This window comes from Carcharhinus amblyrhynchos, chromosome 20 (genome assembly GCF_965287045.1).
Source record: "Carcharhinus amblyrhynchos chromosome 20, sCarAmb.v2.hapA, whole genome shotgun sequence".
NCBI classification, from domain to species: domain Eukaryota; kingdom Metazoa; phylum Chordata; class Chondrichthyes; order Carcharhiniformes; family Carcharhinidae; genus Carcharhinus; species Carcharhinus amblyrhynchos.
The window spans coordinates 39530172-39674350 of NC_137343.1; the positions used below are offsets into that span (position 1 = coordinate 39530172).

Consider the following 144179-nt stretch of genomic DNA (forward strand, 5'->3'; position numbering starts at 1 on the left):
TTGATCCGGGAACTGATTCAGTGTTTTGACTGTCCCGGCCAACGTTATCGAACATGATCAGTGAGATTCCTCTAAGCAGGACACAGCCGTGGGTAAATTGTCAACAGCAGCGCCACAGCCGTCTGAAAGGTGGTCCAAACGCGCTCTGAAAAATGTGTAATCTCTCTCTGTCTCTCTGCGAAGGCTTCCGAATTTAAAAAGTGAAGGAGATCCGCCTCCCAGACAGTGTTTGCTGGGGCCGATCCCCAGTCAGAGAGGCTGTCGACACGCTGAGGGGGAGGTGGGGGGAGAGGGGTGGGGAGGGAAGGGGGGGGTTGGTTGGTGGGTGGGTTGGGGGTGTGGGGGGGGGGGGAGGGAGGAGGGGTTCGCTCTTTAGCGTTACATATTTTCAGTTTTCTCCATTCTGGTATTTTGATACTCATGAGATGTGCCAGCCATTTTGGCCTTTTTCCTGCAAAGGGACAAGAAAAAAGAAAATGATGAATAATGTTGCCCTGACCGATCGAATGGCGAAGGGTGGAGCCAGACCCTCTGAAAAGGAGGACAGAATAGTGGGACTTTGGACAGAAGATACGCAGCAGGTCAGGCAGCATCTGCGGAGGTAAGGTCTCAGGTTAATGACCGTTCCCCAGAACTTTGGGGGTGGGGGGGGGGGGATTAAGAGAAATTAAAGGCTGTAACGGGTTGTGAGTGAGTGAGCGAGTGAGGCAGGGGAAAAGGAGAGAGAGGAAGGCAATCAAAGGGGCAAAAAGGGTGCTCGCGGAAGGCAATACTGAGGGGCAGGGTGTGGGAATGGGACAAGTTAAAAAAAAGAGAGGTGTATCTGGAGAGCAGAAGATGGAAAAAAAAAGAAGCATCACCAACAATTGCTGCAGAAATAATCGGAGGTGATTACGGTGTTAGATTGTTGAACCCTATGTTGGCCACAATTTGACATGACCCCCACCATCCTGTCTCCAGGAATATGTTAAGAAGTGGGGCTGGGAGGGGTAAAATCAGATGGGATGGTGAGGGGGGGGTATTGCCCACCTGTGTCTATTGGTGTTTGATCAGTGGCCTGGTAGGGTAGGCTAATTAATGGCCACTTAAGGGCCTCGTCCTGCTATTGTTCTACCAACAACCATTCATCACCGGGGAGGCCACTCAGTAAATGCCAGCGGCCTCCAGGTGGACTCGGTGGGAGTATCCCTCCTGTGCCACTTGGAGGCGCCCGCCCTCCCCTCCACCATCCAGAGCAGTGGAAAGTGCGTCGGTGGACCCCCCTCATGCCTGACCCTTCCTCCCCATCCCTTGCAGGGCTCCGGTGAACACTGACCCCATTTACACGCACTCGAAGATTCCTCCGCCAGGGTTGGTCTTGGGATAACCAAGCATTAACCACCAATCATAGAGAACTTCCCACCCACTGATTGGCCAACAGATGGGACATTGTGCCTCGGGGCGGGCGGGCGGGGGGGGGGGGGTGCGGGGGGTGGGGGGTTGGCAGCCACCACAGCCAATTAATTGCCTGAACAACATAAATTCAGTTGTAGCCTCCAAGGCCTGTGGGGACCAGCTTTCCCTTGACTATCCAGCCAGAGAACATGGTCACCATCTTTACGCCAAATCTAGGCCAGTTAAGTCTTAAAAGTGCTGCTTCAAAAAACGAGACTCTCAACCTGGTCCATCTCAGCTCACCCTCCAAGGACCTCAACAGGGTTCCAGTTGTCCATATGGCCCACCCCACTAGCTAACACCTTCTCATACAGGAGAAGGAGATGCAACGCCTACTGTTGTCCTCCCTTCCCACTGTCCAAGCTTTGGAACACTTCTAGTCGGTGAAAAAGTGATTTAGCTGCACTATTTTCTCTTTAGTTTGCATTATTTGCCACTGTGGTCTCCTCTACTTTGAGAAAACCAGATGCAGAGTGATCCTGAGCTTGTCGCTGTAATCCTCGGCCCCGCTCTCACTCTGATCTCCCGTCTTCAGCCTCCTTCAGACTGTGGATGGGATTTTCCAATCTCACCGCAGCATGTTTTCCAGTAGCAGAGGTGGCTCGTCATTGGCTGCCAGCGATAGCTTCCGGTCCCCACCAACGTCTCTGCTGGTTTGTCAGGCTTGTCTGTCCCGGCACCGGGGAACCTGCCGCGGAGGGTGTGCCTTCGGCGAGACCAGAAGATCTCACCAGCAGGGATAACCAGAAAATCCCGCCCAGTGTTGCTTCTCCATGCTTGCATGGGAAGGTGCCATATGAAGGGGGAAGCGTGTTACAGAAGGAGGAATTCTATAACAGGCCATAAGAAACCACTTAATCAACCTCTTTATGGCTATAGCATACAAATAGAAGGCAGTGTTTACAAACTGAAGGGGACACATCAAAGCTCAGGTCCTCAACTCTGCTGGAGGAATTCCTGGATATAGAATGCCATGGTTTCCATTGGAGAAGGGAAGCGTAAAGCATCTCCTCTGATCCAAGCTAAATAGACACCTCTTCATCCTCCATCTCCCAGTGGGTAGAAGGAATAGACATGTTACCCAAATCTATTCAGGTGAACCATCTTAAATGGAACATAGAACATAGAAAACTACTGCACAATCAGGCCCTTTGGCCCACAAGTTGTGCTGATCATATCCCTACCAAATAGGCCTACCTATAACCCTCAATCCCATTAAATCCCGTGTACTCATCCAGAAGTCTCTTAAAAGACTCCAATAAATTCGCCTCCACCACCACCGATGGCAGCCGATTCCACTCACCCACCACCCTCTGAGTGAAAAAATGAAAGGGGAAGGTGATTAACATTCTCGTCCTTGTCTTCTGATTCATAGAACCCTACAGTGCAGAAAGAGGCCCTTCGGCCCATCGAGTCTGCATCAAACACAATCCCACCCAGTCCCTACCCCCATGTCCCTACATATTATAACCACTAATCCCTCTAACCTACACATCCCTGGACTCCAAGGGGCAATTTTTTTTAGCATGGCCAATCAACCTAATCCACACATCTTTGGACTGTGGGAGGAAACCAGAGTACACGGAGGAAGCCCACGCAGACACAAGGAGAATGTGCAAACTCCACACCAACGGTGACCTGAGCCAGGAATTGAACCCAGGACCCTGGAACTGTGAAGCAGTCGTGCTAACCACTGTGCTATCGTACCTACCTACTAGGCCTACTTATAACCGTTGTGATACTGATAAATAAACTGATGAAAGTTGCTGAAAGCTGAAATTTGAAACAAAAATAAAACTACAATCGAATCCAAATGCACAATGAATGTCCAAAAGAATGTTAATTCATCACAGAAAGTCAAGCTTTATCGCGGTGACAGTACGCCTACAGCTGCATGCTTTGAAAGGCACTTAGTGATGGTTTGACAGCTAGGCCACAATGGGGCAGCCAACACTGACATTTGACCCTAAATAAATGCACTAATGAGGGTCACTGCAGCCCCACTGCAGGCTCGCTGGCCCAGCGTAAAATGGGCACGCGGGGCTGAACTTCCAATAGGATGTGGAGACGGCGCTAGAAGTGGGTGAGCCCAGAAAATTCCCACTACCGGCTGACCTGCCCCCATTGTCCCACCTCTGGCCAACTTGCCTTGAGGCTGGATCGGTGTGGGGGCAGGGTTAGGGCCTGGTGGTACTCACCAGCCGGAGAAAGGCAGCCGTAAACCTGTCCTTGTTGCCCCCAATGCCAACACTGTAGTTAAGAAAACCCACCAATGCCTCCTTTTTCAGGAGGGTAAGGAAAATTGGCATGTCCGCTACAACACTCACCAACTTTTACAGATGTACCATAGAAAGCATTCTCTCCGGATATGTCACAGCTTGGTATTGTTCCCGCTCTGCCCAAGACGACAAGAAACTACAAAGGGTTATGAACGTAGCCCAGCCCATCTCTCAAACCAGCCTCCCATCCACTGATTCTGTCCACACTTCTCGCTGCCTCGGCAAAACAGCCAGCATAATTAAGGACCCCATGCACCCCGGATATTCTCTCTTCCATCTTCTTCCATCAGGAAAAAGATACGAAAGCCTGAGGTCACGTACCAACCGACTCAGGAACAGCTTCTTCCCTGCTGCAATCAGACTTTTGAATGGACCGATCCGGTATTAAGTTGATCTTTCTCTACAACCTAGCTGTGAATGTAACACTACATTCTGCACTCTCTCCTTTCCTTCTTGCCTATGTACTCTATGAACTCCAGACTTTGTCTGTATAGCACGCAAGAAACAATACTTTTATCCCAATACAGGTGACAATAGTAAATCAAATCAAATAAATTGCCCATTTCTTGTCAGAAACTGTCCTCTGCAATTTTCCAGATGAAGGGAGGAATACCCTCGCTCAGGCTGAGATCTGACCAATGAATGGAAGCTGCTTCCTGAGCTGGTTATCGTGGATTCCGGACCTGCGTTTCCTCCCGACTGTCGGGGTGGAAACCAGGAACAAACTGAGGTCGCTGCCTCCACTTTCCTGCTCCATTGATGGTTGGCTTTCTGGCCCTGGGTTTTATTACTCCTGGGTTTCTCCACGCTTTGCCTGTTTTCTGCTCCCGTTTCCATTTCCTCTCTACCGGGTTGATCATGTCTTCTGGGCTCAGTTTTCCTTTCCCTCTGCACCGGTTTACAATCACCCCGTATCTGTGCCTCTGGATGCAATATTTCAATTCACGCCCTGAACAAGTTCTGTCAGTCACGTTGACTTCCTCCTGCATTGTTTCACCGGGAAGATGTCTCCATTAACATGGCTGGCAGAGCAAGCTGCCCCAAGTCCTATATCGCTGCCAGCCCTCATTTCCAAACTTCCACCGAGACAGCTCAGGGGTGGGGGGGGAGGCTTAATTTATGAAAAGGAAATGGGTTTGTCAAGAAACAACAGTTCTATCCAGTGGCTGATGTACCTACTAGTTCATGTTTTGGAACATGGATGAATCACTGTGGAATTCAGTGATCTAACTTACAGCTTTCTTTTGTCTGGACACGTGTCTGAAGGACAGAACTCATCACCTTACTTAACAATCTCCAAACAAATCAGAGAGGGATCCAGCTGACCAGGTCATAGATCCTAGAATCATAAAACACTACAGTGCAGAAAGAGACCCTTCAGCCCATCGAGTCTACGCCGCACACAATCCCACCCAGGCCCTACCCCCATATCTCTACATATTATACCCATTAGTCCCTCTAACCTATGCATCTCCAGACACTAAGGGGCAAGTTCTTAGCATGGCCAATCAACCTAACCCACACCTCTTTGGGAGGAAACCGGAGCACCCGGAGGAAACGCACGCAGACACAAGGAGAATGTGCACAGACAGTGACCTGAGCCGAGAACCGAACCCAAGACTCTGGAGCTGTGAAGCAGCAGTGCTAACCACTGTGCTACCGTGCCACCCAGAGTTCCCATTTGTCCGACACAGAATGTGCACACACAATCCCCTCCTCTCTCCCCACTCACATTAAGAATCTGAGCAGGAGTTTGGCAGGAGTTAATGCAGGGGTGGACAACCTGTGGCCTAGGGGTCGCATGCAGCCCATCTGGACTCTGAGTGCGGCCCACGGGAAATCTTGTTGACCATTGTCCAAGGTGTACCATTGCCACTTTCCGCTAGTTTACGTCTGTGTAACTTTTTCCAAACCAGTATGACTGAAGTGTTACATACATAAAGCAAGGGCAAGTGAAGCGAGGTGCGTGCTGATTGCTCAGAACATTGACTGCGAGAGCTGTGCATTCCCTCTGTGTCCAAAGTGTCCATATTTCTTTTGTTCTTTACCCTTTGAAGTTGATGACAGTTCTACTAATATATGAATGAATAAGCATTTCCTATAACTCATTATGGAATATTCGGCGTGAATTAAGTGCGTTCATGATTAGCGAACAAGTCCGCTGAGGTGAAGGAGGGCCACACATGCGACCCACTCACCGGCCTATGTTGCCCGTCACTGAAATAATGGGCATGAGTAAGACACTCCATTGATGCAGATTCGATGGGCCGAATGGCCTCTTTCTGCACTACAGGGATTCTATGATTAGGGTGGCACGGTGGTTAGCACTGCTGCTTCACAGCGCCAGGGATGCAGGTTCGATTCCTGCCTTGGGTCACTCTCTGTGTGGAGTTTGCACATTCTCCCCATGTCTCTGTGGGTTTCCTCCCACAGTCCAATTATGTGCAGGTTTGGTTGATTGCCCATGTTAAATTGCCCCTTACTGTCAAGGGGATTAGCAGGGTAAACGAGGGTTACAGGAATAGGGCCGAGGTGGGATTGTGGTCGGTACAGACTCGATGGACCAAATGGCCTCCTTAGAATCTTAGAACCCAACAATGGGGAAAGAGGCCCTTTGGCCCATCGAGTCTGCACCAAACACAATCCCACCTAGGCCCTGCCCCCATAACCCAATCCACTAATCCCTCTAACCTACACATCTCAGCACACAAAGGGGCAATGTTTTAGCATGGCCAATCAACCTGACCCACACATCTTTGGACTGTGGGAGGAAATCGGAGCACCCGGAGGAAACCCACACAGACACGGGGAGAATGTACAAACTCCACACAAACAGTGACCTAAGGCAGGAATCGAACCCGGGTCCCTAAAGCTGTGAAGCAGCAGTGCTAACCACTGTGCCACCGTGCCTCCTTCTGCGTTCCTGCCTGCTCAACACTTCTAAATGAGTAACTCACAGCTGTGACTCATCCTGAGGCTGAGAAGGTGCTGTTGTTTTCTCTTTCTAGCCTTGGATCCAGTATTCTTTCCATTGAACTCCCCTTTTGGCGGCAGTATATTCAGGGCAGGGAACTTACTCTGAGTCAATGGAAAAGTGTTTCAAACCTCATATGATTACCCTCATATGATTAATTAACAATACTTCAGCAAACACAGAATTACAGCCAGCTCATAAATGTTCAATGTGATGATAGTGTACGATATTCTTTCATTTATTTCCCATTGATTTATGGTATATACAGCAGTAGAGCCCATTAAAATCATTGTTCAATGTAACAGCCTCATGCTAATGGCCTCATGATTAAAGTATGACACAAAGCTGTACTATCCACAGTTGGTAATGATTTAACTGGGGGCAACAGCTCACATGTTAAACTGGTGGCCTAGGGTGGTGTGTATGGGGCAGGCTGGGGGAAGTGGGGAGGCAAGATTATCCAGGATTCCACCTGTGATCGCTCTGCAGTGACCCCAGCAGAGAAAGCACACATACGTACATCAGAGGAGATTAGGGTCAGGTTTGACTGTGACACCCCCATGGTTAAATAGCACATCAGAATGCACCTTCCTAAACTCAGACATGAAGCGTGGAAAAGAGGATAAGGGGGGAGCATGGTGGCTTGTGCCTACTCCAACACAGATCAGTAACACCAAGAGAAGTATACAATCCTCCTCTGCCCTGACGGTTGATGCTGGATCTGTTCCAGCAGACAGGAGAATCTAGTAATATTGACAGAACATGTCAACCTCAGCACACAGACCTCACTCTGCCAATGAGAAGAACAGAGCAAGGAGGGAAAACTGGAAGAGAATAGCCACCAACTAGGTGGAGAGGTGGTACAGTGGTTAGCACTCCTGCCTCACAGCACCAGGGACCTGGGTTTGATTCCCAGCTGGGGTCACTGTCTGTGTGGAGTTTGTACATTCTCCCCATTTCTGCGTGGGTTTCCTCCAGGTGCTTCAGTTTCCTCCCACAAACATGAGCAGGTTAGGTGGATTAGCTGTGCTAAATTGTCCCTTAGTGTCCTGGGGATGCGTAGGTTAGAGAGATTAGTGGGGTAAATATGTGGGGTTATGGGGATAGGACCTGTGTCGGATTATTACCAGTGCAGACTTGATGGGCTGAATGGCCTCTTTCTGCATTGTAGGGATTCTATGACTGCATTTATATAGCACTGTAGGGATTCTATTGGTTGAGATTATCCGTAGTGTTGTAACTATTCCTCCTTTTTGAGTGGCCAGTTCCACACTTTTGCAATATAGCCTGGATGATTGCATTGATGGCGCCTTGATCGTTTCATAGAACAGAATCATAGAATTCTCATGGTGCCGAAGGAGGCCATTCGGCTCATCGAGCCTGCACTGACCACAATCTCACCCAGGCCCTATCCCCATAACCCCCCATATTTACCCTGCTAATCCCCCTGACACTAAGGGGTAATTTAGCTGATGAAGGAGCAGTGCTCTGAAAGCTCGTGATTCCAAATAAACCTGTTGGACTTTAACCTGGTGTTGTCAGACTCCTTACTGTGCCCACCCTCGTCCAACACCGGCATCTCCACATCGTGGGAATTTAGCTTAGTCAATCCATGCACATCTTTGGAGGTTTCACTCAGGTGATACTGTAACTCATTGCCCCTAATTATATGCCTATCCCTGGCAGGGGTACTGCCGGCATCAGAGAGAGAGAGACTGCTGTCATTGGGATTTCCACTTCCACGGCGATTCCGCTTTATTCCAAAGGCGAAACATTGTGGCCTGTTGGGAAGGTGCTGCCCAACTGGTGCAGGCCGAACTGGAAAACTTCGGTGTCCCACCAAAATGGTGTGGATTGCTGCCAGAAATCTTCATGCAATGTTTCAGATTGCTCATCAGATTGTACATACATGCTGCCCTCTGCTGCAGTTCATGCAGAGCACCCTCTGTATTGTACACACTTCTGTTTCCCTCCTGAACCGTGAGATTCCTACTGGAATTCACTGTTTGACCTGTTGGACTGCTTGTTTAAAATGTACATCTCTAAAGCAGAGTGTCGAGTCAGGTTCTTTTGATTCAGTCGCTTTTTTTTTCCAGAGTACATCATTCTTCTACATCCTCTGCCAACCGATCTCTAATAAATTCATCAGGAAACTCTCCAAATGCACATTTTCTTCTCAGCCCTTCAGTGTGTCATTGTAGGACTGATTGACTTGAATGGTTTCTGATTAACAGAACAGTAGTCTAAAATTATGTTTCAAAGTCGGGAGGATATTACTTTGGATTGCTGCAGGATAATTGATCTCTTTTCTAAACTTCACCATCACTGGCAATCCTGCTAAGTTCAGCCGAGTATGGGCTTGTACCTTTTTGGCTTGTTCAGGCACCGCTGCAACACTGAGGATGATTCGTTTCTGCTCAGATCTGTCCCAGTTGTTTCTCACCAAAGACAAGCGGCTCAATGTCTCGAGGTCCCAGTGCCAGCCCTGACGCCCCACAGCTTGGCATGGTCCGTTAGATCAACAACTACACAAGGGACTTTCAACAAACTTACAAGGGATTCATCAACTTATCATACAAACTCTCTTTAACCACCTCGCAGGTGGAGGATATGGTCAAGAAGGCGTATGGTGTACTGGCCTTCATTAATCGAGGGATTGAGTTTAGGAGTCGGGAGGTAATGCTGCAGCTTTATAAGACCCTTGTCAGACCCCACTTGGAGTACTGTGCGCAGTTCTGGTCGCCTCACTACAGGAAGGTTGTGGAAGCTATTGAGAGGGTGCAGAGGAGATTCACAAGGATGTTGCCTGGATTGGGAGGCATGCCTTATGAAGATAGGTTTGAGGGAGCTGGGTCTCTTCTCCCTGGAGAGACGAAGGTTGAGAGGTGACCTGATAGAGGTTTATAAAATGTTGAGAGGAATAGATAGGGTGGATTCTCAGAGGCTATTTCCCTGGGCTGAAATGGTCGCTACGAGAGGACACAGGTTTAAGGTGCTGGGGGGCAGGTACAGAGGAGATGTTAGGGGTAAGTTTTTCACTCAGAGGGTGGTGAGTGAGTGGAATCGGCTGCCATCAGTGGTGGTCGAGGCGAATTCACTGGGGTCTTTTAAAAGACTTCTGGATGAGTACATGGGATTTAATGGGATTAGGAGTTACGGATAGTTCTATGGCCTGGTAGGAATGGATATGATCGGCGCAACTTGTGGGCTGAAGGGCCTGTTTGTGCTGTAGTGTTCTATGTTCAAGTTCTATGTTCTACCTATTCTATCTGAGGTCCCAGGTAACCTTGCCAAGCTCCAACAACCCCCCCTCACGCGCCACATGACCACATCATCACATTGTCATGCGATGCCTGAGGGTCTATAGAGCCCACCCCAGGAAACTACCTCAGGGTCAGGGTAAGCTCAGAGGCCTGATAGATAGCCCCCTTTTGCAGCCATCTGCAAAACATCTGTGGGGTAATTCTCCCAGCCTGCTGCACTGCTCTAGCAGTGCAATGGGGCTGGAGACATCAGCGGACGCCATTTAGCAGATTCCTAGCTGGGCATCATGGCTTCCACGCGATTCTTGGGAAAGGATTTCTGGAGCCGTCAGCACCATGCTTTGAAGGGATATAGGGGTAGGGCCTGGGTGGGATTGTAATTGGTACAGACTCGATGGGCCGAAGAGCCTCTTTCTGCACTGTAGGGTTCCATGTTTCTATGAACTAAAATACCAGTCCCAGGCCCACTAACATTATCCCTCCTGCCAGAGGTGGTTCACTCCAGCGGGGTATACAACAGCCCCCCACTAACGCGGAACTGGTAGTCGACCCTGCTGGAGTGAAGGGAGGCCATGGAGGCTCTCCCAAGAGATAAGAGGGAGATGCCCCCTAGTCATTGCCAGCTGAGCAGTGCCAGCCTGGCCGCCTGGCACTGCCCAAAGGGTAAAGTGGCAATATCCAAAGGGCACATTGGCACTGCCTATCAGGTATCAGGCAGTGCCTCGGGGACAGGGCCAGAGGGGTAGGGCCTATTGGGGGTGGGCCTAGAGGAGAGTGATCGGTGCACAAAGGAAGATAGTTGTAATGGGTGAAGGTCAATTATGTCAGCTCCAGGACATCACTGCAGATGTTCCTCAGGGTAATCCCAGGCCCAACCATCTTCAGCTGCTGCATCAATGACCTTCCTTCTATCATAAAGTCAGAAGTTAGGATATTTGCCGTTGATTGCACAATGTTCAGCACCATTCGTGACTCCCCAATACTGACACAGCTCATGTTCAAATGCAGCAAGACCTGGGCAATACCTAGGCTTGGGCTGACAAGTGGCAAGCAACATTTGTGCTACACAAGACCATCTCTAACAGAAGAGGATCTAGCCATCACCCCTTGACACTCAATGACATTTACCATCGCTGCATCCCCCACCCCCACTATCAATATCTTGGGGATTACCATTGACCAGAAACTGCACTGGACAAGCCATACAAATACTGTGGCTACAAGGCAGGTCAAAGGCTAGGAATCCTGCAGTGAGTAATTCACCTCCTGACTCCTCAAAGCCTATCCACCATCTACATGGCACAAGTCATGAGAGTAATAGTCTCCACTTGCCTGGATGAGTACATCTCCAACAACACTCATGAAGCTCAACACCGTCTAGGACAAAGTAGCCCCTTTGATTGCTACCCCTTCTCCCAACATTCCCTCCCTCCATCACCAACGAGAAGTGGCAGCCGTGTGTACCATTTACAAGATGCACTGCAGGAACGCACTAAGATTCCTTCTGCAGCACCTTCCAAACCCATGACCACTGCCATCCAGAAGGACAAGGGTAGCAGATACATAGGAATGCCACCACCTGCAAGTTCCCCTCCAAGCCACTCACCATCCTGACTTGGAAACGTATCATCGTTCTTCCTTCACTGGATGAAAATCCTGGACCTCACTCCCTGACAGCACTATGGATGTACCTACATTTCAGGGACTGCGGTGGTTCAAGTAGGCAGCTCACCACCTGAAGGGCAATTAGTGATGGGTAATAAATGCTGGCCTACCCAGCAATGCCTATATTCCATACAATGAAATTCTAAAAGTAGAGAGATTGCGGAAACTGAGCTTGTTCTCCTCAGACCTGAGAAGGTAAAGCGGAGATTTAATAGAGACGTTCAGAATGATGAGGGGATTGGTAAAGAAGTTAAAGAGAAACCGACAGGAAAAATGAGATCCAAAGGACACAAATTTAAGATAATTGTCAAAAGAGCCAGAGGGGAGATGAGGAGACTGTTATTCTATATACAGTGAGTTGCTGTGGAATGTATTGTCTGAAAGGATGCTGGTGCAGATTCAGTGATAACTTTCAAACTGGATATAAATATATATTTGGAAAGCAACAATTTAGCAGCACTGTGGAGGAAGAGCAGGGGAATGGGACTGTCGCGATATTATGTGCTTGTCATCTTAATGTAAAGCTGCTCAGCAGAGCAGGGGTCAACATAGGACTGGAGAATATCACCACCCACAGTATGGGCGGCACAATGGCACAGTGGTTTGCACTGGTGTCTCAGAGCGCCAGGGACCCGGGTTCGATTCCGGCCTCGGGTCACGTGTCTGCGTGGGTTTCCTCCAGGTGCTCCGGTTTCCTCCCACACTCCAAAGGTGTGCGAGTTAGCCCCTTAGTTAATGTCAGGGGGACGAGCTGGATTCAGAAAGTTGTCAGGAAGCACATCTTCACTCAAAGAAGAACAGAAACCTCGAACTTTCATCCCAAAAAGCTGGTCAGGCTGGAGGCCAATCGAAAATTTTGAATCTGAGATTGATAAATTTTGGTTTGACAAGGACATTAAAGGATGTGAAGCCATGGCAGGTAAATTGAGCGAAGATACAGATCAGTCGTAATTTAATTGAATGGAAAAACAGCTGCAAAAGACCTATTCCAGTCCCCGTGCTCCTAAAAACAACTTATTTTACAACAGCTTCCAATTACAGTCTGGCTTTGCAATAATTCAATGAGTATTTATGCCAGTGGGTGAGTTTCCCACACGCATTTCAGCCGTGCAAAGGCACATCTTTTGGATTTAAAGGTGGGGGCAGACCAGAATCTCATTTTTTCTTATTGGTGCCTTTCGGTATTTTAATTCTAATCAAAATACACAATAAATTAAGACGAATCAGAGTCCCCACATGAGGGACAAACCAGATCCAAGCAGACATGACAAGACAAGACATGAGGGGCGATTCTCCCAAAGAACTTCTACGGGCGGGATTTTACAACCTTGCTCCAGCGAGTCCAAAAAAATCACGCCCCAGGTCAACAGCCATTTCCGTTGTCCACCCCTCACCCGCTCCAATCCTGTGGCAGAATTCTGGTGTAAGTGTCAAACACACTGGAGGAAAAGCTGGAGTAAATCCTGCTGGATTTTTCAATAGGAGTTTCAAAATGGATCTCCCACACTCAGTGCACTGCAGAGTGCCTCAGCACTCTTGGATCAGGCTGAAAAGTCGTTCACGGGCCCAATTCCTGCTGGAGAGGCCGGCAGCATAGTGCTGAGGGGGCCATTGCGCGTGTACCGATCTGTCGGCACCGATTTCGACACATGCGCAGTAGCCCCGCACTGCCAGCCTCCCAATTGCTGGTCAGCTCGATCGCTGGCCAGCCTCACGACCCCACATCGCCAGTCATGCAACACCCCCTGCGGCCCAATCGCTGATCCCCCAGATGTGTCCAGGCCAGCTTCGTTTCCCCCCCCCCCACCCCAACATGGCCCTTGCCCAATGCCAGGGTGCCCAGGTTAACTCTGTAAGGCTGGCAATCCCCACTCTGGTGGGCCCAGAGAATTCAGTCCCGGGCCCGATAATGATTGTTAAAATATACGGTAATGAGGATAATTTATGAAGTTTGGCCCCAGAAATCCGGCTGCTGGACACTCGCAGAAGACATGGCGCTCAATGGGGGGCCTGCGAGACAGCCTCCGCTCGTATCTCCTGGCCCGCTGCATGACAAACGCAGTGCAGCAGAATGGGAGAACTGCCCCCATTGCACCCCATCTTGGGCTGGATCAAACAAGATCCAATCTGACAGGATGAAGCATTGCACCCCCTCCCGGGCTTAATCTGATGCTTCATCTTAGCCAAAACGCCGAGACAGCTTTGAAAAATTGCATCAGGTAAAGCCTCAGTTTTACCTCATTGGCGACCCTGATCCTTTACTCTACCCTAGCTTAGTGAACCACAATCGTAGAGTCAGCACACCCCCAGTACAGTGGGCTAGACCCGTCCCCCGCCTGGTCATAGTTTTACCCCTGCCAGATAAGTATGAATCTGTTTTTTTGAGACATCAGAATTTTAAAGATATTTTTAAAATGTCAAAGAGAACGAAACTGTCCATTTTCAGCACAGTAACAGATGTGTCTCATTGGCTTGGATTTAGCAGAGAAGAGATGGTGTTCATTCCTGGCCTCAACAAAAGCTACTGATTTATTTATTTATTAGTCACAAGTAGGCTTGCATTAACACTGCAATGAAGTTACTGTGAAAAATCCCCTAGTCGCCACACTCCAGCACCTGTTCGGGTACACTGAGGGAGAATTTAGCCGGGCAATGCACCTAACCAGCATGTCTTTCAGACTGTGGGAGGAAACCGGAGCACCCAGAGGAATCCCATACAGACATGGGACTCTGATACAGACAGTGACCAGAGGCTGGAATTGAACTCGGGTCACTGGTGCTGTGAGGCAGCAGTGCTAACCACTGTGCTACCGTACCACCCAGTTTATTTTGGAGCAGAGCTTTCCTCTAATCCAACGTGAGTTTGAATTTGGAACCAGCTATAGAGGTTCTTTAAGACAAGTAGCAGACAGATTGATCAATCAATCAGATTGAAGAATTCTCACAGACAGAAAGCAGGAAGCAAAAAGTGAGGAATATAGTTCACATTTGTCACTACAGAATGTGAAAGGAAGATTGTGACATACAGGTAGGATTAAAGGAAGGATTGAAACATTATAAACACACTTTAAAAAATTGAAATTATTTACAATTTTAAAAGTCATTCACTTTTTAAATGTTCTGCTGATGGAATTACATTCTGCATTTATATAATTAGGTTTCAGAGCCAGGAAATAGCGATGATTTAGTACGCTGTTAAGAATTCAGTCACTCCTGACTAAACAAGACTGAATAATTTCATTGGGTTTTGAAAAGAAAAGTAATCTATAAAATTTGAAGCTCTTGTCAAATCGGTGATTTGGTGTTGAATGCATTTGTGAATACTGCCACAGTTCACTATATGGAGCAGCAGACTGTGGGCTGCACGATGGCACTGTGGTTAGCACTACTGCCTCACAGCGCCAGGGACCCGGGTTCAATTCCTGGCTTGGGTCACTGCCTGTGTGGAGTTTACACGTTCTCTCTGTGTCTGTGTGGGTTTCCTCCGGGTGCTCCAGTTTCTTCCCGCAGTCCAAAGATGTGCTGGCTAGGTACATTGGCCATGCTAAATTCTCCGTCAGTGTACCCAAACAGGACTGTGACGACTGGGGGGGGGGGATTTTTGCAGTAACTTTGTTGCAGTGCGTATGTAAGCCTACTTGTGACTAATAAACTTAAAGGGGGTGTCGGAGAGCAACTTCTGAATTTCCGCGTTAAAGTGCGCATATACGGATGCCTGAAGTTGTGGTTAGTGGTATCAGCAAGGACTGACATCCATCACTATATCCACAAATTCTTCTCAAAGACAATGGAGCAAATTAAAAATCAAGGGGCAGACCTCTATCTATTCTGCGTTCACAGGAGACAAATCTTTCAGTCACCGCACCCCTCCCCAACAATGCGTGGAAATTCACATCCCACCTCCCCCAAAAGATTCACCGACAACATCCTTTTGTTAAATTATGAACCATTTCAGTTGGCTTTGAACAAGGACAGGGGCTATTGTTTTAACTTTGTTTGAGAGTGTACACAGACCACATCAAATTGACAGTCCATGTTTTTAGGTCTCCTTTCACTGACATCTATCCATAACGGGAGACGATCTTCTTCCGAGAGTGCAAGGCATCGAGAAACCTTAAGTCCACTCCCTTCAAAGCAAAATTATGCCTGGCACACAGTGCAGAGCTTCCTCTGCCCCGCACTCCTGTGTTCTTTCACTCTGAGAAACAGTGAAGGGTATTCGATCAGGTTGACAGAGAGAAACTATTCCCTCTGGTGGGGGAATCCAGAACAAGGCAGCATTACTTCAAGATTAGAGCTAAGATGTTCGGGGTGATGTTAAGGAAGCAAGAAAATAGGAGCCGGCGATGGCCTGGTGGTATCATCGCTAGACTGTTAATCCAGAAACTCAGTTAGTGTTCCGGAGACCAGGGTTCAAATCCCACTACAGCTGATGGTGGAATTTAAATTCAATATAAAATATCTGGAATTAAGAATCTAATGACAACCATGAAACCATTGTTGATATGAACCAAACGAGGGGAATTGGGACTAGGTTAAAAAAAGGGTGGTTTGGACAAGTTGGGCTGAAGGGCCTGTTTCCATGTTGTAAACCTCTGTGATTGTTGGAAAAGTCCATCTGGTTCGCTGATTTAGGGAACATCCTTATCTGGTCCGGCCTACATGTGACTCCAGAGCCACAGCAATGTGGTGTGACTCCCAACTGCCCTCTGAAAAGGCAGTTATAGCAATCACTATAAAGTCAAGGGCAACTAGGGATGGGCAATAAATGCTGGCCAGCCAGCGACGCACATGTCCCACGTGTGAATAAAAAAAAAATCACAGCCCCATGGAGTTTGCTCCATCATTCGATATGAGGCTGATCTTGGGCTTAAACTCCATTTTCCCACCCTATTTCCCTTAATTCCCTGAGAGATCGAAGATCGGTTTATCCCACAGCCTTAAATGTTTTCAACAATGGAACTTCCACAACTCTCTGGAGTAGAGAATTCCAAAGATTCATGACTCTCTGAGTGAAACATAGAAACCCCACAGTACAGAAAGAGGCCATTCAGCCCATCGAGCCGGCACTGACCACAATCCTATTCAAGCCCCACCCCCTCACATTTATCCACTAATCCCTATAACCTACGCATCTCAGGACACTAAGGGCAATTTTAGCATGGCCAGTCAAGTAACTTCTCCTCTTCTCAAACCAACATTATTAGCCTCTTATCCTGAGACTGTTCCTGACCAGTAGAAACAAATTCACCATCCAACCTATCGACCCCCTTCAGAGTTTTGTAGGTTGCAATGAGATTGCCTTTCACCCTTCTCAACTCCACAGAACATAAGCCCAAAAGCACTTTTCTTTTCTTAAAAAGCCGGCTAGTGGAAATCCGGAACCCCCGCCCCAAAAAAGCTGAAAAGGTTAGAAATCTCGAACCGGAGAGATTTTGGTTAGGGAAGTGTTAGAGAACCGAGGCAGAGTGAGGTAAGATGCAGATCAACCATGATGTAACTGAAAAAGCAGGGGGCAGGTCCAAGGGGCACAAAGACCACCCCCCCTGTTCCTGACACTGCATTTCTCCAATTCTGACATCTTCTGCAACCCTGACTGACCTCTTCCACCCCCACCACTGCGTCCCACTCCCAATCCCATGTTCATGTTCACCTGCATGGCTTCCCTCAGTGGCAAAACCATGTTAGCCTGCCTGGTCTCAGCAATGTTAGTGGGAAAAGTCACAAAGATGGCTACCTGGCACATAGAAGAGGTTACCTGGGAGAGAGACATTAAGCAGGCACTGACTTTAACGCAGACAGCTACTTGAAACTAGAAACATGCAGGACAGACAGTTATTTAAAGTTAAACATGCAGGAATCAGATACTGCAGGAAGCCATCAGAGAGCTTGAGGCACTTTTAAAATAAGGACAGACAATAAGGAGATTAGCTATGAATGGGAACAAGAATACATAAATGCAGGAAAACCAATTACTGTATGTATAGATTGAAACTAAATCAATGATAGTCACTGATTGAGGAAATGTATCCATTCTATGAAACAATGCAATGTTAAATGCCAATGTCGGTATATGTCTGGCTGTAACGATGTGTTAAACTATCGATCCTACCCAACTATAACGATGTGTTAAATAGCTAATGTCCGGACTAGCCATTGTCTGAAAGGTGTAAAAATAAACTGCTCCTACTGTATTATTGAGAGAAGGTAGCTGCCCAGTACTGCAGAGTGCTAGTGCCTTTTCTCCACGAAGCTTCGTTAAATAAAGTTGTTGAGCCCCCATTCTGACTCCGAAGTGGTAATTTCCCACAACAGAAATGTGAAGGAGAACCTCGGGAGTGACCTGCTTTACTTTATCATAGCAGCGGAGTTACTTTGGAGGAAGACCACCTTTCTCAGGCCACCTCATAGAAGTTACCAAAAGGCAAATCCTCTCAGAATAGCCAATTCAAATCAAAAGGTACACTGCGCTCAGTGCACCAGTGAGAGGGATTTCCCTCTGGGACAAGATTTTCCGGGCCCGGAAATACTGGCACCAGCTGATGCCCCAACTCTGTCCCCGATGCCTGCAATTTCGGCTGAGGGGGAGGGTTGGAGGTCAGCAGGGCTGCCCACTCCCACAAGGCGGGCAGCCATTTAAGGTTAGAACTTTGTTAATTGTAGGTGATGGAGGCCAGATGGAATTTTCCGGTCAACTTGCAGATTCCCAATAAAATTCAACCCACTTGGAGCAGGTTCCTGGCAGCTGGTCCAGAGCTCTTGGGAGGCCTTCCCAGCCTCCCTGGATGTGGGTATGGCCACCCTGTAGAGGAAGTCCATCCCACTACTCATGGCCTGACTGCTTTCTCTGTCTTTCGGGTGGATTTTTTTGAACAAGTCGCTGAAACAGCACCTTTCTATTGAAGAGCTATCTCAGTCCCTAAGCACGGTATGGTAGCACAGTGGTTAGTATTGCTGCTTCACAGCTCCAGGGACCTGGGTTCGATTCCAAGCTTGGGTCACTGTCTGTGTGAAGTTTGCACATTCTCCTCATGTCTGCGTGGATTTCCTCCGGGTGCTCCGGTTTCCTCCCACAGCCCAAAGATGTGCGGGTTAGGTTCATTGGCCATGCTAAAAAATTGCCCCTTAGTGTCCTGGGATGCATAGGTTAGAGGGATTAGTGGGTAAAATATGTAGGGATATGGGGGTAGGTCCTGGGTGGGATTGTGTTCGGTGCAGACTCGATGGGCTGAAGGGCCTCTTTCTGCACTATAGGGTTCTATCATTCTATGAAAAGCTGTAGTCAGGTTTGCCTCTGAAAGCTGGAAGGCCTCTGATTGGCTCTCTGGCTTTGAAAGCCTGCGCACTATTCTTAATGAAGCAGGTTGCAAGTAGGCTTATGTTAACACTGCAATGGAGTCATTGTGAAAATCTCCTCGTAGCCACATTCTGGTGCCTGTTCGGGTTCACTGAGGGAGAATTTAGCACCTAACCAGCACACCTTTTGGACTGTGGGAGGAAACGGGAGCACCCTGGAGGAAACCCACGCAGATATGGGGAGAAAGTGCAGACTCTACACAGGCAGTCACCCAAGGCCGGAATCAAACCTGATCCCTGGCACTGCGAGGCAGCAGTGCTAACCACTGCCTATCGTCTCCATGCCAATCAAGAGCAGGGGGAGGCCACAGTCAAAATTACAGGAAAGTGACTGGTACCCCGGGGGGGGTGGGTGGGGGTGGTGTGGTGTGGTTTGGGGCCCAGAAACTATTGCTGTTCCTGTCTCCCACCTACAAGGTGAAAATTCATCCCCTATTTGACGTAGCACACTGATGCATTATTACTAAAAAGACAAACAGCTATCTACAAAACACCGCAAAGGATTGTTGTAGGATTTAGCGGCAGATGCTGAGAAGGAAAAAACAATTTAAAACTTTTAAATCCCAGTGAAAAAATAAATCAGTAATACTGTCACCAGTAATACTGGAGTTCCAATGTTGGCGATATGAAGCCAATCCACACATGTTTCGCTGCTTTTTCATTTTCAGTAGTGTTGACCCCTTGGGTGGAATCTATGCTGGAAAACTAAACATGACAATCACACGGCTATAACTCAGTCGCTCTGACTTGCTGCTCATTTAAAACAAGACCAAGGTTCACAATCTGAAGGGCAGGTGGACTCCATTAGTCACACTGTCCTCTGTGGCAGTGTGGCCTGTTTTAAGGGGTGAGCCTCTGAGTCACGTGACCAGATCAGAACCAATGGAACGCGAGTGTGTGAACACAGACCAATCAGGAGAGACGGCACGCTTTCCTGGGGCTGGAAGGCTTCAGTTGGGCCTCTTTTAAGATCAAACCAAATAAACAAACTCAAGTTAAATCAGGTCTAAGTAAAAGGGGCAGCTCCCCAAAAGGAAGGGGAACAGCCCGAACTAAATCAAAGTACAAAGGAAAATTGAAAACATCAAATTAAGATGTGATTATTAGAGTCCATAACGCACCCCAGCCCTGGTGGTGTCCAATGGGCGCAGAACGCGTCAACTGCGCCCGTGGACACCGCACGCTCCCTCTCCAGGGACACCTGGCTGCGGTAGAGGGACAGACAGTCAGGAATGAATGGCCCCCTCGATCGCCCGCTGCCAGGCTTCAGCTGGGAGCCAGGGCGTGGCTGGGAGTAGTTCAGTCTTGACTTATCCATGGGATCCCCTTTCCAACAGTCAGAGGAGCAGTTCAAGTAATTACCTAAAATTATCTTTGTATCTTCTTCCAGCTGAACTTTCTGTTGAAGGTGTGCATGAAGTAGTTTAACTAAATTAAAGTACAAATTCTTCTGATGCCCGTTTCACAGAAAGATAATGAGAATTAATTGTGATGGGGGCTTATTATACTTTTGATGAGTAGTGTAAAATATACATTAATCATTGAAGTGTTTTGTGAACAGATAAATTATGCAGGAAAATTGTGGTGGATCATCAAGGGGTAATTAACTCATTGGGATCGCTTTGGCAGACATTACAGACAGCTTTGCCTTCTCAATTCTTTCATTCAGTAATGACGTGGAGATGCCGGCATTGGATTGGGGTGGGCAGGATAAGAACTCTCACAACACCAGGTTAAAGTGTCACAGGTTTATCTGGAATCACTGCTCCTTCATCAGGTGAGTGTTTACCTCATTAAGTAAGAGGTAAATAGCTCGCTTGCTGGTATCTACACTGCTCAGTAAAGTCCCAGAGTTTCAGAGGCCAGGAAGGCCTCAGGCTCAACCCTTCCCAGCAGCTAATCTCAATCACAATGTGGCTGATTCTTAACCACCCTAGCAAACCAATCCAGTCAGGATTAACTATGGATAGGCAACAAACGTTGGCCAAGTCACCGAGGCACCAAATCCCACAAGAGAATTAAGGAAATTAAAACTGGGGATATTAAAACATCCCCTGAGTCAAGGCAGGAGAGTCAACAAAAATATCAGGCAGACATCTTTCCCTGAATTGCTGTCCAGTTGCTTGTATTCCATCAAAACAGAAACAGCTCCTCGACACCGTTCTGTCATTCATGCCTTATCTGTCATTTGGTTCCATCGACGTGCATCTGTTCACAAAAATCTAACAGTCTTCAATTAACATCGCCGGTAACAGATTGTAGGGAAGGAATTTCCAAATGTGGAAAGAAGTACTTTCTTACATTACCGCTGAATAACCTGGCTCTAGTTTAGTTATTCCTCCACATTCTGGACTCTGCTAAGAGAAGGAACAGTTTTTTTTGTCCGTTGACCCTATCAAATCCTTTAATTATCTTAACCACTTCACTGAGATCTCCTCTAAATCTCCTATACTCAAAGGAATACAAGCCCAGTGTGTGTATGCAGATGCTGATTGAACTCCCTTTGTCTCTCCAGTTGCCTCTCTCCTCCTTTTGGATACTCCCAAGGCAGCACAGTGGTTGGCACTGCTACCTCATAATGTCAGCGACTTGGATTCGATTCCCGGCTTGGGTCACTGCCAGTGTGGAGTTTGCACGTTCCTCCTGTGTCTCCTCCAGTGGTTTCCTCCGGGTTTCGTCCCAAAGATGTGCTGGTTAGATGGCCTGGAGCTCAGATCCTGAACTTCCTAACCCGTAGCCCGAAATCAGTAAGGATAGGCAACAAAACTCCTCCACGATCATCCTCAACACTGGTACCCCACAAGGCTGTGTACTCAGCCCCCTACTATACTCCTTATACAACAATGACTCTGTGGCCAAATTCCCCTCCAACTCTGTTTTCAAGTTTGCTGATGACACCATCGTCGTGGGTCAGATCTCAAACAATGACAAGACTAAGTACAAGGAGGAGATAGAGAATCTGGTGAACTGGTGCAATGACGATAATCTCTTCCTCAATGTCAACAAAGTGGAGATTGTCATTGACTTCAGGAAATGTAGTGGAGAACATGCCCCCGTCTGCATCACTGGGGACGAAGTAGAAATGGTCAAGAGCTTCAAGTTGTTAGGTGTCCAGATCACCAACAACCTGTCCTGGTCCCTCCATGCCAACACTATAGTTAAGGAAGCCCACAAATGTCTCTATTTTCTCAGAAGACTAGGGAAATTTGGCATGTCCGCTACAACTCTCACCAACTTTTACAGAGGCAACATAGAAAGCATTCTTTCTGGATGTATCACAGCTTGGTATGGCTCCTGCTCTGTCCAAGACCGCAAGAAACTACAAATGATCATGAATGTAGCCCAATCCATCACATAAACCAGCCTCCCATCCATTGACTCTGTCTACACTTCCCACTTGGAAAAGCAGCCAGCATAATCAAGGACCCTACGCATCCCGGACATGCTCTCTTCCGTCGGGGAAAAAGATACAAAAGTCTGAGGTCACATACCAGCTGACTCAAAAACAGCTTATTTCCTGCTGCCATCAGACTTTTGAATGAACTTACTTCATCCTAAGTTGATCTTTCTCTACAACCTAACTGTGACTGTAACACTATATTCTGCACTCTCTCCTTTCCTTCCCTATGATCGGTATGCTCTGTCTGTATAGCGAGCAAGAAACAATACTTTTCAATATATACTAATACATGTGACAATAATAAATCAAGTCAAAATTCATCTGCATGCTAAATTTTCTCTCAGTGTACCTGAACAGGTGCCAGAGGGTGGTGACTAAGGGATTTTCACAGTAACTTCATTGCGGTGTTAATGTGAGCCTAGTTGTGACACTAATAAATAAACTTCAAACTCAAAACCTATTCCTTGTCACCTAGCTTTTGGCCACCCTTCCTATTGTCTCCTTCTTTGGGTCACTTATTGACCTCATGTCGGATTGCACTCCTGTGAAGAATTTTGGGATATGTTAGACGCAGTACAAACTGACCATATTGTTGAGTGAGGTTGAGATTGGGCCCAATTGATTAGGCAATTGGCACCTTTTGGGTTGGCGCATAAAGAGGTGCCATGCGAATGAGGAGGCAGCGCCCACAGGGTAGTACCCCAGCATGAGCCACTCCTTTGGTAGAACGGGGAGAGAATTGAGGGAAGGAAAGAGCAAAAAGAGCATGCAAGAGATGAGAAACACCAACAGTTGAAGTGCGTCACAAAACAGTAACTCACATTTTCAAACGCTTTTCGTTCAGGCATAAGATCACTCCAATTACAACCAGGGAGAACACAGCGAGTAAAGTTCCTATCACGATACCCAGAATGTTCTCTGTTAAAAAAAAAGAGTGACGTTAAAAATTACTCCATTCGTACATTTCAAAGATTCCTGTCACTGAAAATAATTCAAGTGCCTCCTCAAAATTACCGACAAACAAAAGCCAACACATTGGGGTATTCCAGCACCTCCCCGATTTGTCCTGGGAAAGATATGGCTCATTTGTGTCCAAACACTTGGGGGAACAATGTTGGATTGTTTCCATTTTTATGAGCTTGCGGGTGCTGAGGGGCTGGAGGGAAGCAGAGGCATTTCTTAGGAGGGAGGGAGGTTTACATGGCGGGGCGGGGGGGGAAGAGATTCCATGGATGGGGATCCATGTTTGTGAGGGGGCAGAAGTGAGGATGGGGATTGGAGGGCCTGTGGTCGTCATGGATGTGGAGTTTCATGGGAAAGTGCTGGGAGGAGATCCACGGCCTGGAGGGTGGGTTGGGGACGGGAGGTTGGGGATTGACGGGAGGTTGGGGATTGGCGGGAGGGGGGTCAGGGATGGGTTGTGTGGGGGGGGGGGTGAGGGGTTTATATTTTTCTAATCAGAATGCCCTTTTGAAAAGCTAAGCCCGCCCCACCAGAGTGATAATATGAGACCCAGTCCTTAACTCCTTACTGACTAAGGGGCTAAAAATCTGGTGGAGGAAGCCATCCTCAGGACTAATGGCTTCTATCCTGTTTCTCCCACGCTGCAAAAAATAAGAAAATTCTGCCCCAGGTTTCGGTAAAGGGCCAGGAGGCCATTAAAGCACACCCTGAGAGGGCAAGTCCTGGAGCCAGAGTCTGAGGCAATGCCTCAGAAAGTTCAATGACTTCAAAGAGGTGGTCCAGCTCAATGAAGGCTTCATGACATGTCATCTCCTGCTCACTGCATCCTTTGCTCAACTTACCACAGACCCAGCACTAACCCTGCAACAAGCACTGGCAATCAGCATTCATAGCTAAGATTCAGATACTCCACCTCACTGTCACGCACCTTCAGGTTCACGCCTAGGCCCTGTTCTTCACACACGCTGACAGCAATACATCCATGGAAGCTACATCACCAAACACATTCCAACCCAGTTACTGACATTCGTCCCTCTCTCTTAACGGTAAGGGGACCCATCAAAGAACAGAACAGTGCAGAATTGAAGGTTGAAAGGGATGCCCACATCATCTCAGATTTCTGGAGGTGGCAGTGCTCATGGAGGTGGCTATGGCAGAGCCCACCACACCCATTATCACAGAGAACATTCAGGATGCTGCCTTATAGACCTATTCACCCCCCAACCATCCTATATGCCATTAGGTAGGAGCTGCAGATGGTGTAGCTATGGACATTATGTGTTCCATCCTAATGCACATCCCTCGCCCCAGTACTCTTCAGGCTGGTCAGGCTAGAACTTTATTCCTTAAAGCGTAGGAGAATGAAAGCAGTATTTTATGAGGTTTAATTATTGAGGTTTAATTTATTGATGTTTATAAAATCATGAGGGACATACATAGGATGGACACATAGTCTTTTCCCCCAGAGAAGAGGAATTGAAAACTTGAGGGTATTGGCTTAAGGTGAGAGGGAAAGATTCAAAAGGGACCTGAGGGGCAACTTCTTCACGCAGAGGGTGATGTTTGTATGGAATGAAGTGTCAGAGGAAGTGGTTGAAGCAGGTTCAATAACAACATTTAAGAAGCATTTGGATAAGTACATGGATGGGAAAGGATTAGAAGGATATGGACAAAACGCAGGCGATTGGGGCTAGCTGGGAGGGCACTGTGGTCAGCAGGGACTGGTTGGGTCGAAGGGCCTGTTTCTGTGCTGTATTGCTCTATGACTCTCTGACTTTGTAAAAAGTGCTTCCAGATGCCTAAGAACTGACACCTGAGCAGATACCTCATCAGTGAGGGCAAGAGCTGAAACATGCTTCTGAAGAACAAGAACCATCACTTGATCTGACAATTATAATCACAAGCTCAGATCCTGGCAATGCGTGAGCCTTAGGCGGGTAATATAGTGTCAGGATCTGCACATTGAATCACACGAGTGACCCACAGCCTAATCGGTGGGAAGAATGGTTTGTGGGCCAGCTCCTCGGAGCTCACTGATCAGTTCTGCTGCCATGGATGCAGATGAGGATTTTGATGGGACATCCTACAGGTGAATGCTGATGGGCGGGCACACCAAGGGCACTGGCAGGCCGAGCAGCCAGCCTGTTGCCACTGTTGAGGTGCATGGAGGAGTCCAGCTCCAACTTGGGGCAGGGTCTCACACAGAGCTTGAAGCCCATCCAAGGTACTGGTCAACTCCATGGCTTGTGGACTTGTCATTGTTTGGTGACCATTGTCTCAGCTCCCAGCTCAGAATAGGTGAAAGCCCCTCCCAAAGTCACAGTGGAAACTCAGACTGAGATGATAAGCTCAGTGCAATGCAGGCTCACACTCAGAGGCTTGCAGACTCCCCCAGCACTGCAACAATATGTGCTCCATCCTGGGAGCCAGTGGCACAGTGGTATCATCATTGAAGTAGTTATCTAGAGACCTAGGGTAATGCTCTGGAGATCCAGGTTCAAATCCCACCATGGATGCTGGTGAAATTTGAATTCAATATTAAAAAAAAATCTGGAATTCAAAAATTCTACTGATGACCATGAAACCATTGTCACTTGTAGTAAAAACCCATCTGATTCACTAAAGCTTCCTTCAGGGAAGGAAATCTGCCATCCTTACTCAGTCTGGCCTACATGTCGAATCATTGAACCCCACAGTACAGAAAGAGGCCCTTCGGCCCATCGAGTCTGAACCGAACACAATCCCACCCCACGCCCTATCCCCATATCCGGACATATTATACCCACTAATCCCTGGACACTAAGGGGCAATTTCTTAGCATGGCCAATCAACCTAACCCGCATATCTTTGGACTGTGGGAGAAAACGAGAGTACCCAGAGGAAACCCACGCAGACACGAGGAGAATGTGCAAAATTCACACAGACAGTGACCTGAGCCAGGGATTGAACCCACGACCCTGGAGCTGTGAAGCAGCAGTGCTAATCACTGTGCTACCTTGCCACCCATGTGACTCCAGACCCACAGCAATGTGGTTGACTCTTAAATAACCTCACGGTGGGAGATAATGTTGGCCCAACCGACAATGACCACAGCCCATGAACGAATAAAAAAAGGATTACTTGGTCTGCTTGCCTGGAGAGTGGCAGTGGCATTGTGGAGCATGAGTCAACCTCTCCGAAAATGAGAGCATTTATGTTCCCACTGTAACTGCTCTGCCAGTTCCCCTGTGGTTGCTGTCAGCCCATGGTGCAGCCCAATGCCAGATCCTCCGGGAGTTCACCCTGAAAATCCATACTGAGTCTTCCCAAATGAAAGTCAACAGCGTTCCATCAACCATACTGCAATCACTGTGTTAGAACTGTGTAGGATCATTATATATATTTAAATTGTCGGTTGTTTTGTTTGATGAAGTTGTAGAATTATTTTTTCTTGAGGCACTGTGATGTTATACAGCAGATGAATTGAAAGGCAGGGAATAGAACATAGAACCCTACAATGCAGAAACTGGCCCTTCAGCCCATCGAGTCTGCACCAACCACAATCCCACTCAGGCCCTACCCCCATATCCCTACACATTTACCCACTAATCCCTCTAACCTACACATCCCTGGACACCAAGGGGCAATTTTAGCATGGCCAATCAACCTAACCCGCACATCTTTAGACTGTGGGAGGAAACCGGAGCACCCAGAGGAAACCCACACAGACACGAGGACAATGTGCAAACTCCACACAGACAGTGACCTGAGCCGGGAATCGAACCCAGGTCCCTGGATCTGCGAAGCAGCAGTGCTAACCACTGTGCTACCGTGCCGCCCAAATGGTGGAGAGGTGATGAGATTGTTGTATCAGTAGGCTCTGGTACATACAATGTGGGACTAAGTACAGGGTCATCCCCACAGCGACCCAGAACCAGGATCAGTCTGGAGATGGACAGGGACATGTAAAGACCTAAGATGGAGTCCGCTCCACACCTGTATCCTCGACTGTATATGTTGAGTTATGAGTTGTTAATAAATACTTGCTGTTAATACACTCAAGACAACGAAGCCTACTTTATGGTGTCCAAAGCAGAGTTCTTCAGCTTTAGTGGGACCAGACATTCCCTTGGGCAGTCAGTCCAGAGCTCAGGTGTCTCAGATATCTCCTCCCCACATTCACTTCCTTCTATACCTCCTTCCTACATGGTTTTCAAGTACAAAATGTCAGGGACTGCGCCCTCAGGTTAGCCACATTGTGGAGAATGCAGCCAAGCACTATGAATTTGAACACTAATACTGATGAAAGTTGGAGGGCTCCTTCCTTCTGATCCTGGCAGCAGAACCTTTGTTTCAGCGTCACAGTGGGTTTTATTTTCACATTGTTTCTTGTTGGTCGTGGCTCAGAGGGGAGCACTCTTGCCTCTGAGCCAGAGGATCGTGGTCTCAAGATCCACTCCAGGATTTCAAGCACAACAATCTAGACTGACACTCCGGTGCAGGACTCTGGGAGTGCGGCACTGTCAGAGGTGCCATCTTTCACTGAGACACTAAAAGGGGACCTCCCCCACTCGCACTGGTGGTAGTATTTTGAAGGAGGGGAGCGGAACCACCCCAGGTGTCCTAGCCAATAGTTAATCTCTCCATCAACATCACAAAAACAGATTATCTGGCCATTATCACACTGTTGCCGGCGGGAGTTTGTTGTGTGTAAGTTGGCTGCCATGTTTGCTATATTACCACGCTGGCTACGTCTGTCTGTGTGGAGTTTGCACATTCTCTCCGTGTCTGCATGGGTTTCCTCCAGGTGCTCCGGTTTCCTCCCACACTCCAAAGATGTGCAGCGTAGGTGATTGGCCGTGCCAAATTGCCCCTTAGTGTCCCAAGGTTAGGAAGATTAGTGGGATAAATGTCTGGGATTGGGCAGGGGGGGTGGGGCCTGATTAAAATGCTCTGTCAGAGAGTCAGTGCAGACTCGATGGGCTGAATGGCCTCCTTCTGTACCATAGGGAATTCTATCATTTCAGAAGTGCTTCATTGGTTGTAAAGCATTTTGAGAGTTCCAGTGATTGTGAACGGCATTATATAAATTTCCTTTCTTGTGCTATTATACAGGCATATTGAGTCGGTATTGTTGGAAAGCTGGTGAATGTCATAAGCTAGGTGTACAGTGACAGACACGTGAGTCTTGGTGAGCTATCTAACTGTTGGAGCAGGACAACAGCCAGCATCACTTCAGAAATACTTTATTAGCTGCAAAGCAATTTGGGATGTCCTAAAGTTTGAATAGGTGCTGTACAAGAATAGTAAGTAGTCTCACATCACAAGGTTAAAGTCCAACAGGTTTATTAGGTAGCACGAGCTTTCAGAGCATTGCTCCTTCATCAGGTGAGTGCACCTGTTGGACTTGTTGTTGTGAGACTACTTACTGTGCCTACCCCAGTCCAATGCTGGCAACTCCATATACAAGAATAAGCATGGTGGCACAGTGGTTAGCACTGCTGCCTCACAGTGCCAGAGACCTGAGTTCGATTCCAGCCTTGGGTAACTGTCCATGTGGAGTTTGCACATTCTCCCCGTCTCTGCGTAGGTTTCCTCCGGGTGCTCTGATTTCCTCCCCACACTCCAAAGATATGCAAGTTAGGAGGGTTGGCCATGCTGAATTGCCCCTTAGTATCCAAAGATATATAGGTTAGGAGGATTGGCCATGGTATAATGCATGGGGCATGGGGATTGGGGGTGAGGGGTAAGCTGCTCCTTCAAAGAGATGGTGCAGACCCGATGGGCTGAATGGGCTCCTTCTAAACTGCAGGGATTCTGTGTTTCTAAATGCAAGTTCTGCCAAATAGGAAGGGAGATAAGAAATTAGTTACTCCCAAGGTGGTGGTGAGGGAATGGGAGGAGTTCCTCCTTTCTCCTCCCTTCCTGAGTTTCCATTAACCTTTTTTGAATATGGTAATCTTGGTGGCAGCTCACTCATCCAAGTGTCCATTCTTAGTGTATGAGCTTGAGCAAAATGCTCCGGCAAGCGATTCAACCACAGTGTCATCACCCTCGAACCAGGTCTCGCCCTTAACTAGTGACCACACAGATACATGCTGGAGCGCAGTAACAGAGAGCGGTTAGCAACTTCAACTCCGAGTAAACCTTCTCTTCCCTGCCCCGGAGACAGTGATACCAATTGTAGTGACCTCTCCCCCACCCCAGCCCCCACCCCAGTGGCTCACTGATGACCCCGGGTCCAACATTGTTTTTCCAGTTCAGTCCCATTCCCCCGGACCACAGCACTCCACCAAGACAACAAAATTCCATAACACAGCACCAACAAAATCGAGATAACATTGCTATGCAACCTTCAGTTGCCTCAGTGCCAATGTGTTGAACGTGTTTGCAATTTCACTGCACTCTCTGTACACATGGGAACGCTGCTGTTTTCTTGATAGCTGTCTCACTCCATGCTGGTAAGGAATCTAATTTATTCTGCTTTACGATGGGATGTGGGCCTTTGAAATGCTGTAATAATATTCTGGAGACTTGCCAATACAGGTTCAATCATATGCTCCAATAAATAAAACATGTTTCCACCAGATAAGTTTCAGACTCTCAAATGAGGCCATACCATGTAATTTCTAAATGTGTCCATTAGGTGGGGTTTCATGGATATAGAGGAAGGGTCAGTTATGATAGACAATTCTAACCAATCTCGCATGCAAAAAGGTATCTTTTTGTCTCTAATCTGCATGTATGTTACATTATCTTGTCATCAGGGCAGCCTGAGATGTCTCTTGTTTGAAAGGCTTGTTGTCAACACCTGGAAGACTTTTGCTCAGAAGAGACCTACTTGGAGGAACGTCTTGGCTGAAGGGACACAATTCTTCGAAGGAACCCAATGAGGTTTGAAAAAGGAGCCTGAGGAAAAAATCCCAGCGATCTGGAGTCCAAGAGCTGAACGCACCTCCCGGAAACATCTGCCGAGGGTGCAGTTGGAGATGAGCCTCTAGGATCACTCAAGGGCCCATGACCAGTGGCGCAGAGTTTCTTAGGTGGGCAATCACTCTCGTTAGCGAGTGATCACCAAAGAAGAAGCTTCAATTTGACTTTCCCGAGTCGAGGGGGCATCCCCCCACCACCCCCAACTCCATCCTGCTGTTACCATCAGACACTTCCATGAGATGGCTGTGTCTGGATGGACAGCCAATTTCTACCCAGGGTCACACCATCAGCAAAGGAAGGAATTACCGGCTAATCTGTGATTTGGTTGCTTTGGCAAAGGAGGAAATGTTGGTCACGGCACTGATTCTTCCGCAACGATGCGACAGGATCTTTTATATCTGCCGGATCCGACAAACAGTGAGGGCCTCATCGTAACATGCCAACTGAAAAACTTCACTCTGAACAAAGTCTGCCTCTCTAACTAATACAGAATGAGGCGCCCACCCTCCAATTCTAGAGCAAAAACTTCAGACCAGCACTGCAGCATATCTGGAAGGGGCTGGGGGCAAATTTGGGTCTGAAGCTGGCTATTAGTCACTGGTTGTGCCAAGACCATTGAGTGTTAACCATTCGCACATTAACAACAAGTGGGACAGCTCTGTAACCACCCGTCTGTTTACCAAGAACCCGAGAAGCCAGTTCTCCATGATTGGCACGCAGGTATGTCACAATCTGCAGTAATAGTTAGTGGCATCATTGTAGCTGCTACTCTCTCTGCCCCCTGGCATACTGAGTTCTGCCAATATGGCTCGCCTAGTCGTTGGTTTCCAAGTTTGCCTTCTTGCAATGCCGTGTAAAGTACAGAGCACTGCACAAAATCACCAACACAGACATCAACTTGGAAGTTGCAGTGTCGAACTTTGTCCCATTCCAATCCCCACTCTCCGGCTGGCAGGCAGCAATGCTAATAACACCGACAACTTCCCAAATTTCCAACTAGGGCCATAGGAATTCGGAGCAGGAGTAGGCAATTCAGCCCTTCAAGCCTGCTCTCCTATTCAACCAGATCATAGCTGACCTCTCCCTGGTCTCAAATCCATCTCCCTACATGTTGCCCATATCCTTTTAACCTTTGTTTTAAAATCAGAAATATATCTATCGCGTTCTTGAAACCATTTAATGGGCGGGATTTTACGGCCTTGCTCAAGCAAGACTGGAGATTCTCACCCGAGGTCAATGGGCATTTCCGTTGCCCGCTCCAATTCCGTGGCAAGCAGTAGAATTCCGGTGAGTGATTCAGACTCCACTATGTTATGGGACAGCAAGTTCCATAAGTTCTCCTCCTCATCTGAGTTTAAATCTACTGCCTCTCAACATGCAAGTGCAGGCAAACACAGGGCTGTTTTATAAAACAGGAGGATCCTAGCAGTTCCCGATAGCAAGTATTGGGAAAGAACGTTGCAGTTCCTCAGCTTCAAGGCCGTGGTCTGTGCTGAGTTAGCCACAGTAAGAAATCTCACAACATCAGGTTAAAGTCCAACAGGTTTATTTGGTAGTAAACACCGCTACCAAGTAAACCTGTTGGACTTTAACCTGGTGTTGTGAGGCTTCTTACTGTGTTTACCCCAGTCCAATGTAGGCATCTCCACGTTCTGAGTTAGCCAACCAGGAGAGGAGTTGGGTGGGACAAGCTGATTGGGCGCATCATCTCCAAGAGGGGCCAACATCACCTTGGCTTCTGGCTATTCAGTGGGAAACGCTCAGAGGTGCGGACAGTTGGGGGTCAGCGGGGGACGGACTGAGCACATGGTCATTGAACCCGCTTCATACGTGACAAGTGACCACCGAGACAACACACTGAAAGGGAAACTGATGCCAAGGAGGTGCTCCGGAGTGGGAATCCGCACTCAGGAGCGCAGGAAACAGTAATCCTAAAGCAAAATACCGTGGATGCTGGAAATCTGAAATAAAAGAAAATACTCCCTTCTGATGAACAGTTACGGACCTGATGTATTAGCGCCGCCGACGGACCTGATGTATTTTGCCGACTCGAAACATGAGCTTTATTCTCTCTCTGCAGTTGCTGTCAGACCTGCTGAGATTTTCCAGCATGATATGCTTCTGTATTAACTCTCCACAGATGTACAGGTTAGGTGGATTGGCCATGCCAAATTGCCCCAAGATGTGTAGGTTAGGGGGGATTAGTGGGGTAAATGTACGGGGATGGGACAGGGGTGAGTCTGGGTAAGATGCTCAGTTGGAGAGTTGGTGCAGACTCGGTAGACCAAATGGCCTCCTTCTGCACTGTGGGGTTTCTATGATTCTACCATGTTGTGTTTTTACAGCGGATACAACAGTGCGTGTGTAGCCTTGTTAATGAGGAAGCTCTCTTACCAGATATACAGAAGGTGGGCTCCCCCGACCACTCGCCAGTTGGCAGACATGTCCGCGTGACCGATCCTGATAGAACATGGCCCTGATTGCAAGTAAAATTTACCGATGCTCCGACCAAGTAGCAGTTCCCTTTCTTTTTCCCATTCTTGGGCTCTTCCAGGAACCCACAGGAGGTCACTGGGGAAGAAGAGAAAAAGAAAATCAAGGGATTGTCAACGCTGTAAAATCCAAGATTCGGAAACAGAAAGACTCTTGAGGAGATTATAATATCCTGCCTGTCACAGAAAGACTGTCACTTCTTGGGAAAGTCTTTGTGTGATAGTACCCCTGGCAACAAACCTTTCACGAAACACTGACAGCTTCAGGAAACCAAGATTTATGAGTCCTTCCGCCCAAGCATTGATCTGAAAAAATGTTTCCAAAACCTGCGACAGGAGCTGTACTGAAAACTCAGATCCTTTAGATCACTCATTCAAGGCACACAAGTGATGTATTCCTCTGGGATCTCACAGCACCAGTTCACACAGGATTAACAGTATCACTGGTTCTGGTGTGCGGCATATTTTTCACTACAATAGTCAGGGCCACAGATCACACTCACATTGTCCTTTTGTGCCCTCCTGCTGCAGTCAATGTTTCTCCTTTATTGCCCATCATGTTGTGGACGAGGACACCCATCTTTAGCTGAGCAACAACAGCCTCCTATCCCATTCCTACAAACCATTCGGCATCCATCCCGCTCCCAACTCGCCTTCCCCGGATAAACCCAACGCGAGTTTAGAAGGCTGAGGGGGAATCTTATCGAGACTTACAAGATAATGAAGGGGCTAGATAGGGTAGAGGTAGAGAGATTCTTTCAGCTTAGAAAGGAAAACAGAACTAGAGGGCACAACCTCAAAATAAAGGGGGGGGGCTGTGCAGTTTAGATCGGAGTTGAGAAGGAACTTCTTCACTCAAAGGGTGGTGAATCTCTGGAATTCTCTGCCCGTTGAAGTGGTGGAGGCTGCCTTGCTAAGTATATTTAAGTCACGGGTAGATAGGTTTCTGATAGACAAGAGAATTATGGGGAGAAAGCGGGAAAGTGGAACTGATCCACTTTAGATCAGCCATGATCTTATTGAATGGCGGGGCAGGCTCGAAGGGCTAGATGGCCTACTCCTGCTCCTATTTCTTATGTTCTTATGATGCAACCTCAGTGTCCTGATTAATTCCAAGCCAGGCCTTGTAGCCCATGTCCCATCCAAAACCAAGGCCTCTAACTTACATCACAGCAAAGTCATTCGCCATTCCCTTACCCCACTACCTGGGTGTCAAATTAAGGGGTTGTCAAAGAATAGAAGTCATAGAATCCCTTCAGTACAGAAGGAGGCCTTTCGGCCCATCAAGTCTGCATCGACAACAATCCCACCCAGGCCTTATTCCCCGGAACCGGACATATTTACCCCGCTAATCCCTCTAACCTACGCATTCTGTGACAGCAAGGGGCAACTTAGCTTAACCAACGCTCCTAACCAGCACATCTTTGGACTATGGGAGGAAACCGGAGCACCCGGAGGAAACCCAGGCAGACGCAGGTAGAACGTGCAGACTCCACACAGACAGCGGCCCAAGCCAGGAGTTGAACCCACGTCCCTGCAGCTGTGAGGCAGCAGTGCTAACCACTGTGCTGGGTGATCTTATCCAAAAAAAAAAATTCTAAGTGCTGATTGAGAGTGAAAACAGAAAAGAGACCTGCCCATTTCTTTCAGAGAGCTTTCAGACACAATTCTATGCCACTTTTAATGCAAAAAAAGAGGCAAACTGCGACTCACGCCTGTGGAGGGAGTGAATGGAGTCTGTGCTCACTGGAAAGAACAGTAAGAAGTCGCACAACACCAGGTTAAAATCCAGCAGGTTATCTGGCACTAGCACTTCACTGGAAAGCCAGCTAGAGGGCACTATTGTGCATGCACAGATGTCTCAGTGTTCTGTGGAAAGTATCACTCCTCCAACCCCCTGGATATTACGCCCCCTCCTCCCCATAACACCCCTCCCTCGATCACTGGCCTCCCTGTCCGATCGCCTCCAACTCCCCCACCCCTGGATATCACCCCGATACCCACCCTACCCAGCCAATCGCGATGAGTTTGAGTACACTGAGGGAGACTTTAGCATGGCCAACGCACCCCTAACCCACACGGCTTTCAGACTGTGGGAGGAAGCCAGAGCACCCAGAGGAAAACCACACAGACAAGGGGAGAACGTGCAAACTCCGCTCAGACAGTGAACCAGGGTGGGAATCGAACCCGGGTCCCTGACGATGTGAGACAGCAGTGCTAACCACGGTGCCACCGTGCCGCCCATTAGACTGAATGGTCAGTTTGATATCTATGGCATTGCATATCGTTAACAGGTAGAACAGTATTTACATATCTCACCTGGCTGAAGGTTCTCGATCAAAGTGACATAGTTTTCGTAGGAGATTTTTGTCGCATTTCCCACCTTAAGGTTCTTAGTTACAAGAGTATCAAATTGGCAGAACTTATTCCCTTGACACAGATTTGACATTTCGACGTTCAATGGATCCCCAGGGTTTTCCGACACGTGGAAAATAGGAATAAAGTTGGGGTCATGCTTGGGAGCATGCAAGTAATTGTCCAGCAAGAACTGGCTGTCGTAAGTGAAGAGAGAGCTTTTGTTGTCAATCGCCCCTAGAAAGAAAACATTAAAGTAATGGAGCATCGAAAATAACTGCAGTGACAGATTAACAGAATCAAAAGACGTTACGAAAGGTTCAGAACAGATATATTAGTTGCTTCTATCTGAGGAGACTAGGGAAGGGTCTAAGCCTAGCTTCTGAAAAGATGGTAGTCATGATGTGGAGATGCCGGCGTTGGACTGGGGTAAACACAGTAAAAAGTCTCATAACACCAGGTTAAAGACCAACAGGTTTAATTGGTAGTACAAGCCACAAGCATTTGGAGCGCTGCTCTTTCGTCAGGTAAATGGGAGTTTGATAAACAGAGCATATAAAGACACAAACTAAATTTACAAAATAATGGTTGGAATGCGGGTCTTGACAGGTAATCAAGTCTTAAAGTTACAGGCAATGTGAGTGGAGAGAGGGTTAAGCACAGGTTAAAGAGACGTGTATTGTGAATTAAGTGGCTATTTCAGATTAAGTTGAAATTTATGCAGGAACTATTTTATTAACAATTTGGCATGTCTGCTATGGCTGTAACCAATTTTTACAGATGCACCATAGAAAGATGCATAGAAAAATACAAAAGTCTGAGTTCACGTACCAACCGATTCAAGAGCAGCTTATTCCCTGCCAACATCAGATTTTTGAATGGACCTACCTTATATTAAGCTGATTTTTCTCTATACCCTAGCTATGATTGTAACATTACATTCTGCACCGTCCTTTTCTGGTGCAGCTGTGTTATCCAGTTGTATCACAGTTGGGTATGGTTCCTGTTCTGACCAAGACCAAGAAACTACAAAGGGTTGTGAACGTAGTCCAATCCATCACACAAACCAGCCTCCCGTCTGTTGACACCATCTATACTTCCAACTACCTCGGAAAAGCAGCCAGCATAATTTGGAATCCCATGCACCCAGACATACTCTCTTCCACCTTCTTCCATCAGGGAAAGGGTACAAAGATCGGAGGTCACGTACCAACTGACTCAAGAGCAGCTTCTTCCCTGCTGACATCAGAATTTTGAATGAAGTTACCTTATATTAAGCTGACCTTTCTCTAAACCCTGGCTTATGACAGCAACACTACATTCTGCACCCTCTCCTTTCCTTTTCCCCTAGGCACTCTATAAACAGTATGTTTTGTCTGTATAGCGTGCAAGAAACAATACTTTTCACTGTATCCCAATACATGTGGCAATAATAAATCAAATCAAAGTGTTAAATTAAGAGGGAAGAGGATTGGATTAGGAAGTCCAGCACTGCGGAGGCAGCACACATCTGATCAGGGTGTCCCGAAAGGGGCCTAAAATTGTGTCTCACATCATTAGGCAACCTGCCGTCAGCAGTTGTATCTCCATAGGGAGCTTTGCCCATCTGAAGACAGGAATATTGGGTCGCTTGCCTCATTGGCAGTGGCTCACGAGCAACTCCCAGGAGATGGGGGAAGTGGGTGGAAGAGCGAGCAGGATATTGTGGGGGGTCAGAGCTGTGTTTCAGTTCTTACCCTGTGTTGGCAACCAGTGCCCGGGCTGCAGTGGCCACTGAAGAATCCAGAGGAGAACAGGACTGGCTGGCATTCTGCAAAACCCAATTTCTGAAATGGGGACAGCATTAAGCCCCCTCCCTTTCAAATGTGAAGATTCTAATCAGGATGACCCTTCATCTGAACTCTGACGGACACTAACCTGATCTGAAATATTCTCTATTCTCTGTCCACAGATGCTGCCAGACCTGCTGAAATATTCCAGCATTTCCTGTTACTGTTTCAGATTCCAGCATCCGCAGTATTTTGCCCTAATCTGATGTGAGGATTCCAATGCCTGGTTTAGGCAAACATCAGGAATGCCAGAAAATAGTCCAATCTCGGAGGGTTGTAGGAGGCAATAGGAAGGAGTGAGGCCCCGGAGAAGAGAATTTTTAAGTGTTACAGGATTAAGAGCCAATGTAAGTCATCAGCGCAGGGGTGATGGTTGAATGTGACCTAGGGTGAGTTAGGATATGGAAAGTTTTGAAGTTGCAAGATTGAAGATCTGCCTTGGAATGGAGCATTGGAATGGTTTAGTCCGAAGGGAATAAAAGCCCGGACAAGGCAAATTGGATGAGGCAAGATTGATGAGAGATGTCATTGCAGAGATGGTCCTGGTTTGTGGGAAGGATGTCAGGTTGGAACTTGAGCTCAGAATTGAATAGGGTATAGACATTGTGGCAGAATCAGTGAGTGGAGAATGGAATGCGTGGCAGGGTCTCAGGATCATTAAGGCAGATTTAGCTGCTCCTGAGGCCTCACAACTTCTATACAGAAGTGTAGGGTTAATAGGCAGGCTGGGAGCGAGCAGGAATTTCAGCTTTCTGCTAATGAAATAATGATACCAAGAATTGTAGACCTGCTTTAATTCCTAGCATTAAGGAGCCTCCTCTCCCAGTTTGTGAAGACCTCATGAGGAGACCCACACCTAGGAACGTAGGAATTAGGAGCGGGAGCGGGAAATTCAGTCCTTCGAGCCTGCCCCGCCATTTATCATGAACATGGCTGATCTCATCCTGGTCTCAACTCCACAGAAGCACAGTGGTTAGCACTGCTGCCTCACAGCTCCAGGGGCCTGGGTTCGATTCCCTTTTCGGTGCAGACTCGATGGGCCGAATGACCTCTTTCTGCACTGTACAGTTTCTATGATTCCACTTTCCTGACTTTTTTCCCCACTTTGTATCTATTTCTTTCTTGAATCTGTTGATTGATTCTGTCTCTGCTGCACTCTGGGGCGGTAAGTTCCACAAATTCACAACCCTCTGAGAGAAGTGGCTTCTCCTCATCTCAGTTTTGAACCTCCCTCCTCTCGTTCTATGGGCGGAATTTTCAGGCCGGGCTCATCCCGAAGCCGGAAAATCCCGCCCGAGGTCAATGGATTTTTCCAATGTCCGCCCCTCGCCTGCTCCGAACGGGAAGATTTGTCCCTGTATCTCACACCAGAAAGGATCTTATAAATGTTAAAATAGATTCAATTAAATAGATCTGTGAGAACATTAATCTGAGATTTTAAATGTTTTGAGAAGATTTATCAGACCTTTTCGTTGCTTTAATGCAAAAAAATTTTTAAATAAATCAGATAAATTTTGTCAGAGGGTCAACAGTGCAAACTTCTAAAAGATTTGATAGATTTTGTCAAAATGTCAATATATTGAAGTTTGATAAATCTTTTTAAAAAGAAAAAAGCTCATGGATTTTCAACATAATTCTTCAGGCTTTTTAACTTTGATTTATTATTGTCACATGTATTGGTACACAGTGAATAGTATTGTTTCTTGCGTGCTGTACAGACAAAACATGTCCTTCATAGAGAAAGAAATAGAGAGTGCAGAATGTGGTGTTACAATCATAGCTAGTGTGTAGAGAAAGATCAACTTAATGCGGGGTAGGTCCATTCAAAAGTCTGATGGCAGCAGGGAAAAAATTGTTCTTGAGTCGGTTGGTATGTGACCTCAGACTTTTGTGTATTTTTCCCGATGGAAGAAGGTGGAAGAGAGAATGTCCGAGGTGCATGGGGTCCTTGATTATGCTGGCTGCTTTTCCAAGCAGCGGAAGGATGGAAGTAGGAAGAGGAAAAGGTTTAGTTGATATAGGGAGAGAAACTGCGAGTTATGATCCTGGAATTGTGAGCAGTTTAGGCAGACAAAGGCAGGACCCAATTATTGTGTTTTGCCAAATTGTTGTATATTTTATATCTCTGCTTACCTTGAGGCAACACAGAAATGACGTTAGCATCTAAGTCTGCAACAGATTTATTTACAATGCTTCAAAATACCTCTGCAGTCGCAAATTGTTCACACTCGTGCTTATCCCTGTTCTGGCTTCTAGGTCTTTCAGTTTACTTAGCTCTGAGTCATTGTCCAGGCTTAGCTAATCAAGCACAGTGAGCTGAGATCTGTTATTAGACTAGCCTAATCAAAGATAGGTCAATCAAACCATTGACCCATATTCCAATTACACAGGGGATTATCTCAATAATCTACTGCAACAACTTATTGACGAAGGGTCACCTAGATTCGAAACACTCGCTCAATTCTCTCGCCACAGATGGTGTTAGACCTGCTGAGATTTTTGAGCATTTTCTGTTTTTGTGTCAGATTCTAGTATTTTGCTTTTAGCTTATTGTCTTGCCTTGTTCATTAAATTGGGCACCAGAAGATTAGAGTTGGATTTGGATCGATTTAAAATGTCATGCAACCAAATATATTTCCTACTTGTGGCCCAAAGTTGAGAAGGGACATCGCACGGGGTCTTATACTCACAGCTGGCACCCAATTCGTAGAGCATTTCCGGACTGTCATCAGCAGACAGAACGGAGCCATTCCTGAAAGTGAAGTCATCATCTGGATCGTTATTCATCAAACCAAAGAGACCCTCCGTCTGGTTCACAAATGTCTCCGGCAAAAGTACTGTGATGCTCATGATGGTGCCCCGACCCCGCACCTCCACACCAGCTCCAGAAGGAAACATGACGGTTATATTCTGCGAGATGGCTGAATACACAAAAGCACCTGGGAGAGGACGAAACAGCTGAATAAATACTCCTAAATATCGCACCGTGGCCAAGTGATGTACTTAGCAGAAAAGTGGGCTCATTAGAACAAGAAAGAGAAAATTTTGCATTTCATTAGCACTTCCCATTTCCTCAGGACTTTACAGCCAATTAAACACAATGTAAAGTGTTGTCCATGCTGTAATCCAATGTCCAACTGGGCACGGCAAAGCTCCACAAACATCAATTGTCAACGACCAGATAATCTATTTAGTGTTGTTGTTTGAGGGGTAAATATTTGCCAGGATAGTGACAGGATTCACACCATCTTCTTTAAAATAAAGGGCCATGGGATCAAACATGTGCCCGTGGTCATGGTGGCACAGTGGTTAACACTGCTGCCTCGCAGCGCCAGGGACCCGGGTTCAATTCTGGCCTTGAGTCAGTCACTGTCTGGGTGGAGCTTGCACATTCTCCCCGTGTCTGTGTGGGTTTTCCTGCGGGTGCTCTGGTTTCCTTCCACAGTCCAAAGATGTGGGGGTTGGGCTGACTGGCCATGCTAAATTGACCTGAATGTCGGGGATTAGCAGGGTAAATATGTGGGGTAATGGGAATAGGGCCTGGGTGGGAATTGTGGTCGGTGTAAACTCTATGGCCTCTTTCTGCACTGCAGGGATTCTAGGTCAAGAGAGGGCAGATAAGATTTCATTATTCGTCTCAGCCAGTATATAAAGCTGGAACAGTGCAGCACTCACACGGTACAGCGCTGGAGTGTCAACATCTTGATAGCCAAGTGATTGCAATGCAACCTAAATCAGGTGAGAGTGCTACCTGTTGAAGCACAGTTGACGGGATAAGAGGTACCAGCTTGGGGACCCCATGAAATAGCTGGGAGCCATTCAGATCATCTCAGCACTCATCCATTCAACAGCAAACTCACCCTTAAGATCCATCCACTTCTGTTCATTGAAAGTAACAATCCCCTGGTTAAGCAGCAGCTCCAAGCTGCCATCAACGGAATGGTTTGAAACACGGACTTCGATCACATCGGAGTCACCTTCCTGCATGGCAACAGCTGTGAACCCAGTTGCACCTGCCTGTATGCCTGTAAAAAGAGAATGCAACTAACTGCTAATCAATATTGCTCTCATCTAACTCTGAATATAAAAATTGCAGCAACATTAATCTTAGAGAGGTGTATTGTTATGTTTGCAGTAGAATTCAAGATCCAGCCTGACTTGTGACTTTGCCAATAGCTATTGTGCTTACAGTTATTCAGCCCCTTCTTATATTACCATCTTTTGCCAAGGTTAAAATCTTTATAACTGTCAACATCAATTGTACGAAATTCTCATCATCGTAATTAGCCACTGTAATTTGCCATAATTAATCTGTTATAATTCCAAATTTACATGGATAAATGCCAGAGCCAATTTGCACACAGCACTGGCCCAGTGAGAATAAATCTGGTATTCACAGAGGCAGTAATTCTGACATGGGATCCAAGGAGAAGTTCCTTTAAAGGCTATGGAATCTGTTCTACATTCACTGCTTTAAATTCACATATTCACTATTGGTGGGTTTTATTCTTTCTGTACTGCATCCTCTACTCTCATTGCTAGACAGAACAATATTTAAAATTATATTGAGTTATTTTTTATTCATTCCTGGGACAAGGGTATCGCTGGCTGGGCCAGCATTTATGGCCCATCCCTAGTTGCCCTCGAGAAGGTGGTGGTGAGCTGCCTTCTTGAATCGCTGCAGTCTACATGCTGTGGGTTGACCCACAATGTCATCAGGGAGGAAATTCCAGGATTTTGACCCAGCGACTGCAAAGGGACAATGGCATATTTCCAAGCCAGGATGGTGAGTGGCTTGGAGGGGCTAGGTGGTGGTGTTCCCATGTATCTGCTGCCCTTGTCCTGCTAGATGGAAGTGGTCATGAGTTTGGAAGGTGCTGTCTAAGGATCTCTGCTTAATTGCTGCAGTGCATCTTGTAGATAGTGCACACTGCTGCTACTGAGCGTTAGTGGTGGAGGGAGTGGGTATTTGTAGATGTGTTGCCAATCAAGTGGGCTGCTTGGTCCTAAATGGTGTCAAGCTTCTTGATTGTTGTTGGAGCTGCACCCATCCAGGCAAAGGGGGAGCATTCCATCACACTCCTGACTTGGGCCTCGTTGATGGTGGATATTCTTTGGAGAGTCAGGAGGTGCGTCACTCGCCGCAGTATTCCCAGCCTCTGACCTGCTGTTGTAGCTGATTATGTTTATGTGATGAGCGGTACCAAAGAAGAGAAGCCAAGCTCAAGTTTTCTCACCTTATAATAAAGAGCATCAAACTACTGCTCAGGATATTAAGTTGAAAAACATCCAACACAGTTAATGTTTAATGAATACCAAAGCAGTGTTGTATATTCGACTGTGCAATTTTGCAAACTATCAGTATTAGACAGAGCCGATGTGGTCTAATAAACAAGGGCTCAAAACAACAACATTTTGTAATAATTCCTTAAACATATAAAAATATTCCAAGGCACGTCAAAAGAGAAATTGTTGCTAAGCTGCATAAGCAGATAGAAACTAGAAGCAGGAGTGTAGCGAGTAAGAGATTTTCACAGTAACTTCAGTACAGTGTTAATGTTAGCCTACTTGTGACACTAATAAATAAACTTTAGTTTTAGCCTTACTAAGCTGGTGATAATATTACTATGCCACCACCTCACCTCCTCCAATCACGGCACTATCATAAATCAGCTTGATGAACAGTTGACGCTACAGGAAACAGTGATGAACGAGACAGAACCATTTTAAACTCTTCCCACTTCCAATCCTTGGTCCATGTTCTATGCCTCCGTGCAGCCATTCCAGGAAAAAGAAAACAATCTTGCCTTGAGCAGGATGTCAATGAGCCCACAACACTGTCAGTTTTATCCTTCATGGCAGAGAGAGCGAGCTCTGGGGCCCAATACCAACCACCCCCCTGTCCCCCAATTTCATGAATATAGCTGTGGGCTGCAGTGGAGATGGGATCTACGGCTGCCTCGCTCAGCGACTATCTTTTTCAGTCCCACCTCATTTGGTCCCAATCAAAATTTATTTATTAGTGCCACAAGTAGCTTTACCTTAACGCTGCAATGAAGTTACTGTGAAAATCCCCTGGTCGTCACACTCTGGCGCCGGTTCGAGTACGCCTAGGGAGAATTTAGCACGGCCAATGCACCTAACCAGCGCGTCTTTCGGACTGTGAGAGGAAACCGGGGCACCCGGAGGAAACCCATGCCGACATGGGGAGAACGTGCAAACTTCGCACAGACGGGAATTGAGCCGGGAATTGAACCCGGGTCCCTGTGCCGTCCTGCCGCCCCATCAGGACGATGAAAATCCAACCATCCCAGTCCATTCAATCACGTCCCACGTAACCCACAGCCGAAATGAACTGGTTCATCTTGATGAGAAACGTGCTTACAACTAATTACGTGTGATTGCCCCATCACAAAAAATTGAGATCTCTATTCAGAATCATCAAAATGTTAACGATCGAGCCAACTGGATAGATTCCCAGCAAATTTTCCACCATTAAGTATTTATCCAATTTTCTATTTTTTTTAAACTTTTTATTGAATCTTTTCTCGTCCAGACCCTGCGTGCAGCTCGCTGCAGAAGAAATTACTTCCTCATGTCACTGTCAGTGCTTTCACTAATTACAGAGATTGAAACAACTCCACCAGTTTTTCTTTCTTATACTGAGACCATTTAAACACAGCGCTGCCTATCACGTAACCAAGCTGGAAGTTCAAAGGTAGAGTTTTGTGCGGTCCAGTGTTCGCATTCCTAAAGAACTCCTGAAGTGCTGCAAATACTTTCTTTTTAACCCATTAGGATATTGTAGCTTTATTGTTACCAAATCCGCAACCAATACACAAGAAAGAAATGGCACCACGGCATAGCTGGGAGATATCGAACACTTAACATCATTCGCAACACATTCCAAATGCCACACTAGTAATACAGAGAGCCAGGATTCCGGGCTCCGATCCCACTGTGGCAAATGGGCCAATTTAAATTTTATAAAAATCTGGAATCAAAAGTCTAATGATGACCATTGTTAATTGTCATAAAAACGCATCTGGTTCACTAATGTCCTTTAAGGTAGGAAATCTGCCATCCTTACCTGGTCTGGCCTACACGTGACTCCAGATCCACAACACTGGGCTTGACTTTTAAATGCCCCTCTGAAGTGGCTTAGCAAACCACTCAATTCCAGTGCAATTAGGGATGGGTAATAATTGCTGGCCCAGCCAGCAACGCCCAAATCCCACAGATGAATGAATTATATATAAAAAAAACCCCAGTTCTTAGGCACAGAGACTAGTCCACAATCCATTCAGTGGCATGTCGAGAGATGGAAATAAGATCACAAGCCATGATGGGGGCACAGAGGACCAAAGGGAAGTTGCCTAGGTCCTTCAGGGTTCTTACCATCTATATTCTTGATTTTTTCTGTCCTTCCTTGGATTCGTAAAATCCCGTTTGTGCTGTTTGTTCGTCCTTCGAGCAGAGTGTACTCCCCTCTCCCATTGAAAGTGAAGTTAGCACCATCGAACATAAAGAGATGTGGGTCTCCAAACGCAGCGCCTGGAACAGATCGTTCGACATCCATTGTTAAGCTTTGGAACTGATTGTATATTTCTTTTTTTTTAATAAATAAAAAGGACTCAGAATATCCCTGATTTCAGGGTTCAGGTTCACGGAGAGGGATTGTATGAAGGAAAGTATTTGCTGTCTGACCCAACCGGCCCCCACCCCTCCCCCCAGGCAAGAAGTCCATGTCCATCCCATCCCACCTAAGACCCGGGTGCGCCACAGTGGAATTACACTGGGAGCCACCTCAGTTGGTTTAGTGTGGGACCATTGCCCCCCTCCTTGAAAGAAGTTCCAATTTGATTGGCCGGCAGCTCTGTCGTGCCAGCAGCGCCAGATTTGAATAGTGGTCATCGCCGGGACTACAAGCAGCTCGCCAAGAAGAAGTGCCATGAATCCTGGACTTCAGGTAAACCGAGGGATTCTGACAGACCTCAGCAGGTGGGGGAGAGGGAGATGAGAGGATTTTTTTAGAGGCTTTGTGTTGGGGGGGCGGGTGCGCTGGGGATTCAAAAGGAGTACAATTTTGAGGGTGGGGGAGGGGAAATGTTGTCTTCAATGAGCATAGCGGGTCCCCCAAAAGGAAATAACCCTCTTCCTCCCCTCAACTACCCATGCAGTGAAGACAGTTGGGTTACTCGGTTTGTCCTACCACATGTAATATAGCCACAGAGGCAGAATGAGGCCTTTAGGTGCCCACTAATAGGCCACTTCAGGCCTCAATAGAGGTGGTGGACTGCCTGGCACCTTACCCACTTAATGTAATACAGGGAACAGGTCAGGGATGGGCAGAGAAGCAACTGGTTGGTCACCCTTTCCCCCAAATATGCCAGACGGGGCTGTAAAATTCACCCCATGGTTTACAATTCCACAATCGAGGGCGCTTTTCAACTTGCTGCTCAGGCATGAACCTGGTGTCACGAATCAGATGCCTGGTAGAGGAACTGCCAACAGTTAGAACTTCATTACCAGGAAAGCTGACGAGAGGCCGGATCAAAGAGATAGATTGTTCGAAGAGTCGTAAAGGAGGAGAGGGAGGTGAAGATACAGGGAAATTCAGGGAGGGAGGGAATTCCAGTCATTAGAGCCCAGGCAACTGAAGGCATGGCCATCAATGGCGGAGCAAAGGATCTTTCCTACGTTTTAGCTCCTTCAGTTCTTGGCCGACATCTCAAACATCAGCAGCCTCCATTGGTTGGAGTAGGCTGGAACTCCCAAGTGTTTTGTTGGGGCGGGCAGGGGGTGGGGTGGCGGGGGGGGCACGGAGGGTGGGGGGGGTGGGTGGATCGTGGTGTTTCATGCTGAGCAAAGCCTTTGAACACTCAGGTCAAACCACATGCTGCGTATGGTGGCCCCTGACAGAAGTTTGCTTTTGGGCAATGGTGTAGAAAGGGGGATAAAAATCGAGGCGGATATACAACAGGTTACTGACTGATTATTGACTTTTGGACACAGGTCAGTTCAGTGCAATCTGACCTCAAGTCATCACTAAAAAAAAAACCCACTGAAATTCACAAAAGGTCCGACAGACCTTTTCAACTGAAGCTTGATATTATTCCTCGTGCAGTGTTTAGCCTGAGTGGCGTAATGTGGCTTCCAGGCTGCTTGTGCTGTGACAACAGATTTAGACTGTCATCTCCCTGTTGCTGCCTTACAGTAAGCCCCTCGAGCTGACCAAAGCTCAAGTATCTACACGGATCGAGTTTCCTCTGGCCGCCCATATCGGAGCTGTGTAGCACAAGCTGCTTTGTTTGTTACTGATAGCGGCGGCACGGTGGTTAGCACTGCTGCCTCACCAGCACCCGGGGACCCGGGTTCAATTCCCAGCTCGGCTACTGCCTGTGTGGAGTTTGCACATTCTCCCCGTGTCTGCAGGGGTTTCCTCCCATGATCCAAAGAGATGCAGGTTAGGCGGACTGGCTAAATTACCCCTTAGCATCAGGGGGATTGGCAACGGTTACGGGGACATTGCCTGGGATGGGATTGCTGTCGGCGCAGGCTCTCGGGGCCAAAATGGCCTCCTTTTGCACTGGAGGGATTCAGGCAGGTTCTGGACACAGAAAGTTTTCCCATTCCCCTCTCCCCAAGAATGTTCCTTTAAAAATGCTAATCGCACATTAACGGAGGCCCAATCTGCAATCGATTACCATTAAAATGTCACGTTTAGCGTTGTATAAATGTTTTGGCTGGTTCGACCAAATTGAGAACAGGCCTGACAAACACATGCTAACTTTCCATCTTGTTTGGCAACTCTCAAGGGTACTTAGACTGTCCATTGCTGCCTAACCACTGCTTCTGCTGCGGGGCACACTCACTCACCGACTTTCGGAGGTCTGTAGGCCATGCAGCCACTCGAGGGGCGTAGCCGGAAGTAGTACTGGCAGTTATCAGACCACAGGCAGCAGTAGTAGAAACTAACCACGTCATAGAGGCCGTGAGAGAATCCAGGAATTCGCGGGGGTTTCACGTAGGGCGGGGACCCCCAGTCGTGCCCTCGGTCAGGGGTGCTGCCTCCTATGGAGTCGCCAGTCAGGATCTGCTGGCCTTTGGCGTCGTAGCAGCATTGCTGTCCCGCTCCGAACCGGGGGCTGGTGGAGCAAGAACGATCGGTCAGTGGGACAGAGCGTCGCGAAGAGGAAAAGTCGTCAGTAACAAACAAGAACCACACGTGTTACGCAGCGCTGTTAAAGTAATGAAGTGTCCCATTAGGAACGCAAAACGGAAAGGAAAACTGACACCAAGGAGATATTGGATACAGGCAGAATACTGCGGATGTGGGAATCTGAAACAAAAACAGAAAATGCTGGAAAATCTCAGCAGGTCTGACAGCATCTGTGGAGAGAGAATAGAGACAACTTTTGATGAAGGGTCATCTAGACGCAAAACATTGGCTCTATTCTCTCTCCACAGATGCTGTCAGACCTGCTCAGGTTTTCCAGCATTTTCTGTTTTTGTGCAAAGAAATATCACAGAATCATAGAATCCCTTCAGTGGCCGGATTCAAACCCGTGTCCCCAGAACATTAGCTGGCTTTCTGGGTTAATGGTCGAGCAATAATACCACTAGGTATCGCCTCCCCATTCAGTCCATCATGTCTGCATTGTCTATCCAAACGTGCAAAATATCTGGTGCCACTCCCCAGTCTTCTCCCCGTAACCTTGTACATTCTTTCTGTTCAGATATTAATCCAATTCCCTTTAGAAAGCTTCAGTTGATTCTATCTCCACCACACTCTCAGACAGTGCATTCCAGATCCTAACCACTTGCTGTGTGAATCTGTCTCCACCACACTCTCAGACAGTGCATTCCAGATCCTAACCACTCGCTGTGTGAATCTGTCTCCACCACACTCTCAGACAGTGCATTCCAGATCCTAACCACTCACTGTGTGAATCTGTCTCCACCACACTCTCAGACAGTGCATTCCAGATCCTAACCACTCGCTGTGTGAATCTGTCTCCACCACACTCTCAGACAGTGCATTCCAGATCCTAACCACTCACTGTGTGAATCTGTCTCCGCCACACTCTCAGACAGTGCATTCCAGATCCTAACCACTCGCTGTGTGAATCTGTCTCCACCACACTCTCAGACAGTGCATTCCAGATCCTAACCACTCACTGTACGAATCTGATTCCACCACACTCTCAGACAGTGCATTCCAGATCCTAACCACTCACTGTACGAATCTGATTCCACCACACTCTCAGACAGTGCTTTCCCGATCCTAACCACTCGCTGTGTGAATCTGCCTCCACCACACTCTCAGACAGTGCATTCCAGATCCTAACCACTCACTGTGTGAATCTGCCTCCACCACACTCTCAGACAGTGCATTCCAGATCCTAACCACTCACTGTACGAATCTGATTCCACCACACTCTCAGACAGTGCATTCCAGATCCTAACCACTCGCCGTGTGGAAACATTTCTCCTCATGACACCACTGTGTGTTCTGCCAATTAGCTTAAATTTGTGCCCTCCCTTTCTGAATCCTTCCAGCACTGGGAACAGTTTCTTCTCTGTCCAAACACCGCATGATTTTGAGTACCTCGTAACCTTCTATTCACCAAGGAAAGCAGTCCCAGTCTGTCCACAGGACTGAATTTTCTCACCACTGGAACTATTCTTCTCTGCACTCTCTCTAATGTCTTATAAGTTGACCCTGCCCATCTGTAATGTTCTCGGCTCTCAGTCAGATCCTGCATTCTGGATTTGCAACAGTCATTAACATAAATGCTGCCCAATCAAATCCTTTCCCCTCCAATGTTTCCCTGAGCCACCCAGTCCATCTGGCTGTACAGAAATAATGGCAAAGTGATGGAGGCATAAAACAGAGTGGCTGTCGAGGTTGTGCCATTTACAGTTAAACCACTAGGTGGGGCACCTCGCCAGAAGGAGAGTTATAAAGTGAATGAGAGAGTCAGACAGAGAAATACACAGATAGAGAGAGTGAGACAGAGCGAGGCAGAGATAGAGAGATAAATACAGGGACAGATAAACAGAGAGAGATAGAATGAGACAAAGTGAGACAGAGATAGGTAAATACAGGGACAGATAAACAGAGAGAGAGAGAGCGAGGCAGAGATAGAGAGGTAAATACAGGGACAGATAAACAGAGAGAGAGAGACAGAGCGAGGCAGAGATAGAGATAAATACAGGAACAGATAAACAGAGAGAGGAAGAGACAGAGCAAGGCAGAGATAGAGAGATAAATACAGGGACAGATAAACAGAGAGAGAGTGAGACAGAGAAAGAGAGATAAATACAGGGAGAGATAAACAGAGAGAGAGTGAGACAGAGCGAGGCAGAGAGAGAGATAAATACAGGAACAGATAAACAGAGAGAGGGAGAGACAGAGCGAGGCAGAGATAGAGAGATAAATACAGGGATAAATAAACAGAGCAACAGAGTGAGACAGAGCGAGGCAGAGATAGAGAGATAAATACAGGAACAGATAAACAGAGAGAGAGAGAGAGTGAGACAGAGCGAGATAGAGATGGAGAGATAAATACAGGGATAGATAAATAGAGAGAGAGCGAGGCAGAGATAGAGAGATAAATACAGGAACAGATAAACAGAGAGAGATAGAATGAGACAGAGTGAGACAGAGATAGAGAGATAAATACAGGGATAAATAAACAGAGCAACAGAGTGAGACAGAGCGAGGCAGAGATAGAGAGATAAATACAGGGATAAATAAACAGAGTGAGACAGAGGGAGGCAGAGATAGAGATAAATACAAGGTTATATAAACAGAGAGACAGAGAGAGAACAAAAGTTCTCGTTTAAGCCATTCTAATGGGACTCTAAAGATACAGTGTTGAAAACCACAAGTATAAATAAAACAATAAAGTTTATATCATATTTGTTCTGTCGTTATCAACAGCCATCAAATTATGCCTTTATAACCAGAATTGGTGCTGTGTTGTTCGGGAAGCTGTTTAGTAATGAATGTGTGTTCTGCAGAGGCCATCTGCCTCAGAAAACCATGGAAATAGCAACGGCCAACAAGAACTCAAGGAAAGGAAGGAGTAACCAAGACATCTCAAAGTGTGTTCCAGACACAGATGTACTTGTGTAGTTACACAGCAGGCAATTTGCACACAGCAAGCACCCACAAACAGCAATGTGGTAATGACCAGATCATCTGTTTTGGTGATGTTGGTTGAAGGATAGATATTGGTCGGGAGGTGAGGGAGAACCTCCCTGCCTGTTTGTGGAATAGCATCGTGTAGATCCACTTGAGAGAGCAAACAGGGCCTCGGTTCATCGCTTTATCCAATAAATGGCATCCGGAGTCATTTACCTTGTCATTACCTGGCTGGTACCCGGGCTGAGATGAATCTCCTGCGTGTTGTGGCAATCGACTGACTTTCCCTCCATCGATTCCAGATCCCTCCTGCAAAGTTACCCTCCTGGCCTCCCACATTGTAGTTAACTCCCCCACCTTGGCCTCTCCTCTTTGTCTCACCCACATATGTCTCCTTGCACTGTCCTTGTTCCATCCATGTACTCTCCCCAGCCCGCCCTCCTGGTTCCCATATTGCTCTCATTCTGCCTCCGTATCTTTACTTCCCTCCTTACCCCTCTTTCTCCCCTCCACTCTGACTCCTCTCACACCTTGGTTCAGTTTTAAAGTTTATTCATTAGCATCACAAGTAGGCTAACATTAACACTGCAAATGAAGTTACTGTGAAAATCCCCTAGTTGCCACACTCCAGCGCCTGTTCGGGTACATCGAGGGAGACTTTAGCATGGCCAATGCACCTAACCAGCACGTCTTTCAGACTGTGGGAGGAAACCCATGCAGACATGGGGAGAATGTGCAGACTCCACACAGACAGTGGCCCAAGCCAGGAATCGAACCTGGGTCCTTGGGCCTGTGAGGCAGCAGTGCTAACACCTGTGCCACCATGCTGCCCCGAGTTGTGTTCCTGCTTCCGCACCATGTTTAACCTGAGAGGTGCCTTGGTATGGATTCCCACAGCACTTCCCTGCTGCATAGTTGCACTGGCCTCAGTAACTTGTCTTCCAGATGCGGTACTGAAGCCTGGAGTACACGGGTGGATTTGAGGCGAGTATGAAAATCCCACCCCACCATGGAAAGTTAACTTCAATTAATCTGATAACATGCAGAGCAGACCCAGAACACGGCCATGAATCAGATTGTCCTCAAAGCTCAAATGATTCAACAAATATCCCTTAGGGAAGATAATCTCGATTTTGACCAATAATTGTAAAATTAGTGGTATGAATCACACCGCTCTGAGGCTACCTAATTTCATTTACAGCTAGTGGACCAAAAAGAATTTAAACTCAAGAAGAATTTCAGCCCACTTCACACAGACAGATTACTACAGTGCGGAAGAGACCCTCCAGCCCATCGAGTTGGCACCAATGCATGAAAGGCCCTGACCTGCCCACCGAATCCCGCTTGCCAGCACTAGGCCCACAGCCTTGAATGTTACAGTGTGCCAAGTACTCATCCAGGCACTTTTTAAAGGATGTGAGGCATCCCGTCTCCACCACCCTCCCAGGCAGTGCATTCCAGACCCTCACCACCCTCTGGGTAAAAAGGTTTTTCCTCACATTCCCCCCGCTTAAACCTTCCGTCCCTCACTTTTAACTTGCGTCCCCTCGTAACTGACCCTTCAACTGAGGGGGACAACTGCTGCCTATCCAACCTGTCCATGCCCCTCAATTCCATAGAATCATTGAATCCTGCGGTGGAGAAGGAGGCCATTCGGCCTATCAAATCTGCGCCGACCACAATCCCACCCCAGGCCCTATCCCCATAATCCCATGCATTTACCCTCGCTAGTATCCCTGACACTAAGGGGCAATTAGCCATGGCCAATCGACTTAGCCCGCACAGCTTTGGAGCGTGGGAGGAAACCGGAGCACCCAGAGGAAACCCACGTAGACATGGGGAGAATGCGCAAACGCCACACAGACAGTGACCCAAGCTGGGAATCGAATCCAGGTCCCTAGCACTGTGAGGCAGCAATGCTAACCACTGTGCCACCGTAAAAAAACGATTCCAATGAGCATTTTAAGTTATTCCGTTTTAAATATTCACATCACCGCATGTCATCCAGAGTCCAAGTAACCAGGCCCCTGAAACAGGCTGCTGGCTTTTCCACTTACCTTGCTTGTATGGCTCGGACACAATGTACAGCTCCTGGGTGATAGGTACACACACTCCCCTTCTCAATGTCGCACCCATAGTCGGTCTGCATTAGAAATGAGATTTTTCAGTCCATCCAGCCTCAAACACCTCTAAGTCTCTCATTTTTCATTTCCTCAACAGGATTGAGACAGTGCCTCTTTACTGGCTAGAGTCACAACAAGAGGGTCAAGAACCAGTGGAGCTCTCTGCCACGAAGAGCAGTGGTGGCACAGTGGTTAGCACTGCTGCCTCACAGCGCCATGGCCCCAGGTTCAATTCCCGGCTTGGGTCACTGTCTGTGTAGAGCTCTCTCCGCGCCTGCGTGGGTTTCCTCTGGGTGCTCTGGTTTTCTCCCACAGTCCAAAAGACGTGCTGGTTAGATGCACTGGCCATGCTAAGTTCTCCCTCAGTGTACCCGAACAGGTGCCAGAGTGTGGCGGCTGGGGGATTTTCACAGTAACTTCACTGCAGTGTTAATGTAAGCTGACTTGTGATACTGATAAATAAACTTTAAGGCAAGGTCACCGAATATTTTTAAGGTGGAGGGAGATAGATTCGTGACTAACAAGGGAGTCAAAGGTTATGGGGGATAGGTGGGTATGCGGTGTTGAGGCCACAGACAGAGCGGCCATGATCTTATTGAATGGCAGGGCTAGCTCCGAGGGGCCTACCCCTCCTCCTAACTTGTACGTAGTGACTTCCTGCAGCTAAGGAGGAAAGAAAGCCAAGAGAATATCCCCAACATTGCCTCAGAGAGAGTATGTATTATAAAAATATGTTACTGTTTATCCAAAAGCTCCTCCTTTCTTTCCTAGCCTTTCATCAGGCTTGAGAGCATGAGAAATAGGAGTGCGAGTGGGCCACCATTCAGTACAAATACAGTTGATCTTCTGTGTCAACCCCCCACCTTTGCGTCCATTTCCTGTTTCACATGATTCCCTGAGAGACCAAGGGCAGGATTTTCCTTCTGCACATGACCCCAAGACTGGAAAATCCTGCCCCGAGGTCCATGGACCTTTCCATGGCCTGGCCCCCGCCTGCTACAATTCCCGTGGCGGGCGGGATGGGAAAATTTCACCCCCAAGGTCTGTCTGTTTCAGCCTTAAATACATTCAACAATTCGCAAACAAATACATTCAACAATTCGCAAACAAATACATTCAACATTCACAAACAAATACATTCAACAATTCACAAACAAATACATTCAACAATTCACAAACAAATACATTCAACATTCACAAACAAATACATTCAACATTCACAAACAAATACATTCAACAATTCGCAAACAAATACATTCAACATTCACAAACAAATACATTCAACAATTCACAAACAAATACATTCAACAATTCACAAACAAATACATTCAACAATTCGCAAACAAATACATTCAACAATTCACAAACAAATACATTCAACAATTCACAAACAAATACATTCAACAATTCGCAAACAAATACATTCAACAATTCACAAACAAATACATTCAACATTTACAAACAAATACATTCAACAATTCACAAACAAATACATTCAACATTTACAAACAAATACATTCAACAATTCGCAAACAAATACATTCAACAATTCGCAAATAAATACATTCAACATTCACAAACAAATACATTCAACAATTCACAAATAAATACATTCAACAATTCACAAACAAATACATTCAACAATTCACAAATAAATACATTCAACAATTCACAAACAAATACATTCAACATTCACAAATAAATACATTCAACAATTCGCAAATAAATACATTCAACAATTCACAAACAAATACATTCAACAATTCACAAATAAATACATTCAACATTCACAAACAAATACATTCAACAATTCACAAATAAATACATTCAACAATTCACAAATAAATACATTCAACAATTCACAAACAAATACATTCAACATTCACAAACAAATACATTCAACATTCACAAACAAATACATTCAACAATTCACAAATAAATACATTCAACATTCACAAATAAATACATTCAACAATTCGCAAATAAATACATTCAACATTCACAAATAAATACATTCAACAATTCACAAATAAATACATTCAACAATTCACAAACAAATACATTCAACAATTCACAAACAAATACATTCAACAATTCACAAACAAATACATTCAACATTCACAAACAAATACATTCAACAATTCACAAATAAATACATTCAACAATTCACAAACAAATACATTCAACAATTCACAAACAAATACATTCAACATTCACAAACAAATACATTCAACATTCACAAACAAATACATTCAACAATTCACAAATAAATACATTCAACAATTCACAAACAAATACATTCAACAATTCACAAACAAATACATTCAACATTCACAAACAAATACATTCAACATTCACAAACAAATACATTCAACAATTCACAAACAAATACATTCAACAATTCACAAACAAATACATTCAACATTCACAAACAAATACATTCAACATTCACACCCCTGGAGGAGGAAAAGGAACTGCAGTGGGGGGGCGGGGGGGGGGGAATGGCGGAAAGGGGAATGAACATTTATAAAACAGCCTGTTGTAAATTAAAAACCAGTAGTTCAGTTTAGCCCCTTCCTCAGTGAAATATTACTCTTACATGAAACCTGCCGGTATCAGCCCTGGATTGTGCCAAGGTACAAGGGCAAGGTGCAATCTCCTGAAGGAAGTTCGGCAGCGTCTCTTCGGTTTTTTTCCACTCCAAACATTTTTGGTAAGCCCAGGCAGCTGAGTCTTTCCTGAACGTTTCCTCCAGGTGCCAGGCTAGAACATGGCCTGGACTCCATAGCGACCTCACGTTTCTGAGTCAAAAAAAGACACAAAAGATGAGATGAGTTGTCTATTTTATAAATCACTCAAATCCATAGGCCGATAGGCAACGTCAGTAAAAAGGCCATGTTTTCTCCAGGTTCCTGTTTGTCAAGATATGGGTGGCCAATCAATCAATAAAAGCCAGCAGAGTAAAACTCACCGTCTCTGTTTCACCAATGTGCTTAGCTCAAATCTCATTATTAAAACACAGGCGGACTTCCTATTGTCTCGACCTATGACCTACTACCTTTATGACCTCTCTTGAGGAAGTGTGTAGGTCAGTGCAGAACTGTGGGGAATTTTGACTGGAGTCTCACGTCCCAGGGAAAATGGGACAAAATATTAACTCTAGGCTGAAGACTGGTTAGGATAGTCCTGGAAGGAATGCAAAAACAGAGAACGTTGGAAAAACTCACGGTATGGTTCAGCTCAGAATGGAGTCCGCCTGGGTCATAAGTTTTGCATTTTGAATTTGGCTAGGGTTAGCATGATAGGCTTCACTTCAAGTATCATTCAAATGACCAACAAGGGAACTTTTATCAAACAAAGTTTATTTAAGAATATAGTCAACATGTACAGTAAGAAAATTAGCAAGAATCTTTACTAATAACAAACAAGACACAAAACAGTCACTATCATGTATAACCCCTAACAAAGATAGCTAATGTGTTCCAATCAAACCAAAACCCTTGCCATAGAAAGAACAGGTTTAACACAGCACAGACTAATGTTCTCGTGATACTGGAAATTGAGTCCTTTGGTTGAAGTCTGTGGATTCACTCTGACCAATTTGAAGGCAAGATAGCTCCCCAAAACACTAGAAAGACCCTGATCCAGGCCCCAATAACTTCTTCAAAAGAAAACCCAGGGAAAGCAAGACTTATCTTTCAGCTTGATGCTTCTTCTAACCACCAACTCCCAAAACTGAAACTGAAAATGAACTCCTGTCACCTGATCTGTCCACAATTTTGTCTTCCTCCCAACAATGACATCACTTAAGGCTGTGAGCATGATTTAAAAAAAAATCTCTGAAAGGTACACTAACATCACACTCAACGTGCCTGGCAGCATCTGTACTGAGAGATAACCAAGTAACATTTCTTCAGAACAAAAGAGAGAAATGCATTGGATATTAAACTGTATAAGAGGGAATGGAATAGCTGGAACAGAGTAGAAGGTCAATGATTAGTGGGAGTTATGAGAGATTGCAACAAAGATACAGCAAAATGTAAAAACAAGCGACAGATGGCCAAGTGAGGGATGGTTTTTGCATTGGGACAAAAAATATTTGATTTAGATGTAAAAAAAAAGTCATATTGGAGGAGAAAGGTCACAGTTTAAAATTGCCAAACTCAATGTTCAGTCCTGAAGGCAGTAACATTCCCAATCGGAAGATGAGGTGATATCGCTCCAACTTGCACTAGGCTTCACTGGAAGATTGCAGCAGGCCAAGGATGGGCATGTAGGAATGAGAGCAAGGTGATGAGTTAAAATGGCAACAGGATGGTTGGGTTGATATTTGCAGACAAAGTGAAGATGCTCCACAAAGCACTCACCAGTCTCCCCAATGTAGAGGAGCAGCACTGGCAGCAGCAAATACACTAGGGCAAATTTTTAAAAAGGGGTTCATCTTTGTTATCCCCAGAAACCCCTGCTGTGGTGATTGCCCCTTTAAGTGCAACACAGGCCATGTGACCCTTACTCTGCTGTGCTGCCCTTAAAGGAACAATTGGTCACATGGTCTGTGCTGCCCTTAAAGGGACAATTGGTCACATGGTCTGTGCTGCCCTTAAAGGGACAATTGGTCACATGGTCTGTGCTGCCCTTAAAGGAACAATTGGTCACATGGTCTGTGCTGCCCTTAAAGGGACAATCACCATATGGCTGCATCTATCTATTATTGCCTTGTCACATTACAGACAAAATGCGTCTTTCACTCCAACGTGTAACCATAGATGTCCGTGGGCCTGGTAGGAATGACTTACTCTGTGTCCCCATGACGTGCTTTGAAAAGTGCACTCTATCTATTACGCTGTCTGTGCGTCAAAAAATCGTGGCTTGAGGCCAATGGAAATTTGACACTGAGGTTGGCGTGTTTCTGTTTGGCGAGAGTAAATGGAGTGAAGCACGGATCAGATAGATCATTTTCATGGCATCTTTCACAAGCTCAGAACGTCCTAAAGGACAGTGCAGCTGATGAAGTACTTTTGAAATGTAATCACTGCTGTAGGGGAGGAAATGCGGCAGCCAATCCCCATTAGCAAGCTCCCACACACAATAATCTGACACACAAACACAATGTCTGATTCTTTTTTCCCATCGGTCATGGGGATGCGGGTATCGCTGGCTGGGCCAGCATTTGTTGCCCAGCCCTGAGGGAATTGAAGAGTCATATTACTGTGAGTCACGAGTAGGTCAGGCTGGGTAAGGATGGCAGATTTCCATCCCTAAAGGAAGCAAATGGGTTTTTATGACAATTGACAATGATTCCATGGTCATCGTTAGACTTTTAATTCCAGATTTTTAATTCAAAGTCCACCATCTGCCATAGTGGGACTCGAACCCGGGTCCCCAAAGCTTTATCCTGTGTCTCTAGATTACGAGTCCAGCGATAATACCACAACGCCATTGCCTCCACTAAAATTTTAAATCTATTGGTCGGGTGGTAAAAGCTAGCCAAGACACTGCAGGGGGGAGAGAACCCTTATTACTCCTGGAGAATAGTCCCATCCTCATGAGAGCTTTAGTGTCTCACCCGACACTTCATTCGATTCAGCTCTGAAGTGCCTGCCCGACTGAGTGCTCAAGTCCTTGGAGTGGAGCTTTGAATCTAGAACCTTCTGATTAAAGCTGAGAGACTACCACTGAACCCAGAGCCATACCTCACTGTCACTGAAATCCTTAATATAGGAGGAACAAATGATTTAATGATAGCAACTGGGTCAGAGTTTATTTTAATCTTTATTACTTTGCTCAAAGGGCCCAATGGTTTAGATCCATTGCAGATAAGTAAGAGATTATCTGCCAAATCACTAAGGGTGAGTTTGTGCGATGCAGTTCTGAAAAAAGGCCTTTACAAAAGTTCAACTCAACTATTGGAAGAAATTCCATTATATCCATTTTTCCCAGGTCTCTATCTTCAGAGCGTAACAGCAAAAAAATAGCGGGAGACTTGAAAATTGGAACGTTGCATTTGATCATCCAACAATGATCAGCATTGCAGCTTCCACCCCTGAAGCTGAATGGGTAAACTCTTGCTGCTAACACCTCTTGGCCTCTCAAGAACTTCTGCGCTTCCCGATGCATCTTAAGTTGCTGATTCTGATCACAGAACCCTTACAGTGCAGAAGGAGTTCATTTGGTCCATCGAGCCTGTACCAACAACAATCCCACCCATGCCCCATCCCCATAACCCCACATATTCACCTCCCTGACACTAAGGGACAATTTAGCATGGCCAATCCATCTAACCTGCACATCTTTAGGAGTGTGGGTGTTGGGGGGCGGTGGGGAGTGATAGTGGTGGAATCGGTGCACCTGGAGGAAATCCACGCAGACACAGGGAGAACTTGCAAACTCCACACAGCCAGTCACCCGAGGCCGGAATTGAACCCGGGTCCCTGGCACCATGAGGCAGCAGTGGTAACCTGATACAAAACAGAAAATGTTGGAAAATAAATCTCAGCAAGTGGAACTGGACAAAGGGAATGTAAACGATAATGAAAACTGAGAAAGGTGTTGAAAGTCTCCACTAAGTGATCGTAATGTGTGAATGGCAGAGCAGGGTACAGATTGTGAAGGGATTGCTTTCACCTATGCTAACCTGATGGTGTGAAGCATTACATTTGCAGATCTTAACAACTTCCATCGATCACAAAATGGGCAGGAAGTGACTCTGGTTTGCTAAGACTAGGGAGAGTAACATAACTACACAATGGAGTACAGTCCAATGTATTGTTTAACCTTCTGACACTAAACATGAGAAAGTGCATCTTCAGTTTAACACTTGGATCCCAAGTTGAAAATATCCTTAGCTTAACGGTACAATCAACGCAGATGCCCAAATGTAGGTCAGTGTACTCACAGTTTGCCATTTCCTAGTCTGTGATCAGTGAGACGCAGTATTCCAATTTCCCATTCAAAATGAGGATTTGCAGTTGGTTCAGGGGTGAAGTTAAATTGCCCATTGTTTGGGATGCCATATCCCAGTGAGTACAGGTAACTCCATTCTCCTTTCCACGATTCTGAGTAAGGTTTACCTGGTGGACAAAGTGGCCATATTGTGAGTTTCACTGATAGAAGCATAGAAACAGAAAACAGGAACAAGAGTAGGCCATTCGGCCCATCAAACCTATTTCGCAATTCAATGTGATCATGGCTGATCCTCCATCTCAACACCATACTCCCACTCCCTCCCCATACTTCTTGATATCTTTAGTGTGTAGAAATATATCTTCTTTTTTAAACACATTCAGTGACTTGGCTTCCACAGCCTTCAATGATAAAGAATTCCACTGATTCGCCACCCTCTGACTGAAAAGATTTCTCTTCATTACAGTCCTAAATGGCCTACCTTCTATCCTGAAACTATGAACCCTTGTTCTAAACCTCCCACTAGCCCCAGCCAGAAGGACATCCAGTTTGTCCTTGAAAGGAAGGGAAATTGCAAACATGTGGCTTAAAACTGAACATTTTAGACTGAGACTCATGAGGTATGATTCAGTTTCTGAGTACGATCAAGGGAAGTAGCAAATAACAGCAGATGTGCTGTCAAGAATACTAGTGGAAAGAGGCACACGAGAAGGTTTAAATTTTATTTAGGAAGTGGTAGCATATGCTTTGCATATTACTAAAGGCTTATCAGCCATGGAAGGGAGATTCCAAGGGTTAAACAAGATCAACTGCAGGTTGGCAAATGTATCCAAATAAAAGAAAGGCCAGTAAGATCACACCCATATTTTTCATCATTGTCGTTAATTACTACTCCAGATGGTTTGATGCGTGCTGACTGCACAGCACCATGGCGGAGCAAGTCATTACATCACTAAGAAGAATCTTTGCTACACATGGCATCCTGGACATTGTGGTGTCAAACAACAGGTTTCAACTTGCTAAAGAATTATTCCATAACTTTACACAGGAATCTGGTTTCATGCATGTGACTAGTTCACCTAGATATCCGCATCAAATGGAGAAGCATTTGGACGAGGAATTTGAACATTCAAGGAACTGCTGAAAAAGAACAAAGATATTGGGTGGGATTTTCCAGCCTCGCTCGCCCCAAAACTAGAAAAGCCCAACCGAGGTCAATGGACCTTTCCATGGTCCGCCCCTCGCCTGCTATGGAACTGGAAAATTCACCCCATTAATTTTGTTCTTCTTATCTACAGAATGTCATCCCTAAAAAAAATCTTTTCACCATTAGAGGCATTGAAAGGTAGACAGTTGCGAATACAATCCAGTTCTACAACCTAACTTTACCTCAGATAATCATGAGAGTGTTATTAAACGTGAGGAGCAACGAAGAGACACTCAAGTTTGTAATTTCAACATCAGACACAATGTTGAGACTTGGAAATGTTACAGCCTGAGAGAGAGTGTGCGTACGAGACCAACAGAAAGAAGACATCGTAACTGAAAGAGCTCCACAACCGAAATCATACGGAATTGAGATGGACATCAGAAGGAACTGGAGAGCCTTGATATCATAGGGAAGGGAAGTGATGGAACCTTGGATGTACCATTTAGATCCGGATGGAGACAAGGAACCGGAAACAAATAGAAACTCGAGAATACCCAGGTGGAAGACACTCCTTTCGATTGATGAGCGAATGCAGTTCATCCTCAACTTCAAAATGAAATCAGGACCAGATCAGGGAGATTGGTCAATGCAGCACAGACTCTAACCCTGTGAGACTTTGGGGGCAGATGTAGGAGGCTGTATATAGTTAGGATAAAGATTTTGGGGAAATGTAGAGCAAAGGGTTAATACCTGATGTAACTATGGCATGATGTCACATGATTAAGTAAATGAGATTTGGTGGGAACAAGAAGTAGAATCTCACATAGGGTACTGAGATGTATACGATCTGTAAATAAACAAGGATGTTTTATTATGAATAGCATTTTATGGTAGAATTATTTAGGGTAACCCTCAAGAAACCCCATCTAGACCCCGAACTCAAGACAGACTATATGAGTGTCACTGGCAAGGCCAGCATTTGTTGCTCATCTCTAAAATTGCCCTTCAACAACAGTCAACCAAGTTGCTGTGGATCGGGAATCACATGTAGACCAGACCAGGTACGGATGGCAGATTTCCTTCCCTAAAGGACATTAGAGAAACAGATGGGTTTTTATAACAATCAATGATAGATTCATTGCCCGCCCCCCCATGACTGAGACTAGCTTCCTTCTCCAGATTTATTAATTGAATTTACATTCCACCACCAGCCAGGGTGAGATTTGAACATGCGCCATCAAGATATTAGCCTGGGATTTGGATTTCTAGTCCCATATCGCTGCATCACCATTAATTGTGCTGAATGACCTTTTTTTTGTGACGTAAATTATATGTAACATTTCCATGGAGAGTGGAATAAATGGGAATAAAAGCAAATAAATTGTCTAATTCCAAGCAAAGTTGCTGAGCGTGGTTTTTGTGTTGTACACTCTGTCAAAGCCACCTGAATTCACACACAGTGAGAGTTTACCTTGTTCTCTGTAGCCCCAGACTTCAACGTTGAGGGTTTCTGCTGGGAGCAGTGACATATTCCAAGTCAGAGTCAGCAGTCCGGTAACACCGGGTGTGCCATAGTACTGCCATTTGGTGGCATTCATCAGGGTGCTTTTCTTCGAGTCTGAAAACTTGGCATGATGTACTGCAGGGTTGGAAAAGACAATAGATTAAAATAAATCAGACGAATAAGAAGAGCAGTTAAGGCGGTGGGGGCTGGCATGGTGGCACGGTGGTTAGCACTGCTGCCTCACAGCGCCAGGGACCCGGGTTCCAATCCCGGCTTGGGTCACCGTCCGTGTGGAGTTTGTACATTCTCCCCGTATCTGCGTGGATTTTCTCCAGCTGCTCAAGTTTCCTCCCACAGTCCAAAGACATGCGGGTTAGGTGGACTGGCCATGCTAAATTGTCCCTTAGTGTCAGGGGGACTAGCTAGGGTAAATGCATGGGGTTTCGTGGATGGGGCCTGGGTGGGATTGTGGTCGGTGCAGATTCAATGGGCCGAATGGCCTCCTTCTGCACTGTAGGGTTCTATGAGAGGTGGGAGATATATTCATTAGAAGCTTGGAAATGAGACAGTTCCACAGCTCTGACTTCCTGATTCGCAATCCCTGAGAATGTGACTCCTTGCACTGTGTCGGTGCAGATTCAGCCCATTTACCCTAGCTAGTGCCCCTGACACCAAAGGGCAATTTAACATGGCCAATCCACCTAACCCGCATGTCTTTGGACTGTGGGAGAAAACTTGAGCAGCTGGAGAAAACCCACGCAGACATGGGAAGAATGTACAAACTCCACACAGACAGTGACCCAAGCCGGGAATCGAACCTGGGTCCCTGGCGCTGTGAGGCAGTAGTGCTAGCCACCATGAACCGTGAGGAGGAAAATCTGGATATCCACATAACATTGACAGGAGATCCACAAAACCCTTGGGAGCTGTGTGAATTGTACTAATTGCTTCCTATGTTCCAGCAGATGATCAGAGAGACCTCCTGCAGAAGTTTAAAGTTGATTAGTTTCACAAGTGGGCTTACATTAATACTGCAGTGAAGTTACTGTGAAAATCCCGTAGTCGCCGCACTCTGATGCCTGTTCGGGTATGCCAAGGGAGAATTTAGCACGGCCAATGCACCTAACCAGCAGTGGAGTGTGGGAGGAAACCGGAGCACCTGCAGGAAACTCATACAGACTCGGGGGAGAATATACAAACAGTGACTCAAGCTGGGAATCGAACCTGGGTCCCTGGAGCTGTGAGGCAGCAGTGCTCACCACTGTGCTGCCCTGCCAATGCTTTCGAATAATTGTAACAATGGAGGAAACGGATCCTAATTCTTTCTTATTATTTCCTCTCTGCACTTTGCACATTATAATCACCTATCTCAGTTGATAATTGATAGGTACCACTGGTCACAGTTATTGCCACACTGCTTTTTAGCTTAAGCCAGGTATGTTAGGGACAGTCACCAGTCCCATAATGGACATCAAGCGTTGTAACAACACTTCTGCTATCTATGCAGTCAACCATTCTTGAGTACAGGTCAACTTTTGTTTCTCCTCCGCTATAAAATATTTCCTTTAATAAGTGCTTCATTAACATCCATTGAAGACTTTGTAAGTCAACCTCAAGAAATGTGTTCCAAAGGAAGTGGAGGCTTGCAACACAGTACAGATCAGTGAATCTGAAAAATAAAGTCCTGGATTTTACCGGCTTCCTTCGCCCATCAATGCTACTTCAACGAGACCATGCAGATACAATGATGACAGATGAACAGACACCTCGCAACAATCGCCAGGCAGGAGAGTTAAATCAGCCATGATCTTCTTAAATGACGGAACAGGCTCAAGGGGCTGAATCCTGGTTGTATTCCTTATGGTCTTATGCATCAATAGGAGGTACTACATTACCCCTATATATATGGCATCTCCATTGAAATCATCATTCGTACCAAACTCAATAGAGTAATTTCAGGTCTCTACCCACCTCGGTGCAGCCCCATGCTGCTACTTTCCACACCTCACGTATTGTAACGATCTGTGAATAGCACCAACTATAAAACTGGGAATATCTGCATCATCTTTTCTGTTTAAAGCTCATCAATTTTCAATTATCTCTTCCATGACAGCTCATGTACAGCAGCAGGGGCCTGGGTCAGCAGATCAAAGGGACAGTTTTCCCTTCAAATAAACTGAATGAAGAAAACCTTTTGCATAGTTTTGAAGATCTTTCGTAGCTAGAGGGTGTTAAATCTGTGGTTAGCACCTCCACTTGGGCATTGCGGACAGTCATCTCAGGCACGTGGGCAGCCAGTCAGTTTAACCTCCAATCAAATACACCAGCTGAGGCCTTCCTAGAAAAATTCTAAGTGCCGAACAAGCGGGGAAATGGGAGAGTTTTACTGGGCGGCACGGTGGTTAGCACTGCTGCCTCACAGCGCCAGGGACCCAGGTTCGATTCCCTGCCTTGGGTCACTGTCTGTTCAGGGTCCACACGTTTTGCCTGTGTTGACATGGGTTTCCTCCGGGTGCTCCGGTTTCTTCCCACAGTCCAAAAGATGCGCTGGTTAGGTGCACTGACCATGGTAAACTCTCCCGAATAGGCACTGGAGTGTGGCAACTCGGGGATTTTCACAGTAACCTCATTGCACTGCTAATGTAAGCTGACTCGTGACACTAATTAAAAACAAACTTTAAACTTGTAAAAACTTTTTTTTGGTTGAGTTTGAAAATGCAATCTTATGAACCTTTTTTGGACAGAAGTGCAATTCTCACCAGCGATGGGGGAGTGGTGGTCAGAGGGGACTAAGTTTGCCAGTGAAGCTGGCTGCAAGTTGCCTGGGGCGCCATTACACACGCACCCCGATCTCCCAGTGAACTGGAAAACCTCTTACCACCAGCTCCCTCCCATACCGATCACCGTCCTTGCAGAGTCACGCTCCTCCCCCAACCCACTGCCCCCTGTCCTCTCTCCCCACCCCCAGTCTGACTATCACCCCCTCTGTGAGATTAGTGTAGTGCCTGATGCCTGTGTGTATTAATTTACTGTAGTTTCCCAGCTGGCATTCCTCAGTGGGTACCGTTCCACAGTCAGAGTGCCCGGCTATGGAATATGTCCTTGTATCGAACTCACATTTCACTAGGGCTCAGCAGAAAAGGAAAATTGTGCAAGTGCCTGATTGGCACCAACAACCTGTTTTCCTCACGTGCCCCCTGCAATCACTCAATGATATCACATCAAATCAAGTTTATTACCCCAAACCTGCTTTGGCACAGAGCTCCGCTAATATTAGGAAAGGCTCATTGTAAACCTATTCAGTTAATTGGCCATAAAACACTGCCGTAATAAATCGCGGATATTTTTGAAATAATAATAATAATGCTGCAATTAATTAATATTTAAGCTGCCTGGCGTAAGCAGCTTGAAGGGTGTTGGCAGCTGCCCTCCGAGTGTATCTCCCCCCCTTGCACAAATGTGAGCTAAGCACCAGATTAAACCACATCGCAATAAGAAAAGTGCCGTTTATTATTGATGTTAATTGAGCAGAGACTGATTTCAAGGTCTCAGATTGATTATTATAAATGACTTGAACTTTGCTTCCCCGATTGGTCTTGTGGAATTGCCAAGACTGAATCACATGCTGGGTTGCAATCTTGTGAACCCTCTTAACTGCTAAGTGGATTTTTTGATATCTTTAATCCTCTGGCATATCTTCATCAGAGCCTTAATAGTCCACTTGGGAATAATATTTCTTTCCCTCCTTTCAAAGATTAGTGCAAAATACTTCAGCCATTTAAAATAATAATTACTTCTGTGCAATACTGAATGGTTTGCGGATGTTATTTTTAACCGGTTAGATATCTGGGAAGGCTTACAAAGCAACAATCTAATCAAGGGGTTCATTAAACCGGGGAGAACAAAGTTCAAGGAGATTATGATTGTTAAATCTTGGCCCCGGTGTCATTCCATACTTCATTAACACTAATAATAAATCAGGTGTTCCTGGTCGAGAAGGATTCATGTGATGCTCATTTGTGCCGAGAATAACGCGCAGCAACCTTTATATTCTCACCGTGCAGTGAAATCAATCTTTGGTACCCACTCGCGGCCTTATTACTATAAATTTGCACAAACAATTATCTTCAGTTGGCAAACTCCATGACTAGTAGGAGGTTCCTCAGTTAATTTGATTTAGTTTGATTGGTTCGTCAAAAAGATTGACTAGTAGAAGGTCGCAGACAAAGTCCCCCCCCCCCGGCTCTCCAACAGAACCAAATTCAAAGGAATGGAATCTAATCATTGCACAGTCTGTTACCTGGGCTGTGTTGTCTTACGAAACCCTCGACGTTCAGCTATTCACAACTGCGGAATTCCAGCCCCATTGATCGCCACATTCGGCTTGTATAGGACCCAACATGCTGCGTGTAGGTTCAAATCTCTCCACAATAATTGGAGGGATTTTAGTTCAAATGTTAAACACCTGGGGGTGAATTTTTCTGTTCCGCCCGTCTTGGGCATTGTAGTGGGCGAGAGGCAGACCACGGAAAGGTCTGTGAACCTCGGGAGGGATTTTCCAGCTATGGGGCGAGCGCAGCTGGAAAATCCTGCTCCTGGAATTGGGAGCTAGCCTCAGTAATGGAGAGCAAGAAACTACCATCAATTCTTGCAAAATTCCATCTAATTCAGTCATGTCGTTTGGGAAAGGCAACCTTTTATCCTTACTTGCTGTGGCCTCTATGTGACTCCAGACCCACAGCAACACTGTTGCCTGTTAGCTACCCTGTGAAATGGCCTAGCAAGGGCCCACACCCCATGAAAGAATAAATAGTCAACCACTGTGATCCATATGTTCAAATATCACTGACCATATCATTCAGCTGGTGCTAAATAATTAAACTCTTGGATGAAGTTGTCACTGAAGTGAGCTGCCAACCTAGTTTTGCACCTTCTTGGCAGCTGCATCACTATCAAGTAGATGTGGAGATGCTGGCGTTGGACTGGGCATAGTAAGAAGTCTCACAACACCAGGTTAAAGTCCAACAGGTTTATTTATTTACAAGTAGCATTGGTAAGTCAAGGATCATGGAACTCTTCACGGCTTCACTCACACACACTGTCTCAAGGAATAAATGCCCAAGCATTCGTTACCAGCAACAAGTGAAAATCCATCACATTTAGGTGCTTTCAAATGAAGGGCCAAGAACTCAAGGAGTTCGCTGAATAAAATTGCATCATATTTGGCTGACATAATTCATGTTGCCAGATTTAGAGTTGCCTTGATTTTAGCCGCCTGGGGTTCTCATGGTGTTGCTGCAGTATCAAGAACTCTGACCTCCAGGGTAAGAGGGTTCCATTTGGTACAATGGACGCAATCTTACCAGCCATTCACGTCCCACTCCTGCTGCAGTGAGGAAAGAGGACAACACGGTGGCACAATGGTTAGCACTGCTGCCTCACAGCGCCAGGGACTGGGGTTCAATTCCCAGCTTGGGTCACTGTGCAGAGTTTGCACATTCTCCTCATGTCTGTGTGGGTTTCCTTGGGGTGCTCCGGTTTCCCCCCACAGTGCAAAGATGTGCAGGTTAGGTTTGATTGGCCACGTTAAATTGCCACTTAGGAGAATTAGCAGGGTGAATACTTTGGGTCATGGGGATAGGGGCTGTGTCGGATTATGGTCAGTACGGACATGATGAGCTGAATGGCCTCCCTTTGCAGTGCAGGGATTCTATGGATTTGGCACCCAGACAAATCCCTGTTCCCTGCAGCAGGACCAGAAAATCTTGTCAGATTGAATGGAGATAGGATTCCAGCCAATACATCACACTGACATCTTGCCAAGGCCCATTATCTCTAACAATATTTTTCTCAAGTGTCACTTCCAAGACTATTGGAACACACTTCAGTTTGGAGGGCGGAATGACATTTAAATCGGCATTTGATTTGATTTATTATTGTCACATGTATTGGGATACAGTAAAAAATATTGTTTCTTGCACACTATACAGACAAAACATACCATTCATAGAGTATATAGGGGTGAAGGAAAGGAGAGGGTGCAGAATGTAGTATTACAGTCATAGCTAGGGCGTAAAGAAAGATCAACTTATTATAAGGTGAGTCCATTTGAAAGCCTGATGGCAGCAGGGAAGAAACTGTTCTTGAGTCAGTTGGGATGTGATCTCAGGTTTTATGTCTTTTTCCCGACGGGAGAAGGTGGGAGAGAGTACGTCTAGGGTGTGTGAGGTCTTTGATTATGCTGGCCACTTTTCTGAGGCAGCTGGAAGTGTAGACAGAGTCAATGGATGGGAGGCTGGTTTGCGTGATGGACTGGGCTACATTCACAACACTTTGTAGTTTCTTGCATTCATCGATCTCTACAGTTTGGGCTGGATCCACCCTCCAGGTTAAGGCACCTATGTGTTCTTCTATCTACATTGGCAGCACCCCCTGTTGTCCACACAGCACTGCCAGCAGGACATGCCCACAGAGCCTGTCATTGGGCCTAATGTTTCCCTGCCCTCCCTCCATCCTTAATCGGATGGGCCTCCGGGAGGCAACTTCTTAATTGCCTGCTTTCAGGGAGATCATAACTGACATCCCATTACATTTGATTCCAGGTTCTTAATCCAGAATTGATCCCAACAGTAGGATCCTGATGACCTTGGCAATATCTAGCCCGTTATGACCCAATGGGCAGTTACTGAGAACAAATTCATCCCCACAGACCAGGGCAGGACAACTAACATGGAACCACTTGTTTTGTTAAAGAAATAGCTTCTGTAGATAATGCCAGCCTTCCACTGGCTCTCTGGATGAAATGATAGTCCATTCTTCCTCATAATGTCCCTTTGCTTTCTTTCAATCGACAGCAAAGGAACATGAAGGAAGCCAAATCCCAGATTTGATGATATTCCATGGAAAAACTGCCAAGAACAGAGGCTTGCCACTTGGGGCAGCGTGTTTACTGATGATCTCAGGTCAGTAGGCCCTCATCAGCTTAACTTGGCTCCCGAGATTTATTCTGTCCACCACTGCTTATTGAGGTATTTAGGTAGTAGAAATGAAAAGCATCTGCCTCCCTTCTGTGTCCCCAAACAACTTAAACACAATTTCCCCAAGTTCATTTATTCGATTGGTTCCCAAACTGTTATGAGTCAAGGAAATAACCTCTTGAGGCTTTCTAACTGCACTGTAGATATACCACTGTAGATGAACTCTGGCAGTTTACGAAGTTTACCTTCCCAAGGGCACGTGGGAATGGGTAACAAATGCTGCCCTTGCACACATCCCATGGAGGAATTTTTAAAAGATTTAGCCAAAGATTATAAATTTATTTACCTGACACCCATGTCCCATGGCGACTGTAGGTCATTCCATTATCTGTTGACAACTGAAATGGTATCCTTCCATTTTCATACAGCAATGGTGAGATACAGTGTGCCCTGCTGTCTTCATCGACAGAACCATTGGTAAGAATGTCTGACTTGAACCTGAAATGGGAAAGGATCTGTGCTTTATTCAATTGAAGCGTACATCAATGAAGGACAAACTCATTGGCTGGTGAAGTAGAGAAAGGATTAATGCATTTTGTACCTGAAGAAGGGAAAGGGTTAATGGATTTTGTACCTAGAATATGTCACAAACGTAACCCTTCATCGTGACTGATCTTCTCAAGCTTATACTGCTCCTGGCAGTAATATGTTATTTGTTCATGTATTACATGCTTTAACTCTCATTTTTATAAAGAGATAGTTTAATGTGGCTGTTATTTTGTAGACTTTGCAAATCTTACCTACATGTGTTAGTTGGACGTCATTACACAGATGGTAGTTTACAATACCGGCTTTTGACAGCTGCTGATGGCAGATCGCGATACCGGCTTTTAACAGGAAGAATCCTGCTGGGACAGCCACAATCACACAAGTAACTTCAAAGACAGGGGTGTCGGTACTGCTGCAGAAGGGTTTTTAATTGTGAATAGATTAGGCCTGTGTCATGACTGCAGCTGCCAGCTGGACAGTAATCTCTGGTCAACTCTGAAGCTAAATGGTGACCAGGGAAGGAAGACCTGGAGGTCTGGCAGGAATTGGAACTTTGAATCGTGATTACTGCTGGAGCTCAAAGTGTATAAATGCCCACATGTGTTTGAGTTCTATGAGAAGTCTGGTAGTCCATTGTAAGGAACCAGTTCTCCCAAAACTCTGGAATAAACACCGGAGTTTTGAAATAAAAGCTACTGTACTTTGACTCACTAACAGTTTCAGAGGTATTATTTTATGTACAACAGCTGGACTTTTACCATCCTGCCAGCCATGGAAATCGGAGCGGGTGAGGGGCAGACCATGGAAAGGTTCATTGACCTCAGGTGGGCTTTTACGGTTTTGGGACAAGCACAGTTGTAAAATCCCACCCATTATCTTTTATTTTGAAGAACACATATCATCACACAAAGGCAGGCGGTACAAATGGTAACCATTAATCCATTCTGGCTCGTTTGAAGACATCCTCCAGATTGCGCTTTCAATGCACTATTATAATTGAGACAATAAACTGCATTGTTAGAGCATCAGAATCGTAACCTCTATAGGGCCACTTCCAGATACTTTTAATAAAAGAAAGACTTGCATTTTTATAGCATCTTTTACCCATAGAAAGTCCCAAAGTATCTTACGGCCAATTAAATATTTTGGAAGTGTGGCCACTGTTGTCATATAGGAAATATTACAACCAATTGGCTCACTGTAAACCCCCACAAACAGCACTGTGATAATGACCTGATAATCTGCTTCTGGGGGTTTTGATTGAGGAATGAATGTTGGCCAATACACCAGGGATAATTCCCCTGCACTTCTTCAACATACTGGCATACAATCTATCATATCTATTGCTTTGGGGAGGTCATGGTCTAGTGGTATTATTGGTAGATTATTCATCCAGAAACACAGCTAATGTTCTGAGGGTTCGAATCCCGCCACAGCAGATGGTGGAATTAATCACAAAGATTAAACAAGAAGCTTGCACTTAACGTTTGCACTTGAGACAGCTTGTCAGTTTTATACGGAGTTCAGACTCTGTTGGTCACTTGGGCTGGATTTTACAGCCTCGCTTGTCCCCAAACTGTAAAATCCTGCCTGAGATCAACAGACCTTCCCGTCGTCCACCCCACGCCTGCTCCGATTCCCATGGCAAGCAGGGCGGTAAAACTCCAGCCATGATCACCTATAATATCAGGAGACTGTAAGTTCCCAGTCCAAGACTTTGAAAACAAACAAGGCTGAAGCTCCAGTGCAGTACTGAAGGCAGGCTGCACTGTCAAGGGTCCACCTTTCAGTTGAAATGTTAAATTAAGGCCTTCCTGCCCATCTTTATATTTATTCATGCATGGGACATGAGTATCACTGATTGGGTCAGCAATTATAGCCCATTCCTATTTGCCCTTAAACTGAGTGGCTTGCTAGGCCATTTTGGAGGGTAGGTGAGAGTCAACCACATTGCTCTAGAATCACATGTAGGCCAGACCAGATAAGGACAGAAGATTGCCTTCGCTAAATGGCATTAGTGAACCAGAGTTGACGAGCAACTATGGCTTCATGGTAGATTCTTAATTCCAGATTTTTTTTGTTGAATTCAAATTCCACCATCTGCTGTGGCGGGATTCGAACCCTCAGAACATTAGTTGTGTTTCTGGATTAATAATCTACCGATAATACCACTAGGCCATGACCTCCCCAAAGCAATAGATAGGATAGATTGTAAGCCAGTATGTTGAAGAAGTGCAGGGGAATTATCCCTGGTGTATTGGCCAACATTCATCCCTCAGTCAAAACCCCCAGAAGCAGATTATCAGGTCATTATCACAGTGCTGTTTGTGGGGGTTTACAGTGAGCCAATTGGTTGTAATATTTCCTATATGACAACAGTGGCCACACTTCCAAAATATTTAATTGGCCGTAAGATACTTTGGGACTTTCTATGGGTAAAAGATGCTATAAAAATGCAAGTCTTTCTTTTATTAAAAGTATCTGGAAGTGGCCCTATAGAGGTTACGATTCTGATGCTCTAACAATGCAGTTTATTGTCTCAATTATAATAGTGCATTGAAAGCGCAATCTGGAGGATGTCTTCGAACGAGCCAGAATGGAAGGAGCTAGCCAGGTGTGTTATTGAACCGTTTGGCAATGTCCCAGGGTTCATCATACAGAAAAGACTGACCTCAGCCAAGATGGCAGCATAGGCCTCAGCTGGCCTCAATGAAGGAAACGTTAAACTCAGAGTTCCTGCTTCTGATTGCATGTGGACATTGATGAAGGCAGGATGGGACTGGTGTGTTGTCCCTCTTTAGTTCAATAACTTGCTATCCCTCACTATCACACATGGAAAAGCTACTTACCACGAGGTACCTGAGGGTTGACATAGCTGCTGAACCATACCCCACCCTGAGTCATAGCCTTCATCTGTCAGGTGAGAAAACTTGCAGAAACAAAGCTTACATCCTGAATTTAATGCCCTTCCAAATCCTGTTGTGAATGGAATGTGTGAACTGGGGTTTATGTTGTATTTGCATCCTAATTTCCCCTTTGAGAGGGCATGTAATACCTTTACAGCTGGCAAGTAATGGCCTTATAAATACGCAAAGATTGGATGGCATTGCAGAAGATTGAAAATGATGTTTAAAAGCTTCCAAAAGTCAAAGCAGTTATGTGGAAAGAAAACCTTCTGCTTTGCAATAGTTGCAGTCATACTGCAATCAATAAGGGAATGAAGTGGTGTAAAATTATCTCCACCAGTTGAACTAACTGTGCCTCTTTAAACTCATTGCAGCCGAGGGGTGGTTCAGTGATTAGCACTGCTGCCTCAAGGCACCAGGGACCCAGGTTCAATTCCGGCCTGGGGTAACTGCCTGTGTGGAGTTTGCACATTCTCCCCGTGTCTACGTGGGTTTCCTTCAGGTGCTCCGGTTTCCTCCCACAGTAAAAAGATGTGCCGGTTAGGTTGATTGGCCATGGTAAGTTGACCCTAGTACCAGGGGATTAGCAGAGTAATTATGTAGGATTACAGGAATAGGACCTGGGTGGCATTGTTGTTGGTGCAGGTTTGATGGGCTGAATGGCCTCCATCTGTACTGCTGGGATTCTATGATTCTAATTTCATTACCAAGCTGTAGCCTGGGGTCTACGTCAATGAAAAGCATAACTACTGTACTTCATTGAAATGGATTATTCTGTGTGGAATAGCCAAAGAGCATTTTTGCAACAATGCTTTTTGGAAATGGATAGGAAAGGAATGGGAATTGAGTTAACCTGAAAGAATAAATGGTGAATTGTAACAGCGGGAATGAAAATTGAACAGATCCTCGAATGGTTGGCAGACCCAATTCACATTGAAAGACAAAGTGAATAGGGATTGAGTAAATGAATGCAGCAAGCAATGAGGAAGGTAAATGGTATGTTAGCCTTCACTGCAAGAACATAGAACATTACAGCGCAGAACAGGCCCTTCGGCCCACGATGTTGCGCCGACCAGCTTTTAAAAAAAACAACACTAACCCACTAATCTAAACCAATCCCATTTCGTCCACAAACCTATCCACGGATCTCTTAAACGCCCCCAAACTAGGCGCATTTACAACTGCAGCTGGCAGGGCATTCCAGTCCCTCACCACCCTCTGTGTAAAGAACCTACCCCTGACATCAGTCCTATAACTACCCCCCCTTAATTTAAAGTCGTGCCCCCTCGTGCTAGCTTTCTCCATCCTAGGAAAAAGGCTATCACTATCTACCCTGTCTAAACCTCTAATCATCTTATATGTTTCAATAAGATCCCCTCTTAGCCGCCTTCTTTCCAGCAAAAACAACCCCAAATCTCTCAGTCTCTCCTCATAGGATCTCCCCTCCATACCAGGCAACATCCTGGTAAACCTCCTCTGCACCCTCTCCAAAGCCTCTACATCCTTCCTGTAATGTGGGGACCAGAACTGCACACAATACTCCAAGTGCGGCCGCACCAGAGTTGTGTACAGTTGCATCATGACGCTGCGACTCCTAAATTCAATCCCCCTACCAATAAACGCCAAGACACCGTATGCCTTCTTAACAACCTTATCTACTTGATTCCCAACTTTCAGGGATCTATGTACACATACACCTAGATCCCTCTGCTCCTCCACACTATTCAAAGTCCTCCCGTTAGCCCTATACTCAACACATCTGTTATTCCTACCGAAATGAACTACCTCACACTTCTCCACATTAAACTCCATCCGCCACCTCGCTGCCCAGCTCTGCAACCTATCTAAGTCACCTATCTAAGCAAGAGGATTTCAATTCAGAAGGACAGATCTCTTATCAGCTTAAACGTGTTGCCCAGATTAAAGGGAATTCTGTCTCCAGGTATCTCCTCAATACAGGGCCTTGGTGAAACCACACCTGGAGTATTGTGTGCAGTTTTGGTCTCTGTAAGAAAGCATATACCTGCCATAGAAGGAGTGCTGATGTGGGTATGCCGGCGTTGATTCACTAGGTTGATACTGGCATTAGTGGGATTGTCTTATAACAGATTGGTTCAACTGGACTTGTATTCACTGGAATTTATAAGGATTTAGAGGAGATCTGATTGAAAAGGTATAAAGTTATAATAAGGCTGGACAGACTAAATGCAGGGAGGATATTTTCCCCGTTTGGGCAATCTAGAACTAGGGGACACGGGATAAACCGTTTAGGGCTGAGATGAGGAAATATTTCTTCTCTCGGGGGTAATGACTCTGTGGAATTCACTATCCAGAAAGCTGTGGAAGCCAGGTCACCGAATATATCCAAGAAAGAGATGGGTAATTCTTTAGATTTTAATGGCATCAAGGGGAATGGGGAGAAAGCAGGAATATAGCATTGAGTTCGATGATCAGCTATGATCATATTGAATGGTGGAGCAGACTCAAAGGGCCAAATGGCCTTCTCCTGCTCCTAGTTTCTATCTTTCTTTGTTTCCATGCAATGAGTTGAAAATCTGCCCTGATGAAGGGATTGGGGGGGATTAATTCAGGCAGTACGTCCGATTTGTACACCTCACACAGTGGTTAGCGCTACTGCTCCACAGCGCCAGGACCCGGATTCAATTCCCGGCTTGGATCAATGTCTGTGTGGAGTCTGCATGTTCTCCCCACGTCTGCGTAGGTTTCCTCCAGTTTCCCCCCACAGTCCAAAAGACGTGCTGGTTAGGTGCATTGGCCATGCTAAAATTCTCCTTCAGTGTACCTGACGCCAAAATGTGGGCTTTTCACGGTTACTTCATTGCAGTATTAATGTAAGCCGACATGTGACACCAATAAATAAACTTTAAAAAGCCTCTGATCAAACCTTTTTATCAAATTTTTAAATGTATGTTGAAAAGGATTAATTAAAAAAATTGGCAATAATTCTGTAACATATTCGAAGTTAAACACATTGCTGTTTTATGACAGGGAGATAGTTCTTAATACTTGCTAGCTACATTACAGACTCACTTGCAAATTATCGTATCATTCACGTTAAATGTTGCATCAAGGATGACAAAATCTTCTCCTCCCATTAACGTTCCCGATTGAGGAGATATCCGGAGACAGAATTCCCTGTAATCTGGGCAACACATTTCCAGTGCTTTGCAAGTCACATGACAGGAACAGTTGGCCAATTTGTGTCCACAGCTGTTTTCACATGAACTCTGAGCATCTGAAAGTAAAAAATAAAACATATCCAAGGTTCAACCATGCATTTTCAAGTCGGGCACGATTCACGTTGAGAGGTAGGACAGGATCAAGGGGTTGAAGGGCCTCCTCTTTCTGTTCCTTGACAGCTATAAACCCATTGACTCCACTGATAGCTTAGCCACGTTTCCTCAAACCTAGTTCCTCTGTTCACCCAACGCTTCCACTGCAGCAAAGACAGAGGATTTGGCTGCCAACTCGATTTACTGCAGTGGGATGGGAAAATCCTGCCAACGTGGATGGTGGTAAGACCCTGGCCTCCATCTCTATTACATCTGTTAAGACAACACACAACAGTGCCTCTGATATATTTTCAACTGAGGACTCTTTCCCCCACGTGGTCAATAGGTCCTCTACAGTGCCCATTCTATTTCCTGAACTTCAGCTCTCACCTCTTCCCCTTCTTCCCAGGACAACAATAGAGTTTCCCCTGTCCTCATCTTCCACCCCCGCCATCTCCATATTCGGCGGGTCACCCTCTGCCACCTCCAGCGTGAAGCCACCAACAAACACATCCTCCCTTACCCACTGCTTTGATCATTCCAAAGGGGCTGTGGGGCAGTAGCGCTAACCACTGTGAGGTGTACAAATCGGACACACAAGTCCACTCCTCAGTCATCTCCAACATCCCCGCCCTTTCCTACGGCACCAAACCATGCAAGCACAGGAGATGCATAGCCTGTCCTTCTACACCCTCCCTCCTCAATGTCTATAACCACAAATATACCTTCCTGATAAAACAATTACTAATTTGTATTTCTTTCAGCTGAGTATATTACCTTCACTGCTTATCATTCATTTCCCTACATTTGGAAGACCTGATGCAGACTGGGTGACCACTTTGTGGAACACTTGTATTCAGTCCATAATCGTGACCCACCCCCGCCCCGCCTCCCCACCCCCACCCCCCCGCCCCGCCTCCCCAGTCTTCAATCACCTTATTCATTAATTTCCCACATTATACCCATTCTAATCTTTCTGTCCTCGGCCTGCTACAGTGTTCCAATAAAGTTCAGATTCGCGGTACAGAGCCTTATCTTTCAATTTACAGCCTTCTGGACTCAACATTGAATTCAGCAACTTCAAATTATAACCTCTGCCCTCTTTTTGTTTCATTTTTTTTTGCTGGTTTGTATCTCTCTTATTTCCTTTCCCTGTTTGTCTGTTGTCCTTGTTCCTCTAGGTAATGGAGTTGGTGCATTTGGCAGGTCTGTCCAAGGACAGTGGCACGGTGGCACAGTGGTTAGCACTGTTGCTTCATAGCTCCAGGGACCTGGGTTCGATTCCCAGCTTGGGTCACTGTCTGTGTGGAGTTTGCACATTCTCCTCATGTCTGCATGGGTTTGCTCCGGTTTCCTCCCACAGCCCAAAGATGTGCGGGTTAGGTTGACTGGCCATGCTAAAATTGTCCCTTAGTGTACTGAGATGTATAGGTTAGAGGGATTAGCGGGTAAATATGTAGAGATATGGGGGTAGGGCCTGGGTGGGATTGTGGTCGGTGCAGACTCGATGGGCTGAATGGCTCCTTTCTGCGCTGTAGGATTTCTAAGAAGGAGGTTTGATGATTCGCTGCTGTGAATCCTGTAGATGGTACACTCTGCTGTGGGCCAGCAATGGGAACAATAAATGTTCGAGGTGGTGGATGGGGAGCTGATCGAGCGGACTACTTTGTGTTGAGCTTCTTGTGTATTGTTGGAACCAGACTTGCCTAGGCAAGCGGAGAGTGTTCCAGCACATTCCTGATTTGTGGAAGTGTCACAAGATGAGTACTCACCACAGAATTCCCAGTCCCTGTCCTGCCCCTATAGTCACAGTATTTACATGGCTGGTCCAGTTACATTTCTGATCAAATGGTAACCCATGAGATGTTGTTGTTGGGGGATTCAGTGAGGGTAATGCTGGTGAACGTCAATGAAAGATAGTTAGACTGGTGTCACTCCCAGCAGCAAACAAGTGTGTGAGCAGTACAGAATGAGCAGCCTGATTTATATAAACAACTTGGATGAGAATATGGTTAGTACGTTTGCAGATGACACCAAAATTGGTGGCGTAGTGGACAGTGAAGAAGGTTATCTAAGACTATAATGGGATCTTGATCAATTGGGCCAGTGAGCCGAGGAACGGCAAAAGGAGTTTAATTCAGATAAATACAAGATGTTACATTTTGGTAAGACAAAACAGGGCAGGACTCGCACAGTTAATGGTAGGGCTCTGGAGAGTGTTGTTGAACAGAGGGAGAACTACGAGTGCAGGTACATAGTTTCTTGAAAGTGGCATCACAGGTGGACAGGGTGGTGAAGAAGGCTTTTTCACACTTGCCTTCATTTATCAGAGCATTGAGTACAGGAGTTGGGACATTATGTTACAACTGTACAAAATATTGATAAGGCCACAATTCTGGTCGCCCTGCTGTCGGAGGATGTTACTAAACTGGAAAGGGTGAAAAAAAGACTTACGATATTATCGGGACTGGAAGGCTTAAATTATGAGAGGCTGGATAGGCTGGGACCTTTTTTTCCAGAAGTGAGGGCTGACTTTATAGAGGTTTATAAAATCATGAGGGGCATAGATAGGGTGAATAGTCAAGATCTTTTCCACAAGGGAGGGGAGTCCAAAACTAGAAGGTATAGATTTAAGGTGAGTGGGATAAGATTTAAAAGGGACCTGAGGGGCAACTTTTTCACACAGAGGGTGGTGCACACATAGAGCTGCCAGAGGGGATAGTAGAGGCGGGTACAATTACAACATTTAAAAGACATTTGGACAGATACATGAATAGGAAAAGTTTAGAGAGATATGGGCCAAACGCAAGCAAATGGGACTAGTTCAGGTTAGGAAACCTAGTCAGCATGGACAAGTTAGGCCAAAGGACTTGTTTCTGTGCTGTATACCTCTATGGCTGTATCTGTGCCAACAGATTAACACATTTGCAAAAATAAGCCTGTGTGTGTGAATAGGCAGTGTTAGTCTCCAGTTCATTTCTGACCTTTGTTTAGCATTTAATGGAAAATTGTAAACCATTTGTAGAGGTTGTACCTTTTAATTAGTAGCCAGGAATAGCATTTAGTCCCTGTCTAACCACAAATAAGTGGTAATTTCAGCCCAAATCCAACTTTTCATTTGATATATATTTACCAAATTCCTTGCGACCTTGGTGATTTGATGAGGTGGTAATTCAGCCCATCGAGTGATTAGCACTGCTGCCTCACAGTGCCAGGGACCCGGGTTCGATTCCCAGCTTGGGTCACTCTCTGTGTGGAGTTTGCATGTTCTCCCCATGTCTGTGTGGGTTTTTTGTGGGTGATCTGGTTTCCTCCCACACGCCAAAGGTATGCAGGTTAGATGGATTGGCCATGCTAAATTGTCCCTTAGTGTTCCAAAGTTAGATGGATTAGCCATGGTAAGTGTATGGGGTTACGGGGATAGGGAAGGGGAGAGAACCTGGGTAAGATACTCTGCTCGAGAGTCGGTGCAGACTCAGTGAGACAAATAGCCACCTTCTGCACTGTTGGGTTCTATGATTCTGAGTCTGGCTGTACCCATAGAAACAACAATCTGCTTAAGAGTAGCACCTTTAATGAAGAGGCGAACTCGCTGGGGTCTTTTAAAAGACTTCTGGATGAGTATGTGGGATCTAATGGAATTGGGGGTTATAGATAGGTCTGTGGCTTAGTAGGTATAGATGTGATCGGCGCAACTAGTGGGCCGAAGGGCCTGTTTGTGCTGCAGTGTTCTATGTTCTAAAATTGTTCTAATGTGCTTCACAGCTGAAGGGGACAAACTCAACAATGATTAAGAAAGATAATAGGGGAGATGGTCAAAAGCACCACTGAGCGATGGGGGGGGGGGGAGGTGGTGGTGGTAGTAATAGAATCATAGAATCCCTACAGTATAGGAGGTGGTAATTCAGCCCATCAAGTCTGTACTGATTCTCTGACCGAGCATTTTGCCTAGGCTCTATCCCCATAATCCCACATATTTACCCAGGCAAATTCCCTGAACCTACACATCTTGGGATACAAAGGGACAAGCCAGCATGACCAATCTACCTAACCCTGCATATTTTTGGCATGTGGCAGGAAACTGGAGGAAATCCACGCAGATACGGGGACAATGCGCAAACTTTACACAGTCACCTGAGATTGGAATCGAACCCAGGTGCCAGGCACTGTGAAGCAGTGGTGCTAACCACTGTGTCACCATGCTGCTGTGAATATAGAAAGACAACTGAGTTGTGGGCAACTGCAGGACAGATCCCTGAATTCTCTACCACTGATGATAGAGATATGCAGACTGTATTGAAAAAGTGGGACTGGAAGAGCTTTATAAATTTGGGAGTGGTGAGAAGTTTAACCCAAGTTTAATGCACTGGAGATTGAAGGAATGAAATATGAGCTGAGTGGGATTTAGTGCTGGGCAGGATGTAAGTACAGTAAAAAGTCTGACAACACCAGGTTTTAGTCCAACTGATTTAAAAACCTGGTGTTGTCAGACTTTTTACTGTGTTTACGCCAGTCCAACACCGGCATACCCACATCAGGATGTAAGTGACAGTATTCTTGAAGTAGCAGAACCATCTGCATTTAATCATGAAATCATTACAGCGACATTTTAATTGAAATTTGGAGTAAGTCTAACATGTTTTTTTTTAATTTGATTTGGTTTATTATTGTCACGCGTATTAGTATATAGTGAGAAGTATTGTTTCTTAGAGAAAAAAAGGAAAGAGTGCAGAATGTAGTGTTACAATCATAGCTAGGGTGTAGAGAAAGATCAACTTAATGCAAAGTAAGTCCATTCAAAAGTCTGATGACAGCAGGGAAGAAACTATTCTTAAGTCGATTGGTACGTGACCTCAGATTTTTGTGTCTTTTTCTCGATAAAAGAAGGTGGAAGAGAAAATGTCCAGAGTGCGTGGGGTCCTTAATAATGCTGGCTGCTTTGCCAAGGCAGAGTCAATAGATGGGAGGCAGGTTTGCATGTACAACCTTTTGCAGTTTCTTGCGGTCTTAGGCAGAGCATGAGCCAGACCAAGCTGTGATACAACCAGAAAGAATGCTTTCTGTGGTGCATCTGTAGAAGTTGGTGACAGTTGTAGTGGACATGCCAAATTTCCTTAGTCTTCAGAGAAAGTGAACCGAAGAGATCTAAGAACTTAAGAGGGCGGCACGGTAGCACTGTGGTTAGCACTGCTGCTTCACAGCTCCAGGGACCTGGGTTCGATTCCTGGCTTGGGTCACTGCCTGTGTGGAGTTTGCACTTTCTCCTTGTGTCTGCATGAGCTTCCTCCCACAGTCCAAAGATGTGTGGGTTAGGTTGATTGGCCATGCTAAAAATTGCCCCTTGGTGTCCTGAGATGCGTAGGTTAGAGGGATTAGCGGGTAAATGTGTAGGGATACGGGAGAAGTGCCTGAGTGGGATTGTGGTCGGTGCAGACAGCTTCTTCCTGCGCTGTAGGAATTCTATGATAAGATCTCTCCCTGGCCAGGCCTGGCCTACATGTGATTCCAGATACACAGCAATGTGATCTTAAGTGGCTTATGATGCCACTTAGTTCAAGGGCAATAAATCCTGGCCTGGCCAGTAATGCCCACATCCTGTGAATGAATGAATGATAAAACAGCTGTGGCAACCTAATATCCAATCGGACGCTAATGTAACCTGTAGTAATCTGGATTGGAGGGTGTGTTTTTTTCATTCATGCCCTCAAATGTTCATCTCCAATCCACCACAACTCTAAAACCTTGAGATCTGTTATCTTTACCCAAAGGTTGATGAGAATATGCAACTCACCATCACAAGGAGGGGCTCGGGCAAATAGCATTGACTCATTTCAGGAGAAGCTAGATAAATGTGAGGAAGATTAGCACTTTATTCTGATAGCACAAGGTGGAGACTCATGTGACACTTAAAACATCAGCAATGGCCCATTTTACCAAATGACATGTTTCTGTGCTGCGCAATTCTGTGTAATTCTATGTAATGCTTGGAATCCTAATCCATTTACTGTGCTATGAAAATGTAGCTTGGCAGGACCTGTACACCGTTAAAAAACAAAGCCTCTGTTATTCGAGTGCCCAGATTGGTGTAGACTAAAGACATGGTGCCTCGTCTGTAAGTGGAGCTTATGATTAACATACTGTAATTTTTAAATGGCTGTTTATAACTTCTCCTCAAAACAATTGTGTTCCAAGAACAACTCTTGACGTAATTGGTGGCTTCCAAATCCTAGTCTTAGTAGAAATAGATGCCTTGATTTGTGGCAATTGAACTCAAAACAATATACCCGTGCAGATATTCCATTGGACATAACTGTTGTTGTTTCTCATTATTGCCTCTAGCTCTTGGCTGTGGATTATTTTATGGCTAAGTAAATCAAGATATCAGATCTGCAGATCTACTTAATGACTAGAATGTGCAGTGATTATCAATTTAGTTAAAAATTAAGTGTTATGGTGGTTATGCGTCAGCTGAATTTGTAGCTGTTTTCATGCATTCCTTCAATTCTTCAAGCCCCTTACTTCTCTCGTTTTAATATTCCTCATGTTTCTACTCTATTGTCCATTCCTCCCAGCTAGGTTTCCTTAACATTGAATACGACTGGGCAGCAGCTCTAGTCTGGTTCATTTCTGCCATTCTTTACTCCTCTAGGACATTGAGTAAGCAACAATAAGCTAATGATTTGTGAAGGCCCATTTTCAGGCATGGAGTTGCAGTTTGCAATCTTCCACATGCCCATTCCTGTTGAGAAAGGCAGCACACAAATTTGGAGCCAGCTCCTTGCTTACTCAATTGTAGAATTGCTCTGAGTGGGACCTGCTTTGCCGGCTGCCTGACCACCTCGGCAGAGGGCTAAGCACTGGTGCCATGTTATGCAGTTAGCCTACTCCTCCTGAAGGCAGTCTGCCCTGCTTAAAGGCGCGTTGCTGCTGACTCCCCATTCTGACACTGGCTGCAAGTAGAAACTTCAAATGTTGAGAACCAGAGAGATTCTCCTAGATTCACAGATGTAACGCTGGGGGCCTTAGTCAGGGGTGTTGACAGGAGAAGGTATAGCACATTTCTGCAGTATTCTTCTCTCTGGGTGAAGAAATTTCTCCTCTGTTCTAAAAGTTTTACCCCTTATCCTCAAACTATGACCCCCTAGTTCCCCCACCATTTTGAACATTCTTTCTGAATCTACCCTGTCTAACCCTGTTAGAAGTTTCTAAGAGATCCGCTCTCACTCTTCTAAACTCCAGTGAAATAATCCTAACTGACTTAGTCTCTCCTCATATGACAGATTTACCTTCCCAGCCTGGTAAACCTTTGCTGCACTCCTTCTATAGTAAGGACATCCTTCCTCAGATAAGGACACCAAAATTGCACCCAAATACTCCAGGTGTGGTCTCACCAATGCCCTATACAATTGCAGCAAAACACCCCTATCCATATACTCAAATCCTCACACTACGAAGGCCAACATAACATTTGCCTTCTTTACTGACTGCTGTACCTGGGCACTATTTTCAGTAACTGATGCACAAGGAATCCAAGGTCCCGCTGAGGATCCACCTCTCCCAATTTACACCTATTCAAGTAATAATCTGTCTTCCAATTATTGCTACCAAAGTGGATAACCTCACATTATCCTGCATCTGCCATGCAGATACCCACACACTCAGCCTGTCCAAATCACACTAAAGCATCTCTGCATCCTCCTTACAGCTCACCCTCCCACCTAGCTTTATATCATCTGCAAATTTGGAGATGGTACATTCAGTTCCCTCTTCCAAATCATTAATATATAGTGTGAACAGTTGGGGGTCCTAGCACAGATCCGTGCGGAACCTCACTAGTCACTGACTGCCAATCAGAAAAAGACCTATTTATGCCAACTCTTTGCTTCCTATCTGCTAACCAGCTTTCTATCCATCTCAAGACATTAGCTGCAATCCCATGTGCTTTATCTTTATGTTGGAAGGTGCAGACTGATAATAAATCTTTTGAACTAAATTGTGAGTCCTGTGGCCAGCAGGTCCTGAAGTGGAACTGAACCTGGAGTGTCTGGATCAGAGAAGCGGGGAGCTATCCACAGGGTGAGATGACATACAATCTACAGGACCAGCACACAACTGTCTCCTGAGCCAGGTAAGGACTGTAGATTTCCTAAAGGGCATTAGTGTACCTGGTGGATTTTTACGATTTCGTACTTCCGTTTTTTTTATTGAATTCAAATTTCACTACCTTCTGTGGTGGGAGTCAAACCTGGTTACCTTAGAGAGTTATCTTGGATCTCTATGTTACTAGTCCAATGACGATAGCACTAAACCACCACCACCTTCCCCTGAATATAAGACACAGTGACTGCTTCCAGTAATGGTCAGTTACTATTGAGAAAAGCCTAAGGTAGAACTGAAATTTGAAATGTACTTCAAATGTGAAGTGCCAAAAAGAGGCGACAGCCACCAATTTTACAATTAAAGTGAACATAAGGAAAATATTCTTCACACAGAATGTGGTAAGAATTTGGTATTCACTGCCTAAGAATCAATTCAGTGGTTTTAAAAGGAGATTAAAAAAGAGACGTTTCCGCTGAATTTTGAGGGATTTGAAAAGAGAGAAGGGAATCCTATCCATTGACTCTGTCCACACTTCCTGCTGCCTCGGCAAAGCAGCCAGTTTAATTAAGGACCCCACGCACCCCGGACATTCTCTCTTCCACCTTCTTCCGTTGCGAAAAAGATACAAAAGTCTGAGGTCACGTACCAACCGACTCTAGAACAGCTTCTTCCCTGCTGCCGTCAGACTTTTGAACAGAGCTACCTTGCATTAAGTTGATCTTACTCTATACCCTAGCTATGACTATAACACTACATTCTGCACTCTCTCGTTTCCTTCTCTATGAACAGTATGTTTTGTCTGTATGGCACACAAGAAACAATACTTTTCACTGCATGTTAATACATGTGACAATAATAAATCAAATCAAATCAAAAACTAGGATTCCTTGTCCAAAAGAAAATGATCGATCAGGTTCATGGGCTAAATGGTTGCCTCCTGCTCTTACATTTTAAAATGTAGTTGAGTCAAACACAATATTGGGCGATTAACAGGCAGACTTGTAAGCTCAAGCAGAAAAGGTAACAGATAAAGAAAATGATGAGATCCAACAAGGTGGGAGTAGAAAGTGAAAGAAAGTTAAAGCAAGACAAATAAAGGCATGGGGGTGGGATTCAGCTTGGCATTCAGGCTTGCTACTCACCCTCGCCAGCACACTTAATTTGTAACTACACTGACAGTCACCCAATGTGGGAGAGGGACCAACCTTGATCATGTTACCTCACAGATTGCAGGCTTGCTATCACAATGTAAACTGTTATAAAATAGGCCATGGCCACAGATTAGTGAAAATAATGATCTTTGCAGCAGTTTGACCCAATGAGGAGCCAGCGTTGTTTAGCCTTGTTGAGTTTAATTGCCACAAGTCAACATATTTATGTAACGACTCACCTCCTCAAGTTAACAGTTACTTGATATTATTCTTGCGAAAAATATAAATTACTGTTTAATTATTGCTTTATGTTAATCATAAGCTCCATTTACACACAATCCACAGCATTCCCTCGGTGCCCCAATCTGAGCACTCAGATAAGGAGGGCATTGTCTTTGCTACACACAGGTTCAGCTAAACTGTAACAATGGCATTTTTAGAGCACAGCAGAAAAGCATGAGTTCTAGACGATATTATTATCTTGTGGCAGCACAATATTTTTATTTGGAAGGATACTATATTCTCCTCATTCTATGAAACACATTCAATTTATGGGGTGACTCAGAACAAAGCGATGATACTTATATTATCGATGTCAAGTTTAAACCAATATGTCATGTATTTGTCCTGTAAATGAGCAGGAAAGTTATACGTATATGAGGAGTTATTAAGTCCATCCTCGGCCGCTTATTTTGAAAAGCGGTTTGTTTTAATGCATTACGTGTTTCAGCACTGCAACGTAATTTCAAGGTCAAAGTGTTTTAAAGTACTCTACTTCAAGTTAAACCATGATAGCAGATCAAAGGGTGACAGGTTCAATTTAAACAAAGTCAAATTTAGAACTAAGCAAGTTCTGGTTCATGTAAAGGGGGGGGACAAACAGTTGGGATGGCCTTCTAGATAAGGCGATGGAGATAAAATGTTGGAATGAAAGTGTTGGAAGAGCCAGTTAGAGGCTGGGAATCCTGCTGAAAGTAACTCATCACCTGATTCCCCAAAGCCTGTCCACCATCTACAAGGCACAGATCAGTAGTGTGATGGAATACTCTCCATGTGCCTCAATGAATGCAACTCCAACAACACTCAAAAAACTCAACACTGTCCAAAACAAAGTAACCTGTGTAATAGGCACCCTACCCACCACCTTAAACATTGATTCTTTCCCCTAACAATATACAGTGGCAACATTGTGTACAATCTAAAAGATGCACTGCAGAAACTTGCCAAGACCCCTTCAACAGCATCTGCAAAGCCCTGATCTCTGCCACCTAGAAAGACAAGGGTAACAGAAACATGGGACAACCACCTGCACGTTCCCTTCAAGTGTCGCACTTGAGTTTGAAATATATCACTGTCACTGAGTAAGCTTCCTGGAACTAACTCCCTCCCTCACAGCACAGTGGGTGTACCTACACCACATGGGCTGTAGCAGTACATGAAGACACCTCACTATCAACTTCTCAAGGGCAATTAGAGATGGGCAACATCCTGTGAAAGAATAAAAATGATCGTATAAAGCACAGTTAAATGTTAGAATGGAAGGTCTGCAAGCTTTTATAAATGGATGAACCAAGGATTTGAGAATAGTCTTCCTCACCCAGTATTACACTTGACGATGACATACAGGAAGAAAAAGTAATGGCTTGCACTCTTATTGCCTTTCATGACCTTGGGATGCAACAAGGCACCTTACGGCCTCATTACAGAATGTTGAAGTGTTGTCACCATTGTAATACAGATGGAATATTTCCTTCACAGTTCCTAGTAGGACCATTTTGCATTCTCTTTGGGAGTCCTCCTCTGAATGGAAGAAGCCAGGCAAATAAGATGGACAAAAAAGTTGGCAAATGGAGTATAAGGTGGGAAAGTGTGAAGTTGTTCATTTTGGAAGGGAGAACAAAAAAAAACAGAGTGTTTCTTAAATGGAGAAAAACTGCAGAAAGCTGCGATACAAAGGGACTTGGGGGAACTTGTGCACTAAACACAGAGAGCTAGCAGACAGATGCAGCAGGTAGCCAGGAAGGCTAACGGAATGTTGGCCCTTATTTCAAGGGGATTTTAGAGTGTAAGAGTACGGAAGTCTTGCTGCAACTGTGTAAGATACTGATGAGATTACACCTGGAGAACTGTGAGCACTTTTGGTTCCCCTATTTATGGAAAGTTATTGGGGGGAAGTTTCCCTTTCTCTCCACCACAGGAATTGTAGGGGAGGGGGGGCACTGGCATAGGTCCGTTGACGTCAGGCAGAATTTTCTGGTTTTGCCGCGACTGCAGCTGGAAAATCTTGCCCATTATTTCATTGCAGGCAGTTCAGGGAAGGTTCACTAGGATGAACCCTGGTGTGGAGGGATTGTCTTATGAGGAAAGGTTAAACAGGCTGAGACTCTACTCATTGAAATTTAGAAGAATGAAAGGTGATCTTATTGAAACATAAGGGGCTTGACAGGGTAAATGCTGAGAGGATGTTTCCCCTGGTGGGAGAGTCAAGGACCAGGGGGCATCATCTCAGAATAAAGGGAACTCTAATCTGAGGCTGAGACGAGGAGGATTTTCTTCTCTCAAAGTGTTGAGTGTCTTTGGAACTCATTGGCACAGAGAGCTGTGGGGGCAGAGTCATTGAGATCAATAGGTTTTTTGATCAGTAAGGGAATTGAGGGTGATGGGGAAAGGCCAGAAAAGTGGATATGAGGAATGTTGGGTCAACCGTGATCCTATTGAATGGTGGAGCAGACTCGAGAGAGCCTACTCCTTATGATCTTAATCAATCAACTTACAGCCAGGTATCAACAAAGGTGTGTGGCCCAAGTTAATTCCAAGTTAATGTTGTCTTGTCATTCTGAGTTATAGTTAGAGAGTCACAGAGGTATACAGCACTCTGAGTAACTGACTGACCCCATTAACTAAATTGACAGTCACGCCATCATCAAGTAATCACTTAGATCTGAAGAATTGGTGTCAAGATTTAATTTTCGAAAAACTAATCTATATCTCTATAACTAATGATACATTATGCAATGAAATAAGAAGCATTTTCAGCTCGGGTGCCTCAGTCCAATAATTAATTGCCTCGGGAAAAGAGAGGTGTCATTTGGCAATCTTTAACTCCTGGGGCTATCAGATGCGAGATTAATAATTTGTTACAGCAATGTGTTTTGTACACAACTAGCTGGAGACTAGATTATAATTGATTTGTTAACAAATGCAGAATTACTACTGAGATAAGGGTAACCTTGGCCATAAATCCTTCAGATAAAATTAGATTTCCAGAGGGGAAGTGCAATGTTAGGGGTAGACAGATTAGTACAGCAGTGTTGCTGTACTAATTTCCACAGCATCTTATAAACAGTGTCACGTTATGCTGAATTCTAATCACCCTGAGCTCTGCAACAGAACAGCTCCAGAAAATCAGAATGTTTGTGGGATAAAGCACAGGGTGCGATACAGAGCAATGACTGTCAAAGTTCCGTTATGATTCTGGGTGGGGAGATGCCCATGACCTTGTGGTAATTTTTTTTATTCATTCATGGGACATAGGCTAGCCAGCATTTATTACCCATCCCTCGTTGCCCAAGGGCAACCATATTGCTGTGGCTCTTGAGTCTCATTTAGGCCAGACCAGGTAAAGGTGGCAGATTTCCTTCCTTAAAGGACACCAGTGATCCAGATGGGTTTTTCTAACAAGCGACAATAGTTTCATGGTCATCAGGAGATTCTTAATTCCAGATATTTTTATTGAATTCAATTTCCACCATCTGCCGTGGTGAGATTCTAACCCAGGTCCTCAGAACATCATCTGAGTTTCTGGATTAAGAGTCAAATGCTAATACCACTAAACCATCGCCTCCCTTGCCTCTGTGTTAGAAAGTTCTGCATTCAAGGTCCGTGCCAGACAGTTTTGTTAAATAAAATTTAAGTTTATTTATTAGTGTCACAAGTAGGCTTATACTAACACTGCAATGAAGTTACTGTGAAAATCCCCTAGTTGCCACACTCCGGTGCCTGTTCGGGAATGCTGAGGGAGAATTTAGTACGGCTATTGCACCTGACCTACCTTTCAGACTGTGGGAGAAAACCAGAGCACCCGGGCGAAACCCACGAAGACACGGAGAGAATGTGCAAACTGCACTCAGTCACCCAAAGCAGGAATTGAACCTGGGTGCCTGGTGCTATGAGGCAGCAGTGCTAACCACTGTGCCACCGTGCCTCCCACAGTGGAGCTGAGAATTCTGGTGCCTGAATTCTGGGCTGACATTCAGTAGGTGCTTGTCACTGATGGGAGTGGAGCGGCCTTCCCCAACAATGCACCCCTATTCCGGCCTCAAACTCACCCCACAGCAACTGAGCACTGATGAGTGCTCTGGCCTACCTCGACCTCCATCATGCCTGATGGGAACGGAATGGCGATTTATGCAGCCACGGCCCCAATCCCCCCACCCCTCACCTTCCCTCTTAAGTAACCTGAACGCCCAACCCAGCAAGGCTGAGGAACTGCTCACAGGAAAAGAGATTTTGGATACAGAAACAATGCAAAACCTGATCTGCTGGCTGTAATAGCGGTAAAGAAAAAGGGTGGTTCCACATGCCACTGGGCATGTGAAGAGAAAAATAAATGCTGAATCTTCATCAACAGTGCAGTAGCAATCAGAGCAGCTAGATAGTAGTCAATTCTGTGGTTGTAACCGATACTCTCAGGGCCCCTCTGACCTTTTTGCTGCTTCACCTGCACAGTGTAATAAAACCATTCTTTATATTGAAATGATTATTTATTTATTGGGCTGAGGCCGCTTGTTGAGTTTTAAAAGACTGAAAAACTGCTTTTCAGTTATTTGATACAGTAGCGTCTAAGATGGCTACACATTTGCGCAATCGTTCCCTACAAATTCCAAAGCCATTCGTCCAAAGTCTAAAGATGTGCATCTCAGGGGGATTGGCCATGGTAAATGTGGGGGGTTACTGGGATAGGGCACGGGACAGGGCCTGGGTAAGATATTCTATCAGAGAATCAATGCAGACACGATGGGCCAAATGGCCTCCTTCTACATTGTAGGGATTCTATGAAAACCAGGTCAGGCTATCTAAAAAAAAACCACCGGAGAACTTAGAGAAATGTGAATGGGCCACCTCCTGACCTATTCAGCAAACGTCTAGACAACAAGTTTATTCAGCTGGGAGACAGAACCAGCCATCAGACACAATCTCTTCACACACTGGGCTTTGGCTGAAAGGGGAAGCTTTCCCACCATAGTAAGGTAATGCCTCAACCATAGATCTGGAATCAAGTTGTTCCGTTCACGTTTGGGTTACTGGTCAGTTTGTGAAAGGTGATCATGTGATGAGCGACCTAATCCTCCTCTATGTTTCAAGTAACTGGTTTTCTCCAAGTCAGTCAGAGAAGAAGAAGAAAAGATGCAGAAGAAGAAGGAAATTGAGTGGGCACTCCTTCTCTCCCTCTCTCTCCATCCACCTCCAAGCTTGATCCTGCCTATTGTTTGATTAGCTGTTCACAGCAGATAGCACCTCAAAACCAACCCAACAGCTGTTGCCTCCGCGGCCAGGATTTTTAGAATGGTCAGTCTCCCCCCCACCCCCCCTCCATGCCATCTGAAGTATCGGTGGTGATCATATCACTGCCAATACTGATTGCCCCTCAGGCATTTAACTCTCCAAGGAACATGGACAGTTGGGAGGTTGGGGTCGTGAGTGGGGGAGGATGTTCTCCAGTTCCTCAGGGGACGATGCGTCCGGTCTGAAGGGGACTTCCGATGGAGGCGACCCCTTCCCCCTTCCCACTCAAGATCAAAGGTGAGAACTCTTTCCGTTTCACAGCCTCAGTCCAGTCTGCTCCCACGTGGTGCATTAAATTCCACCTATGGAATGGCCAGTAGGAGAAGGGATAGGATGGCAGCTGCTGCTATTAGACCCCAAGCATCGGGGACTATAGTCAGGGAGGAGAGCAGAAAAACATTTAACAGTTTTAAAACTTGGTCAGAAACAATAGCAGGAGTCAGGTGGTCTCTCACCAAAGCATCGAAAACAAAAGACTGGATAAAAGCAAATTATTGTGGATGTTGGAATCTGAAATCAGAAGAGAAAATGCTGGGAAATCGCAGCAGGTCTGGCAGCATCTGTAAGGAGAGAAAAGAGCTGATGTTTTGAGTCCAGATGACAAAGCAGGGTCATCTGGACTGGAAACATCAGCTCTTTTTTCTCCTTACAGACGCTGCCAGACCTGCTGAGATTTGCCAGCATTTTCTCTTTTGGTTTAAAACAAAAGACCATTGTTTTTCCACAGAAATCACAGCGCTGGCAGTCACAGCACTGCCTGACAAAAAGATGTCCATGTCACCTCCTGATTAAATGGACACTGGCACGGATGAGAGGATCTGTCAACTGTATTAAGTGAAATTGTCATCTCGTCCTCTCCTGGATATAAGTTCAAAATAGAACTACCCTAAATTCAGCTCAGAATGGAGGTTGTGCAGAGTGGAAAGTTTTCAAACATAGCTAGAGAGGAGAAGTGGCTTTTAGTCACGCTATCTTGCCCAGAACATGGTAAAAGACAGCCGCAGCATTTCAGAGTGCACTTTAGTCCCCAACAAATGATACCGTGCATTTAAACATCTGAGTCTGTTAATTGCCTGTCATTAATTGCATGCTTTAAAATATTGCTGATTAATTCTTAATTATGCCAGATAATCCAAATGTTGAAAGGACACATTTGAAACATAAAACTGTTGCCGCTGCCTCACAGTGCCAGGAAGCCAGGTTCAATTCCTCGGCTCGGGTCACTGTCTGTGCTGAGTTTGCACATTCTCTTTGTGCCTGCGTGGGTTTCCTCCGGGTGCTCCGGTTTCCTCCCACAGTCTGAAAGTTGAGCTGGTTAGGTGCATCGGCCGCGCTAAATTCTTCCTCAGCGTACCCGAATAGGCGCCAGAGTGTGGCAACTGGGAGACTTTCACAGTAATTTGATTGTGTTGTGAATATAAGCCTACTTGTGACACTCATAAATAAATCATAAAACTTTAAAAACGATATTTAAATATCAGAAACAAAGTATTTCAGTAAAGCAGAACAGGAACAATATTTCTCTATTTCCAATGATTTATTTAAAATTACCTGCTTGTAGTGCAGAGTAGGAGATAACTAGAAGGCAAAAGAGTTGAATCTTCTGCTTTTTGCCTCTGAGCATGTTGAGGTGTTGACTCACTGGGCACTCACCGCACTGTGGTTTCACAACAAGAGCACGAGACCGAGTCTGTTAATGTCTTCAGAAAGCTCATGAGTAAAAAAAAAAATCACTCTTATTTGCCCAGGAGAGGAAATGGGTCCATCCACTGCTTGGAATGCCTGGAGTTTAAAAATAAACGAGTAAGTGAACAATGAAACTGAAGGATCATTTATTGAACCTAATTTCGTTTCAAAGGTCAGTGACTGCTGAGGCTGTACAAATTGTATCACTGCCCCTGGGTGAACTGACCTCATTGCAGCATGATGTGGCTGCTCACTCCTAAGGCGGCGGAGTGTGATGCTTGCTTGAATACACAAGGCTTGACTACAACGATTGATCTTAATCCAGTTTTTAGTATCGATTCATGAGATCTCACTGACCAACACCAGCCATTCTACCTCCTCATCGTTAACCTTCATTCCAATTCAAACTAATCGTAGAATCCTTACAGTGCAGAAGAAGGCCATTCGGCCCATCGGGACTGCACCGACAACAATCCCACCCAGGTCCAATCCCCATCTAATTCCCCCATTAATCTCTCTGATCCCCACGGCAAAATTTAACATGGTCAATCAACCTAACCCGCATATCTTTGGAGTGTGGGAGGAAACCAGAGCACCCAGAGGAAACCCACGCAGACACGGGGAGAACGTGCAAACGTTAATAATCTTTCTATGGTTCAATATCCCAGTGCATTCCAAAGCATCTTACAGCCAATGAAGTACTTTTAGAGTGTTATCACTGCTGTAATGCAGGAAACACAACTCTATTCGCCCGTAGCAAGCTCCTATGAACAACAGCAAGGCACTCAACCAGATCAATATTTTTAAACAATATTGGTTGATGGGTCATTTCGAAGCATTTGGGGGTGGGGGGGTGGTTGCAAGGGATTGGGGGGGGCGGGGTAGATGAAGAAGTCAAGAAGAAGAAGTTAAATGATGCCAAACTTCAAAACAAGTAAATGATTAATTTGAAGCAGGGGAACAGGTTCAAAAGGGATTTCCAAAAGCTGCATAAAGTCTTCATCTGTCCACTTAAGATAACAGGCATAGTCCCCAACGTACATGTAACATTTTCTACAAACTCTCTACCCTGTGTTTTGTGATTAACTGGTATAGTTTTTCTGTGGTTGGCATACTAGCAGCATTATCAACGATCGCCCTGTTATTTTTGAGACAGTTTATGGTATCATTCAAGGGTTTGGACGGAAGGTTCTCGGGAGCTGCAGATGATTTCTGGGATTCTATCAATGGTTGGAGTCGCCAGTCAGAAATGTTGAAAGCCGCTGCTCGATATGAAACAAAACGACGGACAGGAGGAATTCAATACAATCTTGTGGGCAATTAAATTGGATCATTCTAAAATTTATTTTTCAGTGGCACAGGTAGGCTTACATTAACACTGCAATTAAGTTATTGTGAAAATCCCCCAGTTGCCACATTCCAACACCTGTTTGTGTACACTGAGGGAAAATTTAGCTCAGCCAAATGCACGTAACCAGCACGTCTTTCAGGCTGAGGGAGGAAACAAGAGCACCCACAGGAACCCGCGCAGATACTGGGGGAATGTGCAAACTCTGCATAGACAGTAACCCAAGGCCTGAATCGAACCTGGGTCCCTGGCGTTCTGAGGCAGCAGTGCTGGCCACTGTGCCACCATGCCGCCTTTTAGATAGACGAATAGTGGGGTAGACATTATACCGAGATTAAAAGTATCTAAAGACTCAACAAGCCAGCTAACTCTACTGATTAAAGTAATTCAGTGCTGAGTCAAGCCTTCAATTACCTGCAAGTTAATCAACAAGATATCAATTGTCATAAAACAACAGTTTACATTTATACAGCACAACAAAGGGAATAAAATATCTCCGTTCCACTGGAAGGGATCCTCCACTCCTGTTTCAGCATGTCTGCTGCTGAAACCCTCATTTATTTCCTGTGGACGTGACTATTCCAACATGCGCAGGCTCCCCAGATTGGAGAGACCTCCCAACATAAGATTGAAGGTATACCTGACAGCCTGGCCACATGGGTCTCCACGAGGCCCTGTACTGGGCAGTATTTGGCCACATTAAGGGCATCAATTGGACCATGGGTGGACATGCCCCCCCCCCCCCCAAATACTTTCCATACCATGGGTAAAATTTCAGATGATGGGCCTTACCATTCCCATTCAATTTTACATCCCTCCGCTCGCCAGGCACACAAATTTCTGCCCAGGGAAGAGGGAAAGATATGAAGGGATCTGAAAACAAGGATAAGAATCTTAGAAACAAGACATTGCTTGACCAGAAGTCAATGTGGCTGAGCGAGCACAGTGAGGGGAGGCTGGGGGAGGGCTCAGCGAGCACAGTGAGGAGGCAGGGGAATGGGAGTTGGTGCGGGTTAAGATACAGGCAGCTGTGTTTTGGAAAGCTAAATGTGGGAGACCAGCCAGAAGCATTTTGGAATAGTCACGTCCACAGGAAATGAATGAGGGTTTCAGCAGCAGACATGCTGAGACAGGAGGGGAGGTGAGCGATGCCACGCAAATGGGTGGCTGTAGCAATGGCATAAATACGAGGTCGGAAGTTCATTTCGAGGTCCAATGTGACACCAAGGGTTGGTGGGTAAACTAGCTTAATCTGTTACCAGAGAGAGAGAGAGACGGAGCCTGGCAACAGGGACTTGTAACAAAGAGTACTTTATTCTCTAACCGAGCAGCTACTCCCTGATTGTGCTCTGCCTGCACTCACTGGGGAGAAGCCTTGTGTTCCCCACATTTAACCCTTTTGGTAGCCCGGATATCACGTGACCACTCAGTCCACAAGACCAAAAACAATGGCTTCAATCAGCCCATTATCTAATTGGAGGAAATTCCTGCCCATTCAGGACGCCTGATAAACCCTTTGATGGTTCCTGGATGGTGGAGGAGTCGGGAAAACTGGGTCAGCTACGGCTGGGCATCATTACGTGAATACTAATGTTGTGTTTCCAGGCAATAGGTGGGATTTCCCGGCACGCTTGCCCTGAAATCGGAAAATCCCACCTTTCCATAGTCAGGCCCTCGCCCGCTACAGTTCCCGTGGTGGGTGGGACGGTAAAATTTGCCCCCCTGTCAGCAAGGGGGCCGTATGTAGATGAGAAATAGGAGGCAGCTAAGGAGAGATCCCTGGGGACATGAGAGATAACAGGAGCAGGCACAGAAGTCATTGATATAGGATCGTAGGAACAGGAGAGGGCCATTCAGCCCTTCAAGCCTGTTCCACCATTTAATAAGATCATGGCTGAAAGGTATCCTAACCCATCCATGATCCTTAGCTTCACATCCCTCCATACACTTGGATAGCAAGCATGTATCAATCTCAGATTTAGAATTATTAAGTGAGCTGACATCTGCTGGTTTTATAGATGAGAATTAGGCACTTTGACCACAGTCCTGTGTAAAGAAATGTTTCAGAACTCCATTCCTGATATTAAAGCTGTATCTCCTTGTTCTAAGCTTCCTCAATAGCAGAAAAAGGTTTTACTCCTTCCACCCAGTCAATTTCCTTCAAACCCTTAGGAACCCCTCAACCCTCTACTTTCAAATCACCCCTCAACCCTCTACTTTCCATCAATCACTGAAATGATACCATTAAACCCATTGAGTCTACACTGACAACAATCCCACCCAGATCCTATCCCCGTAATTCCATGTATTTACCCTGCTAATCCCCCTGACACTAATGGTCAATGTAGCGTGGCCAATCAACTAACCCGCACATCTTGTGTGGGAGGAGTGTGGAATGAAACCAAAGCACCCAGTTTGATTATATCTTTTGAAACTTCGAATCATAGAATCCATACAGTGCGGATGGAGGCCATTCAGGCCATCAGGTCTACATCAACTCTCTGACAGTACATCCCATCCAAGCCCTATCCCTGTAACCCCACGTACTTACCCCGCTAATCCCCCTAACTGACACATCTTTGGACACGAAGGGACAATTTACCAAACCTGAGTGTGGGAGGAGACCGAAAAACCCAGAGGAAATCCACGCAGACACAGGGAGAATGCGCAACTGCCACTTAGACAGAGACCCGAGACAGCGCCAGGTCCCTGGTGCTGTGAGACAGCAATGCTAACCATTGTGCCACCATGCCATCCTATTATTTAACTGCTAAAAGTGATTTATGGGAGACATGGCCAGCCAGCAAAGTTGATTTTTGTGGAGGGTAGTCTCTGTGCCAATACGATGAAGGACGTTGCTGTTTGTGATTTTTTTCCTGCCGCTGTGATCTCATGATGAACCTCAAGTGTCTTTGGCAGAAACATTCCAGAGCTCTTGAATCCTCACTGGGTCTAAGTCTCTAACTTAAAGTCCTACCAACCCCTTCTCGTAGTGAGGCCTGTTAACCCTCCACCTCACAGTGGAGGTGAGGAGGTTGGAAGGGTGAAACAGAGTCCATTGTGACATAACAGTGACATCTCCAAGTATATGGAATACAGTTTATAGTTCTGGGCAGGGCAACCTCAAAAGCATATATTGGCCTTGGAAGGAATGCAGTGCAACTTTGCCAGAATGTGATCGGAGCTTCAAAGATCAAGTTATAAGGAAAGATTACACAAGTTTGAATTAAGATTAATCTTATCGAACATCAAGTGTCTTTTGAAACTCACACATTCATCAACTACTGATAACCACCTCTTGAAATTTCAACCTAAATGGACAGGTCCATTCAGTCTATACAGAATCTGTAAATAGATCTTCCAAAGGGATTGCCTCAGGTCAATCAACGTCGAGGTGGTCAGACCAAACAATGGAAGAGCACTCAAACAGCCTTCCAAGCTTCTGCATCGTAGACCATCTCTCTCAGGAACATACCGCAGACTGGTTCATGTAAAGGCAAGCACTGAAATTTAGTTCAGCAGATTTCTGGCACCATCTGCACCAGTCTTTGGTATGGCACCTTGTCAAATACCTTCTGACAATCCAGATACACTACATCCACAGATCCACTGCACATGTAATGTTCTCAAAGAATTCCACCAAATTAGGCAAACATGATCTGTCCTTCATGAACCCATGCTGTGTCTTACTAATGGGACAATTTATATCCAGATGTCTTGCTATTTCTTCCATGATGATAGATTCAAGCATTTTCCCTACTTTGGAAGTTAAGGTAACCTATAGTTACACACCTTTTGTCTACCTCCTATTTTAAACAGTGGCATCACGTTTGCTGTTTTCCAATCTGTGGGAATCACCCCAGCGTCCAGCGAATTTTGGTAAATTACCACTAGTGCATTTGCTATTCTCCCGCCACCTCTTTTAGTACCCTGGGATGCATTCCATCAGGGCCAGGAGACTTGTCTACCTTTAGTCCCATTAGCTTGTCCTCTTTTGTGTAATGATAGTTTCTAGGTCCTCACCTGCAATAGCCTTCCTGTCATCAATTTTTGGCAAGTTATTTGTGTCTTTCACTGTGAAGATCGACACAAAATACCTGTTCAATGCCTCAGCCACTTTCTCATTTCCAGTTATTACATCCCCCTTCTTGTCCTCTAAAGGACCAATGTTTCCTTTAGTCACTCTTTTTTGTTTTATATATTTGTAGAAACTTTTGTTATCTGTTTTTATATTCTGAGCTAGTTTACTCTTGTAATCCATTTTACTTTTCTTTATAGCTTTTTTCATGGCTTTCTGTTGACCTTTAAAATTTTCCCAATCCTCTAGTTTCCCACTAATTTTTGCCACTTTGTATGCCTTTTCTTTCACTCTGATATCCTTTTTTATTTCCTTGGATATCCATGGCTAATTGTCTTTTTCTCTAAGTCCTTCCTTATCACTGGTAAATGCTAAGATAAAGGTGTACGGTGTTATGGATAATGTATCAGCATGGATAAAAGATTAGTTAACTAACAGAAAGCAAAGAGTGGGGGTAAATGGGTGTTTTTCTGGTTGGTGATCAGTGTTTAGTGGTTTGCCTCAGGGATCAGTGTTGGGACCGCAATTGTTTACTATTTACATAGATGATTTGGAGTTGGGGACATAAGAAAGAACATAAGAAATAGGAGCAGGAGTAGGCCATCTAGCCCCTCAAGCCTGCCCCGCCATTCAATAAGATCATGGCTGATCTGAAGTGGATCAGTTCCACTGTAGTGGCTCACTTCCAAGTGCAGTGTGTCAAATTTCACAGGTGACACTAAGATGAGTGGCAGATCAAAGTGTGCAGACGGCACTGAAAGTTTGCAAAGGGATATAGATAGTCTCAGTGAGTGAGCGAGGGTCCAGCAGATGGAGTACAATGTTGGTAAATGTGAAGTCATCCATTTTGGTAAGAATAACAGCAAAATGGTCTATTATTTAAATGGTAAAAAATTGCAGCATGGTGCTGTGCAGAGGGACCTGGGTGTCCTTGTGCAGGAATCTGAAGGAATTGGTTTGCAGATGCAGCAGGTAATTAAGAAGGCAAATGGAATTTTGCCCTTCATTGCTAAAGGAATGGAGTTTAAAAACAGCGAGGTTGTGTTGCAGCTGTATAAGGTGAGGCAACACCTGGAGTACTGTGTACAGTTTTGGTCTCCTTACTTGAGAAAGGACATACTGGCACTGGAGAGGGTGCGGAGGAGATTCGCTAGGTTGATTCCAGAGTTGAGAGAGTTGGCTTATGAGGACAGAATGAGTAAACAGGGGCTATACTCATTGGAAATCAGAAGAATGAGGGGGGATTCTTATAGAAACATGTAAGATTATGAAGGGAATAGATAAGATAGAAGCAAGAAAGTTGTTTCCACTGGCGGGTGAAACTAGTACTAGGGGGCATGGCCTCAAAATAAGGGGGAGCAGATTTAGGACTGAGTTGAGGAGGAACTTCACACAAAGGGTTCTGGGGCATAGATAGCACATACAGTATGGAGCCCACACTGCAGGTAACAAGTACACAGGCAGAGAAGGAGTGAAAGCGCTAATGCAGGAGTCGCCTGGATCCATCTCTTTCTCCAACAGATTTTCCATTTTGGATTCTGCTGGGGAAGATAGCTTCTCAGGGGAATGCAGCAAGGACCAAGTCTGCGCTACCACACAGCAGCACAGGACGGTGTGGGAATAAAACAGTGGGAGAGCAGTGAGAACAGTGAGAGTGGATCCTACTGCACGGGAAACAGACAGACATTCCTTTAGCCACAGATGTGACACTGGAATGGTGTGTGCAGGAATCAAGGATGCCATTGAGTGGCTGCAGAGCTTCCTGAAGGGGGAGGGTGAATAGCCAGAGGTCACGAGCCATGTCAGTACCAACGGCATGGGTAAAAATAGGGATAAGCAGAATATAAACCCCTGCAAAAAATCAGGACCTCAAGGATAGCAATCTCAGGATTATTCCCAGTGCTATATGTTAGCAAGAGGACTTTTACCCCATAGGTGTGTCGATCCGCCTTGTTGTCTAACGAGGGGCATACACGCAGTGGGTCATGCGAGGGCTGCTCTTGGGTGTTTCGAGAGTTGCCTAGTACTTCGCATCATTTGTGTATGCTTAAACTGGACCATCTGACGGGCAACACGACAGCTCAGTGACTATCACTGTTTGCTGTGCAGATACATGGATTTGGGCCAGTGTCTGTGGGAGTTTGCACATTCTCCCCGTGGCTGCGTGGGTTTCCTCTGGGTGCTCAGGTTTCCTCCCACACCCCAAAGATGTGCTCTTAGGCTGATTGGTGTAACAAATTGTCCCTAAATTATTCTCCCCTTAATCTGGTTTCCAATGGGGGTACCATTAGCATAGACTTGGGTCAAGGGTGGAGGAGGAGAAGCACATTGTTAAAATGGCGGCGCGGGCTCGTTGGGCCGAAGGGCCTGTTTCCCATGCTGTGTTGTTCTTTGTTCTTTGTTCAGTGAGGCGACCGCATTGAATATTTTTAAGGCAAGGATAGATAAGTTTTTGAACAGTAAAGGAATTAAGGGTTATGGTGAGCTGGTGTGGAGCTGAGTCCACAAAAAGATCAGCCATTTTATTGAATGGCGGAGCAGGCTTCAGGGGCCAGGTGGCCTACTCCTGCTCCTAGCTCTTCTGTTCTTATGTTTCCGATTTTTACTACCTCTCAACTGACCACAAGACATGCTTTAAGGAAGAAACGTTTTAACCCTTTGAACATTGTGACTCTCAAGAACAACATATGGCAACTTTCTTGTAAGTTTTAAACTAAAGGAAGAATAAATGCTAATTTCTCAAACTTGAATGCAATCGCAACAGCACTCACTCACACAAGCACACAAGATACGCAGAGAAAAAAGGTTGGTTACAAAAGAAGTAGGCTTCAAAAATATGAGTCTTTCCAGATGGAGTCTGCAAATATTTCAAACTCCATGGTTCTCTTTTGGGTCACTGAGGAGATGGAGGTTGGAAATTTTTGGTAACAAATTCAGAGTGGCTTACTTCTTGCAGCAGCAGATTTCTGTTTTTGCTCTTGTTGAGGTACAATTGAGTGAAGATCTGGTTTAGTTCCACCGATCTGCAGGCAAAATGGCGAGCTCCCCTTCTCTGCTGTTTGTAGGTTCTGGGCAGAGTTCTTCATTTGGCACGGTGGCACAGTGGTTAGCACTGCTGCCTCACAACTCCACGGACCCCAGGTTTGATTCCCGGCTTGGATCACTGTCTGTGCAGAGTCTACAGTTCTCCCCGTGTCTGTGTGGGTTTCCTCCGGGTACTCCGGTTTCCTCCCACAGTCCAAAGATGTGCAGGTTAGGTTGGTTGGCCATGCTAAATTGCCCTTAGTGTCCCAGAATGCATAGGTTAGAGGGATTATCAGGGTAAATATGTGGGGTGAAGGGACTGGGGCCTGGGTGGGATTGTTATGAGTGCAGAAACAATGGGCTGAATGGCCTCCTTCTGCACAGTATGATGCGCTGGGTAGGATCTCTTCCCTCTGTGGTGTCATTGTCTTCCAGACTGACTAGTATCTGAGGCTACCCTCAAAACATGTGTTAATAAATGTTTTTTTTATCACAAGCTGGTTTCTGTCTGGTGACCATAATAACAGAGTTCCCATCTTCCAAATAAATATTGTGAATAGTTTAGGTCCCAGACCTGTCCACTGTGGAGAACCACAGGCAAAGATCTGGGCCCTGCCATTGGCATTGTTTCCAGGTCCTGGCCCCACACTCTGAGGAGGGAAGCATGATGGGAAATTATTTTGCAAGCAGTTGGCCCCATTTGGCTGAGGGAGTGGGGTGCAGACTAGTTGGCCAATTAAAAGCAGCAGGCACAGGAAGGAGGTGGGAGACTGAGAGTGTAGGTCTGATTTAAACGGACAGCAGTCACTGTTACCGCTGCCGTGTTAAGACAGGATGGTAACGAGCAGCGAGGGCAGGACAGACAGAGAGAAGATACACATGGCAGGCCAGGCATAAGATTCACTGATACCACCCTTGAGTTGGTGCTGGAGGTGGTGAGGGATAATCGAGGTATCTTGTTCCTGGAGGCTGGTGAGAGAAGGCGACCGAGCTGCGCCAAGAAGGCCTGGTTAGAGGTGGCAGAGCAAACGATTCTGGAAGGGAACAGTCTGGAAGCTCTGTAAGATGAAGCCTGTCTACGTGGTGAACAGTACCATGCATGACTATACCTTGGATCTCTGAATAGTTAAAGGCTAGTAACAAACAGCTCATATTTAAATATAGGTTAGCACTGCTGCCTCACAGCACCAGGGACCTGAGTCCATGCCCCAGTTTGGGTGGCTGTGTGGAGCTTGCATATTCTCCCCATGTCTGCGTGGGTTTCCTCCAGGTACTCCAGTTTCCTCCCACAGTCCAAAATGTGTGGTTTACGTTGATTGGCCATGCTAAATTGCCCCTTGGTGTCAGGGGGTTAGCAGGATAAATACATGGGGTTATGGGAATGGGGCCTGGGTGGGATTGTGATCGGTGCAGGCTTAATGGGCCAAATGGCCTCTTTCTACACTGTAGGGATTCTATACAAGTCTCAAGCTCATCCCTCTGAGACATCTAGAGAGCCCATAACATACAGTGGCAGCAAACACCATGATAGATATAACAAGGGTTAGTGAGGAGCTGCTGGCACTGATAGCTGCAGCATCTCATTTAGATTAGCTGCTAGAATTGTAGAGAGAGGCCAGCACTGCCTAATCTCTCTCCCTTTTGTCCTTGAAGAAGAGGAAACACGGGGAGAGGGATTACAAAGATGGAGCAGTGCCCCAGCTCACCAAATTTGCTTCGGGGGGGAGGCAGCTCTTGACATCACATGAGGGAGTGGAGAACAGGAATATTTGTAGAAGAGAGGATAAAGGTATTGAATTCCTTAAAAGGGGATAAATCGCACTCCCTTGCGCCCGAAAGCTAATTTGTGGAGTCTCAGTTCTGCAACTGACCTTACCAAGGATGGTAAGGAGCAGCGAGAGACAGAGAGAAGAGACGCATAGCAGGCCAGGCACAAGACTGACTGATACCACCCTTGAGGTGACGCTGGAGGTGGTGAGGGGTAATTGAGATATCTTGTTCCTGGAGCCTGGCAAGAAGGCAACCCAGCTGCGCCAAGCAGGCCTGGCTAGAGGTGGCAGAGCCAGCAAGCAGCCACAGTGCAGTAACAACTTAGTCACAGTGCCAAGGACCTTCCCCCTCCTGGAAAGGTGAGTACAGCGTGACAGCCAGATAACAGTTCTCTAGCTCTGCAGCCACCAGCATAAACACCAACTGAGTAGTCTGAGGGTGAATGACGCTCCTGAACATGGGAGAAATGTGCACCCTGGGTATTTACTGACCCATCCACTAGGGTCAAATAACCAGGGCTGTTTTGATATGTACCTTCATGCCATTTAATATGAAGAACTCGGAGATGAGTTCTCATGGCCACTTTGTGTCTCCGTTAGGGCCAGCGAGGTGCAGAGACGGAGCATGCCATTGCTTCAGCACTATGATTCAGGTCCTCAAACGAGAGAAGCCATAGACCCAGAACTGTCACATCAGCAACCTCACCAAAGCTGATATGCTTATATCAGTGATCATCGCACAGGGTGAGAAAGAACAAAGTAAATTACAGCACAGGACCTGGCCCTTCAGCCCTCCAAGTCTGCACCAACCACGCTACCCGACTTAACTAAAACCCCCGACCCTTCAGGGGAGCATATCCCTCTATTCCCATCCTATTCATGTATTTGTCAAGACGTCCCTTAAAACTCACCACCGTATCAGCTTCCACTACCTCCCCAGCAACGAGTTCCAGGCACCCATCACCCTCTGGTGGCACTGAATGGAGAGCACATTATGAGTGAGCAGAAGGTGGGAAAGGCAGGGGCAGCAGTGGACAATCCCCCTCAGATGATGGGGAACAGATGCAGTCAGGCTCAGCTGGACACATGCACAACATTGGGAATCACATATAAGACAGCTCTGCTTTGACTGGAGCGTGAGATATGTGGCCACATGTCGGAGTCCCCTGAGGTAGTGTGGAGCTCTGGGCTAAGAACACAGGGGTCTATTCAACCCAAGGGCATCATCATGGCTTAGGGTTTTGAACAGTGTGACAAACCTCATGGAGACCCACATGCACCAGTACTCGAGTAAATCAGGGAAATAGAACGCAAGATACATTTTGAAGCATTGATTGGTGAGTAACGCTGATGGTGCAAAGATGCACAGAATGAATGCCAGTTGTAGCCCAGATGATGGTTCCCTCTAACAATCCAGAGCCTCAAATGACTGAGGCATTCACGAATGAGGATGAGTGTGTCACTCCTTCCAAGAGCACCATCATTACCCATCTCCTTGTTGCCTCTGAGCAAAGGCCCTGTGACGGAGATTGCCCCCGTGACGGAGATTGCCCCTGCATTGGCACCGATGCAGCAACCTTCGGAGTTGCCTCCACTGGCATGCGGATGACTGCCCGCTCATGGCTGAGCTGCCCAGGACAGACACAAACAGGCTCATCCAACGTTACAAGGGGAGCACTGCATAGAACCGGCCAACAGCAAAGGCCACTGCACTGGCGAGTTCACTGGGGTGACTTTCACTTGTGCTTGTGTGAATTGTTGATTTTAATCACATTGGAGCTACGGTGCCACGATCCCAGACAGATAAGCTTCCATTGTTTAATGGCCAGGCTGCAAAAGTGGAAAGAGATGTTGCAGGGAAGCAACGGTCTTTAAGCAGGACACCAAGAGAGCTGGAGAAAAGTACAATGCACGTTGCTGTTAGGAATGGAACAGTCCAAACTGGCATGATTGATGGTTATTTCCTCAAGTTCAGAATAAAGTGAATGTCAGTGTGGGCAGTCTCGCGGGATGAGTGAAGCTCAGGTCAAGTTGTGCCTGGATTAAATGTACCCTGTATTATGGTTCAGGTTAGAAACTCCAAGTGTTTCATGGAGTCCGCCTGAATGATCAGTTTTGCATCTTGAATTTGGCTAGGGTAAGCATGAGATGTTTCACTTGAGGTGTGGTTCAAGTGACCCACTAGGGAGCTTTTATCAAAAAGTTTATTTAAGAATATAGTTAAACATGTATAGGAAGAAAATTAGCAACTTTTATCAATTACAAACAAGAAACAAAGCAACCACTATAATGTATAATGAATATCTCTAATGTGTTCCAATTAAACCAAAATCCAATAAACAAAACCTTTTAAATAGATTTATCACTGAACAGGCTAAAGTTTATATATTACTGGAATACAGTTCCCTGGGTTGAATGCTGATTTCAAATGATCTCGAAAACTCAGGTCTGTAGCTCCAAAACACAGATTTTTACTGCAGGATGGCAAACAAGACGTGCTTTCAGCTAACTGGTAAAACTTTCAAAATAAAAACAGAGAGACACTTCTTTCAGCTATGCTCCTAACACTGCAGCCAAAACAAAACTAAAAACCCTTGTCATCTGACTGGCACACAGTTTTCTTTGCTCCTTCCACAATGACATCAGCTAAGGCTGTGAGCTGAGAAACATTGACTGTGAGGGCTGCAGCGATCATGATTTTTAAAAAAATCTCTCGAAGGGACAATAACCTTGCACGTGGCTTTCTCTCCATCCTGATGACAGCTTTGATTCTTGAGACATTCCTGGCCACCTCCCTGCACAGCATGGTCACTTCCCTACCCTGCATCTCCTTTCTCTTCCGATAAGCTGTGTCAGTTTGGCATTTCACCCTCTTCCAGGTCCACACATCCCTGGGGAGCAAATGTGGTAGAGAATGCAGCAGACCAGGGCACTGCAGACTATTGCAGGGAAGGAACCGGCCAGTCTAGACTCTGGAACCATATCTTCAGAAATCCAGAGGCCTGCACACTGTTGCTGCCTGGAAGCAGATGGTTTCGGTTGCATCTTTGTGAGTAGCTTTCTCTTTGAGGATATCCTTTTTCACCTAGAAACTATCCATAGGGTTTCAGTGAGTGCCTGAAGAACAGTGACACCCTGGACTGGCCAGAGAATGAAGACATCACAGCAGTTGCTAGGATAGCAAACACGCTTTTGCAGAAAGCTCTCGTTATGGTTGCGTACCATCTCAACATTGGGGGCAGTGGAAGCCATCCCTGATGATGAATCACTCTGACCATTTTCATTAGGTGAGGAGATTGGAAACCAAAACAACATAGAATCCTACAACAAAAAAAGGAGGCCTTTCAGCCAGCCATGTCCCTACTAGCTCTTTGAAAGAGCAATCCAATTCATCCAACTCGCTTGGTCTTGCCCCATACCTCTGCAAATAACTTCTTTGCAGGCGGATGACAAATTCTGTCTTGAAAGTTACTATTGAGTCTGCTTCCATCGCTTTTCAGGGTTGTGCATTCCAGACTATAAAATAGAATCATCTACAGTGCAGAAGGAGGGAATTTGGCCCATTGAGACTACACTAACAACAATCCCACCCACACCCCATGCCAGTAACCCTCCCTGCCAAATTTACCCTACTGATCCCCCCCAACACTAAGGAGTAATATAGCATGGCCAATCAACCTAACCCACACATTTTTGGACTGTCGGAGGAAACCGGATCACCCGGAGGAAACCCACGTAGACACGGGGAGAACATGCAGATTCCACACAGGCAGTGACCCAAGTCGAACCCAGGTCCCTGACACTGTGAGATAGCAGTGCCACCGTGCCGTCTGTACACCAACCCATCATAACAACTTCTGAATAAAAGGAAAACTCTCTTCATTTCCCCTCTGGATATTTTGCCAATTATCTGAGATCTGTGTCCTCTGGTCACTGACCTTTCTCCCAGTGGAAAGGTTTTCTCCACATCGAATCTATCAAAATCCCTCTTAATTTTACATGAAGATCAATGAATTATATAAAAGCCGATCCTTTGCCAGGTCCTTTCCTGTTGGTACACACAGCAGGTACACACCTAAAATCAGCTCCAGGGTCAGGACTTTACACCCCCTCCCCACCCCCCAAATTGCTGGCCCCAATGTCACGAGAAATCCAATTGCCAAGTTTCATTTGAAATGTTAACTGCTCCCCGTCACATTTATTCCAATCGGAAAGCAACGAGCATTCAAGGTCAGAAATCATGAGTCACAGCACCTCATCTTGCCTCTCATTTGGAACTACAATGCTGAACCTTACAGAATTATACTGTACAGAGTGAGGCCATTTGGCCCATCTCATGCCAGCTGTTTAAAGGAGCTCTCCATCTGATCTAACTCCACCCCCACTCCTTCCCCATCATTACTTTTCCCAGAATTTATTCAAATCCTCTTTGAAAGTTACTGTTTCACCACACAGTGCATTCCTGATCACGATAGCCTCTGGTCACAGAGTGACTCTCACACAATTAAGTCAGTTAGAATAGATGGTCCAAGCAGCAAAAATTTAAAATGCAAAATAAGTTTATACTGAAACCGGCAATTGAAGAAATATCTGTAGCATAAGGGATTGGCATTGAAAGGGTTAACACGGGACTGGATATAGTACTGCCCACAGTACAGGAACACACTACCCAGGTCTTGAGGGCAGGTGTAATAACGCAGGAAGCCAACTGGAAAGGAAGGGCATTTATTGTAAATCCTAAAGTAAAGCCACCACTCCGTGGAGTACATACATAAATCCAACTGGGCCAATAGTTCGTCAGACCTTTCCCAGTGCCTGCCTTATAAAGATGATGAGTTCCACCTAGGTAGGCAATTGCCTGTTACCAAGGGAACTCGAATTCAACAGGCCCCACAAGGAGATCAAATAGAGATTCCCTTTGGAACTCGTGGGCTTTTTAATTCATTTGTGGAACATGGGCGTCACTGGTTGGCCAATATTTATTGCCCCTCGTTGTCCGAGAGGCTCTGGAGTCACATGCAGGCCAGACCAGGGAAGGACAGCGGATTTCTTTCGCTGAAGGACATTAGTGAACCAGATGGGTTTTTACGAGAATTGACAATGTTTTCATGGTCATCAGTAGATTCTTAATTCCAGATATTTTTACTGAATTAAAATTCCACCACCCACCATGGTGGGATTCGAACCCAGATCCTCAGAACATTAGCTGAATTTCTGGATTGATAGTCAAATGCTAATACCACTAGGCCACCGCCTCCTCTTATCATTAGCAGGATTGGACTGGACAGACATGTGTATAGAATCATGCATGAAGACAGCCCTTAGCTTAGACCTTATACTACATATATAGTTATGTGTCGTTAATACTGTTAAAACTATATAAGACTCAGAACCTCTTCATGAGATCTACTGAACTACACACACGGCAGCTTTCAGGACAACCAAGACCCTTACAGAAACTGATGAAGAAATTTAAAACCTGGAAGATTGAAATAGCAGTTTTCTGACTTATGAAAAGCACCAGAAAGAAGCAAAGACGCAGAAGGAGATCACCAGAGAAAAGGTCCAAAGCGGAAGCAGAAATAAAATTCCAGAATGCAGCAGAAAATCCCATGAAAGTCCAGCTAGATTGCTCAAAGAGTGCAGAGTTAGAAGACTTCATGGTGATGTGTTAAAATGAACTGAACTTCTTGGCTAGAACAAGCTTTAAAAAGGCTTTCAAGTCAGCCTCAGTCAGAATTGCCGATCTAAAACATATTGTAAACAGTTCTAGACCCAAGTTAGTGCACGTGGCAGCCAAGCTCACTCCAAATCGAGCATAAAGAAATATCATTAAAAATAATCAGCAGTTTAAAGCCCAGCAAAAGCCAGGAATCAATAGTTTCGTGACCTGAAAATGCTCAGATACAGCTAGGAAGACGTAAAAAAGGTCGATCCAGCGACGGCTGCCAAAAATTGAAAATACAGAAATTGCCACCACCATTACTGTGAAGGAGCATGTGAAAATTAACCAGCGTGGGAGAATTCACTGATAAGACACATACAGCAGCACCAGAATTCAAAACTATACTCACTCTTAACTTTAATCATTGGTCAAAATGTTGCCTCACTAGACCAGTTTGGACTCATCAAAGGCCCTGACCGATCAGAAAGTTGGGGACATTGGAGAAAGAGATTCACTAGATATAGGATTGCTTCAGGTCTAAATTAAAAGACAGAAGCTGAACAGGTTAACACACTGATTACTAATTTATTCTGTAGGTCCAATAGCTGATGATATGATAGCTGAACAAGGAATCAATGAATCCTTAGTGAGATCTGGTGAAGTTTTAAAATTATTTGACACCTATTTCAATTTGAGCAGTAACAAAATCCCTGATAGAGAAAATTTTAACAAACATGTCCAACAGCCAGGAGAATGTGTTGGCTCTTTCACTAATGAGCCGCACAGACTGACTGAAGGCCGTGACGGTAATGACCAATAACCAGAGCTAATCAGGGACAGGATTGTTGTCAGGCTGGCAATGATGGACTTTCAGACATGTTTCAAGCTAAGGGAGATTTGAATCTTGAGGAGGCCATTTTAGGTTGTCAAGGAATCGGTTTACAGTGCAGGTCCATCTTAAGCGATGGTGCAGAGCAACCTGTCCAGGTAATAAAACAGCAGAGGAACAGAGACACTCCAGGCCAAGGGAAGCAATACCTTAACTGACCACTAGAGGGTGTGTGACCATGTCAGCGCTGTAGAACCAAACAATGCCATATCCATAATCAATGTCTGGCGGTCTCAACATCGCGTTGGGCGCTTTAGAAAGTTATGCAAAGCTAACACAGACGGACACACAGATGATCCTAAGACGATTCACGAGGTCAGGGTACCACACCAAGAGGAACCGCAGCCATGTTGCTGCAGTGAGGTCAAAGAATCAAGATTTTCATCCTGGAATGTGGGCATCTTCATTAACGGCCATCTCGCAAACTTTAAATTGGACATGAGAGCCAGTGTTGCAGTCTTCTTGGACAAGAAACCAGGGAGGTTCACCCCACAGCCGATGTTACCCACAATGCAGCTGTATGGTTCAGGCATCATCAAACCCAAAGGGCAACATGGTGGCACAGTGGTTAGTGCCTCACAGCACCAGGGATCCAGGTTTGAGTCCCTGTCTGTGTGGAGTCTGCACATTCTCCCCATGTCTGCGTGGGTTTCCTCCACGTGCTCCGGTTTCCTCCCACAGCCCGAAGAAGTGTTGGTTCGGTGCATTGACCTGAACGGGTGCTGGAGTGTGGCGGCTAGGGGATTTTCAGAGTAACTTCATTGCAGTGTCAATGTCAGCCTACTTGTGACTAATAAATAAACTTTTTTAAAAGATCTTAAATTTACTCTACAGGTAACAATCACAGTGGGAACAGAGAGACCCTGTTCATTGTGCACTGTCAAAAGGCCTGTGCCAGCCTCAGCGCCTTATAGGAAACTGACCCAGTCACCAAGCAAGGGCCTGGTTCCAAATTTGAAAAGGAGTTCCCAAAACTCTTTCCCGAATTGGGGTGTCTGAGAACAGCATCCAGGATTACACTGAGGGAGGATGCTAAGCCCGTGTGCCTAGTCACACCAGCAAAAGTACCCCATCCATTCGTGAAGCTAGTGTAGTACCAGCTGGATGAGATGACAAAAATGGGTGGCATCTCCCCCATCTCTCAACCAACTGAATGTTCTTCTGGGATGGTCCCAAAACCAACAGGTCCCCCCGCCCCCGTATCTGCATCATGGGCGGCACAGTGACGCAGTGGTTAGCCCTGCTGCCTCACAACACTAGGTACACGGATTCAATTCTGGCCTCGGATCACTGCATGTGTGGCGTTTGCATGTTCTCCCCGTGTCTGCGTGGGTGCAACTGGATTAGGGGACTACCACTACGGGGCAGGCCACTACATAGCGGCCCTCAGGTGGATTCGGATACGAAAGAGCGCAGATCTCCTATATAACCACCTCTAGACAAGGCCAGATTAAGCCCAGAGTGACAGCAATCCCTGCAGAGACCCACCCGACACAACATAGCAACGGTTGCCAGTGTCAGAAGAAAAACAAGTTTCCTAAACCAACGTGGCTGAAAAGAACTCGTAGGCCGAGGGACAGGAGAATGAAGAACTTGGAAACTCTGCCTCTCTCCGACAAGGAACAGCTACTGTGCATAGCGATGACAAAATCAGAACCCATCAAATTGTCAGTGAGACTAAATATGTCCAATTTTAATGGAGGTGGATACAGGTGCAGCCGTATCGGTCACTGGCGAGACAGTGTCTAACAAGATACACACTGGACTCCAACCTTTAGCCCTGACCAAAACTTCAGCAAGGCTGAGGACCTGTACAGAGGAACCACTGGAAGTGATGTGTTAGTTGCTTACAGGAAACAACTGGTTAGGCTGCCATTGATAGTACTGGAGGTTCAGGACCGAGCCTATCGGTACAAAATTGGCTGAAAGAGATCCAGCTAAACGGGACAAATATTTTTCAGCTGGAAAACGGACGCCTGAGTGAAGCCCTGAGCAAATATCCGGAAGTTTCACGGAAAGGTCTAGAAACAATTGAAGAAGTTAAAGCGAAATTTCACATCGATCTGCAGGCTGTCGCGAAGTTTTGCAAAGCCCGACCAATACCATTTGCATTCAAAAAAGGTCAACACAGAAATCAAAAGATTGCAGCATGAAAGAGTAATAAAACCGGTCCAGTTGGTGGAATGGGTGGAACCCACGGTTCCCATCTTAAATAGGATGGCTCGGAGCACCTTTGCAGTGATTTCAGATAATAAATCGTTCGTCTCAGCTGGACAAATACCCAGGATTGAGGATTGGTACGCAAAGTTGGCAGGACGACTCCTAGTTACAAAACTGGACATGAGCCACGCATAGCTGCAACCACGGCTGGACGAGGATTCACAAAAATTCGCCACAATGAATATACTGAAAGGCCTCTTCCAGCATAAAAAATTACTCTGAGATTTTTCAGCTTGTGTCGTATGCCAGAGGACCATGGAGAACATCCCACACGGAGGACATCCCACACGGAGGACATCCCACAGGTTGCCATTGACCTGGACAATGTCCTCATTACAGGAAAAACAAGGGCAGAACATCTGCAGAGCCTGGACGAGATGACAAAGTTTGAAAAGAGAGAAATGCGTCTACTTAACACCGCAAGTAATCTACCTCAAGTACAAAGTGGATAAGTTGGGCTTACATCCTCTGGAGGATCAGGTGCGAGGTATAAAAAACACCCCAGCCCCACCACCATCCAGGAGTTGTGGTTGTTTTTTTGGACTAGTGACGTACTATGGAAAATTCATACAGAACAGGATCTCCATTCTGGATCCCCCTCCACCAGTTGCTTAAAAAATGCGACAAAGCCTGGGCACCAGAACAGGGCCTTCAAGAAAATTAAATAGTAACTCTCATCCGAAAATGTATTGGTACATTACAACCCCAAGAAGCAACTGGTACTCACCTGTGACACCTCCCCATATGGAATGGGCGCAGTCCTAACACACAGGTGGCAAAACGGACAGGAAGGGCCAATAGCTTTTGCCTCCAGGACCCTAGAAGGTCTGGCTGTAATCTTCGCGGTTAAAAAATTCCACCAGGTGGAAATTCACGATTGTAACAGTTCACAAGTCCTTGCTGGGCCTACTTAAGGAGGACGATGCAGTGCCATCGATAGCGTCAGCCTGGATCCAGCGTTGGACATTATTACTGACCGCAGACCATTATCGGTTGGAGCACCGGCCAGGGACTCAAGTGGCAAAAGCTGATGCCCTAAGCCAGCTACCATTACCGGACACCCCACCATTGGTACCCAGAGTAGAGGAGACCATGATGACAATAAACTTCTTAGAAACCCTCCCAGTGGACACACATGGTATGTGCCAATGGATGCAGAAAGACCCTGTATTGATGAAGGTAAAGCACCCGGTGCTAACACGGCAGCTGGAAAGCCTGGTCCATCCACAGTTCCACCCATACTGGAGCAGAAGGGAGAAGATCACGGTGGTAGACGGGATACCGCTATGGGGAGGACCGGTCATCGTCCCAAGGCAGGGGCATCGGGCCATACTGGCTGAACTAACCATCAGCACCTTGGGGTATCAAAAATAAAGATACTGGCCAGGAGCTAAGTCTGGTGGCCTGTTCTGGATGCAGACGGAATGAAACTGGTAGGACAGTGCCAGAGGTGCTAACAGGAACAGAAGTCACCGCCGGCAGCCCAGCTGCACCTGTGGGAATGGCCAAATGATCACAACTCCGTGTCGATTTTACAGGCCCGCTTATGGGATTTTAGGTTATAATAGATGCCCATTCCAAACGTTGAACATTAAAACGGAACTCAGGGAACACAACGGCAACCATTGAAAAACTGCACATCATAGTTTGCAACACACAGGATCCCAGAGGTGTTAGTTTTCGACAATGGATCAGTTTTTACCAGCTTAGAGTTCACAACATTTATTGAAATCGAAAAGGATTCAGCACATGAAGCGGGTACCTTACCACCCAGCGTCAAACGTGCGAGCGGAGAGAGCAGTCCAGACTTTAAAGGCCGGGTTGAAGAAACAGCCAGTGGCATCAATAGAGATTGAACCCACGCGCTAGTTATTCGACTATAGGACAACTCCACACGCCACCACAGGAACCACCACGCCAGCAGGATTACTGATGGGCAGATGACCCCGCATCAAAATGAGCCTGTTATTTCCAAACATGGGAGGGAAGGTGGGAAGACACTAAGAAGCCCGAGCCGGGGGCCGTGACAACACTCACCAAGAGAGACACTTCGATGCCGGTGAGAAAGTTCAGGTAAGAAATTACACAACTGGACCCCCATGGATAACAGGAACAGTCGAGTCCAGGTTGGGATTGGTATCCTACCGAGTATGCGTGGGCGAGGCAGTGGTAAGGAAACACCTGGACCAGGTCCCTGCCTCCAACTCTCCACCTGTTCCTGAGCCGAGTCCACCCTGCAGTCCTAGAGACGAGCAGTGATTCCCCACCCCCCACCTCTCCGACAGGTTCGTACAATCTCTCCAATACCTCTGGTGGAGATCTCAGAGTCCGAGATGGACACATGGGATGAGTTGGGATATCCTGATCCAGCATTCGAGGGGAGGAAAAGACCCCTGAGGAAAGCAAACCAAGAGGATACCTCGGACTTTGGAGGGAGGAGTGTGATGACTTCGGCCAGGCAAATGAGGTTGGCCTGCTAGAGTATGAGCTCCCTGAGTCCTAACTGATGGGCCAATCAGGGAGCCTCGTGCTCCCTATTTAAAGCAGGTGTGTCAGTCTCTCTGCCTGCTGTAGCAGGAAGCAACAAGGAGAGAGAGCTCTGTTTAGTAACATTATTGTAAATAAAGAAGCACTATGTGATGGGACCTTCTCCTCCATGGAGTTATTTCAGGGGGGCCGACACTAAATTAAAGTTGTGCATTCCCCAAAAAAACCTCTATTCGGTCCTGAAGACACAGCAAAATTGGAGCACTTACTATTATTTAGCTGCCCATTCTGGAGGTCAGTCAATGGCAGCTCATTCACATTTATTCAGCAGAAAATAACTGTTTCTGTTTACACCACTCTGTCATTCCATGGAAGTGACATAAATCAGAAGGTCTTCTTTGTAGCAGAGGTTATCCAGTTGTGACACGCTGTGTATCAGATGACAGGAAGCTGCAGCACAAATTGCTTTGCAGGCCCGGTTTGGCAAAACACAAAAATAAGGGAACAAAATAGCAACAAGCAAGTAAACAAAGCAGACTGGGTGGTTTGATCAACTTTTAGCAGATTCAGATTAGCCTGGGACAGAAAGCACGCAGGATCAAGTGTTTCTGAATAGGATCAGTGAGGGATCACCCGCTCACACAGTCTGCATAGTGCAATGTGTGCAAGGGTCAGCAGCATTGAAAGGGAGACTGTACAGCGTACTACCAGGATGTTCAATGTGGTTCTGCGTTCGTTCATAGAAAGCTGCTTTAAGAATCTGTATCTGACATCTAACTTCTTTTTTTTACTAGGACCCTTCTGGCACTTTGTGCTGTAACTGACTCCTGTTCTAATTCAAGAGCCCCAAGTCATAAGGCCACAGATTGCATTCCTGTTGCATATTGGCCATACACTTCTAGCTGCACCAACAGGCTTTCAGTAATTTATTTATTGTTTCAGTCTTTTCACAAAGCGCAGTTTTAAGACACAGGCCTGGACACATAAGCAATTGAACTGCACACACACAAAGACACAATATAATTTAAATAGTCACGGTCAGTAAGTTGGCAGATTTACACGCTGAGCCAAATTATCAGTGCTGGTAGCCGCACACGTACTTACTGTAGAACAGAGGAGTTTATAATGTCACCATCTAGGCAGCAAACCGCTAAAGTAATTCACCATAGGACAGAGACTCTTCATAGAAGAATGTCCTGACAAGAGTCAAAAGCCAATGTTACTGGCTGTACACATTTCACACACGAGTACCACTTTGAGTTCCAAACGAGGCTTGTCATTCCAGCTCGGAGTACTATTTCCAGGGATAAAGGTGGCACTTTTCCCTATCGGGTTAATCGGCAAAGGTCTGGGTACATTCTTCCACAAGTCATTTAGATATGATTTTACCACCTTCACAATCAAGGAAATGACAGCATTAAGTAGACTAAAGATAAGAATAAATTGAATAACCCTCCAATGCCTTGTAAAAATTACTTGTTCAGCAAATTTACTTTAATTAATTTGTTGTCATTTTTCCTAGTACTTAATATTGACAGGTTCATCATTAATAGGACAAATGCTCTGTTTTATATTAATTGCTCAGATTATTTTCTCAACATACATAAATTAGATTTACATTAATTGAGACGCACTAAAGTCAAACTGTTTAAAAAACAACTGCAGTTAAGCTAAAAAAAATTATAACCACAACAGGGACTCACCAACATTTTATTTTCGATCCCTGAGGGATGTGAAGTCATTGTAGTTAGTCCCAGATGACCATTGGTGATTTAACCCAACAATCATCTCATCTCAGCTCAGAGGCAAAGGTTGAGACGATGAATAACCTCAGCCAGTATGGGATTTGAACCCATGCTGTTGGTGTTGCTGTGTACCACAAGCCAGCTGTGCAGCCAACTGAGCTACTGTGGGTATCAGGAGGAGAGCCGCGATTTATTACCCATAAGGAGATGTACAAGGCAAGCTTTTCTACGCAGAGGGTGGTGGGTGCCTGGGACTCGCTGCCGAGGGAGGTAGTGGAAGCAGATACGATAGTGAGTTTTAAGGAGCTTCTTGACGAATACATGAGTTGGATGGGAATAGAGGGATATGGTCCCCGGAAGGGTAGGGGGTTTTTGTTCAGTCAGGCAGCATGGTTGGTGCAGGCTTGGAGAGCCGAAATTTTGCTGTAATTTTCTTTGTTCCTTAAGTTGGAGAGCCAGCTTCTTTAAGTACCATGGCTGCTGCAAATTATTTATCTCAGATTCAATTAATTCCTTGGATTGAACTTTCAACTTTGCCAGTTGTCATGGTGGGATTTGAAAACCTGGGCAGGATCTTGGCACCCCTTGCCTCATGCCTCCCCCACCTGTCCCTCCCACCCCGAACCCCCCCCACCTCCCCCCCATAGCAGGTTCTCTGGTCACCGTGATGATTTACAATTGGCCACCAGTGGAAGACGTCTACAGTATTTTGCGTGGCTCACCAGTTCGGCGACCAAGGTAAGTGGGCAGGATGGCATTGGTCGCCATCACTCGGACTGGAACATCCCATGGGAAGGAGAGTTGGGAAAATCCCACCCCTGTGTTAGATCATTAGTACACGTCGCAGCATGGCTAGGTGAGTAATAAACCACTCAGTTATGATGGCCATACAGCAGAGCCTCCACTATCACAATAACACTGACGTCAGCCTGGCTTCACTAGGTAACATTGTCGTCTCTGACTCAGAGGGTAAAGGTTCAAGCCACACAAGACTTCAGTGAAAAAGCTCACCGACAGTCCGCAACACTGACATCCCAAGCACACACCGTCACCGACACAATCCCTCGTACACACCGTCACCGACACAATCCCTCGTACACACCGTCACCGACACAATCCCTCGTACACACCGTCACCGACACAATCCCTCGTACACACCGTCACCGACACAATCCCTCGTACACACTGTCACCGACACAATCCCTCATACACACTGTCACCGACACAATCCCTCGTACACACTGTCACCGACACAATCCCTCGTACACACCGTCACTGACACAATCCCTCGTACACACCGTCACTGACACAATCCCTCGTACACACCGTCACCGACACAATCCCTCGTACACACCGTCACCGACACAATCCCTCGTACACACCGTCACCGACACAATCCCTCGTACACACCGTCACCGACACAATCCCTCGTGCACACCGTCACCGACACAATCCCTCGTACACACCGTCACTGACACAATCCCTCGTACACACCGTCACTGACACAATCCCTCGTACACACCGTCACCGACACAATCCCTCGTACACACCGTCATCGACACAATCCCTCGTACACACTGACACTAACACAATCCCTCGTACACACTGACACTAACACAATCCCTCGTACACACCGTCACCGACACAATCCCTCGTACACACCGTCATCGACACAATCCCTCGTACACACTGACACTAACACAATCCCTCGTACACACTGACACTAACACAATCCCTCGTACACACCGTCACCGACACAATCCCTCGTACACACTGACACTAACACAATCCCTCGTACACACCGTCACTGACACAATCCCTCGTACACACCGTCACCGACACAATCCCTCGTACACACTGACACTAACACAATCCCTCGTACACACTGACACTAACACAATCCCTCGTACACACCGTCACCGACACAATCCCTCGTGCACACTGTCACCGACACAATCCCTCGTACACACCGTCACTGACACAATCCCTCGTACACACCGTCACCGACACAATCCCTCGTACACACCGTCACCGACACAATCCCTCGTACACACTGACACTAACACAATCCCTCGTACACACCGTCACTGACACAATCCCTCGTACACACTGACACTAACACAATCCCTCATGCACACTGACACTAACACAATCCCTCGTACACACTGACACTAACACAATCCCTCGTACACACCGTCACCGACACAATCCCTCGTACACACTGACACTAACACAATCCCTCGTGCACACTGACACCGACACAATCCCTCGTACACACTGACACTAACACAATCCCTCGTACACACTGACACCGACACAATCCCTCGTACACACTGACACCGACACAATCCCTCGTACACACCGTCACCGACACAATCCCTCGTACACACTGTCACCGACACAATCCCTCGTACACACCGTCACCGACACAATCCCTCGTACACACTGACACTAACACAATCCCTCGTACACACTGACACTAACACAATCCCTCGTACACACTGACACCGACACAATCCCTCGTACACACCGTCACCGACACAATCCCTCGTACACACTGTCACCGACACAATCCCTCGTACACACTGTCACCGACACAATCCCTCGTACACACCGTCACCGACACAATCCCTCGTACACACCGTCACCGACACAATCCCTCGTACACACTGACACTAACACAATCCCTCGTACACACCGTCACCGACACAATCCCTCGTACACACTGACACTAACACAATCCCTCGTGCACACTGACACCGACACAATCCCTCGTACACACTGACACTGACACAATCCCTCGTACACACTGACACCGACACAATCCCTCGTACACACTGACACCGACACAATCCCTCGTACACACTGACACCGACACAATCCCTCGTACACACTGACACCGACACAATCCCTCGTACACACTGACACCGACACAATCCCTCGTACACACCGTCACCGACACAATCCCTCGTACACACTGTCACCGACACAATCCCTCGTACACACCGTCACCGACACAATCCCTCGTACACACCGTCACCGACACAATCCCTCGTACACACTGACACTAACACAATCCCTCGTACACACCGTCACCGACACAATCCCTCGTACACACTGACACTAACACAATCCCTCGTACACACTGACACTAACACAATCCCTCGTACACACCGTCACCGACACAATCCCTCGTACACACTGACACTAACACAATCCCTCGTACACACCGTCACCGACACAATCCCTCGTACACACCGTCACTGACACAATCCCTCGTACACACCGTCACCGACACAATCCCTCGTACACACTGACACTAACACAATCCCTCGTACACACCGTCACCGACACAATCCCTCGTACACACCGTCACCGACACAATCCCTCGTACACACCGTCACCGACACAATCCCTCGTACACACCGTCACCGACACAATCCCTCGTACACACCGTCACCGACACAATCCCTCGTACACACCGTCACCGACACAATCCCTCGTACACACTGACACTAACACAATCCCTCGTACACACTGACACTAACACAATCCCTCGTACACACCGTCACCGACACAATCCCTCGTACACACTGACACTAACACAATCCCTCGTACACACTGACACTAACACAATCCCTCGTACACACCGTCACCGACACAATCCCTCGTACACACTGACACTAACACAATCCCTCGTACACACCGTCACCGACACAATCCCTCGTACACACCGTCACTGACACAATCCCTCGTACACACCGTCACCGACACAATACCTCGTACACACTGACACTAACACAATCCCTCGTACACACCGTCACCGACACAATCCCTCGTACACACCGTCACCGACACAATCCCTCGTACACACCGTCACCGACACAATCCCTCGTACACACCGTCACCGACACAATCCCTCGTACACACTGACATCGACACAATCCCTTGTACACACCGTCACCGACACAATCCCTCGTACACACCGTCACCGACACAATCCCTCGTACACACCGTCACCGACACAATCCCTCGTACACACTGACACTGACACAATCCCTCGTACACACTGACACTAACACAATCCCTCGTACACACCGTCACCGACACAATCCCTCGTACACACCGTCACCGACACAATCCCTCGTACACACCGTCACCGACACAATCCCTCGTACACACCGTCACCGACACAATCCCTCGTACACACTGACATCGACACAATCCCTTGTACACACCGTCACCGACACAATCCCTCGTACACACCGTCACCGACACAATCCCTCGTACACACCGTCACCGACACAATCCCTCGTACACACCGTCACCGACACAATCCCTCGTACACACTGACACTAACACAATCCCTCGTACACACCGACACTAACACAATCCCTCGTACACACTGACACTAACACAATCCCTCGTACACACCGTCACCGACACAATCCCTCGTACACACTGACACCGACACAATCCCTTGTACAAACTGGGGGCAACTCTCCCATCGCGATGCTCATCTTTTCCAGTGGGTCGGGCAGGGAGATGCGCGTCGTCGGCCTTTTGCTGGGGTTTGTGCGTGGAACGGGAATGCGTGCCCATCCCCCAGAGCCGGAGAACAGGCGGAGCCCAGACCACGCTGGAAACTGGCGGGAAGACAGGTAAGTCATCTCCCAGAGCCATAGAATCCATAAATCCATAGCATACAGTGCAGAAGGAGGCCACTCGAGTCTGCACCAACCTCAATTCCATCCAGGCCCTATTCCGGTAACCCCACCTACTTACCCTGTTAATCCCCCTGACACTAAGGGCCCATCAACCCAATCCACACATCTTTGGAGAACAGCCGGTGAACAGTCATATCCAGACCACACTGGAAACCGACTGTAACAGAGGGAAGTCAATAGAATCCATTTTAAAGAATTTTTAATATGTTTCGCACGCGATTATCAGGAACCTGTCGGGCCCGATTAAATCCCTCACCCTGCAAGGAGTACCGTAAGACCCCACCGGAATTGTGGGTGGGGGGGGTGCAATTGGGACAGTGATGCCCCCTGGGCTTGGGCACCCTGGTAGTGCCAGACTGTGCCTTCAGCACTGCCCAAGGGGCAAAGTGCCCATGCCCAGGGGATAGCTCGGCACTGCCCACTGAGGGTGGAGCCTATTGTGAGCAATGCCGAGGGGTAATCATTGGGGATTGGGTGGGGTGGGGGGGGGGGGGGGGTGGGGTCCTGCTGTCACTCTGCATTGGCAATTGGCCTGGGCTGGATGGAGGCCAGCGATTGGTGCAGGAATGGTGGTCTGCCAGGGAGGAGGGGGGGTGGAGGGAAGGGGGGGCGGTGGTCTGTTCACGGCGGGCTGGGGGTCAACAGGCGGGACTGCCGGGGTGAGGGAATGGCGGGGGGGGGTGGTCATCACTGCTATAGATTGGGGCACTCCGGGAAGGGGTGGGGGTGGGGGGGGGAACAGTCATAGCTGGCACAGGAATGGCTGTGGGGGCCGCGATTGGGCTGTGGAGAGGGGGTGCCTGTAGGGCCAGCACTGCAGGGTCCAAGGCTGGCCAGCGATCGAGCTAACCAGCAAACGGGGAGTCTGATAGATCAGGGCCACTGTGCACGCGCAGAGCTCCAGGACTGACAGACTCTGATGCAAATCGGCCCCCCTCCCATGGGTTTTTAATGAGATTCACGATTGTGAGTTCTGCAGTGCACAGAATGTGGAAATTCAGGTCTGGAACTGCACTGAAAAAGCAATTGTGATCTAGAACAGTTTTCCCACCAATTCAGTACTTTTGGGAGAAACGCCCCCACTGTCACTAACACCATCCCTTGCACACACACCATCACTAACGCAGTCCCTTGCACACACACACTGTCACTAACGCAATCCCTTGCACACACACACACCGTCACTAACGCAATCCCTTGCACACACACACACTGTCACTAACGCAATCCCTTGCACACACACACACCGTCACTAACGCAATCCCTTGCACACACACACACTGTCACTAACGCAATCCCTTGCACACACACACTGTCACTAACGCAGTCCCTTGCACACACACACACTGTCACTAACGCAATCCCTTGCACACACACCGTCACTAACACAATCCCTTGCACACACACCGTCACTAACGCAATCCCTTGCACACACACCGTCACTAACGCAATCCCTTGCACACACACACTGTCACTAACACAATCTCTTGCACACACACACTGTCACTAACGCAATTTCTTGCACACACACACTGTCACTAACGCAATCCCTTGCACACACACACTGTCACTAACGCAATCCCTTGCACACACACACTGTCACTAACGCAATCCCTTGCACACACACACTGTCACTAACGCAATCCCTTGCACACACACACTGTCACTAACACAATCCCTTGCACACACACACTGTCACTAACACAATCCCTTGCACACACACCGTCACTAACACAATCCCTTGCACACACACACTGTCACTAACACAATCCCTTGCACACACACCGTCACTAACACAATCCCTTGCACACACACACCGTCACTAACACAATCCCTTGCACACACACCGTCACTAACACAATCCCTTGCACACACACACCGTCACTAACGCAATCCCTTGCACACACACAGTCACTAACACAATCCCTTGCACACACACACTGTCACTAACGCAATCCCTTGCACACACACACTGTCACTAACACAATCCCTTGCACACACACACTGTCACTAACACAATCCCTTGCACACACACACACCGTCACTAACACAATCCCTTGCACACACACACTGTCACTAACACAATCCCTTGCACACACACACTGTCACTAACACAATCCCTTGCACACACACACACACACTGTCACTAACACAATCCCTTGCACACACACACTGTCACTAACGCAATCCCTTGCACACACACCGTCACTAACGCAATCCCTTGCACACACTCACTGTCACTAACACAATCCCTTGCACACACACACTGTCACTAACACAATCCCTTGCACACACACACTGTCACTAACACAATCTCTTGCACACACACACAGTCACCAACACAATCCCTTGCACACACTGTCAGTGACACAAATCCTTCCACACACCATCGCCAACACAATCCCTTGTACATACTTGTCATTTACACTGCTGCGAAAGCATTCCACTTTTAGAGGTCCCCTCGCTCGGATAACATATTGAATCGAGTCCCCGACTGCCCTCTGGGTGCACATAAAAGATTCCATTTCTGAAGAGGAATTGAAGAGATGCAGATAGTTCACAGGTCCAAGTACAGGAATCATAGAAGCTTTCATGGACAGGTACAGTAACTGGAAATCTTGATCTAATATTGCTCCATCTTTCAAGGGGATGGAATGCAAAGAGCTGGGAGTTATGTTTCAGCTATATTATGGTCGGACTGGCTGGACCCCATTTAGAGTATGGTGTTCGGTTCAAGACCCGGAACCTCTGGAATAATACACTGGCCTTGGAGCAGATGCAGCACTGAACCACCACACTAATACTAAAACTAAAAGGATTGAATTCTGTGAGCAGATTGCATATACAAGCATTTGCATTCAATGCAGTAAGAGGGGATTAGGGTCGGTCTAATTGAAATGTTTAAGATGAATGAATGAATTAATTAATTGGGTGGATTAGGAGAAACTGTTTCCCATGCTGCATGAGTCAAGAACACTGGGGTATGTCTTTAATATTAGAGTTAAGTCATTCAGGGAGCACTGCTTCATATAAAGAGGGGTGAAAATCCAAAACGCTTTCCACTAAAACATCGTTAAGATTGAGTTGAAAATGTCAAACTGAGGCTGATGGATTTTAGCTGGACAAGGGTTACAGAACTAATGCAGATAAATGGAATGAAGATGTAAATTGGTCATGACTTATGTGAATTGAGGAGCAAGCTGAAGGAGCAGAATGGTCTCCTCCTGTTCCTCTGGCAGTTTTGTCCCATTTCTTGCTTCCTATCCATCACTGACTTCCTCCAGCACACCATCAACGGCCTGGGCTCCGATCCCGCAATTCCATTCCGAAACCTCTTTACCTCTCGGCATTCCTTTCCCTTCTCTAACACGCCCCCTAAAACCAGATGGTTTTCATTAATTTATGCAATATGAGTGCGATTGACAAGGCCCATCATTTATTACCTCAAATTTTTTTTTATTCTTTCACAGGGTGTGGGCATCACTGACTAGGGCAGCACTTGTTTCCTTACTCAGAGGGTAGTAAGGGCGTGGAATGCCCTGCCTGCTGCAGTTGTGGACTCGCCAACTTTAAGGGCGTTCAAATGGTCAGTGGATAGGCATATGGATAACATTGGAATAGTTTGGGTTAGAGGGTCATTAGATTGGTTCCACTGGTCGGTGCAACATCGAGGGCCGAAGAACATAAGAACATAAGAAATAGGAGCAGGAGTAGGCCATCTAGCCCTTGGAGCCTGCCCCGCCATTCAATAAGATCACGGCTGATCTGAAGTGGCTCAGTTCCACTTTCCCGCTTTCTCCCCAAAACCCTTGATTCCCTTGTCTGTCAAAAACCTATCTACCCGCGTCTTAAATATATTTAGCGAGGCAGCCTCCACCACTTCAACGGGCAGAGAATTCCAGAGATTCACCACCCTTTGAGTGAAGAAGTTCCTCCTCAACTCCGTTCTAAACTGCACCCCCCCTTATCTTGAGGCTGTGCCCTCTAGTCCTGTACTGTACTGGCCTGTACTGCCTGTCTAGGCCTGTACTGTGCTGTAATGTTCTATGTTCTATTGTTTCCATTCCCTATTTTGCTCTGAGAAGGTGGTGGTGAGCTGCCTTCATGAACTGCTGCCATTCGCATGGTGTAGGTACACCCACAGTGCTTTTGGGGGGGGGGTGGTTGGGAATTTCCAGGATTTTGACCCAGCCACAGTGAAGGCGATGCTGCTTCGAGTCAGGACAGTGCGCGTGTGACTTGGAGGGGAGTTCGCAGGTGATGGGGTTCCCAAGCACCAGGGGGGTTGCCCTTGTCATTCTAGGTGGCAGAGTTTGTGAGTTCCAAAGGTGCTGCCAAAGGAGAATTGCTGTATTCCTGCAGTGCATCTTGTAGTTGGTACACACTGCTGCCACTGTACATCGACAGTGGAGGGAGTGAATGTCTATGGTGGTGGTTAAGGTGTCAATTAGGGTATTTATAATGATGAGTCCAGTTTCGTCAATAGCGAATATCAATAGCGGGGGAAACACAGTCATCTCCGCATCAATAGCAGGGCATTCAGAGATGGTAATGCCATTAAATGCCATGGGGCGATGGTTGTCTTCTCTCGTCGGAGATGGCCATTTACTGGTACTTGTGAAATGCGATTCTTATTTGCCACTTACCAGCTTAAAGCTGAGTGTTGTTCTTTCTTGCTGCATATTGGCACAGAGTGCTTCGGTATCTGATGTCAATAATATGTTAATTACATTGTCAGAGTGTACAGATGAAGAGCGTTATTCATAAATACCTAAACCAAGGGTTCGGGCTGTCTGCCCCTCCTCCACAGTTATGCTCGCAGCCAAATGGCCCTGGAGAGGGAGCACACAGTGTCAGTCAGTCAAGACCGGTATGTCTGAGACTCCCAGGGAGGTAGCTCCAAAGAAGTCACACGGAGAGGCAAGCCACAGGAACAATAGGGTTTATTATAGAACCGTATTCCTCACAGTCCAAGCCCTCAAGTGGCTGGAGGAGCAGTTTCCTAGGCAGTTCACCCCATGCCCTGGGTCACCTGACCCATCCTCTTAAAGGGGCTACGTCCCACATACATGCTTGAAGGCTTCCCTGTCCGATGAGCCCTGCAGGGGATGGGTTGCGTCATCACCCCCAGAGATATCATTTTGGCTTCATAAGTTTCCTTTGACATTTTGTCGTAGTTACAGTGCCCCACTAGGGGCTGTCAAACCCCCTCTTTGATTGTTCTGCTTCGCTGATTACTTGTTTTTATTTATTATTCCTCAGACAAGCGCATTAATAGAGGATAGATGGAATACCGTGTGTGTATTTGTGTGTGTGTGTGTGTGTGGAGAGCTATGAGGCCAAATAAAGTCAGTGATCTCTCCAAATAAAGAGAAGCTCTGTGTCTTGTTTTCGACTTCCCAAACCAGCTTAGATCCAACCAACATTGGTGGCAGAAAATGGTTGGCCTAAATGTGTACATTGGAAACCAAGACTTCTGTTCAACCAGAAGTCTGGAGGTACTCTGGAGAAGAATATCTGGCACCACATGCAAAGTATCAGGGACGGATTTTCCGCCTTTGTTCTGTCAAGCTGAACCTTCTGACCAATGGAAGAATAAAGTGGAAACATGGGGCGCAATTCTCCGATGGGTGGAAGAGCAGAGTGTGCTGAAAGTCTGCAGAGGGATACAGATAGTCTAAATGAGTGGGCGAGGGTCTGGCAGAGGGAGTACAATGCTGGTAAATGTGAGGTCATCTATTTTGGTAGGAATAACAGTAAAATGGACTATTATTTAAATGGTAAAAAATTGCAGCATGCTGCTGTGCAGAGGGACCTGGGCGTCCTTGTGCAAGAATCTCAAGGAGTTGGTTTGCAGGTGCAGCAGGTAATTAAGAAGGCAAATGGAATTTTGTCCTTCATTGCTAAAGGAATGGAGCTTAAAAACAGTGAGGTTATGTTGCAGCTGTATAAGGTGCTGGTGAGGCCACAGCTGGAGTACTGTGTACAGTTTTGGTCTCCGTACTTGAGAAAGGATATACTGGCACTGGAAGGAGTGCAGAGGAGATTCACTAAGTTGATTCCAGAATTGAGAGAGTTGGCTCATGAGGAGAGACTGGAATTCAGAAGAACGAGAGTAGATCTTATAGAAACATATAAGATTATGAAGGGATTGGATAAGATAGAAGCAGGGAAGTTGTTTCCACTGTTGGGTGAAACTAGAACTCGGGGGCATAGACTCAAAATAAGGGGGAGCAGATTTAGGACTGAGTTGAGGAGGAACTTCTTCACATAAAGGGTTGTGAATCTGTGGAATTCCCTGCCCACTGAAGTAGATGAGGCTACCTTATTAAATGTTTTTAAGGCAAGGATAGATAAATTTTTGAACAGTAAAGGAATTAAGGATTATGGTGAGCGGGCAGGTAAGTGGATCTGACTTCACAAAAAGGTCAGCAATAATCTTACTGAATGGCAGAGTAGGCTCGAGGGTCCAGATGGCCTACTTCTGCTGCTAGTTCTTATGTTCTTATTATCTGATCCATGGACGCACCATTGTGAGTGAGAACAGAGAATTTGACGTTCCAGGCAAAAACTCTATCCAATTTCAGTGGCAGTAGAGGATTACAAGAAATAGATTATGGCAGATTGACTGAATATGAACAAAGTGATGCTGAAGCACAGAATAGGGCTATTTGTCCCAAAAGTCAGCCAGCCGTACAGTGGCACAGTGGTTAGCACTACTGCCTCACAGCACTAGGGACCAGGGTTCAATTCCTGGCTTGGGTCTGTGCAGAGTCTGCACTTTCTCCCTATATCTGCATGGGTTCCCTCCAGGTGCTCCAGTTTCCTTCCACAGTCTAAAAGACGTGCTGGTTAGGTGCATTGGCCATGCGAAATTCTCCCTCAGTGTACCCGAAAGGCACTGGAGTGTGGCAACAAGGGGATTTTCACAGTAACTTCATTGTAGTGTTAATGAAAGCCTACTTGTAACACTAATAAATAAACTTTAAAAATAGGGAGACGCGATTGTCTTGTGGTATTATTACTAGACTATTAATCCAGAAACTCAGTTAATGTTCTGGGGTCTGCGTTCGAATCCCACCATGGCAGATGGTGGAATTTGAATTCAATAAAAAAAATTTGATCATGAAACCATTGTCGATTGTCGGAAAAACCCATCCGATGTAACACTGTTCTTTAGGGAAGGAAATCTGCTGTCCTTACCTGATCTGGCCTACATGTACCTCCAGAGCCACAGCAATGTGGTTGACTCTCAACTGTCCTCTGAAATGCAAGCCACTCCGTTCAAGGGCAACTAGGGATGGGCAATAGGTGCTGGCCAGCCAACAATGCCCAAGTCCCACAAATGAATTTTTTTTTTAAATGGCCTATGGTGATTATTTCCCCTTCTCTCAATCAGCAGACTCAGTAACTATCACTTGCACCTTCGCAACACTGTACAAGAGAAAACAGTGTTGCTAGGGGTGAGTGGCTGGGCTTTAAATCGTGCTAACTTCCTGACATCATTGCTGCTCAAAAAGGAGACGACTCAACTCGGGAGAGGATTGCACCCAACCTTTCAGACTGTGGAAGAAAACCTGAACACTCGGAGGAAACACACGCAGACACAGTGAGAACATGCACCAGTCCACACAGTCACTGAAGCTGGGAATCGAACCGGGGTCCCTGGTGTTGTGAGGCAACAGTGCTAATCACTGTCCTGCTGTATGAGTGGGGATTTGGCAGATGGCTCTCCCAAACCACATGGCTCTGGAAAAAGGCTGAAGTAAATCCCAAGTAGTTATGTACTGGTGATAGATCCCCTGGGAAATTCTGAAAGAGGCTGAAGGCTAAAAGAGAGCCAGCTTTTTGACTTATTTCCACTCACAGTGCATCAAACAGTCTGGATAATACGGGGCAAAGCTCCTGCCCCGACTGCAGCTATCAGACCAAAACCCCATCTACATCTACCTTCAATTGGGGGGGTCGGGGGGGAAGGTGGAAGCCTTATCTGACTCTTCCCCAAGGCCTGTTTTAGCTGCTTCCCTGTTGGGACTGACTGATGCAGGAATAAACCAGTGACCTTTCCTGTTCTGCATGGCTCGTAACTAGCTAATTATTCATTTAGTGATTAAGAGTCAAAGGGTGCGATCGATTATTTATTGACATATAACGACAAGCGGAAGAGGTGAATAATTTATTCCTACAGTGGTTGACTTTGACCTATGATGTGAAAGCAGCCAATCCACCTCATTGAATTTTGTACCTTTTACACAACATTACAACACTTATGGATTGATATCACATGCAACTGGGTTCCAATAATAGACTCAGTGCTAAATGGAGTCCAGATATAAAATCTCCTGTTTGTCACCAGGTTGTTTTAGGTTTACTTTGCCTTGGCAGCGTGGGGGTATTTCTAGGATTTAGTATCTCTTCTCCTTATGTACCCCTCCGAGAGAAAGTAGGAGGATCTTATTTTACAAAACCATCCAGTTGGACAGCGAGATGTCCAACTGAATGTAGCTTCATTCAGTGAATTAACAGTGATGTCCCTTAAAGCAGAACTCTCCAAATTACAGCAGGATTCACCTGTCCCGCTGGCAGCGCACCCCCGCCTGTAGGTTTCCCACCAGCATGAGGTGACGTCAATGGCTATTGCCGCCGGCAGGAGGTTGGGAAGCTGGAGAATCTCACCCAAGGAACAATATCAAGGCCAAAGAGCTGTCAACCCGTTGAGTGCCAACCGTTCAGGATTGTGCAGAGGCAAATTCCCAGAAGAAAACTGCCAGCAGCCCAACATAAAAATAATTTGGCCATTAAAAACTGTGTTGTGTCTTAAGGTTTTCTTTGAATAGCTTTGTTTGGTAATTAGAAAAGTATCAGACATGGGAAGAAGCGCTGCTTGCCTGATTGTCAAGAATTGTCCAATTTGTTGATGAGTCTATTCACTCGGCTTGTTGGGAAGCCTATGGAAGGAGAATGTTTAAAATTTATTTATTAGTGTCACAGGTCGGCTTACATTCACACCGCAATGAAGTTACTATGAAAATCTCCCAGTCGCCACACTCCAAAGCCTGTTTGGGTTTGCTGAGGGAGCATTTAGCACGGCTGATGCAGCTAACCAGCAGATCTTTTGGACTAGGAGGAAACTGGAGCACCCAGAAGAAACCCACGCAGATGTGGGGAGAATGTGTAGACTCCACACGTACAGTTACCCAAGCCAAGAATTGAACCAGGGCCCCTGGTGCTGTGAGGCAGCAATGCTAACCACTGTGTCACCGTGCTGACACTCCCCCTCCGCCATTCCATGTGGGGGTTTGGGCAGTTGGCAGGAAGTCATATGACAACATCTCCTAGAGTATGTCAACCCCAAGCCTGTCCTACATAGCGAAGTAAGAAGTCTCACAACACCAGGTTAAAGTCCAACCAGTTTATTTGATAGTAAAGGCACAAGCTTTCGGAAATGCTGTTCCTCCATCAGGAAACTTTCACATACCTGACAAAGGAACAGATGTTCCTTGAAGCAACATTCAGTCAGATGCTGTCATGATGTCAAGGATAGTGACTCAGAAATTCCCTCAGAAATTCAGTTTTTTTGTCCATGTTTGGATCAAGGCTGCAATGAGGGCAATCAGAGGAACGTGGGCCTGGCGGAACTCAAACTGAGCATCAGTGGGTAAGAGCCGCTTGATAGCATTATCAATGACCCCTTCCATCACTTTGCTGGAGATTGAGAGAAAACTTGAGGGTGGTAACTTGCAGGCTGGATTGTGACCATCTGCTTTCGGGAGAGTCTAAAACTCTGCTCAAACATTCAAAAGTGCAGAAGAGGCACGTCAAGTTAAAACCTAACCAGCAAGTGCTTCATTGAGTCGTCGTTTATCTCCCAAAGCTGGATTGTAAAGCAAAAATAAATGAAGGAAAATAAAAGCTACTTTCTCTTGGAGAGAGATCTCTGATTATTGCTTTTCTGTATTTCTTAAAGCACACACACTGCTGACTTCACCACAATCCGAAATCCAATCGCAAGTAGAAGGGGCTGATCCTTTCCAGTAGCAGGATCCCAGGTACATTTTGAAAGCTGTGGCTTAGTGATGTTACCAGTGTCCCTCATAATTTAAACATCCATACAGGAGGGACAGAGGTTGGTAGGAGATTGGGGAGAGGGGTGGGGGAGGGCTGGTGAGGATAGGGTTGGCAGGGGTCCTTTGCTAACCACTGCCAGGTAGCAGAATGTTTTCTTAAATTTATTCGTGGGAAATGGACATCGCTGGCTGGCCAGCATTTATTGCCCGTCCTTAGTTGCCCTTGTTCAGAGGGCAGTTGAGAGTCAACCACATTGTTGCAAAGATCGAGAATGAGAGGGCACAAATTTAAAGCAATTTGCAAAAGAAGCAATGGAGGCATGAGCAGAAACATTTTCACTTGGAGAATGGTTAGGGTCTGGAATGCACTGTCTGAGAATGTGGTGGAGACAGATTCACACAGCGAGTGGTTAAGGTCTGGAATGCACTGTCTGAGAGTGTGGTGGAGACAGATTCACACAGCGAGCAATTAGGGTCTGGAATGCACTGTCTGAGAGTGTGGTGAAGACAAATTCACACAGCGAGTGGTTAGGATCTAGAACGCACTGAGAGTGTGGTGGAGACAGATTCAGACAGCGAGTGATTAGGATCTAGAGTGCACTGTCTGAGGGTATGGTGGAGACAGATTCACACAGCGAGTGGTTAGGATCTGGAGTGCACTGTCTGAGAATGTGGTGGAAGCAATTGGCCCATTATCTGAAAAGAAAAAATGTGCACGGACACAAGGAAAAGACAGGGGGAGTGGCACTGGGTGAAATGCTCCTTCAGAAGGCCAGCATGGCACGATGGGCTCTTTCTGTGCTGTAACCATCCTATGATTCATCATAGATTAGCAATCCAGAAAAAATTACTGTTCCTCCAATGCAGCAGACAACTAATTTTTTTTTGCCTTAATCGTAGCCTGTGGCCCATTCCAAGTATAGCGCACATTAATATTTCTCATTTTTTAATAGCAGTAGCAAAGCTTTTGTTTGGTAATAGCATTTGTGCTCACAATTAGTTGACCTCCACCAATATCTCTGGAGATAAGGAGTTATCTGACTTTAGGCACAAGGAAGAGTTGGAAAGAAGCACCACATATAACAAAAGATGCCAAGGCCAAACCAAACTTAATACGCTTGCTTAAAGTAGGAAGAAACAGAGAACAAGTACACAGCAATGTTCAACCATCTCTGGTGAATAGAAGTTATGATGTGGAGATGCCGGCGTTGGACTGGGGACTTGGGACTCACCTGACGAAGGGGGAAAGTCCCGAAAGCTAGTGGCATTTGCTACCAAATAAACCTGTTGGACTTTAACCTGGTGTTGTGAGACTTCTTACTGTGAATAGAAGCTACACGGTGATGTAAGACAATGCAACACAGTCCAACTGGGTCAAGAGGACAATCTGTTTAACACTCGATGAGAAATATTACAAATCCAATAGAAATTATTGGATTTTCATGTCCTGATTTGAGCTGGAATGAAGATGGGCAGCGGAAACAATGGAGGCAATGTCAAGCTGGCCAGTATCCCACATCAGAATTATTTGGGAGAACTAGGGGTTTGGCACGATCCTTCCAACTCACTCACTCTCCTAAACAGGCTAATTAATCTCGTTAGGGGCTTGTCAGAAGCCTAACATCCAGAAGCTCTGCAATGTTGGTGGAGGCGACCAACATTTAGGAGTTCTCTGCCACCTCAGCCACTGAAAGCAGGCGTGCGCCAAGTTGGGGGTGAGTAAGGAGTCCAGAAAACTTTGTGCAGGGTTCATGCCAGTGGTATCTCATGGGTGAAAAGGCTTAACTCCTTTGAAGAGATAGCTGTGATAGCACATCAAAGGACAGAGAAGGAGCCAGAAATAAAAACTACACCAGTTCAGGCGATCGTCATCCGCCTGGGTGTCAGGTCACAGGCCAAAGTCTACATGGACCCCACCAGGCAGAGTGAAGTTGGGATTGGATGCTGCAATCTCAATTACGGAGTTCCCTGCACAGGCAGAAAGGAAGGCCAGGAGGCTAGAGGAGAGTGACGAGGGGCATGAGTATTGGCAAGATGACCTGGGCATGACACAGAACCAATAATAATGGAAATTGGGATCCTCCTAGCAGATGCTAACAAATATCTGTGTCCTCGTCACTGAAGAGGTAAAGAAAGTTAACACAACCCAATGTCACCCTTGAATGATAAGTGAATATATGCAGATCATGTGCTTTGAATAAAACACCACAGTGAGCCTCTTCAATGACTACAGATTGGGAATGGCAACCTCACAATTTCCTGCTACCTCCAGTTGTAGCAGCCTTATTATCTCCACTGCAGCCTCCTCAGTCACCCTTATTGCAATAGTGAGGTGGAGCCCTCCACTAGTCTCCATCATCTCCCACACATTATGCGTCCATTTCTCCTGGAAGGACAAGACAGAGAGGAAGGAAAGGCAACGCAGTCCGACATAGTAAAGAATGCCACGCCACGATGGCCTGCACACACGTCTTCTGAATCGCTAGGGGCAACGTGTTACCATCATTGCCTCTCAGCACGAGCCGTCTGCCTGAGAACTTCTTCGAGAGCTGAGTGAGGGTCTGGGCCACACGCTCTCCAAGGTTGAGGAGCACCCTGTGTCTCCTCAGCTGCTGTGAGTGCTGAGTGATCTCTGCCCAAGGGCTTGTCCCATTTGGTGGAAGTCGCACTCACATTGCCAGGTTGAAAGAGGACCTCCCCTGCAATGCTTAGAGAATTATAGAATCCCTACAGTGCAGATAGAGGCCATTCGGCCCATCGGGTCTGCAACAACAACAATCCCACTCAGGTCCCATTCCCATATTCCAACATATTTACCCTGCTAATCCCCCTGACAGGAAGGGCAATTTACCATAGCCAATCAACCCAACCCACACATCTTTGGAATGGTGCAAACTCCACGCAGACAGTCACCCAAGGCCAGAATTGAACCACTGTGCCACTGCGCCAACCATGATATGACCCAATCTCTAATGTCCGCTTGGACATGGTGAGTGGCATCTTCATTCCCTCTGGGAAGTGAATGCTTCTCCTCTCCCTGGCAGTGTCAGGTAATGGCTGCACTGAGATGTAAGCACGGTTCTGTAACTTTAAACGTGTGCAGGCTATCATGGCTTGGCATTCTGCTGTGCCGTGCGGTTAGTAAGGAGGTGACCTCAGTGAACTCTTCATTCCTCTGAGATGGTGTGAAGTTGAGTGTACCTAGATGAAATTTATTAGGAAGATATTTATTTGTGAAATCTACACTCAGGGTTTCTTGAGAAAAGCAATGTATTTTTTTAATATACTACCTCCCCAACCCCATGCCCCCACCACCCCTTGCGCCACCCTCATAGTTCAAATTTCTCCTATTTTCTTTGCTCTTAGCCCTGAAGAAGGGTCATTCAGACTCGAAACGTTGGCTCTATTCTCTCCCCACAATCAGACCCAGTGAAGATTTTCCAGCAATTTCTGTTTTTGTTTCAGCTTCCCAGCATTCACAGTATTTTGTTTCAAATGTTTGTTTCCAGAGATCTGAAAGCCTAGACATTTTGCTTTTGTTACCTTGTTTTCACTGGTAAAATTACAGTCTGTACACACATTTAAGAGGAAAGACAGAATCCAAAAGCCAGCATTCCAACATGTATCTGAGGGACACTGATACCTCATTCTGAGCAGACAAGGTGAAGGTAGAATTGTAGAGGTTTTTCCTTATGTTTCCTTTAAGAAGGGAGATTTTCCTGAAGCTTTTCCCTTGCAAGTCCATCATTGAGAAGCATCTCACAATTTTTTTGAACTAACATTCCTGTGACTTGCCACCACTTTGGTCCAAGCTTCAACCAGCTGTCAATGCTCCATTTTACGTGGGCTGCACCAGGGGTACCCGGTCTACACTCCTGTGCCCTTGCCCCTGATGGGAGCCATCCTGTAATCCATCAAAGCTCGGGAAAAATTCCAATTGCTTCCTATTTCCCATTCACCAGTTGGAATTGAACCTGCCTCTTCCAGGAAAATCTGGTGCAAAGGGCTTGTGTGAGGCTGGGCCTAGGAGAACAGTAACCATTTCAAAAGAGATTGCTGGAATTCTAAAGCAAAAGCAGAATGTGTTGGAAGTGTGCGCTGGGCAAACTGCAAGGCCTCCAGCCAACAGCAGAAGATTTCAGCCTGTGGATGGTAGATTAAGGACAAACTGCCCTCAATTTCGGGCTCCGTGTCTCTCATTGACAGCATTAGGCCGCACAAAACTCAACTATCTGGATAATCGGCACCTCAACAAAGATAGGGTCATCTCGCAAATATGACTATCCCCTTCAAATCTCTTGCAAGTAATTATTCTTACCACTTAGTTTGAGTTTACTTATTAGCATCACAAGTAGGCTTACATTAACACTGCAATGAAGTTACTGTGCAAATCTCCGAGTCGCCACACTCTGGCGCCTGTTCGGGTACACTGGCGGAGAATTTAGCACGGCCAATGTACCTAACCAGCACATCTTTCAGATTATGGGAGGAAACCAGAGCATCCGGAGGAAATCCACGCAGAGAACATGTGGACTCCACACAGACAGTGACCCAAGCCTGGAATCAAACCTGGATCCCTGGCACTGTGAGGCAGCAGTGTTAATGACCGTGTCACAGTGCCACCATACACACATAGCAATCCACAATACAATCTATATATAGCTCTCAGCTCAGCCCAGTGACAGCCAAAAGCATCAGCATAAGGCACTGCCTCAGTGATAAAATTAATATAATTTCAGAATTAACTGACACAAACAAATTGATGTTAAATCATAGTAAGTATGACAATAAACTGGATTTCCATGATAATACGCAGAAATAACTGAATCCAACTTGACATAATGATAAGCCAATTTTGGCATCACAATACCTTCCTGCCAGAGCTAGCTTCTGTCGTCTTTGACCTGTTTACAGATGAAGTCTGGGTGCTGAGGCCATTTGGCTTCTTTTTCTGATGTTCTTTGTGTTCCTTTGGGTTACTGAAGGTCAACAGCAATGATTCCTTTCTCACTATCTTCTTGTCTGGCTCAGCAGCAGGCTCTGTCCTATCCCTACGTCACACAGCCAAACTGCGCTTTACTAACTATCTTCCATGTGTGAGGAATCTCAATAGGATGGTACATTATTACTGATAAATATTTCTCAAGGATTTGTTCTGCAAGCATAGAAAAACAAAGAACCAAGAAAAGTACAGCACAGGAACAGGCCCTTCGGCCCTCCAAACCCGTGATGATCATGATGCCCAAACTAAAGTTAAAAAAAAAACTCCTGTCTTTTCTCGTCCACATCCCTTTATTCCCTCCCTATTCATGTACCCATCCAGATGACTCTTCAATATTGCTAATGTGCCTGCTTCCATCACCTCCTCCAACAGCACCCACCACTCTCTGCATGAAAAACTTTCCCCGCACGTCTCCTTAAACTTTCCCCCTCTCACCTTGAACCAGTGGCCTCCTGTAATTGACCTTTCCACCCTGGGAGAAAGCCTCTGACTATCCACCCTGTCTATGCCTCTCATAACCTTGTAAACCTCTATCAGGTCTCCCCTCAGCCTCCATTTGTCTAGTGAAAACAACCCTAGTTTATTCAACTTCTCCTGAAAGTCAACGCCCTCGAGTTAACATCCCAGTGAACTTTCTTTGCACTCTCTCCAAAGCTTCCACATCCTCTGGTAGTGCAGCGACCAGAACTGATCACCAAAAACAAAAGAAAAGGAAATTCTGTCTTTATTTAGTTGCTTTGCCACTTTGATTGTGATGACTGGCTGAAGAGTTGTACTTAAACATTTTCTGATTCACAATGATTTACATCTCACTTTCCTCAGGAATCCTTGCAAGGCTGCTGGCCCAAATTGTCTGATGGTTATGATCATTATCCAGGCACAAGTGTGTACAATGTGGAAAAAGGCTCTAGAGGCAACACAACTCAGCTCAATTTCTTCCCCAAGCCATCATGTGCCCAATGCTCAGTGGTGTTGACTGGATAGTGAGCAGGAGAGGGAATCATTTTTCCTTCTCTGGCTGAAAGGTGCCAATGCCAATTGTGATGCCAAGCAGACATCAGCAAACGCAAGACAAGAGATTGAAATTTGGATTTTCCCAGCCTGGCTCAGTTACCCATTAGATAGCTTTTCACTTACATACACTCTTGACTATTCCAAATTTATCCTGGCCAGCCTCCTATCCTCCTCCCACTGCCAGCTATGTCCCAGCTCACCTCAAGTCTCTCTCATTGACCTGCATTGGAACCCAACGCAGGTCAGAGCAAAGAACAAAGAGCAATATAGTACAAGAACAAGCCCTCCAGCCCACCATCCTGCACTGACACATGATACCTTACTAAACTAAAAACCTTTTGCTTCAATGCAATCCATATCTCTCCACTGCCTACCTATTCATGTATCTGTCATGATGCCTCTTAAACATTGCTATTGTATCTGCTTCTACCACCTCCTCTGGCAGCACCTTCCAGGCACTTATATTCCAGGCAGCATAATGGCACAGTGGTTAGCACTGCTGCCTCACAGGAACCTGGGTTTGATTCCTGGTTTGGGTCACTGACTGTGTGCAGTTGGCACGTATCTGCATGGATTTCCCCCCACAAGCCAAAAGATGTGCCGGTTTGATGATTAGCCAGACTAAAACATTCTCCCTTAGGGTACCCAAACAGGCGTTGGAGTGTGGCGACCAGGGGGTTTTCACAGTAGCATCATTGCAGTGTTAAGGTAGACCTATTTGTGACAACAATTAAATAAAATAATAATACCACCCTCTGTGTAAAAAAGCTTGCCTCACACACCTCCCATAGACCATCCTCCTTTTATCTTAAACCTATGTCCCCTAGTAATTAACATTGCTACCCTGGGAAGAAGACTCTGACTATCCATTCTATCCATGCCTTTCATAATTTTGCAAACTTTTATCAGGTTGCCACTCAGCCTCTGATGTTCAAGTGAAACAAACCAAGTTTGTCCAGTTTTTCCTCACAGCTAATACCCTTCAAACCAGGCAACAACCAGGTAAACTTTTTCTGTTCCCTCCCACACACTACTGTTCTAGTGGTGACTAGAAGAGTAGGCAAATATTCCAAATGTGGCCGAACTAAAGTTCTACACAGCCGCAACAAGATTTGCCAATTCTTATACTCTGTGCCACTACTAATAAAGGGAAACATGTCCTAAGCCTTCTTGACCATCTTATCCACTTGTGTTGCCTCTTTCAGGGAACTGTGGGCTTCTACGCCTCAATCCTCTACCTGTTAATGCTTCTAAGCATTCTGCCAGATTTACAATTCTTATCCTCGAGCTTAAATTCCTTCAGGAGCTCACCTTTTCCAATTTCAATAATCTCCTCCAGCCCCGCAACTCTTTAACATCTCTATTTTCCTTCATCTCTGGCTTCTTCTGCGTTCCACATTCCCTTCACCACACTGTTGGTAGCCACATCTACAGCCATTTGGACCCTAAACGCTAGAACTCCTTCCTTATACCATATTGTTTCTCTGCCTCCCTCTCTTCCTTCATGATTCTCTCTAAAACCTGCCACTGACGACGTTTTACTAACCCTCTCCTACCTCTTTCTTTGACTCAGCGTCTATGTTTGTGTGATTAAATTTCAGAGCCATTTTGTACAGTTTTCAAGGTTACGGATGTGATAGGGACCTGTTGTGAATAAACTCAGAGAAATGATAGGGGAAATCCAAGCAAAAGGATTTTAAAGCATTAATTTCAGCCAATCACTTGGTGGAAACTTGATTACTGATTGTTTATGTAGTAACTCTAGGAATCGACTGTAAAAGAACAGTGCTTTATTGCACAAAATGAAGGAAAACAAAACCACAAGCCTGTGGTGAATAAAAACAGATCCCAACCAGGACGAGACAATAATGGACCCACTCAGGGGCCTGCTTTATGAAGGGCTCAGTACACAAACTTTACCTGGTAAAGTAATTACCAATCACCAGGTATTCTACAAGTCCTACATGGAGGTCAATCAGTGATTCCCATGCAAGCCCTGGGGGGTTATCACATTTCAATAAAGCCATAGCCCAAAAGGACCCAGGTTTAATTCCCAGTCTATGTTAATTGAGCTGACTTACTTGGAGTACTGCAAATGGGCTTCAATTTCTTTTAGCCAGGGAAGAGTAATGGAAATCAGCCAGCATTCCCATTTGACCACTTAGCCATTGACTCTGAGCATGTTTGGATGTTGGTCTTGGCACCTCTATGGCCAGAGGGTAAGATGGTGGAAGGCTGCAGGTGTGGGTGGAAATGTACTCCAGGACAAATACAATCCGCCTTCAAGCAAAGAAATTATTACCTCTGCATTTTGAATGTCTCTCACAATTTTACCTCCTCTTTAGAACAAAAGATCTAATGGGATATTCCTTCACTGACAAACCAAATTGAAATTGCAACTGACAGACGATGGGTGTAATTCTGCTCTTGGGCAACAGAGTAAACCAGACAATATCAGGTCATCCACCTGTTTAATATGTGTTCTGTATTGTAAACCAATGCTTCTCTGCTTGACTACTCATGTGTCTTGTAGTGATGGCAGAGACATTTACGGGATTTTTCCTCTCTTCCATCCTAGACAGCACGCAACACCTAGCGAATAAAGCTTGACTAACTGGTTAAATCACCCAACCTGCGGCAACCTTTTCATCCTTTTAACTTGCTGTAGAAGTGTGCTGACCATATTAATATATAACAATGTCTCTCCTGAATTTCTTTTCGACTGAAATCAAAGGGGAGACGATGGCCTTGTGGTAAATTCACTTGACCATTAATCCAGAAACTCAGCTCATGTTCTGGGGACCTAGGTTCAAATCCCACCACGGCAGGTAGTGAAATTTGAATTCAGTTCTGAAAATCTGGAATTAGGAATCTACTGATGACCGTGAAACCATTGCCGATTATCGGAAAAACCCATCTGGTTCATGAAAGTCAGTTGAGGAAGGAAATCTGCCGTCCTTCCCTGGTCTGGCCTACCTGTGACTCCAGAGCCACAGCAATGTGGTTGACTCTCAACTGCCCTCTGACATGGCCTAGCAAGCCACTCAGTTCAAGGGGAACTAGGGATGGGCAATAAATGCGGAACTGCCAGTGATGCCCATGTCCCATGAATGAATTTAAAGAAGGAACTAAAAATGAGGGTAGCTATCGATTGAGTCCAAATCCGTTATCACCCATTTGATACTCTTGTCTGAAGTTAATAATTACTCCCAGTGTGTGCGATCATCAACTTATAATCTTGTTTTCTAGAAGATGCAATCTCCCAATTATAAAAGTGAATTATCACTCTATATCTGTCTGTCATCTATCCACAATGTATTAAAACTGTTACACACAATGTGCACTTCCCACTATTATCATGGTTACTTCTTGTCATTATTCTTATCATGCATGTCAGCAATACCTCCTGTTTAGCTGCTTGGCTATAATATGTATTAGTTACCCCTCATTCAGAGTGAGCCTTTAGCCTGAGGCAGACAGCAAAGGATTTCAGCAAGTCCTCAAGCAGACAATTCCAATGAGGGGAAACTAGAGAATGTGGTCTCAAATGACAAAAAACTGGCATTCAGCGGGATACTTATGTCTCCACAGAGAGAGACCACTGGGTCAGTGATGACTTTTCCACCTCCAAAACCCCCATTCCAAGGAGCCCCAGCAAGCAAAGATCAGAATAGTGACTCTGAATGTTGGATTGATGTCCAAAACATAGAGTTACACTAACTTTACTCACTAATCCCATCTTAATGAGTAGATAGGATTTCTTTAGGTTTGATTGCACCCCACCTAGGAGAAGCTGCACTATAGACACAAGCCTTAAGGAAGCCAATTGCTTCAAGCTGGCATCAAAGCGACTAGGCTTCCTGCGAGTTGTCCCCAGAATACCCTCTAATTCCACGCCCCCACTCCATCAACACTAGTCTCTCACTCCACTCCACCCTTCCCCATCAAATGCCATCATCTCCCTTTCTCTCCCCCCCAGTAGTAATCACTGGTATTTCCATCCCATTCCACAAAAGCTTTCTCCATCCCCACGACACATACATGTCCCCTCCCATCCACTACCCCGCCCTCCCCCCCACATGGGCACACCTTGGCACTGACCCCAGCACAGGTTGGCCCTGCCAGATTGGTCCAATCTCGCGGGCAGAGAGTGCAGGCTCAAGGTCGCCCCCTCTATTTACAGTTAGTTCATGCTGATTAAACTCAGTAATTAATTCAATAAAATAGCACAGTCACACCCATGGCCAGATTTAGCATCTTGGAAATCCTGGTGGCCCGATAGATTGGAGATGGTCCAAGGAAAAGGGATATGGCAAAGCCCAGATATGGCCACAGGAAGGTCAAACCATTTTAACTTGCCCCACTCACTTCCTTTGATCTTAACATGAACCTCACACTCTCTCACTGATTATCTGGTTATTATCACATTAGCATCTGTGGGAGATTGCTCAAGTTGGCTGTCACGCTTCAATAACTACACATCAAAATATTTAATTGGCTGTCAAGTGATTTGAGACATCCGTTGATTGTGAAAGTGGCAACATAAATGTAAGTCTTTATAACTGAGATGGGATAACTTCCCACATGACATGTCACACATGTCAGCATTTCAAGCACACATCAGTACTTTGAGATACACGTTTGTTTCTCTGTGTTAGCAGAAGTTTTCCAGAGGGTAAGAGGGGTAGCGGAAGGGTGTGATGTTCATGCCAGGATCAATAATACTTTAGCTACATCCAATAGTACTTCTCCTGAATCTACCCCTTGAAGTGACTCTGAGGTTCCCACATCGCTATGCTGTTTATCTGGCTCCTAAAGACACGCATTCCAACCGTTATTTGGTAAATTGAGTTTGTGTCTTTATATGCCCTGTTGGTGGACAGAACCCCCACTCACCTGATGAAGGCGCAACACTCCAAAAGCTTGTGGCTTGTGCTACCAAATAAACCTGTTGCAACTTAACCTGGTGTTGTGAGACTTCTTACTGTCCTTCCCTCAATCCAGGGGTCTAATTCACTATCTCTGTAAGTACAGGGTGTGGCCCATTTCTGAAATCTCACATTTCTTCATCATGACTCCTCTAGTTTTCAGGTTGCATGTTCACAGAAACCATGAGTAGCATGGTGGCACAGTGGTTAGCATTGCTGACTCACAGCGCCAGGGACCCAGGTTCAATTCCCGGCTTGGGGCACTGTCTGAGTGTAATCTGCACATTCTCCCCGTGTCTGCATGGGTTTCCTCCGGGTGCTCCAGTTCCCTCCCACAGTCCAAAGGTGTCCGGATTAGGTGGACTGGCCATGCTGAATTGCCCCTTAGTGTCAGGGAGACTAGCTAGGGGAAATGCATGGCGTTATGGGGATAGGGCCTGGGTGGGATTGTAGTCGATACAAATTCAATGGGCTGAATGACCTTCTTCTGCACTGTAAGGATTCCATTATATCTCTGATCAAGATTTCATGACGGAAAAGCCTGGCAGTCAAGCAAGAAGCAACAGTGAGTTTCAAAGTTATAACTTGGAGAGTGCATCTTGCATAGTGATTGTCAATCTAGCTTTACTGTACTTGATGCCTCAGGGACTATGCAGCAAGTGTCTTCTCTTAGAAGGAAGGAAGAAAACCTTGCATTAATATAGCACCTTTCACAACCTCAAGGCCTCCCACAGACAGAATTATAGAACTATTGCAGCGCAGAAGGAGGTCCTCGATTGAACCTGCCTCCACCACATTTCCAGGCAGCGCATTCCAGACCTGAACCAGTCGCTGTGTGAAATATCACTTTAACTCTGTGCCCTCTTTTTCCTGACCCTTTTATGAGTGGGAACAGTTTCTCCCGATCTACTCTGTCTACTCTGAACACCTCTATCAAATCTCCACTTAGCCTTCTCCTCTACAAGAGAACAGTCCCAGCTTTTCCAATCCATATATTCTCGTAACCAAATCACTTTATAGCCAAAGAGGTATAATTGTTGTATAGTGGGAAATCCAGCAGCCAATATGCATAGCGTACTTTCCCACAAGTAGCAATCTGCAAAATCCCTTAGTCAACAATGACTCTAACCCTTGTTATCATTTAATCCTCAGGATGAGCCAAGGGTAGGTTGGGGGAGGATGGTGGAGCGGTCAGTCCAGAAAGTTCAGTCCCTTTGATATGGCCACACTTGACATCATTGTCCCAGGAATCCTCAGGGAAGAGCAGAGTTTCAGAGCAGCAGGAGGTTGTGACTCTTAGTTTGTGTGACTGCCAAGAAGTGGAGAATTGAGAGGGAACACACAGTAATCTCGCAAAATAACGAAGTACAGCGTGTTCTCCCAAGCGCTGTGAGCCCTTACATCTTTTATCTTTTTCAAGCCTGAAACAGGACACCAACCCCCTCACCCTCAGAGTTTCCTGGGTCACCACTGCTTGAACCAATTTGTTTTGAGATAGAACATAAGAAATAGGAGCAGGAGTAGGCCATCTAGCCCTTCGAGCCTGCCCCGCCGTTCAATAAGATCATGGCTGATCTGTCGTGGCTCAGTTCCACATTCCCACCCTCTCCCCATAACCCTTAATCCCCTCTCTTATCAAAAACCCATCAACCCGCGTCTTAAAAATATTTAGTGAGGTAGCCTCCACCATTTCAACGTGCAGAGAATTCCAGAGATTCACCACCCTTTGAGTGAAGAAGTTCTTCCTCAACTCCGCTCTAAACCGCCCCCCCTTTATCTTGAGGCTGTGCCCCCTAGTCCTACTGTCCTTTCTGAGCAGGAAGAGTCTCTCCACCTCTATCCTATCCATCCCATTCATCATCTTATATGTCTCAATGAGATCGCCCCTCATTCTTCTAAACTCTAACGAGTACAAGCCTAGTTTATTCAGCCTCTCCTCATAGCTCAACTCCCTCAACTCCAGCATCAGCCTAGTAAACCTCCTCTGCACTCCCTCCAAGGCCAAAATATCCTTGCGTAAGTATGGCGCCCAAAACTGCACACAGTACTCCAGCTGTGGCCTCACCAATGCCCTACACAGCCGCAGCAAGACCTCCCTACTTTTATATTCAATCCCCCTCGCTATGAAGGCCAGCATCCCATTCGCCTTCCTGACCGCCTGCTGCACCTGCAGGCTGGGTTTTTGCGACTCATGCACAAGGACACCGAGGTCCCTCTGCACCGTCGCCTGCTGCAGTTTTTCGCCACGTAAGTAATAATCCTTCCTACCATTATTCCTACCAAAGTGGACCACCTCACACTTGCCAACATTAAATTCCATTTGCCAGTTCCTGGCCCATTCGCCCAGCCTATCTAGATCCTTCTGTAGACTCTCCACACCCTCCGCACAATTTGCCGTTCCCCCAATCTTGGTGTCATCAGCAAATTTCGACACCCTGCACTCGGTTCCCTCCTCCAGATCATCTATATAAATGGTAAATAGCTGAGGCCCCAGCACCGACCCCTGGGGCACTCCACTAGTCACCATCCGCCAATCCGAATAACACCCATTGACCCCCACTCTCTGCCTCCTATTTGACAACCAATCCTAGAGAAAACACAGGATGAAGTCCAAACCATTTGTGAGCCAAAGCAAATACATGGAGGCAGCTGAGTGCCAATCTGTTATTGGGCCAGTGGTTTGGGACTTACACTGGCCACTCTGGGTCAAAATGGCATTCAAACCTCTCATGATCTGTCTGCAGCATTAGTGCCAACATCTTCACCAGTCACTGATATCTGAGTGGGAGAGAAAGAGAGAGTGAGTGTGGGATTGAGAGTGAGTGAGTGTGGGATTGAGAGTGAGTGAGTGTGGGATTGAGAGTGAGTGAGTGTGGGATTGAGAGTGAGTGAGTGTGGGATTGAGAGTGAGTGAGTGTGGGATTGAGAGTGAGTGAGTGTGGGATTGAGAGTGAGTGAGTGTGGGATTGAGAGTGAGTGAGTGTGGGATTGAGAGTGAGTGAGTGTGGGATTGAGAGTGAGTGAGTGTGGGATTGAGAGTGAGTGAGTGTGGGATTGAGAGTGAGTGAGTGTGGGATTGAGAGTGAGTGAGTGTGGGATTGAGAGTGAGTGAGTGTGGGATTGAGAGTGAGTGAGTGTGGGATTGAGAGTGAGTGAGTGTGGGATTGAGAGTGAGTGAGTGTGGGATTGAGAGTGAGTGAGTGTGGGATTGAGAGTGAGTGAGTGTGGGATTGA

The 144179-nt window shown here is 46.0% G+C and overlaps 1 protein-coding gene across 1 annotated transcript; it reads right to left on the reverse strand.

Annotated features, from left to right (window-relative positions):
* Positions 1–340: 340 nt before the first annotated feature.
* On the reverse strand, positions 341–114677 carry susd2 (sushi domain containing 2). Its single transcript, XM_080208433.1, has 16 exons — positions 114567–114677; positions 91848–92078; positions 75239–75443; positions 69079–69230; positions 61723–61890; positions 59094–59268; positions 54798–54999; positions 52133–52218; positions 46802–47070; positions 44321–44476; positions 40783–40947; positions 39613–39861; positions 35058–35330; positions 32641–32817; positions 23193–23289; positions 341–451 (listed from the first exon to the last, which is right to left on the reverse strand). The coding sequence occupies exons 2-16, from the start codon at positions 91918–91920 to the stop codon at positions 379–381; spliced, it is 2520 nt and encodes an 839-aa protein (XP_080064559.1). The 5' UTR covers positions 91921–92078; positions 114567–114677; the 3' UTR covers positions 341–378.
* Between the last annotated feature and the right edge of the window lie 29502 nt (positions 114678–144179).

What these genes read in the sequence shown, in the direction of transcription:
- susd2 (XM_080208433.1), bottom strand. Translation starts at nt 91,920, where the DNA reads ATGCTCAGAGGCAAAAAGCAGAAGATTCAACTCTTTTGCCTTCTAGTT. An exon ending in CTGGGGCTACAGAGAACAAG is followed by an intron (nt 59,269 to 61,722) that starts GTAAACTCTCAC and finishes TTTGTCCACCAG; the next exon opens with GTAAACCTTACTCAGAATCG. An exon ending in CTACGAATTGGGTGCCAGCT is followed by an intron (nt 35,331 to 39,612) that starts GTGAGTATAAGA and finishes TTTTCTTTCTAG; the next exon opens with GGGCGATTGACAACAAAAGC.